General features: G+C 40.7%; 2 protein-coding genes across 9 annotated transcripts; one reads left to right on the top strand and one right to left on the bottom strand.

Moving 5' to 3' along the window:
* Window positions 1–11,251: 11,251 nt before the first annotated feature.
* Window positions 11,252–28,746, bottom strand: zbtb7c (zinc finger and BTB domain containing 7C). Of its 4 annotated transcripts, none has more exons than XM_026173601.1 (4): window positions 28,615–28,746; window positions 13,516–14,249; window positions 12,759–13,426; window positions 11,252–12,344 (listed from the first exon to the last, which is right to left on the bottom strand). In XM_026173601.1, the coding sequence occupies exons 2-4, from the start codon at window positions 14,227–14,229 to the stop codon at window positions 11,723–11,725; spliced, it is 2,004 nt and encodes a 667-aa protein (XP_026029386.1). In that variant the 5' UTR covers window positions 14,230–14,249; window positions 28,615–28,746; the 3' UTR covers window positions 11,252–11,722. The 4 variants fall into 4 exon arrangements, with proteins under 4 accessions (XP_026029386.1, XP_026029388.1, XP_026029389.1 ...); XM_026173603.1 differs by having other exon boundaries at window positions 13,516–14,246; XM_026173604.1 differs by lacking the exon at window positions 28,615–28,746 and adding an exon at window positions 20,121–21,639 and having other exon boundaries at window positions 13,516–14,246.
* A 49,998-nt stretch (window positions 28,747–78,744) lies between these two features.
* ctif (CBP80/20-dependent translation initiation factor) lies at window positions 78,745–140,699 on the top strand. 5 transcript variants are annotated; one of them, XM_026173597.1, is made up of 14 exons: window positions 78,745–78,966; window positions 93,691–93,920; window positions 95,179–95,250; window positions 96,763–96,885; window positions 98,095–98,168; window positions 99,720–99,824; window positions 99,956–100,034; window positions 118,099–118,175; window positions 122,862–122,942; window positions 126,002–126,575; window positions 128,806–129,105; window positions 131,780–131,932; window positions 137,978–138,031; window positions 140,355–140,699. In XM_026173597.1, exons 2-14 carry the CDS (start codon window positions 93,753–93,755, stop codon window positions 140,574–140,576), a joined length of 2,082 nt encoding a protein of 693 aa, XP_026029382.1. In that variant the 5' UTR covers window positions 78,745–78,966; window positions 93,691–93,752; the 3' UTR covers window positions 140,577–140,699. The 5 variants fall into 5 exon arrangements, with proteins under 5 accessions (XP_026029382.1, XP_026029379.1, XP_026029383.1 ...); XM_026173594.1 differs by having other exon boundaries at window positions 78,746–78,966; window positions 93,691–93,929; XM_026173595.1 differs by lacking the exon at window positions 78,745–78,966 and adding an exon at window positions 79,001–79,147 and having other exon boundaries at window positions 93,691–93,929.
* Window positions 140,700–144,179: the final 3,480 nt, after the last annotated feature.

Raw genomic sequence — 144,179 nt, 5'->3', positions numbered from 1 at the left:
GTGTCTGTCTCCCAAATCCAAACTGGAAGCTGGTTCCATAGAAGAGGGGTCTGAAAGATGAAAGCTCTCCCTCCCATTCTACTTTAAATACTCTTGGAATCACTAATAAGCCCACAGTCTGAGGGCAAAGAGCTCTAATGGAGTGATACTTTACTATTGGGTCATTAAGATATGATTGGGCCTGATTGTTCAAGACCTTGCATGTGAGGAGCAGGATTTAAATTTGATTCTGGATTTAACAGGAAGCCAATGAAGAGAAGCCAGTATATGAGAAATATGCTCACTCTTTCTAGTCTGTGTCAGTACTCTACTGCTACTACGCTAATACAACATTTTGGATCAATTGAAGGCTTTTCAGGGAATTTTAGGACATCCTGATAATAACACATTACAGTAGTCTAGCATAGAAGTAATAAATGCATCAACTACTTTTTCAGCATTAATCTGCAATGTTTCTAATTTTAAAGATATTGTGCAAATGGAAGAATGCAGTCCTTTGTTTAATGTGTGCATTGAAGGGACATATCCTGGTCAAAAATCACTCCAAGATTCCTCACAAAGTTAATGGAGGCCAGGGTACTGCCATCCAGGGTAACCATCTGGCTAAAAACCACATTTCTAAGATTTTTACGGTCGAGTACAATAACCTCAGTTTGATCTAATTTAGAAGCAGAAAATTAGAGGTCATCCAGGTCTTTATGTCTTTAAGAGATTCCTACAGTGCTAATTGGTGTCTTGTATATGGCTTCATGGATAGATAAAGTTGGGTGCCATCTGCATAGCAGTGAAAGTATATGCTATGCCTTCTAATGATACTGCCTAAGGGAAGCATGTATGATGGAAACAGAACTGCTCTTAGCATGAAGTCATTACTAGTTAATGTTGAAGGAATGTTTGGCCCAACAGAGGCCTGACTTTTTGTCAGCCTGGCTACAGTGCTGAAGAGAAACCCAGGGTTATTCTTATTTCCTTCAATCAGTGATGAATACCAAGATTTTCTAGCTTTGCCAGAGGGCTTTTTTAAAAATAGAGCAGCAAACTAACTTTCCTGGCTAAATGATCATCTAAATTAGTGAGATTCCATTTTCTCTCCAGTTTATGAGTTATCTGCTTTAAGGTGCAGGCTTCATAGTTATACCAGGGAGTCAAGTACTTCTGATTTGGAGCAGCATCTAGAGTTGTAGGCACACTTGAAGTAAAACTATTAATAATCAACCTCTATGGGAGTAGCGTTCAGGTAGCTACTCTTTCCATTTTTTGGCATTATCAAAGCACTGAAGAAGATAACAGTGGATGAATTATATCCTTAAACTTAGTTACAGCGCTTTCAGAAAGATATGTGATATGCCGTATGTCAGAACATGATCTTGAATGTGATTAAAGTGATGTATGATTATTATTTTTATTTTTTTTACATTTTGAATCAAGTCAATTGAATCCGGCTTTCAAATGAATAAAAACTGTCTAGGTGTTCACGAGTTTTACCAAAGCTCAACTTGTTCTTTTCATTTTAACTGACATTTATTTTGGACGGGAGGATTCTTCGACATGTCTTAACATGTAATGATGTCCAACCACAGCCGATACATTGCCGTCAGAACTAAAAAGAAATACAAACTTAAATGCGCAAGTTGCCTATGACAGCAGCTACACTAGGTCTTTGGTTGATTAACATGCTGAAGTGGGAGATTGCTGCCCTCGCCCTCCAGCAATTAGTATAACTCAGGGGTGTTTAAACTAACATAATTATTATGCTGTAAACAGGTTTCTGTCAGGCAGAGTAAATCAATTTGTTGATCAATTATTAATTCATGTACCGTAATTGTCGGGCTATAAGCCACTACTTTTTGCACAAGCTTTGAACCCTGCGGCTTTTAGTCAGGTGCGGCTTTTCTATGGATTGTCCATGATTTTTGTGATATCGTAAGACGATTTGTTTTGTTTGTTCCGCTGTTGTACGGCACTACGTTGCCTGGCAGAAGGGCATGTGATCAGACACACAGTATTGGGGTTCAAGAGTGGTATGTTGGTCACATGTCCATCCGCCAGGCAACGTAGTGCCGTACGAAGTAGCACGAAAAACAAACTTCAAAGTAGCGCTACGCGTTCAGCAGGAGGCATGGATGACGAGCGGTGATAAACTTGCGAAAAGCAAGTTATGCTCAACACCACCAGTGGATTCTGACAGCGTGGAAAAGTGTGAAAACATCCATGATCACCAACGGATTTCGAAGGACTGGACTGCTGCATGATGGAGAGGAGGACACCGCCACGGCCCTTCTGAGGGTGTTCGACTCTGACACTGACAACGAGGATTTCTCTGGTTTTGAAAGTGACAACGAAGGAGAGAAGCGGAGAGTGGATGACGAAGCCATCCTGAGCCTGTTCGTATCCAATGCTGGAGAAGAGGACTTTGGTGGTTTTAGTGCGCAGGAAGAAGAGAAAGATGGTGGTGAATGACTGACTTTTCTTCTTGTTAAAGCTGTGTCACTGCACCTGAGCCTAAAAGGTAGTCCGAATCTATTTTTCTGGTGTGCTGTAGGTTATTGTTATGTACTACATTTGTTACTCGTTTACACAGTGCATGTTTCGTACTTGTAATTACCGGTACTTGTACATATACCTAAAAAGTTATGCAAATATGTACCCATAACTTGTTTTTCAAAATAATTAATAAAAGGGGTGTGTCTCCAAACAGCCATCTCTTTCCTGACAATTCCCTTTGTGCATATTCTCTTACATATGATAAGTCAACATTGAAACACCTGCGGCTTTTAGTCAGGTGCGGCTAATGTATGTACAAAACAGGATTTTCCCCTGATTTTAGCTTGTGCGGCTAATATTCAGGTGCGCTTTGTAGTCTGGAAAATACGGTACTAACAGGGACTTGAAAGAAAGAGACATAATGTTTATGACTGGAACTTCCTGGTCCCAACTCTGGACAGTGGCATTTTGTGTGTGTGTGTGTGTGTGTGGTGGTGGGGGGGGGGGGTTAATAAATTTGGCCAGATTTCTAGAAACGACAGCTGCTCCATCCAAAGTGTGATGGATGCAGTTTCTCCCAACAACACCAGCTTTTCCCCAGAAGGTTATCCAATTATCTATAAACCCCACATTGTCTTTTGGACACCACTCAGACAGCCAGCAATTTAAGGAGACGTGCAGCTAAATGCTAATCATGTCACTCCTGGTTCGATTGGGCTGGGACCAGACGACACATTGTCTTGGCAAAGTTGCTCGGGTATGTTGCTGCGTGGGGAAAAAATTATTAGACACATGAACGGTTTGGTAGGGAGTTTCTGATTAGGACTATGCTTCCTCCTCACCATCACCTAGCCATCCTGTTTTCCTGGTGCTCGGGACAATCTTCCAGGGGAGAGCTAACAGGGCTTACGCTACCTTCGGCTGCACTGGTTACAAGGTTGCAAAGCCTGGTTCTTCAGTTCAGTTATCCTGGCCTCCAGAAAGACAAACAGGCTAAATTTATTACAAGTATCATTGTTACTGAAGGCGCCAAGGAGTAACTAAACATCTGACACAATGAGCAGGAAAGTGCAGGAGGGACAGTTGAAGAGGCTATGCTGCTTGCAAATTGGCCAGGCTAGGAGCTAACCTCAGCTAGCGAATCCCTAAACGTGTGCTTTGGATGAAGCACGTAAAGATTACACTATGAAATAAAATGTTATCTTTAAGTTTTAAATTAAATAAGGTATGCAGATAAGCTACACAAAAACAACACTGTGACAGGAACAAGAAGTAATACTCACCGCAAACAGAACCAACACCAAAATGAGAGCACCACCCAAAGGCAGATACAGTTGGTGTGCCTATCAATGCTCAATCTGCTAGATGTGTAAGTAACTCTTTGTCAGCATGTATTGCACATTTTTATCTGCTCTTTTCAGGGTGATCGCTTATAATATTGCAAAAAATTTCGGCCACTACTTACTTTTGTTGTTGTACAACTGTAGCTCATTTGTCACTATCTATGCCTACCATTACATCATTTTTTTAAAGGAAGTGTTTGAATTAGCAACACCCAGGTGTTGCACTCTTCCCTCTAAAGAGCATGACTCATGACTTTTTAACACGCAAACCACTTTAGATTACTAGAATTCAAATACAAGTAAGATTACCCCTGAGAGAGACCTACTTTTGTATGGTATTGAATATCATCGTATAGTCCCAGTATCAAGCATTGCAGAGTCTTTTTTCTAGACTGGCTAAAGCAGTAAAATATCACCCAGTAATTGCTTATCTGAATGCAATCTGGATTAAAGTGGCTCGGATGTTTAATTTACAACCATACTTAAACATCTCATTCACTATCTATTCGAACCCAAAGCCATGTTTGGGCAAAACTCCATTTTATAATGGAAAAACTGGAAAGAAAAGGGAGTGGCTACATGCCTCCAATTAGGCATGTCTGTACTCTTCTGTTGATCAAGAACTGGGACAAGGAAGGTTTTACTATCAAACAGACAGGTGGAAACCTTTTTAAATTTGAATTGGAACAATAAAGAATGGGACTGGAAGGGTTGGGTGTGAATTATTTAATTTATGATTAAATATGCTTATTACTGGACACATACATTATTTAGAGTTGGGCTAGAAAGAAACTCCAAGTTGCTGCAGATGTAATCACTGCACACTTATGATTGTGTAATATAGTTCAGGAATACTGGACCAGATTAAACTATTTGTGATGTTATAGGGAGTTATATCCCATGAAATCCTGGAATTTGTGGCAGATTTGTCAGAAAGTGCCATGTAAGAAAGTCAGTTAGGTAAAGTGTGTAGTAGGTGTTGTCGCTGTCATTTCAAAGTCTTGGTTTGCCAATAGATCAATAGGTTATAGGCATGACAACAACAGCGTTTCACTTATTCCACATGTTGTTACGATGCAGCCTGATGGATTAAATTAATTTTTCATCTTGCAAACTTCTTAAGAATGAAAAAACAGACAAACAAACACCAGTATAACTCTAACATAAGTATTCACAGCATTTCTTGTGATACTCAAAACTGAGTTCAGGTGAATCTTGTTTACGCTTCCAAATGATGACGGAAGTATGATGCTGTGGGGATGTTTTTTGTCAGCAGGAACTGGGACACTGGGGAGCAAAGATCCATGCAGGAATGCACAGAGACATCTTTGATGGCAATCTGCTCCAGAGTACACTTGACCTCAGGCTGGGGCCAAGGGTCATCTTCCAACAGGACAGCGACCCTAAGCACACAGTCAAAGGAGTGGCTTTGGGACCACTCTGTTAAAGTCCTTGAGTGACCCAGCCAGACCCCAGACTTGTACCCAGTTGAACATTTCTGGAGACATCTGAAAATGGCTGTGCACCGATGCTCCCCAAACCTGATGGAGCTTAAGAGGTTCTACAAAGGTGAATGGGAGAAACTGCCCAAAAATAGGAGTACCAAACTTGTAGCATCATACTCACAAAAATTTTAGGCTGTCAGAGGTGCTTTAAAAAAGAATACTTGGGTGCAATCTTTTTGTTTTTAATAGATGCAAAGAATTATGAGCCAACTTCTTTTTTTTTTTTGTCATTTTGTCATCATCATTGTTATTATGATAAACATTTTGAATACCTTCTGGATGCACAATACATAGCAATAGTTGTCGTTTAAATGAGACATCTCTCATTCTCTGTGGTTATCATGACATCATTTTTTTGAAGGAAGTGTTTGAGGTGTTTTGGCAACACCTAGGACAGAAGCGTGAAAGCAGGTATCACAGTAAGAATACCCTTTATCAACACCTAAACTTTACAAAAACACAAAGCACTCATCCATGAGAACTTTATCGTTCAGACCTTGTGCTCAGCTCAGATAATCCGAAGTTTTAGTGGTACACTCTAATCCTGCGCTCTCTCTCTCTGCTTCCTCTTTTGAGCACCACTTTTTGTTTTTTTGTTGGGGGGGTTTTTGCTATGTTTGCTAAACATAACTTAAAATGCTGCTGCTGTCTAACTTCTCTGTAAGACACTTGCAGAAAGACAAATCCTTGCATCGTTGACATCAACAGGTTTGCAAGCATTTTGCGCAAATGGCAGAGAGCATGGTTAGGAAATATAGGTAAAATATTTGCCAGCATTTTCAGCAAAGGTGCCCATTTTAATCAGTGATGTGTGAAATTACCCAGTAAAAGTTAAACATACATACAACATGTAGAGGAACTCCTATAATGTGTCCAATTTACTGAAACATTGTGAAGGTGAATATCCAGTGTGATGTAGAGGGGCTGCCCTGGGGTCACACTGTTGGATATTACACCATTGATCTAGATATGGTCATTATAGTCATTATAGTCAATGATTTTAGATGACTAGAATTTAAACACAGTTTCTTTTAGAATGATTCTGTGCTGAATTCTATCAGCACCCAGATATTTACAGCATGTAGTCACTTTGGACTGACATGAATGGTAAGCTGCTTTCTGATTACGTCATGCGTATTGTTCCTTGTTCTTGAGAAAAAAAAAGTTATTTTTTCAAGGTTCTTTGTATTGAAGGCGTTTCCTCTTTAGTCTCTCAGAATCCCGCAGAGAACATCAGACTGTGTTACCTTCAACAGCCCCTGTGGCCAACTTGTAGCTGCATTGTCAGACTGCTTCCTCAGAGGATGTTCAATTAGAAATGCTTTGTGTGTTTGCAGGCACACACATACACTGTACACGCAGACGCAGCAGGAGTCACTGTGCGTACTACTGCAGGCCTCCGAGGATTATTAAGTTAATAACCAAGCAAAGAGAGGGTGAGGAACCCAGGAAGTCACACCACAGCAGGGCTCACAAAGTCACGCACACACTTCAATAAAGCCACGTTTTACATTGTGACTTACATTTTTTAACCACATTGTTTCAGATCACTAGACAGTATTATAAGCACCAGTGTGATTTTTACAACATCTGTTTGATTAAAAAGGTGTTTTTTTTTTATCTATTCACACAGAATAAGATCTTGCTGCAAAGACATATCCATAAAAAGCCCATCTTGTTCTGATCAACATTTGTATACACTCAAAAACCCAAATATTAGTCACATGGCAGCAACTCAGTGCCTTTAAGCATGTGGACATACTCAAGATAACCTGCTGAAATCGAAAGTGAGCGTCAGAATGGAGGAGAAAGGTGATTTGAAGTGACTTTAAATGTGTCATGGTTGTCGGTGCCAGACTGGCTGGTCTGAGTATTTCAGAAACGACTCATCTCTGAGTTTTTCCCACATAACCGTCTCTTTGCAGAGAATGGTCCAGAAAAAAAATACAAAAATATCCAGCGAGCACCAATTCAGGTCAGAGGAATATGGTCAGACTGCTTCGAGTTTATAGGAAGGCGACAGTAAATCAAATAAGCTCTTGTTGCAATCAAATTGTGCAGATGAGCACAAAGTGTACAAAGTGTGGAACGTTAAAGCAGCAGAAGACCACACCAGGCGCCTCTCCTGCCAGCTGAGAGAACGATAGTGGGCTAAAGTTCACACGAGCTCTCCAAAATTGAACAACAGAAGAGTGGAAAAATATTGCACTTATTTATTATCAAAGAATTTCATGTTTACACATCCAGAAGACACGAAGCCACAGTTGCATTCATTTGGGGTTATATTTCTGATAAACTGATTGAAAGCAAGGATCACATTCACCTTCATTCTCATGTTTCCTGTGTTTTAGTTTCCACCAAATCCTCAGGGAAATTTATGTCCAAGTGCTGCACTCTGTGTTCACCAGTTAGTCGCTAACATTGTCGTCCTTCTTGGTGCTCAGCAGGTGATTCACAGTAGAAATGATGAGAAATAACAGTCGCGTAATTGCCTATAAATAATGCCACATGAGTCTGTCTTTATTCATATCTGACCCATTGTTTACCTTAAATATGGGTCTGAATGTGTTTTCTGGAGTGGCTCTTCATTTCTTTAAAAAGCAGCTGGGGCTGTTTAATGAATGGAGTCAGGTTTCTTTTTGCCTCATTTTATTGTAAAGTTGTATTTATGGACAGATGGATGTTGTGAGCCGTGGGAATCCAAACGCAAGTGTTTGTCTTTTTTTCTCTCTCTTTGTTTATTGAAAGGTTTATAATATCTCTATGCATGTTTAAGGACTGAGAATCTGACTAAACAAGGCCATATAGTATAAAGGCCATGGCAACACATTCAATCAGCACCCTCATTTATCTTTAAAGCGACCTTTCATTTTAACTGGAAATGCCTTAACCTTTGTCGTATTTCCTGGAATAGCCTTCAGCCTCTTCAGGTGGACAGGTCATCGCAGCAGTGAATAGTCATTTACAAAAAAATATACATCAGAAAAAGCTGGCACCATAGAGAGTCTTTGCTCCGTATAAAAGGATGTGGTTTATGTTGTTGAGGCGTGACTCATTTCAAGCATATTTTTGCCAAGATATATTTTACTAAAAGTAAAATAAAAAGAAGAAGAAGGAAGCAAAGAATACCGCTATTTCTGCAAAATTGGTTGATTCAATCACAAAGCTGGTTTTGTTGTATTTTTTCTTACCCCTGAAATAACCTTCAGGCCAACTGTGAGACTTCAACTTAAACCTTTAGCGCCCTCTGGAGGTATTAAGCTGTATCTAGATTTAAAGGCACGCATCAGGCAGCCAATGAGATTTAATTTCCTTAATGAGCCTGTACATGGGTAGAAGTTATTTAAAGCAGCGGAAATGAGACAAGATCGGTAGTTTTGATATCTTACTTAAACATCAGTCTTATTAAATATTACACAGGTTGTATTTTAAAAAGGAAACACTTTTGGATATTCTCTTGATACACATCCCCTTACAGTACCTTCAACCCTCCACTAGAGGTCAGAGCAAAAATATAGAACGATGGAGGGCGGCATGGTGAAGGGAATTTGTACTTGGAAGTCATGAAGAGGCTTTTTGTGAGCTGAGTGTTCTCTTTTTTTATCTTCTTTTATCTTGTGAAAAGTGACAGTACTTTCTCTGTGTTACTCATACATTTAGAGATAAATACTAAAACGACACCTCTGGGAAGGCTTAGACCATAAGGCCAACACAATGAGTTATTACTTAATGCCAAACGCGTCATTAAACTTTAATAAATCAATAATGGATCCTTTTATCTCTTTACAGCCGAGGGATGTATGGGTTTGCTCAAAATGTCATTCATGAGTGAGCTGCACTGTGATTTTGGTGATCTGTTATCAGCGGGTACATTTGCTCACATATTCTAATATGCTGACTTTATCTGGGGTTTTTCTCTGAAAGATTAAAGTTCAGATGAACATATCTAACTGTTAATCTGGTACAGAGGGAGCAGGACGTAGGCCTCTGAGTTTTTGTGTCAGGGGTTAATTAGTGATGTCTCATCCCAGTAACACGTTGAACAAATCCATCAATCACTTCTCAAGCAACACTTTTATAACCTCACTCTGTGCAGTTCACTATTCATCCTGCTACGTTCTCTTTGTGTCTCGATTTCAGTCTCATTAATGACAAATACGTGTTTTATATATACTACTATAGGACTCATATGCTTGACCTCTGCAGGGATATGAACCCGGCATCACAGTAATGCTGCCTACCCATAAAAGCTCCAGCTGAGGAGCTCTGTGGTGTTGTTTGTGTGGGTGTGAATAATAAACAGTGTAGTGGCAGTGGAGATTATAAAGAGCAGATAGCAGATAACAAAGCCTACACTTGATTTACTGGATAAAACTAATTTCGCTCGCCTTTTTTATGCTAATAAAGACATTTAAATTATTGTGTAACTTCTTGGCCACAAGCAGCTTCTATGGCTGTCGTGCCTCCTGAAAATGATGCATAAATAGCACGATTAAAAATTTTGGGCAGGGAGCTTGTAAGCATCCCACCACCACCAACACATTCTTAAGTAGCTAAATGTTAGGGTAATTAAATTGCTTGATATAAAAGTGATGAATGAATGCCTAAATAACTGTGCGACATGAGGGAACTTCTCTGGGTTTAGAGTCTGTGGAGACCTGAACGAGGCCTTCTATAATTACGTTTTATGATCATTTGATGGTAAAGTTATTTATTCATCCATAATTGTGCGGACACACGTTGACACGTGATCCCGTGTTGTCTCAACTATAATCTCTGCCTGCCTTTTCTAAATCTTGTGTTATTCTAGCACTTATGCCAAATACACACCTAATCACTAACTTTTGCTTGATGTAAGCCTAAACCCAAACCCTATGCTAATCTTAACTTTAAGCAACAATTTAGCATGTGACCGAGCTTTCCAGAAACCTTTGCCTGGATCTGGAGAAATAAAATAAAAAATAGGAGTACAAACACATTTGACATAATAAAGACAAGAGCAAAGTTGGGTTGTTTTTTAGTTTTTTTTGCATTTAGTGTCTTTATAAAACAGATTTGCAAAATATAGCCAAGGCTCATTCATTTAAATACGCCATAAATAGCAAGAAAATACTTTCCCATTTCAATTCAAATATTTTTTTGTTACTTCTTTATACACGAATCAGAGCTGAACATTAGACGGAAAAAAAATTATTGATTTCTTGCAGCAGAAACCCCCCAAAACAAACCAAAAAAACCCAAAACCCCCCCAAAAAACAAAACACAAGCATACCGTGTAGCTAGAGCGGCAATCGATTAGTCAGAAATATACATCCTCTGAAGACACGTGGTCATAAACATTAAAACAAAATCTTATTCAAGTCTGAAATATCAAAGCACACATCTTTGGATGGATTTCTCATAGTCTTTTAAGAGCTTTTCTTTTCTTTTTCTTTATTTATTTACTCCTTTATTTTTACAACATCAGCAACAGAACTGTAATTAACACCAGCATGGCCAAAAAGTTTGGATCCATATGTACAATAGTGCAGACAAAAGAGCTTAAATGTGAATAAAGGCAGTGGAGGGATCGTAATGCATCATCGTGTCTCCTAATTAAGTTTTCAAGTGGTCTCCCTTTATTTTTAGAAAACTATAAGATGACAACTAAAGCATCCTAGCACCATAGATGCTTTTATTTGGAGAGCGCTGCCCTTTTTCAACACATAAACCCAACGACTTAAAATAAAAACGTGAAATTGTCTCAGTGAAGGGTTATTTATTGATTTATTAAGCTATATTTCAATTTTCTTTTATGTTAATTAAATCTACTTAATGCCATTTTTGACAATAAATTCCCCCTTTTTATACATTTGCGATCACGTGTTTACATTCTGCATTTTAAAGAAACAAATTTTTCAGTTTCAGAGGAATCTTATCAGAATTTAAAAAATTTTTTTACAGCGTTTTGAATAAATAATGCAAAAAATATACATGTACGAAAACGGCATCCCTCATAAACAGACTGTTTTGCTTCTTTTGAAGGAATATGTAAACATTCACGGGGATGAAGAAATAGACCTTTTTGTCGCCGTCGGCCACGACATCGTGCTGCAGGTACTCACGGGTGCTGCTAATCACATTCATTTAGAAGAGAACCTTCATTAATGTGAATAGTAAGACCTGTGTTGACCTACTGTTTCGTGCAGATGTGACAGAAGTCTGCTTTTTGATTGAATATCTGTTTGCCGTATCAGCAGGCTTCAAGCTATTCATTGACACGTCACTCTCTCTTGCTGTCTCTCTCTCTCTGTGTAAAAGGTGCTTTAGCTTTCTGGAGCAGATGAGATGCAGAGATTAAAGACATTTTCTTTGTCTTTTTTTTTCATTTTGTCTTCTGCAGACCAGTGTTCATTTGGCCGGCTCAGGGATGGGTGGAGCCCGCTCCAGCCTCATGGCCCAGGGGTTAGAGGTCGCAGCATAATATGGAGATTGGGTAAGCACTTCTTCTCCAGCTAGAGCAAAAGCAAACACTCCCCTCTGCCTCCCAGCTCCTGGCTTCTCCTCCTCCGAGATGTGCTTCCCTTCTGCCCGCAGCTCCTCCCTACTCTCCCTGCCGGCAGCGTCCGCGCTCTTAAACCCCTGACCTCTGTTCCCGAGGCCCAGCAGCTCCCCAAGTGCGTGACTCTTGACCCCCTGGTATGCGGGGCTCAACCTGCTCTCCTCGAACCGGTTGGTCGCAGCAGTAGGGGGACACAGGAAGTTGCCGGGGGGCGCTGAACGCCAAGCAGCTGGCTTCCGTCCCCGCCGGGGGCGTGAGATTCGGCAGCTCTGCCGCTTGATGTGTCGATGCAGGTGGTCAGACCGCGTGAAACTTTTGTAGCAGTGTTCGCACTGATACGGACGGACGCCCGTGTGGATGCGCAGGTGATTTTTCAGGTCGTAGTTGTGGACAAACTTGGAGTTGCAGTGAAGGCAGATGTAGGGGCGTTCACCTGTGTGCTTCCGCATGTGGATCTTCAACTTGTCTTGTCTGAGAAAAGAAGAAAACCGCACACTTTCACAAAATGAGAGTAACACATAAATCCTACACCATTGCCCTTTCAGTCATCGAGTTTTACAAGTGACTGATTTACAAAAAAAAAAGCCAACACAGATGATTTCCTTTTAGTGTCAACATTAAAGTTCTGCTCTAAAAATAAAAGTGGAAACTATGCCAAAGTGGGAGGATGTAGGTAAGTGAGATACCACTAATGCAAAAGCAGAGGGGGCTTTCCACTTTACCGTCTTTGATATTCAGATGAGGTGAAAACAGATTAACCTCAGTGAAAAGAGCATGGGGTACTTTTCCGTTAACCCTGCAGTTTACACTCTTTGTATGCTAGATGAAGATGTCAAGATAATGCAAATTGTTAATGTGCAGCAGTTGGGTTTGCTTTCCACATACCTGGTGAATCGTACTTCACAGATTGTGCACATGTATGGTTTCTCCCCTGTGTGTGTCCTCATGTGCCGTGGCAGTTTCCCAGCTCCTTGAATGACCTTGTTGCAGATGGGACATTGCTGTGACGCTTTGGGCTTCATCTTCCTCTCCTCCTCCAGCTGCCAGGGGGGAAACAGCGCACCCAGGTGGGATGCGGAGCTCAGAAAACTCAGGTACGACCGAAAGTCTGCCTCATCCTTAATGGGACCCAGCGGATGACTCTCCGCTGGCACTGACCCTGCGTTCATAGTGCCGTCCAGGTTCGAGCTGACAAACTCCTTCAGCAGTTCGCCTTGGAGCATACTGGGAGGGACTTCATCTTTCATCTCCTCCTTTATGATCTCTCTTTTTACGGCCAGATCAAGGGGTCTGGAGGCTTCGAGTGGTGTGGAGGCAGGGAAGCTGTGGGGGAGCCTGGTTTGTGGTGAAGCCCCCATGTGAGGGTGGTGGGCTGGCTCCAGGAGCTGCTGAGGGAAAGCTGGGAACTCAGCGGCCCACATCGGGGGGTAGAATCCTGGGAGGAGAGGAGAAAAGTTGGACCTCCTGTCCAGTGCTGGCATGCGAGGGTAGAGCCCTTCCTGCAGGAGAGACTCGATGGAGAAATCTTTCAGAGCTCGAGTCTCAATGCTCTCCTGAAACACAAGTTTTAGATACATTAGTTTTAGAGCTTAAATAAGATAAGATTATCAACAAAAACAAGATGATATCCCCTGAATTTCACCTGCTTTCTCATGGTTTCTGGAGACTGCGACTGGGGCGTCTCCCTGTGCAGCCCGAACTGCTGGTGGTACTTAGAGGTGCTCGGAGGTGGCGAATCCTCCATCCCCGGGGGCGTCCGCTCCCCCCTGCTCGTGGAAGACTGGAGCGACCTCTCGCTGATATTGTCCTCTTCTTCCTCGTGCTCATCCTTTCTCGACCCCGCGTCCTCCTCTTCGTCCTCCTCTTCCTCTTCCTCCTCTTCTTCTTCCTCCTCTTCATCTTCCTCCCCTTCCACCTCTCTCCCACCCCCACCGCCACCCCCTCCGCCACCGCTGTCCATGATCTCCAGGCAAACGTTAATGATGCAGGGTATCTCCAGCATCTGAGCTGCATTCAGGATCTCTTTGACGTTTGACGCCGTCACAGTCAGCGTGGACGTGTAGGCGAACTCCAGGATGGCTGTGAGCGACTCTGGAGCCACAAAGTCAATTTCATACACAGCCGCGGCGTGATTGGGATCTCCGCCATCAGTAGTGGCCACTGTGAAGAGCTTCTTGAAGTACTGACTGCAGGCGGCCAGGACGGAGCGGTGGGTGCGGTACTCCTGGTCTTGGACGATGAGGATGACATCGCAGAGCAGCCCGTCGCGACGCTGCTCGTTGAGGCTGCAGAGGACGTCGCTGCTGTGATTTGGGAAGGGGATTCCGATCAGATCCTCCTCTCTGTGGTGGACCATCTTCTCTCTCTTTATCTCTGCTGGTTGTAGAGACAAAAAGCGGTACAAGTGAAACATCTGGTGGCAACTGAAAAAAGATACAAATTCTGAATCGTCACCGAAATTAATTCTCTTATTCTCGACCTGAAACTTTGCTTTTTACTTAAGCGGGGTTACATTTTGACAAGGTTCCCATCATTTATTCTGCGTCTTTATTATTTGTTAATATTTGTTGAATAATGTTTTAGGGAAAAAAAATTGAATCTAATGCACTATTTTTTTTTAATCCCAAAGGTAAGCTACTTTTATTTTCTAATTTAAAAAATAAATACCAGTGAATGGTTTTGATTTTTAATGCAGAAAAAAGTATAAATGCATAATTTAACAACATCAAAAAAGGTATTGAAAAGTATTTTTAAATACTGTTCATTTTTACACTTCAGATTTACTGTGTGTAATAAATGTCTTTGCAAATACTTTGATATACTCATCACAAAAGCTCCTTTGACGCTTTTCTCACAACTGACGTTATAAGAAATCTGAAAATACTTTCAATATTATTACATGTTGTTCAAGAGCCCTTTGGTTTTTTTAATATGGGGGGGATCTTTCAGGAAAAAGCCCACATGCTGACTTGAAAACAGTACACACAAGTGTGAAATATTATGCTGATCGCTTTAAACAGGTCCTGTTTAATTTCCTGTTGGCATTTGATGACTGGTCACATGTACTTTCACTTTGACTTGAAAGCGGTGAATAATAGTTCTTTAAAATCCACAGAGCTGGCTTCTTGCTTCCTGGCCGTGCAAAGAGCCTGCCCTGTAAACTTGACTTGACTCATCCACGTGGATGGTGCAGGATTTAATGAAGGCATGTTAAAGAAAACAACAAAGCGGGGTTCTGAAACGCCGACGCAGAGAGTGCAGCGGTAACGACGGGTGCTGCTGCTGTCACCGGTGACAAGCGGCGTCCATTCATGGGGTGAAGGCTTTCAAAAAAAGCTTTCATATGCGAATAAGGGGAGTCTCTCCGCCGAGGCCGATAGTGTTAACACAATGAGTGACAGTCTAACTTTATTAAAATATACTGTAGGCATGCTTGTTTGCGTGCCATCTGTGCAGCAAAAGCAACAAGTGGTAAATACAGCATGTCTCATTTCGAGCAAACATCACGTTGGGTAATATTTATTCTTGAATGTGTTATCATCATTTCTTGTTGCAAGTGTGTGAGTTAGGGAAGCCCATCATTTTAATAAGTCCTAAAGCGGTTCTTGATTTTTTTTTCTTTCTTACTTCTTACTTTTCAATTCGAAACTGGGTGGTGTGATAAAAAAGTGTGTGAGAGACGTTCTGTGATAGCGCTTATAACGTCCATCCCTCTTGTCTGCGTCTATCAGATATGAAAAAGAGGCAAGCCGATACGTTCATCGGAACAATACTGTGTGTGTGTGTGTGTGTGTGTGTGTGTGTGTGTGTGTGTGTGTGTGTGTGTGTGTGTGTGTGTGTGTGTGTGTGTGTGAGAGAGAGAGACTGGGATGTGGTGAGAAGTGGAGAAAACGACAAAAGAGGTCAGATTGTACTCTAGATACTGTATCCTGTCAAAATGCTTACTTGCAGTCTATCCTCACTCATTTCACTTATAACGCGGTGCCTGAAAAGCCTGATATATAGCACGTTATTGTCTAAACGCACAGATGAATCTCTTCTCGGTCTGCTCTCTTTCTTCACATTTTCCACTCCACAGCTGCCTGAGCTCCCACCTGTTGATTCACTGTACTGTTGTTTACAGTTCTAGTGATCAAACCTCCGCTGGCAGGGTGCTCATTCATTCACATCTATGAATAGAGCTCAAACTTAGCCATCCGCACTTGGTGGTCACTGGAGGCATGTGTAGATAAATACTTTGAAGCAGCCCCACACACCACAGCTGCATTGTTGACTGAACCGAAATGGGCCAGCTCTGAAGCCACACACACACACATACAGACCCAAGTGTCTCACTTTCTTGAGCTTCCTGCAGTGAATCACGCCAGAAGTAAAAAAAAAAAAAAAATGGAAAAACAAGGAGAAAAAAAAACTATTTCAGAAAAAATCCCCAAGTTCACCTGCAGGTGTACAATTCAGGTACCTTACCAATCTTACATGTAGTTTATTCTTGTCGATCTTGTTGCTAGGGAACTGTTGCCATGTTCGTGCCATTGATACAGTGTGGACATAATTAAAATGTCTATAGAGGAGGTGGCAGTGTAGGATATATGTCCGCAGGCACGCACGCCGGCCTCGATGCGACAGTGAAAGTTACAGTGAGCTGGGGGGGCAGAGCTGTTTGATTGGCGATTTGCAAAATGGAAATGATGATGAGGATGTATGCAGCTCACACCACAACTTTACACTTTTACAAGGAATAGAAGTTTTTTTTTTTATTGTATTCCCACGCCATGTGCACAACCTCCCTAAAAGTAATAACCTGGCCTGGGCAAAAAGGTGAGAGAATCTCCAGCAGGGAGAGATCAGATGGCCCTAAAAGTTCCCTAACAGGTTGCACAAACACCAGCGGAGGGGCCCCTCCCTGCGACAGCCTGCCAAGGCAAACAATAGTGCAGAGCTTGGAACAACACTGAGTGGATAAGAGCAGGAGAAAACGACTGGGAGGGCCTGGCGAACTCACTGTCTCGCATTCGTTTTTTTTTTTTTCTCCTTTTCTTTTTTTGCTCTCGACCCATCCCACCCACTCCTGGAACTATGGGACACGTGCTGCTGTTGCTGTTTGTTCACCCACTGAACCGACGAGTGCCACTCCCCTCCCCGTTCCCACTGTTTGCCTGCCACTAGCTAGCACTAGCTCTTAGCGGCCGGCCCCTAATTACAATGTGGAGAGGATCTAAGGAGGATGTGCCACATAGACAGGGAGGGGAGGAGGGCACCGCTTTCCCACCACAAGGTCCTGGAGCGACATTTCATCAGCCAAACAAGTCTTAGCCCTTTAGACGCACACGCAACACCCCACCCACCCATCAAGGGGAGCGAGGGCGGCGACGCCTTGAGAAAGGGCACAAAGTGACTCGCCTTCTGTCCCCTTTTCAAACCAACTTCAAGTTATTAGCAATAAAGCTCAACTCGGTAAGTAGTCGTCAGGTTTAACAACCTGCCATAATGAGATGGCTGGATTTTTTTAGTGAATTAAAAAACAAAAAACAAACAAATTTTGTTTTTGATTAAAACTTTTAGCACCTGTCACAATTGCATCACCGCTTTAAAGGAAGAAGTTCCAAGTGTGGGGAAAAAAAAGTTCACACGAGTTTACTAAACTCATTTACTAAACTGACCTCTAATAAAGGCTTTTCCGTCTCCCTCTCTTTCTGCCTTCCTGTACTGGCCAGCATCTCCTCTCATGCCTCACTTAGTCACCAACACTTTCAACTCAGCACTCCCGCCCCAAATTATGTGTCACCTCCATCCAGTGTCGTCTTTCTCCCGAGAACTTCATCTGCTCTCCGGGCACTGACCACCAGCGCCACCTCCTCCTAATGATTCTCCTCTTCTTCCTCTTCCTCCTCACCACCTCCTCCTTCTCTTCCTCCACCTCGCTCTGTCCGTGTTGCAGCTGTATCATCATTATGCCTAGAGTAGAGTGGCTAACTTGTCCCCAAACCTGACTGCTCAGGCCACAAATCACCAGCTAATGTCCATCTCAAGCCTTGTGACGGGCAGACGCTCATTTGGCCTGTGCGCTCCAACACCCAGTGCCTAGTTTATTCCTGTCAGGCCCGTTCATCCACCTGACCCCCATGCTAAATCACCAGCCGCCAGAGTTTACCCCTGTCACCGACTGCCCATAGCAAACACCTGCGAAACAACTGTCACAGGTGGACAATTGCACAGCCAATAATTTACAGTATTGACAGCCAAAATTCACCCCCCTTATTAAGGGAAGACATTCATTTGACCTGCTGTGTAAACTAGTCCATTATCGCCAGTGAAACAGCAGTGCACCTCGAGGAGACACTTCCATGGTTAGTGTTAGTTTTGAGCCTCTAGGCCGCATGAAGGGGGGGAGATTTTTATATTTTATCTTAATTGCTGTCAATTAGAGAAGGTGAGGAAGGAGGACACAATGCCAGTTAAACTTCATGACTGGGGCTTTATTTTCTCTTTGCAGTAATGGTGAAATGTCAGGGTCAAAATCCGAGTATTTAAACAGAAACCGCTGCTTATTTGGAACAGTCAGCGCTTTAGGAATTAGTGTGTGTGTTTTAACAAAAGCACAGAGGGGTTTTTTTTAAGTATTGTTAGCATTTAGGTTAAAAAAAAACCCAACTAAACAAATAAACTTTTGAAGCTGTGCACTTCAAAGTAACTTCAAACTACAGATTCACAGTCAAATGCATAAAGTGCCATTAAATACAATGTTATACTGCATTGCTCACTTAATTAATTCAGAAAGTCTGCAGTTATTTGTACCTTTGGCTAGCGCTCAGCCTTGACTGATTAAAAATGAATGATTCATTTAAAGTTAACACTGGACCTGATCCAAGGTCAGTTCAAATCGCACGGCTCCTTAAAGCGCCTCTTTGCGCTAAATGTCATCTCTCGAGCCTTTCAGGGGGGCCCACAGTTACCCGCCTCCGTCTCAGTCACCCCAAAAGTTTACTTTATTGCCAATAAAACAAGAAAGATTTTCAATCACACATATTCAGCTTGAAATAATGGACAGTTTCTAAATCTCATCTGATACTTTCTTCAGTTTGGCCTGAGGAAAGACCCCCAAAAATGAGCAGAGGAAGTTAAAACCCAAACCACAAGTAAGGATGGTACAGTATAAAATGATCATTACAGCATTTTTTTTTTAAAAAGTTGTTTCAGTTTTCCAGTTTGCAGTTATTCACATTTATTTGTATTTTTAAAAGTCAGGCTTTTTAAACTTTACACTTAAACAGGATAATATTGAGTGTCTTTACTAAGCTACACACTGGCAGGTAAAGCTTAAAAACTGATTGGATTAATTGAGATATGATTAATAAATCATTAAGCAGACTTTTAACATAGTGTGTAACTGCATGTAGTTTACCACCAGCACGTCAGCATTACAGCACAGCCTTGTTTTGCATCTCTGTATGCCGCTGAATAATGCTTTCTAAAATGTGCTGGTTGTAGGCAACTGTATTTACATTTTGTTCTGTTCAGTTGGCTCCAACAAAGAATTTGATGTAGAATAAAAAAAGAAGACCAGAAACTTTAAAAACAGCGGCGAGTAAACAGTTACAAGAGCACTACGGGTCACTGCTTTTTGTAACTTTATGAGCTAAGAGGTCTTATAAGCTGACTTGCTGTAAACAATCATTTACAGCTCAGCCTCAAATCCATAACATGTTTTTTTTTGTCTATTTTGTCTGTGCTCTAAAACATGCCCCCTCCCTGCTTTTTAAAAAAATTACCTGAGTATTTGTGGATTTAACGGAGAGTGTCATATAGATACAGAAACTGTAATGTGTAATTACTTTTGGAGACAAAACACGCACTTAAGTCCACCGAAACTACTATGTTTGGCATTTCCAAGATGTGTTGTGATGCTATAAATGTCTGCGCTATTTCCAGCATCTTTACGGCACAGTGTTTACACTGCACAGCCCGAATAATGACACGAGTCGTTAAGTGGTTTTATTGACCTGTTTGCACCTTTTCGGGCCTTTATGGTCTAAAGCGCTCATTTGAAGTGATGCACACAACCCAAAAGTGCAAGCTGATTCACACGGGCGCACACACACACACACACATCCTCTGTAATACTCAGAAATGATTACACACACACACCCATGTGGATGTTCCACAAGTCTGACATCCAAATAAATTTGCACATGTCTTGATACGTTCCCCCAGCATTCCACAGATTTCAGCAGGCATCACCTACCGTACCTTCTCTTTCTCAATTCCTCTCACGTGTCTTTGTATTTCCAGACTACTAAGAAGCTCCGCTGCTCCTCACTTGACCTCTCAGCATAGCTCTCTTTAATTGAAACACAGCTGCCTCGCTCTTTGCCCGTCTGTCAGTCAGTCCATTCACAAGCTCCTCACACTAGATTCAGATACCCATTCACAAAAAAAAAAAAAAACACCCCAGGAAGGAAAAATATCCAATGAAGGGAAGCAAAGCAGCGCAGCAGAGGAGAGCAGAGAGCGATTCTTGGGTTTGTCTGTGTAGCCGAGTGGCTGGTGTGGAGTTTAGAGTCAGGCAGGCTCACTGTTGTGTGTGGCTCATGTAGGACGAGCGAGAGAGTGAGAGGAAGAAGGGAGGGAGGGCAGCAGCTCTGCGCTGTGGAGATGTCGCACCACTAGTTTTTATAGCAGGGTGGGTAGCTGGAAGATAATAATACCCCATCCTCCTCCACAACACAAGTTTAAGCGCAGTGTGTAATAAGCCCATGGCGCAGACACCCTCTGATTTAGGTCAGACAAAATGAATTTTTAGTTGTGTTAGAGTGGATTTTGGTAGAAAGGGACCGGGGCAAAAGAAACCCGAAGGGGTTGTTTGGGGAGACTGAGGGAGGGTAAAAATGGAAAGGAGAAAGAGAGGGAGCGAGAGACAGAGAGAAAAGTTGGGAAAGCGTTTTGTGCACCTCTGTTGGTGAGTCTCAGACTGAGATGAGGAGAAGCAGAAATGCAAGTGGAACTTAAATCAGGTTAGTTTTATTCCCACACCTGCTCTTTTCTATTCTATTAAAAATGAAACTTGAAATAAATCTAAAGCTATTTCCACAGGAAGCCACACACTGACCCCACCTTAGAGAAATACTGATAGCAAGAACTGACTAGTTTCTGGAAAAAGAACCTAATAAATCAACCTATTTTGACCTGAGAGACTTCTGCATAACCCCGTTAAACTAGCTGATTCAGTCAGTGGCGTTAATTTGAAAGGCTGTATTATTTAAAAGCTGTCTGTATCTGAGACAGAATTAGACCACAAACGCGACAAAAGAGAAAAAATACCACAAGCGTCTGTTTACAGACCTTTTATTTTCTCTCTCTCTCTCTTTCTCGCTTTGTCGAACCGTTGTTTCAACTAAGTTTCAGAAACCCGGCCGTGAAGAGCAGACGGCCAACGTTAGAGTCCTGTTTTGAGTCAGAAAGCGCCGAGGCAGGGTAACAGTTGGCGAGCACCACCACGTCAGTCTGTGGAGAGGAGGAGGAAGTTCATGCAGAAAAAGGTGTAGAAATAAGCCATTCTGTAAAGGCTCGAGCACAGAGGAGGAAACTCGGTTCGGCAGAAGTTTTGAGGAGATGTTAAACTTCAAGACGAGATTGCCTGTTAAGCTCCTTTCTGTGTTGAGTCAGATGTTTGTGATGGCAAGACGGAGGGAAAGAAAAAGGGAGAACAAGTGTTTCCTTTGCCTTTGCTTTCACACACGCGCACACAAGCCAAATGTTATGACAAAGCACATTCACAGTGTCGAAAAAGCCATTGGGTTTTCCTGTGTGACATCATTAAACCACACCCTTTGTCATACTTCACTGTTTTTATTCGTATAAGTTTTACCGCCTAAGCAATATGAGAGAGAGCGGCAGTCTTGCTGTTTAAAGGCAGCAAGCGAGATCCGAGCAGATGTTCGTCCACGATGGTAGAGCATGCAGCGAGCCATTGTTTTCCTGGTGGCTGCTGGACCTTCAAATCTACTAAAATATTTCTGACCGACCGTATATCATAACCGACAATCAGACAGTGAAAGGAGTCAAATTGTGTTGAGTTAACCTCCACAAACAAGTACACATCAGAGCGTACATCAGACTATGCTATGCCCACTTCCACTTGGGGAAAAAATGGACCAAAGCAAACCGCAGCCCATGCCCACGGTGGTTTACACTGTTTTGTACAGGGTGAGAGCCCAGGCCAGTTCGCATTGGCATCTAGTATATATAAACAGGGTAAGCCACTAACTGCTAGCAGCCCAGCCAGACGGCCAGAAAAACAGCGTTTGTCTTCCTAAAAAGTTCGACTATCTGTTCTAAACACGCCTGCTGCCGTCACAGCAGCGCTCTGTAAGTGGTACCTGTGCGTATTGCTTTGTTCTAAACTCGGAAGAAAAAAAAGCACAAAAAAAGAAGTGCAGGCTTTTGAACTGCAGATTGAAAACAGTCATCTCGTGGCGCTGACATGCAATTTGTTAAACACAGATTTGCCATGCAGCTCTGTGTTTGGTGACAAAACTTCACAAACGTCTATGGCAAATTAATACGCAGCTTAATTTAAAGGCCTTTAAAACTGCTCGTACAATCTCAGCTCTGCCTTTCTTTCTTTTCAGGACAACCTGAACATGTTATATGACTTAAATCAGAAAATCTGGTGAGAAATGTGCATTAAGGCCAAAAAAAGTGCATCTTCATCCCATATGCAGCGACGAGTTTAATTGGCTTAATCACAAAATAACATAAGCTATTTTTAACTGCTGTGCAAATAACAATCAAACGTTTTTTCTGTGTCTCTCAGTCTTTTGTGTTTCTCTAAGCTAACAACTCATTCCTCCTCCCCTTTCTCCAGGAAAAAGCGGTGGATCTTGCCGCCTGCTCTGTGCGCGCTCACAGTCATGAGGGCTGAGTAAGAGTCATCTGTTTTGTCTGTCCGTCTCTCTGACTGGTGTGTCAGTGTACCTGTTTACTGCCACCTGCTGCTCCCAGCAAGATACACATACAAGGGCACCAGATTGGCACTTTGGATGGGGGATGGGGTGTGAAGCATCATTACATAAAGTTGATATCATGAAAACTTTGGTGCTATACTCAGCTTGGCCTTCTGTGCAGACCATAAACACGGCAGTCCGATTCTTAATACTAAAATTGGCTCTTTTTGGCACGTCTGAGAAGATCTCATCAGCATCTCAGATGGTCTCGTAGCAGCACAGCAGCCACGTATCACAGAGTGAATTTTTACATGTGCCACTGGTATGAAATAGTGTGATCCTAGACTGCTGCTTTTTAGTTCGCCTTGTTTGGCAAACAGGGCCCTGCCTCCGCCACCTAGCGTTTAGGTAGACGCTTCTCAAACTAGCTGCAAAGAGGTATTACAAGGATGCCTGGAGAGTTGAGGCTGTCTTATGGACGCACTTTGGTTCTGAATATCTGCTGGAATCACTTTTTCTTAAGTGTTCCCAAAAGACATTCATATTGTTTCATCAAGTTGCGAATATGCCAAACTGACTAAAGTAGCTGCATAAATATAGATTTCACCTCCACAAAAGTGACCGACCACTTTCTGATGGGATAAATGTGAACTCTGACCTGAAAGGGGGTCTGTAAAGCAGTTCTGGATTCTGACTTTTCAAGAAGTACTTATAACTGCTAAGAATCAGTGTTAAAATGCAGCAGTATACACATAGCCCACGAGCGTGCTAAAACAGTTCAGGGACAAGCTCAGCTGACCTTCCCAGGATTAATAAAAACTGTAGAGGCAGACAAACACGACCGGCCAAACTCATACTTTGACTCTGAAGCCAGGTGTGGCCTGGTGTGGGAGAGAAGCAGGAAAGGGAGGCATTCACTACCCCCACTCCTCTTCCATCCAGAGATAGGGCATCGCAGCAGCCTCCCAGGTCTAACATCCCTTGCCTCAAGTGCCAAGGACAGCCAGGCACTTGGAGATGCAATGTTGATTAAACACAAAGGGAGGGTTGAATGTGTTCAAACCCACTGCAAGCTCTGCCTCGCTCACTCGCAGACAAACATTCACAGAGATACACACCCATCTGTCATTGCACTGAGGTCATTAGAACTCACCTTGGAGCATGCCATTTGGGTGAGTGAGACGAGGGCGTTTCCTGTCTGCTGACCTGTCTGTTTTGGGCTTTAACTTTCTCCCATTGGGCCTTCTTTTCAAACAGCCTAATAAATATGGGAAGCTTTGCCAGAAGGGAGGTAAAGAACTGCAAGTACTCAGTGAAAGTCTCACACAGTTGGCTGCACTCCTTTGTATGAATCCACTGAGTGTTTTCTTAAAGGTAAATTTGATCATTCGTCATGTTTGAGGCCGCTTTTTTGAGAAGAATGTATTCAAGGCGTAATAATCCCAACAAAATGTACAAAGAGTCATGGCCCCGCTAGCGCAATTTGACTTCAGAATGGGTTTTGTTGTGTTTGCTGGATTGGTTTGGTGTCTGTATTTTTGTGTGAGCGTTGTGTACGTGCGTGTTTCGCGAGGGTCGTCAGGTGAATGAAGACAACTCCTTACGGTGATAACGAGAAGGAGGCCAGCCTTGGTGGGACAGCCTCTGTCTGCCCTCAGGTATTGTGTGTATGCTGTACGCATGTTTGTGTGTGTGTGTGCGAGTGTGAGAGAGAGAGCATGTGTACGTGTGTGTGTCAGCAAGAGAGCCCTCGGGCACTCTGGCACCTCCTAATTAAAACCAGTCAGGCTGCAGGGCAGGGGAGACAGATGCCTGTCATGGAACACACACACATGCACACACACACATGCACGAGGTGGCGGACCGCTGTGAACCGCATGCACACTGGCAAAATACACAAGCTCGATGCGCAGGTCAGCTATTTTTGGAGGCGAACCCAATTTCATCCCACCCACTCAGGTATCACAGCAGGTAACTAATCTGTGACAAAACACAAGCAGAACTTATAAAATGATCCACACACGGAAAGCAAATATTCTGAGATAAAGAACGTTGAAATCTGCATGGACGGGGTTAAAATTAATTTGACTAATCCGGTTAGAAAACAAAAGACAGTGAGCGATGTCTCATTAGAGTTATTTCGACCTGAAACCTGCGTGTTTGTGTGTTTGGCAGCTTAAACTCAAACGCTCTCTCTTACGAAGTTGTGAACCACAGTGGCCTCTAGACTGACACATCTCTGTTTCTCCCAAGCACAGAGTGAGGCATAATTGTTCTGTGTGTGTGTGTGTTACCTGCGAACTCTGTCACATTTTATCTCCCAGTGAAGCACCTCGAGCTGCAGGCGACTACATATAGTACTTAGCAGGCTAACTGCTGTTTGTCTGGGGTAGGTGGGTGGATCAAGGCATGTTGCTCTCCTTTCTCTCCCAGTGATTAGATAGCATAAGCAGGCCAGCTAGCCTAACCCACACACTCATGTCTCTAAAACTGCCATCCAGCCCTGCTTTCTCTCTCACTGCCTCTCACACACAGGTGGGTGGACCCACTTATTCAACCCAGATCTTTCTTTTAGACATTATGAAATCACGCTCTCTTTTTTCCTTCTCCTCCCTTTCTTCTTTTCTTCATCTAACTCCCTGATGCTGAATGACACGCGGCTCTATGCTCTATATGTTTCCCCGCACTGTACGTGCGGCTGTTCTTCGTTTTCTAATTTACCAGCCAGTCATTTTACCCGATTGCCAAACTGCCGAGAGCCAATGCCTTTCTTTGTGCTTGTCGCCAGGTTAAAGCTAGGTGGGTTGCTAGTGGTTACAGGGGCCCTATTTTGTATTATCTAGGTAACATTCAGGAAACACCCACAAATTGTATGTGAAATGCTTCACTGCGCAACCACATTACAAATTGCGGCTGCCACTGACATTTCAGATGTTGAAATGTATGACAAAAATATTTCTCTGATGACTATGACCCTGCTAAGGAATGCATAAAAAAACCACTACAAGACACTCTGTGATTTAGTAAATACAAAGCAACTGTTGCATTATTAATAGAAGTTCATAACATGAAACAAGTTTCTGTGTGATCGAGTTTGTTTTTGCAGTTTTGCGAGACCTTTCAGATAAAGCACAGACACACACAGCTCAAAAGTAAAGCGATATATTTATGTAAAGCAGTAATAACTTAAAGGAACCCAAATGCCTTGATTATGTTGTTTTTGAAGAGTTTAGTGTCAGGGTAGGTGGTGAGCAGGAAGTGTGAGGCAAGAGGTGTTCCCAGGAAGTCAAAGTGTGCGAGTATAATCGGTCGGTTTATTATTTTTAAGAAAAATACTGGATGTGGAGATGAAAAGGAGGAGCACTGTAAACGGAAAGATGGGATATAGCTTGAAAAGCAGAGGGTGTGATCGAGCCGACCCCTGGGAGAGAAAGGGCCCACCTCCCTCCCCCCGGCTGCTTCTGTCGTTGGAGCCAGGCGCTGTGTTTCGTGAGGAACGCAAAAGTACACAAATCCCACAGAAGGAGCTTTTTTGGCAGGGCTTGGGCCTCCCACCCACGGCAGCCTCTTCAAGCCTCCTCCCATCCTCTATTCATCTGTGAGGGGCGGCTTACTCACCCAGCCCAACTCTACACACACACACACACACACACACACAGAGAAAAACACACACACACAACAAAACCTGGACCTCGATCCTACGGAGGAGGGCGGACACGCACGCGTGCACACAAAAATGGCTCCTCTGCCATTGTAGACATGCAAACACACGCAGCACATTAACCTGAACACAAGTTTTTGCGGGTATGCGTCTAACAGATCAGGTTTTTTTGGAGGGCGTTTTTTTGTCCTCTCTGCTTTCTGAGCAGTTTTCTTAAAGAAAAAGAATCAGATTCAGGACAGCTGCCGTGATGACATCTGTGTCACAGAAGGTTAGCATCAGATTGTGTATCCCTGTGTGGATGCTGTTACATGGGCATGCCCACATGCTGTCAGGTGGGAAGAAGGCGTGCGGACTCATTCACCGTCAGTCTCACAATGAACACATTGCATAATTCTTCAGATGTGAAGCCGCGTCTTCATTCATTTTGACAAATTGATTCAGGGCTGTTAAAATCTCTTAGTCAAGCACTTTTTGTGCCCTTACACGCCGGCTCGCTAAGCTAACCGGCTTGTCGTGATCTGCACGGCATACTGTAGGTGAGATTATACAAACACCGGCTGAAATCTGTCCCGGGTAATGTTTGTTAAACACAGCCGACGTAAGCGAGGCCCTGCAACAAAAGACAAGCGAGGATCAGGTTCAAATCACTAATCCTAGAGAGAGAAAGAAGCAGACGTGGAGCTGTAGTCAGACGAGAATAGGTGTGGTAGCGTCTACTTGATTTTATCCCCATCTAACCTCACAGCAACAGGAAAGAAAGCTCTGTAAGGTTGTTTTTTTTTTTTTAAATTAACAATGATGGCTGATAAGCTTTCAAGCTGATATCTTCTGTACATGCTGCTTTATTGTATTTGAAGTTTTGTTTTGCTCACATTCCCTTTATCATCTCGCACCGCATTTTGAGGAAGCGGCTCATTTTCTAATTTTCCATTCATTTTCATACGATCCATCTAGTTCTCTGATAAACGGAAACACACTGCGTATCTAAATTGAGAACCTGGTGATAATAATGTGGTTCGTGAGCTGTGAAGCTGCTTTAGACCACAGCTGCCTGTTTTTAGGTCGGTACTGGAAACTGAGATCCTTTGTCATAACCTGTTGATTAAAACCACCGCTCGTTTGTACAGTATTTGAAGCATATAGTGCATAATTGCAAGGTTTTTTTCAAATCAGCCGAAGGTTTTGCATTCGCCACTTCAGTTAGGACCATGCCAGCCTTACTAACACGGAAAGCAGGACAGTTGACATCTCGCACAATGATTCAGTCGTGTCGTCTCAAGAATACTTCAGTACCTTGTTACAGTATCGCGTATAACTGCCCTGTAATGATACTCTTGAAGTTATTCGTGGCATTTGATGAGGAGTCACAGGAAGAGTGAAAGAAATGTGAATGTCACACCTCTGCCCCCACATCTGTTGCACAGAAGCTAAGATCGCTCTAAAACGCGAGCGGTGATTAAACGGACTCCTGCCGGACAGATGTTAACCCATGTGTCCGATCGTCTTGTTATTACTTCGTCAGTTAGAGGCATTGTATGATCAGGCTGTGCTCGGGCCGATCGTACAGTCGCAGATGCGAGATTAAAGTCACGTGCAATCAATCTTCGTGTAGTTCTACAAGCTGCTACTACAACAAAAACAAGTAACAGTAAAAAAAAAAAAAATGATATCAGTCTTTCAATCTGTTCCAGCTCTGTCATGCTTTCACTTGCTTCCTCCCTTGGTGTGCGGTTGCTGTTTGAAAGGGGGAGTCTTTTCACTCACTGTGTGCACATCTGTTGCGAGATATGCACAGAGAAAAGTTTCTGCATAGCTGAGCAGTCTATTTTTTTTACATTTTTTTAAACATATATATTCCATCGTGAAAAGTTTGAAACATGGAGCAATTTGCAATTTTAAATGGGTCGCACAGAAGAGCCCGATTCTGCAAAAGGTCAGCCATCCGTTAGTTTGATTCTGGTGCGCAGGAGGTAGCCGGCAGCTTGTGTATGCTTTGAACTTTTTTGTTTTGTTTTTTTTGTCAGAACAGAGAGAAAATGTGAACCTCACTTTACGACTTTTTCGATGATGACAAATGATAGCGTGACAGAGAAAAGAGCAGAAAAGTGAACAGAGACAGCGAGATGTTACTGACCTTTTAAGAAGAGAAGTTTTGATTTCAGTTCCTCTCTCACTCCCTGTCAGGAAACACAGCACTGTCTCAGCACTGGCAGACTTGTGAAAGTGAGAGCAGGCACGAAACACACTCAAATTTGCTCTGAAGGTGTGTCCGTGATTTGGGGGAGTGAAAAGGTACCGCTCCACGAAGCGGTTATCTAAGAAACACAACAACAAAAAAAAAAAAACTGCTACACCCACCAGCCTCAGCCAACACCCCTCCCTCCGTCTAAACCAAAACTATTTGGCAATGTTCCCTACAAGTCCACCTGTGCTTAGGGGAGGGGAGTGACACACACTCTAACACTAAAACAAGCCAAGCCTAAAAACCTGCTTGCACGTTTGACTGGGGTGGTATGATTACAGCTGAGAAATGACAGAGCTTAGCTGTGGTGCTGACTAGAGCTGAGAGAGTGCTCTTGGGCCTGACCAGTGCCTGAAGGTCTCGAGCCCGAGACGACGCTGGACGAGAGCTCCAAACCAGGAGCATGGGTTAGAAAATCCGAGCAGTGAGGCAGGAACTGGGAATAAAATAGTCACAGTAAGGCTGATCTGCAGGGTGAAGGGAAAAAAGTGGGTGGGCCTTTACCTGTGCCAACCAGGAGCTCCAGGGGTTCATATCAGGTGTCGAACAAAAGACGTATCAGGGGGAGAAATGAAAGGAGTTTGAGAAAGGTACGGGTGGTAAAGAGTCGCTGACAGCGTCTGAATGTACTTGGGCGTGTGCTCCACTGTAACAGCTCGTACCTGGCAAGATGTTGGAACCATTGTGTTGCTCTGAAGCCCGTAATGCAGCATAATGGCAATATAATAAGAGGGTGTAATCGGTGATGTAAATGTTGCTGGGCGATAGAGGGGCAAAAGGCTCTGTGTCTGTCAAACAAGCCCCAGAGAAAAGCTGCTGTTTGCCTTTTCGCTTTAACACGTGGAAATGCCACACTTGTGAAAAGCAACCACATCACTTGATTAAAGTGTCAATGATTCATATTTTTATACCGTAGTAAGGCATCAAATGACAAAGTGAAAACAGCGCGGAAATGTGAAAGGATTTCATCATTCTTACAGCGTGAGATAGAAAAAGGTTGTTCAGCCAAACCTGCAGCTCCTGCCTGCTTTATGGAGCCCTGTAGTGCGTTTAATCACGTTTAGCTACATTACTGTTTTGGATCACTCTATAGCATTGACTGCCAGTCAGACATACCTGGGACTAGCTGTTGAACACTGTGGGGAATTTAGTTGCTAATGTGCCAGGTGCTTCCCTGAGTGACTGGTACAGACTAAAAGAAAAAAAAAACATCATAAAAGATGAGAATATTGCCTTGTAACATCAGAATGAGCAAATATTTGCTAACACGTTTCCTAAAGAAACCCCATAAAGACAACCTTTGACATCTAACTCCAACGGCCTTCTAAGGGGGGAGAGTGTGAAACGTGGTGATCTGTCAGTGATATGTTCACAGCTTGCTAGTGTTGTGGCAAAAACAATGATCTCAGTATCAATACATCTTCTGTGAGCCCTTAAAATACACAGTATGCAAGGAAGGAAAGTGGTAAAGGGTAGGTGGTCAGTCCATCATATTTGCTAGACTCCATATTAAAGATGGACACTAACTCTGGGTGTGCAGATTCTTTATGCTCACCATTGTCTTCTTTTATTAGATTTTTTTTTATTTTTTGCTTTGTTTTTAGGAAGGGCTCTCCATATTTGGATGAGAAGGTGGTGCTGCAATAGACCGAACAGATGCTTTAGAGACAGCCGGTAGCCACTTGCCACTTAAAGTAGCTGCATTATCCAAAATTCATGAGATCAATTCTTAATTTAATATAAATGCATGAGTTATCAGAAAACACCACCTCCTGTGAGGTGTCACAAAAGGTGAAAGCAGCTAAACATGTTTATTACAGCTGGGAAGTTGCGCATTTTAAATTGGGGGACTGTCGGAACGGGCTCACTTTGGAGTCAGCCCCAAGTGGCCATTCAAGGAAGTGCAGTTTTCAGCTCTTCTGTGTTTGCTTCATTTTGTTTAAGCCCAGAGGAGAAGCTGCGTGGGCTGCTCTTACCTATTTAGCTCTGTCTTGAATAAATCTGTAGCAGGATTTGTTTTACAGTAACGTACTATTTTATAATTAATCAGTGTGCAAACAAACAAACTGACAGGCAATTAAAACCGAAGATTCCCAGGCTAGGTTAGGGTTTGAACCAGTGACAATTAGACATAAGAACATACCAACGTGATAGCTCTGGCATCCTCTGGTTATTGTCTTTTGCAGGTTCTTGGTACACACCCAACATGTGTTTGATTATTTTATGTCCTGTCCCTTGCAGTGTGCTTTGGAACAAGGATTCCAGTATTTGCTTTCTCTTTTTTTATTTGGCATAGAGACATCGTACAATAGGACAGAAAAGCAGGTGTAACACAAATAACACTGAGCTGATCTGTCTGTGCAGCGTTTTCTGTTTTTCTTTTTTCTTTTTTTGGCACTGTTGTTGTTGATAAAACCTAAAAAGCCTGTGAGGAAATAATCATTCTTCAAAAGGCTATACTGAAATTTCAAACCCTATACACAAAAGCAAAAATAAAACTCTCCAGTATCAATTCGTGAAAAGTACAGGTATACTCCGTATTTCAGATGTGGCGTAATTGCAATGCAAATTCAGCGGCGAGAGATAATTAGTGCTGAAATTGTCTGCAGTGGTGCAAACAAAACTGACACATTTACACGAGTTAAAAAAAACTAAAAACATTTGAGCTTGAGCAAAAAAAAAATCTTGCTTTTCTCCAAACTGTCTCAGAGACAGAACAAAACTAGAAGGAGATGACAGAAAGTTGGAGTTACTGTGTGTGTGTGTGTGTGTGTGCGTTCTGAGATCACCCGCGAGATGTTGAGTTAAACAGAAACACACAGATCGTGATACCTAGCAACAGCTGTCGTCTGAACACGTGGGACATGGTAGGAAAGGTTTAGATTTTTTAATAAACTTCAATTATTAAATCAAAATAATACAAATTTGGGGTTAATGGGCCTATTTTGCCGTATTACCTCTACCATCACCAGACCTGCCTAAAAGTGTACCATGGTCCACTTTTGCCACCAGATCTGCCTCAATTCTTTGTGCTACTTATTCAGCAAAGTGCTGGAAACATTCAGAGATTTTGCAGATATTGCAGCATATAGCATCACACAGTTGCTGCAGATTTGCTAGCTGCATGTCCATAATGTAAACGTCCCGTTCCACCACATCCCAAAGGTGCTCTGTTGGATTGAGATCTGGTGACTGTGGAGTCCATTGGTGTACAGTGAACTGCCATGTTCAACAAACCAGTTTGAGCTGATCTGAGCTTTTTGGCATGGTGTGTTATCCTGCTGTGAGCAGCCCTCAGAAGATGGGTACACTGTGGTCGTAGAGGGATGGACATGGCCATCAACAGGTAGGCTATGGTATTTACACGATGCTTAATCAGTACTAAGGTGCTAAAAGTGTGCTAAAAAGTATCCCCCACCATTATACCTCCACCAGTGGCCTGAACCATTGATATAAGGCAGCATGGATCCATGCTTTCATGTTTCTTAGTGCCTGATTTTGACCATACAATTCAAATGTTGCAACAGAAATCAGGACTCATTAAACCAGTCAGCATTTTTCCAACCTTCTAATGTCCAGTTTTGGTGAGCCAGTGCGAATTTTAGCCTCCAGGGTCTTCTGCTGCTGCCCATCTGCTTCAAGATTCAATATATGATGCATTCAGAGATGCTCTTCTGCATGACTTGGTTGTAACAAGTTGTTATTATTGCCTTCCAGCTGGAAGCAGCATGTCCATTGTCCTCTAACCTCAACAAGGCACATGAGGAGTTTACATGGGTTGCTGTCAGCATTGAGGTGGTCCATATGACAGCTGATACTTTAAAATCAGGTGTAAAGGCACATAACCACTCTAAAGTCCTTAGAGGTGTATGTAGAAGATTTTGCTACGTTTGCACAGTGCCATGCTAGCTGTTCGCAAACTTTCTTATCTTTTTATCCCCATGTTAAGCGCATAGATATTAAGGCTGATATCAGTGAACACGTTTCATTCCAGAAAAGTTGAACTATTAAGATTTTGAGTCATTTTTTTTTTTCTGTAAATGACAGCTGTACGGTTTCAAAATGATTTGTTCAGTACACTGTTATCTCGTACTGTTAAATGCTATGATTGATGCACATAAATATAGCCGGCATTATTTAGCTATGAAAGTTCTATAAAGGCCCTCACACACACACACACACACACACACACACACACACACACACACACACACACACACACAAATACATTCAAAGAAACAAACAAACAAACAAAAATTCTCAACTTTTTTCATAGCCACTTAAAACAAACATGATGGTTGGTTCACATTCATTAGCATAAATCCGTTGGCAAGGTTTACCACCCTGTTAATTACCGGGGTTTCTGAGAAACTTAAGCAGGACGAGACACATCAAGGGCAGTGCAGCCGAGCAAAAGAGGAGTTCTGAGAATTTTGATTCCTCGCCAGATAAAAAGTGAATAATCTTGTGCAAATGTTATTTTTGGGGGGTTTTTTTTCTCTTTTTTTGTATAAACAAGTCTCCTCTACAGCATGCATAAATATCACCTCCAACACTGATTAAAATCAGGATTTTTAATTATGTCTCTGCATGCGTCTGCTACCTGCTGTTTTCACGTGCGAGAAGCCGGGGTCCAGGGTACAAAACTTCCCCCTTTGAATACGACAAAGAGAAAAAGGCGTTCGGTACACAGAACATCAACTCGAAGTTACACCCACATGCTGCTGTTGCTTTCATCCTGCCACCTGTGGAGTGGGTGTCACCATCTTATCCACCAAATCTGTCACATAGACCTTTTTCTGCTTACAGGCCATCTTTTGGGTGATGAAATCTGTTTCATGAATAGCATTTGTGTGCGTATGTGTGTGTGTATTGTGAGGGTTTTAAAGTATAAGAGCAGTAAATTCAGTTATGTGGACAATCACCAGAGATGGTTAGGTGGAGTGCTCTGTTAGAGATCCATAGAGGAAATGATATATGCAATGTAATGTATGTATTGCTTAGAAGTAAAATATACTATGATGCTCACAATTTCGCAGTTTTTTCTGGATAATTCATCAGCAATATGCGGAGATCACTCAGAAGCCAAACCAGTCATTATGGATACAGTGAAAACACTGAGAAATGAGTTATTTTATAAATAATTAAGTTAAATTACAATTAAAGATCATAATATATACAACCCATGACCAACAAAAATTTGAAAGGTTTCCTTAGTATACATATTCTGTCTGTTGTTCTCTGATCTGCCAAATATTTAGCCTCCCTTTTTTCCTCCTGTAAAAAGTGAACTTGGTCCATCAAGCTAACAATGGGTTAGAGGTGTGTAGGTGTGTGTGGGAGGCGTCGGCTTGCAGCAACATCAACATTTTTGTCAGGTCTGTTTGCTTCCAAAGGTTCAAACATATATGACCCGATGCCTGAGGTACAAACATCAACCACTTCTTTGTCCTCCTCCACTTTTCTGCATGAGCGAGGGGGTGGGGTGAAAAAAAAACACCAAAAAAAGTCATGTTAAGTCCCTCTTCATGTTACAACTTGGCAATGTTTTCAAAGCAGAAACTTCATGAGATGTGTCAGTAAAGACACTAGACTTAGGAAGCCATTGCCAGCTGCATGTTAAACGTGTTCTCATCCCACACAGAGTCTTTGGCGAGTTAACGCATTGGCTACGACAATACTTGACATCTTTAATGTTATAGCTTTCAGATTGGACGCCGAGAGGCAACAATCTTCTTTTTTAAGACTGAAGAAAATGGACATTTGAAGGTTGGATGGACGGACAGATGGGGAATGTGAAGCTTGTTGTTTGTTGTTGATTTTCTTTTTGCTTCACCATGATGATTCTGTTCATAACGTTTATGGTCAGAATATTTAGGTGCAGACTTTCTGCTTTGTTGACCTCAGTACCAGCGCTAAGCTTTTAGCAGATGATGTGATTCTTCTGAGCTCATCGTGTGGCACCCTCCATCTCACTCTGGGGCAGTTTGCAAGCGACTTTGATTAGTTCCTCTAAGTCTAAGGCCCATTATGGGTAGAGAAGGAGTTCCTGCCTTGTGTGTGGAAGTCTAAGTATCTCTGGGTCTTCATGAGTTCATGAGTGAAAGGATAGTGGATCTACGTTCCCTCCCTCACCTGTTGTCATAAACTCTTGGTAGTGACCAGACAAAAAGGACCACCAATACAAGCAGCGGGTCTGAGTTTCCTCTAAAGGGTGTCTGGGATGTCACTTAGAGCTAGGATGAGAAACATTCCAGCGAGACTTAAAGCAAAGATGCTACTCCTCCACATGTAAAGCAGCCAGGCGAGGCGGTTTGGCCATATGACCAAGATGCCTCCTGGAGATCTTCTAGGTGAAACATTTCAGGCATGTCTTCCTGGGAGGAGACATGTAGGAAACCCACCCAGCAGAAGAGCTAGAGGACCTACCTGAGGTGATGGAGGTCTGGACATCTGTGTTTAGACTGGCATCCCAGCAACCCCAACCCAAAAAAGCATCAGAAATTGGATGGAGAGACGGATGGTCATGTTTTGAGAAATGGCTTGCATATAAATATACTCTTTCACAACATTACCAGTTGTCACAGAAACACGATGCACACCCAGTGCATTTACATGTGATGTCCTTTGGGTCCTTTATAAGAGAGAACTGTTTCACTGTGAAAAATGAAGTAAAAGTGGTCTTTTTTTTTTTTTTAGAGGAAAACACAACCTTTTATGTACATGTAAGTTTAATAAATCCAGAGCAAATATTTCCCCAGTACATCTCTAATCACCAGACATGTTGAGGTTTATCGGTGCTGATTGAAAGACAAATTTTTACTCTCAGAAATTCTCTCAAATTATGTCAGCTGAGTCAGCATCATTGGGTATGAAGCTTTCAAATGAAAACGTGTGGGGGTGATTTTGTAGACCTCTGTAATCTGCTACTTAATTCTGCTTAAGGCAAGAGGCTTGAGGGTACTAACAGAACACAACCGAATCTCTGCTGAGTTGCAGTTGTGTTGCATTGTGGGTAATGTGCTCACTGGGTTCTGACGAGGAAGAAGAACGCGTGAATAAAAAAATGTCTCTTGTTCCGTTGCATTGATTTTCTCCCTCTTGAAATTGTCCATTGTGGCGCTGACATGTTTTGTCAGTATCAGTAAATGTATCTTTTAAGGCTCTGATAAAAACAAGGTAGCTTTTATTGCTCACTGTGTGCTGTCCCTGAAATGACAACAGACTGCATTCAAGACTAATCCGTCTGGATCTCTTTTACACGCTGAAGATAAAAGAAGAGTGTCTGAACATCTTTTCTGGTGTGATATTTGTATGTAGTGTTAAACCAGTGTAAACAGATGGCTTCCTGCTGTATGTCAGCTCAGTGTCAGGGCGGTGCTCCAATGTACTGACCAGCATTCAGAACTTCGGGCTTGCAAGTCTGATCTGAGCTATTTTAACTTGAGCTGCTAATGCTGTTTGAAAGCAACACCCCGACAGAGGCAAAAGTTTTAAAAACAAGGCAAAAGAAGTTTTTGCCTCTTAAATTTATTACTGTAGCAGCAGAGTTACGAGGAGTGTTGTTGATGTTAAATTAGAGAATCAGGGTGGCTCTAGGAACAGCCCGTACACATTGTTATTTATAAAATAAATACATGTAACTGGACTCCTGTGAGAAATACGGCCCTACTCACTGTTAAGCACCTATAGAATAGGACCAGCATGACTAAATTGTAACTACATGAAGCATAACCAATCAAAGGACTTTGACTGGAGACTCTCATGTTTGTCATTTGATATTTATCTCAATTTGTAATCATTGTTGCATGGTAAATTGTGGTCTTTTTGATTACTTGCGTCAGCTGTCATGGTTGGCAGCCCCAGTAACCATGCTTAGCCAATCAAATATCCATTTTTGGTATGAGTGTGTCTGCTCATTGTAGACACACAATAAGCAGACACACCCAAAGGTGTGAGTGTTCGTGACAAAGTGGGATAAGGCAAAACTTGGTTCAGGGGCTAAGACTAGTCATCATTCAAAACAAGACACCCTCATGTGGAAGTTGCATTATAACCCCCATAAAACCAGTCTGACGTGCCTAACTAAAGCAGAAATGGGGAGGGAGCCAAAATTACTTGCAGAAAGAGGTGAGGAAAGAAGAAGGGAAAGGCGAGGATGGGAGAGAGGTGGTTTGAGAATTAAGGGCTTAACTGTGTCAACTGTCTTAACAGAGATTGCAGCAGATCCATTTACTCTGACATGTGCAACAATGCAGGCCATTTTTACAGATTCTTCATCTTATTTCTTTTTTTGGGAGGAAAAGATAAAAACAAGTATGAATGAAAACTGCATTAGTATGTTGCATGCAAGCTGTGTTTTCTATGTCAGTATTGGGTATTTTCACTCACACACTTCAAGTCTTTCAATCCGTGTTATCATTACACCAACCGTGCTTGGATTTTGTAGCAATCTGGAGTTTGATTTGCTAACCTGCACGCCCCATGGTTTCGGTGAGAAGTCACAGCAGCTGTCATTTCCTTCTTCTCTGCTCTCCTGAGAGTTTTCTTGCATGGTATTGTGCGCACATAGCTGTCTGCCATTTTGGGCGTGATGCAAAAAATAAAGCTTTTACTTTAAAGTCAAACACTGTCTGTTTCTGATTTATGTCATATTTTTATAGGTTCTCTACTGCTCAGAGAGCAAATGCAAACAAATTGGTGTGTTCTGTACAAACAAGAGGCTGTGGAGGGTTTTTCAACCAGTAAGTTAGGTAAATGCAATAACTATACAGTAAATAAGGTAATGCAGCAATCTTCAGGAAAATGTGTATCTGTATAATTATATTCTTCTAATTTTTGCAGACAGTAAGGAAGACTAAGAGCCAGGGGCACCTCCAGACAGTTTTGGGAGCCACTAAAAATACTGGGGTGGCGCACCGAAAACAGAATTTCCAGTTTTATTATGTTGTTGTCAAATATAGGTTAAGCTCCTGTTATCAGAGTAGATATCACTGAAAATGGGTGCATATGAAAACAAAATTAGAAATGAGTCTAAATTTTGATCAGATAGTGATGCCAAATAAAACCTTCAGTATCAGAAAATTATTTGCAGTTCATCCTGAATGGCAGCTAAATGTCTTTACCAAATTTTGTATCAAAAATAATAGCTGTTGCGATCTATCGTGTACCAAAGTGGTAGGCTACAACATGGACAAAAGTACATAACAACTTACACCTACATGGAAACGTTGAAACCCATACTATGAAGCTCTTGGTGCACAGATTGTGTGCTGATGTTAATGCCAGAGAACATTTGAAACTCTGCAGTTAATGAGTCAGCGCATCGTTATCGACTTTAACGACTTTAATGTACCTCAGCCCAACTTGACGTGGTTTAGCAGAGTTGCTGTGGCTCCTAAAAACTTCCACTTTCCAGTAATACCACTTATAGCTGATCTGAATTCAAACATTAAGAGTTGTGGCCCAGTACCTTTGGCCTTATACTGCATTTGAAGTTTCCCATGTTTTTTCTTTCGTTGTCAACTTTATCAAATTTTGCCACATTACCCAAAATACCTTCAACATAATGCAATCTGCCACAGTCTAAGAAATACTTGGTAAATGGTGTGTTTTTTCCGCCTGTCAAAATTCTTAAACTTGTGACATACTTCAAAAAGCGTCTCCTTAGTTTAAAGCTTCAAGGAAGCAAAAGAACAACAAAAGAAGAAGAAGGAAAAAAACAGGAGACCAGCTCATGTGAACCAGTCTTGCCACTTCAGGGGTGTAACACTGGTGTACGCTTCAGTGAGAACTGTCGGCACTGCCCATCTCTCAACCCCCTCCACCCGTCTTTCACCAGATCCATTTCTACCTCTCCCTCTTTCTCTCTCTTCTCTTTCTCCCCATCCCTCCCCGTCTCCCAACGAGCCCCACCACAAAACCCCACCCACAGCCTGGGATGACATGGAGAGAATATGATCTAACCACACACTCAGAGATATTAGCTCAGCGGCCACCCCCACCCCTTACACGCACATGCACACGCAAACATCAACTCTTCCATTCCCCTCTGTCATGCCCATGCCCACCCCCACACACCCTCCACACCCGCAGTGTTCCCTTCCCTCACTCCTCCCCCCCAAATCTCCTCCTCATCCTCCACTCCCTACAACATAGCTGCCAGGCCGTAATGTTTTTCTTAGCCTCTCCTACACAGTGTTCACACAGATTCCCTCTCCCTCTACATACAGCAACATCCCACACACCCTGGGCCCAGCTGACCCACTGAGAGAGGAGGTGGGAGAGCTTTGGTTGGGCAGTAACGCCATCACAGAGGGACACGCAGTGTGACTGTTTCACTAAAAAGACGACAGCAGGAAATGTGAACGTGATTCCTCTATCTGCTGCTTTGCTTTCGGTGAATTGAAAAAAGAAAAAAAAAACTTGAGAAAGTATCTTTTCCAGGTTTCGATCCTTCAGCTAGCCCACATTTTTGCTCTCTTTGTTGCGTGCTGATGTTTGCAGCAGCCTTGTCGAGGCCATGATCATGTGGGGTTGACAGGATGTGGTGCAGGATCCACTCCTCTCCACAGAGACAGAGAGAGACACAGCTTTAAAGGTTACAGTGGCTGTTATCAGCGGGCCGATACCTGCGATCAGTCTGCTGTGGTTTTCTCAGCATGGCCCTTGAACAGAAACAGCATCCATCTGTGGATCTCAGCAGATTCACTCCCCTGGTGTAGATGTGACAACAACTACTGAGAGTGAGACTAAGGGAAAGTCGATCTGCTCTCTTTCCATTGTCCCATACAAAATATTTGAGTTAGCAGTTACGCAAAAACAAAGAAAAAACACTGAGCCTGTCCCACATACATAATCACCCTAAATACAAGTTATGCTAACTCGCAGTTTGCTGCATGCTCAGCAACTAACAGACAGACACAGTTAACAACTAGCTGGTGAATATTTGGAGTATTAAGCACCGAAGAGCCATTCGGGAGTTAATGGAAACAAAAACAGAGCTTAAAGACATCGTTGGGCTAACTTGAGAAGAAATATTTATAAAAGTAAAAAACAAACACAAAAAAAAATTTAAAAAAATTTAATTAAAAAAAAATCAGCTATTAGGCCTCTGATTTAAGAGAAACAGTCAAATAAGCCTGTTAAGATTGTGGTAACATTTTGCTGGTGTAGTGCTATACTAACCCTGTTTCAGTTTTGATGCTTCTGTTAGTTCTTGTACTGAGGAGATGCAAGTAGTTCAAAATCAGACAAGGCAAGTTGTGCACTGATTGGTAATGATGATTGAATCATTTGACTGCGATTCTTATGCTCGCTGCTGGACTTTACAGTTACATTTTCAATCCTGACGACACATCTAACTCATGGATGGTGGGTTTAATATGCACAAACTCTAGACAACAGCACAATACTGGCAGCCATAATGCCTGATAATTGCTGGTGTTAGCCAGTGTAGCTAATATTTTCATTACCATTGGTATTTTGTTAGTGGTCCAGGGGCATGTCCAATAGGAGGGCATGGGGTGGCACTGGCCTTAAACATCACTGGCCCTCTCTGGAGCTCCAGAGGAGCCTCCCACGAATGCCACTGGGAGGCATTCGTGGGAGGGTTAGGGTTAGGGTTCCCAGATTAATATCAATAACATCTGTGTAATAAAAACACAACCTTTGACCTATCGACTGTTCTCATCTATTGCTGCAACTGAGTCAGTGCTCAGGTGTCACTATTGATCTTACACTACCCAGCACCATATACTTGAATACTGAAGTACAGGTTTGATGCACTTGTTCTTTAGTTAAGTATATCTTTGCTATGCTACTTTCTGTTTCAGGTCCATGCCGTTTATTTTAAAGCTTTAGTTACTTATTGCACATTAATTGTATTATTATAGGTCGAGCTAATCAGCAACATATAAGTACTGAAAATCTTTACTTTATGCACTTGAAATATAGTTTGATTGTAAAACCTTTGCACTGTGAAGCTAGTTATGTAGGATTATTAATCTTTCTGTGAAAGTACATTTGACTTAACAAACAGTTATCACATAAAAATATTAAGTTTAAACTCTTAATAAATTTGCAATAGGACACCAAACTGAACATGAACCTCATAACTGTGCCCAGTGTTTGACTTTATTTCTGATTACATATTTTCCCAGCAGTTCAGCTACATAGCCAGGATATCAAACATTGGAAAATATACATCAGTACATGCTTATCTTATTGACCATTATGACTATTATTAAAACGGACCAAAGTATAAAGTGGAAGAACGCATTTTGATAGCTTGTTTATCACAATAGTTTTATTCAGTCTTAAGCTAAAGTCTAAGAAAATACCATATTAAGCTTATAATAGCAGTCTTGGCATTCAAAAAGTCATGAGTGTGGCTAAAAATACAAGCAAAAATGTATTTTGTACTGACTGAAAAAAGACATAGGAGAACTAGATGAAAATTATTTTCTTTATCATCTGTCTTTTTTTTTTCAAACAGTGAAATATGGTATAGTGTCCCAGTTGAATAATGTACAAAAAATGTAAGACATGCATTGATGAAGAATCACATTCATATTTTTAATTTTACACTTTTATACATCTTACAATTTTTTGCATGCATTTTGGACATTTTCTCATAGGAAAAATGCATCAATGTTTGTCTGTGATATAACTGACCACTTACCAGTTTTTACTTTGTGTGACTGTGATTTTAAAAAAATAGATACCAAGATCATGATAGCAAAGCGAACAATAAATGAAGAAGCAATTCATGCCTTCAATTTCGATTTAGCACAACAAGATTGGAATTCGGTGTATGAAGAGTCAGATGTGGACAAGGCTTATGATAATTTCCTAGATATTTTTACTATGTGGTACAATAAACATTGTCCTGTAAACGAACACATGACAAAGAAAAAAAAGATAAAAAGTCCTTGGCTCACAAAAGGAATTATTAATGCTTGCAAAAAGATAAACAATCTGTATAAACAGTTCATCAAAGTAAAAACAAAAGAAGTGGAACAAAGATATAAAGCATATAGAAATAAATTGACTGATATTATAAGAACGAGCAAACAACTTTATTATAGAAGAAGATTATATGAAAATAAAAACAATATAAAAGGAACTTGGGATGTGTTAAACAACTTAATTAAACAAGGATCTTCTGGAACATCATATCCTGAATATTTTACTGATGCAAATGGTGAAAATCACAACATGAGTAATATTGTCGATGGGTTCAATAAATTCTTCATAAATGTTGGCCCTGAACTAGCAGCGGACATCCCGTGTCATAAAAATGAAAATATCAGTAATATAAAATCAAATCCCTTTTCACTGTTTCTCTCAGCTACAAATGAGCAAGAAGTAATAAATATCACATTAAAATGTAAAAGTAAGTCTTCAATGGATTATCATGACATAATATGTCTGTAGTTAAACAGGTTATTCTGAATATTGCTAGTCCCTTAACATATATCTGTAATTTATCATTTCAGTCCGGTTGTTTTCCAAAAAAAATGAAAATTGCGAAAGTAATACCACTATATAAAAGTAATGACAAACACAGTTTTACCAATTATAGGCCTATTTCTCTACTGCCTCAATTCTCAAAAATTCTAGAAAAACTTTTTAATTCAAGATTAGAAAAATTCCTTGAAAAACATCAAATAATAAATGTTGGTCAGTATGGTTTCAGAACGCAAAGAACCACTTCAATGGCGATAATTGAGGCAGTAGAAGAAATTACTGATACACTGGATAAAAATAAATATGCAGTTGGTATTTTTGTTGACCTCAAAAAGGCCTTCGACACAATCAATCACTCAATATTATTGGATAAATTGGAAAGATATGGTATTCGAGGGAAAGCTGGTAACTGGTTAAAAAGTTACCTAACGGGTCGGGAACAATATGTTAGCATAGGGCATTACCATTCAGAGAAACTTGGTATTACATGTGGTGTTCCCCAAGGGTCAGTGTTGGGACCAAAACTTTTCAATGTATACATAAATGATATTTTTTTGATGTTTCTCAAGTACTTAAACTCATACTGTTCGCAGATGACACCAACATATTTTTCAGTAGCGATGATTATACTGATCTTGTAATGACCGTAAACAGGGAGCTAAAATGAATAAAAAAATGGATGGATATAAATAAATTATCATTAAATATAAATAAAACTAAAGCAATGTTTTTCGGTAATTTAAAATATAATATAGAATTACCAATTATCATTGAAGGTGTACCAATTGATAATGTGAGTGAAAACAAATTTTTGGGAGTCGTAATTGATAATAAAATTTCATGGAAACCCCACGTCAGACACATAAAAACCAAAATTTCCAGAAGCCTCGCAGTTTTGAACAAAGTGAAACAATTCCTTGATAAAGATGCACTTCGTACTCTGTACTGTACCCTGGTTCTTCCATGTCTTACATATTGTGTGGAAGTGTGGGGAAACACATATAAAAATACAACTAATCCATTAGTCACAGTACAGAAACGAGCACTGCGTATTATTCACAAGGCTGGTTATCTAGATCATACTCACAAATTCTTTCTTCAGGCAAAGTTACTTAAATTCCAGGATCTGGTTAATTACAATACATCCATAATTTTGTATAAAGCTTTTACTAAACTTTTACCGGCAAATTTACAAACTAGATTTGAAATTCGAGAAAAGGTTTATAATGTGAGAGGCTTTGGAGAATTCAAATTACCCAGAACTCGAACAACCCGTAAAGGTTTTTGTGTGTCTGTATGTGGTGTGAAAATCTGGAACAGTCTGAGTTTACAATTGAAACAATGCAAAAATATTCATAGATTTAAATTCCTCTACAAACAGTTGGTCTGGTCACAGTATACTCAATGATGCTTTTAGTGTGCTCTGTAATGTCTGTCCTCTTACCATTGCTGGTATGGATTCCCAAAAAAAAAAAAAAAAAAGTGTGCGTATGTATGTACATATATGTACATGTGTGTGTAGATATATATGTATGTATATGTATGTGTGTCTGTTACTTGTAGTTATTACTGCCTGTTACCTGTGGTAATGCAATTTATAATTTATATATTCTGTATTCAGTTATGAAGGCTCTAATTGTTGCTTGCGAGCTGCCGTTTAGATGCTTGTATCTGCCCGGGGCTGTTGATGGGTCTGTATGCAATGATGGGCGTAGCTGCGGGAAGTTTGTTTTTTTTTGTTGATGAGTGAGTATAGGGGTGGGATTTAATACGTTTTCTTCGACCCACTCCTTTTTCAGGCAATTTTTGTTTTTTGTTTTGTGCATTTTATGTTCAATATAGGTATTTGTTGTGCCTGAAAATGAACAAATAAATGAAATGAATGAATGAAATGAATGTTAAAGTATAATGGAATTAAATTACATTTTACAATATTTTCATATTATGTAGCATACAGTGCTGGTTCACAGGAGGTCAGATTCCAACTCATAGCAGTCCAATTAACCCCCAACTACAGCCAAGAGTGCTTGTATTAAAATGGTTTTATTTATACAAAAAAAAAAATATGTGAATATTGCTCTCCAAACAAAAGTGCATGGTGTTGACCTCAGATCCACAGAGCAGCCAATTTGAGCAGATGATTTTATCAACTCAGATTAAATATTTTACAAAGTATGAGCACACCAAATGTTGTCTCCTGACTTTAGAATTTAGTGAATTTCAGAAAAAAACACTATGTTTATATTTTATGGATTAGTTCAGTTTGCTTTGGACATTTTCTGTGTTTATGATTCTTGGTTATAATCACATATTCTTAAGGTAAAATATGCACGAATGTACGTATTATGGGGCAACCTCAGGTCACAGAGGAAAGAAGTAAAGAAAGAAAAAAAACAAAGGCAGAGTGAAAGAAGGATACATGATTGCTTGTTTTCTGCTTTCCAGATTGAGCCAGTCACATGTGGGACAAAATAAAAGCATATTCAGTGAACGATAATAATCCCCCTGGTCTATCAATATCCACATAGTCATTATACCTAGCAGAGAGGAGAGGGTGCTGGTCAGTGGAGGATTGTGGGTTTTGCAGTTCGGAACAGCTAAAATAGCTACGCCGCTGGTTGGGCATGTGACTACAGGGTCCGGCAAAACTTGAGAGTGTCCTGGCAGAGTTGACGAAACCACACGCTGACACAAATGACTGGCCTTTCATGCCTTTCATCTCAATACGGAATCAGAGGCTCTTGTCAGAAACAAGCATGCAGTTATAGGCCACAAAAGCACAAGTTACGGGTGTCAAGCCGCGCTAGTGAGAGGGGAAAAACACACAGTGCTGAAAGGACAGGAAATGTTTTATTTAAACATCTTCATGGTCATTTAATTGAGGAAGACACTGAACTTCTATTGGGTAGGAATGCTCTATTTGGATGCTATTAGATGTTCTGGGACATCTGGGGCAAAATGTAGATGAGGGGACTGATGCACCGCTCGTGTCAAGCAAAAATATTTAAGCACAAAAATAGCTATCTTAACTGCCATACACATAGAAGTATCCATAAATATAATACTTATAGTTATCATAGTTAACTAATCATGCAAGGCCCTGTTAAAACTATAACAATGGAGCTTGTTTTATAAGCTTACGATGTCAAATATAAAGGTTACTAATACCTGTGGTTCTAAAACAACAAACAAACAAAAACAGATGACCTCAGTTAAACCTCACTTGGAATTATAAGTTACAGTCATACCTGTATCTGTGTATGAGCATGTGATTTTGTATGCGCGTGCTGCCTTGCGCTGGAGCCCCCTCATTGGGCGGCAACAGGGCTGAGGTAACATCACACGTTTTCTTTTTTTTCTTCCTTTCTTTTCTCTTTTTTTTTGATAATATATATAGCTGGAAATAAAAAGCTCTCATAACTACTGTGGTTTTAAGTGTTGCCAGGTCAACCTACCCACTCTACACTCAACAGCACTGGGATGGGATGGGTTGAGCAGGGGAAGAGGTAAGAGAGGAGAAGTGGGAATAATCGAAAGAATTTGGGGAGCGAAAGAGTGAGGACAGGCGCATGGTTTCGTGGTAGGGTGGGGGTACGACGAGGAAGGAAGGGGTTGAGCGGAAGAGGAAGGAATGAGGTGAGGGGTGGGGAGAAATGAAAAGCAAAAGCCAAGCTGACAAAAGAGTAGAGCTAAAGAGGAGACAGTCGAAGCATTGAGGACATCACGATGATGAAGGGGGAACAGAGGATGATGAAGGCTAAGGTGAGCTGGGTGACGATCGGTGTTTTGGCTCCTTTTGCTCTTTAACCCCAGCACTCCACCCTGCGCTGCAACCATCAGACCCTCTATCCTCTTATTCTACATGAGAGATAAAGTGTGTGTCTGTGTGCAATCGTTCATGCGTATCACTGTGCGTGTGTCTGTGTGTGTTTGCGCTGGCCTGGCCTGCCAGCTGCCAGTGTGTAGCACTCAATCCAGCAAAGGCGAAGCCTAATTACAGACGCACGGCTACAGATTTAGCCGGCATGCTAACCATAACGGAGGAGGCAGCAGGGAGGGGATCACTTGGAAAAGTCACGGCTGGACGGGAGCTTCACAAGAGCGGACCACAGGGACAAGGGAGGGGGGGTACTCTATTTCAGGATCTGGTGCTCTCATTATTTATCATAGCAGAAGTCTCGGCAAGAAGAGGCAACCTACAATTGACTACACGCATGGGAACAAATTGGCACAAACCGAGCGACACCCCAAGCCCCCACCCCGCCCCATATCCCTCCCACCCAGATCATTTATGCTTCCATCTACAAGCTGCGTCCAAACCGTCCTGCACACAGTTGCATTTCCCTCATTCATATGCACCAATATTGCCTCAACTGTTGCTATAACCAACTTGTCTCCAACAATGTAACATCCAGTGTGAGTGGGGTGGCACTGAAAGCACACGACTCATTACAGGGACAGATTCCTCTCGTGTCTGGCATATGCTAAACGACATAGAAAGTTTTCCAGGTTGTCAAGCTGAAACTCTGCATGCTGGTGTGTATGCATGTGCAAGCCAGTATGTATGTACGTGAATGACTGTGTGTGCGCAATGTGTGTGTGTGTGACGGACAGTTTGTGAGACCAGGGAAGGTTGGCAGTTAAACTCTGAGCTCACCCACGACTCTACCACTTCCACCCACAGTGTCCTCTATACAGCTGCTCTCACTGAGCCAAACTCACACTTCATCCTCATCCCTCTCTCTTTTTCTCTCTGTGCTTCTATCGCTTTCTAGCTCCCTCCCTCATCCATCATCCATCCATCCATCCACCCATCCATCCAGCTCTTCCTTTTAATGCCTAATCTTCCCTCCCTCCAACATCCTTTCTCTGCACTTGTTACCCTCTACCCACCTCTTTCAGCGTGTTCATTTTTATGCAATCTCTTCACACTGTTAAGTTTTTTGCTTACTATTTTAAACTTTTGGACCTTGACACAGCCTACAGATCCCATATAAGGTCTCGGCATCAGAAAAATGAGTTCACATGTGGACGGAGCTCCATTTGACGGTCTTCTTGGGCCTCCTTAAAGATGCCAGCCTTTACTGACATGAGCTGAAGGTTGAGAAGGGTCACGAAACACAGCTGAGTATAGTAAAGGTTTGGCAGTGTATAGAAAGAGGTGACTATACATCCAGAAATGTAAGGTTGCAATTACATTCTCAAACTATTTGCATGTTACAGTACGTTGAGATAGAATTATCAAAATTCATATTTAGCATCCTATTTTTTGCGCTCATATAATTACTGTATAAATAATCTATCAGCCATTAGTACAAAAAGATGACTCACTGATGAAAAGTCATCCACAAGAACAGAGGAGTTGACTCACGCAACAACAGCACATACTCAAAACCAAGTCGGTGTCTGTGCTCTGTTTATCAAGGATTGGTTGTCATGCTCAGTCTTTCATTGACAAAAAACCAAAAAAACGCTCTTACAGTCACATTTTTCGGAGACTCTCCATACTCACTCTGCTGACAAACCTTCAGCACTTCCCGTCAGCTTCATAATAAATGTCCGTGATGTAGCGGCTGTCCTCCTGAAGCTGCCAAACAGAATTGACAAAATTGGCTCTTTTTTGGATATGGCAAGAACAATTGCGCTGCTAGAGGTGGATGCCAATTTTGTTGTGTGCCCTTAAAGCAATTTTCATCATCTAAAAATAGGCTTCATTCCCCTTAAAACTGCACACACGCACACAAAAATAATAATTCGAACACATAGAGGCAGAATTTCAGGTTTGCATGAGTCAAATGAAACATTTTGCCCAATTTAAAAAGGTGCTTATGGGTTCAATATCAATATCTAATGCAATGTTTGGTGCAATTTGAAACCTTGTTGCGTACACCTTTAAACAACAGTTCAGTCACCCCTAGGCAAATTAGCTTCTGCTGATATTTGCAGAGAAGAGAGGAAAACACAATAAAAAAATAAAATGGATTTGAAAAAAGAAAATTAGTCTTTGTTCAAATGTTAATGAACTGTCACATTTTGTTTCATAAACACATAAAACGGTACTACTTTTTCTGAACTTTATCACCTGTATCTACTTTTTAAGGATTGTTGAACTGGCTTACCCACTGAGTCTTACAACCCTGTGATTAGCTGCCACATGCATCGCGCCACTAAGCAACAAACTGAACACCTGATGATCTAAAAATGAACTTAACCCTACAAAGCAGGGAATAACAGTAAAAAGACATCAAAACACTTTGAGCATACAGTTTCCATTGTCTAAAGCGTTTAAGGGGACCTGCAGAAATCAAGCAAAGATCAGACAAGAAAACTTTCAGATTGAAGCTTGTGCCTGCTAGACAGAAAGGCAACCCCCCTCCCAACCACCACCACCTCCTCCTCTGCGCAGAATCAGCGGGATGGTTCAGCCACCGCAGGGTGGTGGTGCACATTTCCACTGTGCAGCCCTGATGCACAAACAGGGTCTGCACAGAAGAGTAATACCTGCTAAGTCAGCACAAAAGTCATACCGCAAAAGGCTAAAGTGCACCTCTGGAAAGAGAAAGGACATGTATGGTTAGATCTTAGACATTGTGTGTATGCAAAAAGTCCTAAAAGTACATCTGAAAAGAGGGAATCACAAATGAATAAAAAATTAATATGGGATTGTTGCAAATGGTGATATCTGGAAGGAAAGCAGATTATTAATTACTGGTAAACGGTAAACAGAAGAAAGGTATCCGGTTATATATCTGCTTCTTTGCGACTGTGGATGATGGTTCTCTGGCTTTTTAACAGTACACATAATGGTAGTGAGCAATCATTCATTTGATTAATTCTACAAGTGCCCCTCCTGACATTTGAAAATGTCTGTTGTGGAAAAAAAAATAGGTCTGCGCATATATTTAAGTGACACACTTTTAAGTCACACACCACAGTTCTTATAGTAAATGACTTGAGTTGCAAGTGGTGCTATGCAAAATACAAGGTGGGCAAAACTGTGCCCACAAGCAAACACATAACCAGAAAAGCTGACAAACATAAAAACACAGAAATGTGTTTTTCGCACACACAAACACAGACGGATAGATAGATAGATAGATAGATAGATAGATAGATAGATAGATAGATAGATAGATAGATAGATAGATAGATAGATAGATACATATATACATACATACATACATACATAGGTCTTAACCCCAAAACTCACCTTAAAAAGCACCGCCTACCATTTTGAGCTTTGCCATGTCAGCAGTGTGGTATGGGAAATGAGGAGTGGGTGGGTGGGTGACCTGACGACCTATCAACAACTCGCTCAGGGCCCACCACACACCATCAGCATCTCCCTGCACTCAGCTCCAGCTCAATCGATCGCCCTCATTTTTGTATGTGCAGAAGGAAAAGCAACTGTTTTACAGTTGTGTTGCAAGACGTCTGTGAACTGGGGGAGGTGGAAAGGAAACTGCATCGCAGATGGTTGTTGTGTTTCTTGAACACTCAGTTTATTCACCTTCTGGGCTTGTTATCAGTCTTACGTGGTAGTTTTAGGAAGGACATGACATGAGCTTATGGCTGGTTAGAGTTAATAGATTTAACCTTATGTCTAACATGATTGACAGGGTTTTAAAACCACCTTTTTGCATTTGAATTGTGTTTTGTTTTGTATCCACTGGGCTTCAGATGTGATTTCACTTTGAACATGCACTTCACATGTGTGTGTTTGTCTTGCCAGCATGCATGCTAAGAGTATCTCTTAGCTTCATCCACGGCTCCGCATCAGAGCAAACAAGTAGCCTTTGTGAGATTGGACATCTTCACACAAACACTAAGTTGTGCACACTGAACATACATCAGCTATTGTCATCTTTACATTTAGCTCAATGTGTGTAGAGGAAATATAGTATAGTAAGTACAGCTTGTGCTTAACTGTAAGACTGCAACTATTTATCAAGGTTATGAAACCCTCGAAGAGACGTAGCCAGAGGAGAATCTATCTCTCTTTCTTTCACTGTTCAAGGTCAAAATGAACTTTTTTTTCCTTTTTTTTTTTTGCGGTGGACAATGTAAAAGAACCTAGGCAGGTCATAAGTCCATTTTAGGGCTCGAACAGGCATGCAATTGAAATCAATCAAAGTAGCCATCTGAGATTCCTGAAGATATCAGCCGGTGATCACAGACGTCATGCCCTGACAGTCAGGTAGCTTGGCAGTTCGACAGATGATGCTGGTATTTCACTCTTGCTAATCACACATGTCACACTCAGCAGGGCGGTTCAGTGTTTACAGAGATGATCTGTCAACCAGCGCACTGGAGTTTAGTCTCTTCGAGCCTTTTCTTTGACTGTAACAAGAGCAGAAAAGCATGGTAAGAAAAAAAAGAATAAGGTTCCCATAAGCTTAAATTATGTACAGTATATTGCGCTGTTATGCCGAGTTTGACCAGTGAATAGGTAGGGCTGAGCAGATTTCTCAGTGTTGCGTGATAATGGAGCCAGATGTGGTTGGGTGCTTGGTCTTAACAAGATTCTTGGTGAGATTGAGCAGATGTGTTTCACCATCCTTAAAACTTAAGCTCGAAATAAACAAGCCTAACATTATCCCATTTACTTCCAAATAAAATTAAAATGATAAAAGACTACATCCTCGGAGCGAGCACAGGACCACTGCCTTGGCCCACCCAAATGCTATTAATTACACCTGTGTTTACTCAGCAGTGACATGATATTCTGTTGGGGAACCTTAGTTCCTGGCAGTCATGTGGATGTTACTTTTTGTACCACCCACCTAAACATAAACCAAGCACCGCCTCAGTGGCGACGGTAATCCCCGATGGCAGCAGCCTTCCCCAGCAGAATAATACCCCCTTACACACTACAAAAACTGCTCAGGAACAGCTCAGGGAACACAATAAAGAGCCTAAGGCACTGATTATTCCTCTATGTTTTTCCCCCCTTCCACACTGTCCATCTTATTTTGGGAACATGACATGATGAATATCACAGCAGTGCATATATCGTATAAGTGTTTCCTGGATTCTCTGAACGTTTTAGTGATATTATCTACCACAGATGATGAAATCTGCATACTCTCTGCTTTAAAAACAAAAAAAAAATCGTATTTGCCCCACAGTCCTTCTTAGAGTAGGGTGTCACCTTAATAGTTAGTTAAAAATTAAAGAATTAGCCTTTAAGGGACGCTCCTGTTATACCCGATCATATTAGCAGTAAGCCTAATTAGTTGTAATGCTTTCCACCAATTGCATTTTTAAAAAAGAAATTATTATTTTTATTATTTTGGCCTTATACAAGTTTTTCCTTCTTTATAAAAATGGCATATTCTTGCATTCAGATTTAAATTAGGTTTTACAACACATCCAAGCCTTTATGAAACTGGGTTTGTTCTTGTGAAGTACTCCTACACATTTACTCAATGGGGCACTAAAATAAAGAAAAATGGTCTCCTTCTTATGTATTTGAGATAAACACACACTGAACAAGATCGTGAGAGCTACGCTTGGTAGAAGAAGTGTCAAAGTAAAATCAATACTTCCCCCCCACAGTAACTGAGGTCAGGGCTGGCTTGTATCAGGTATGAAAATCTTGAAAAACAACGTGAAAAGCGAGGTTCGTCTTTTTTTCATGACTGTGGCTTCGGACAATTCAGATAATGTTGTTATCTCAGCAAGGCAAACGGTGCTTGTGCACATTTAAGGGGACGAATGCGTGTGAAGTGTTCATTGGTTTTTTTTGGTTTTTTTTGATTTTTTTGATTTTCAGTGCTGAATCTGCAAGACAAAAGGAAGGGAGTATCACTTTTTTTTTAGAGTGAACAAAAACCGTTTCTTTCAGAATTATTATTACAAATGTTATTGCTATATAAAAAGCATGAAAATGTTTAAGTAAAATGATTTATTCTTGGTTTAGTAACGGTTTTTAAAACCACGCGAATAACTTTAACCGCGTTAGATCGGTGAAAATGACTGCACCCGAAAAAATGAGTAGTAGAGAGATATACTGGTTGAATCACGACGTGAGAAAAGCACTCGATCTTTTTATGTGTGTGCGTGTATGAGAAAGTGAAGAAAGCAGAGAACAGGAAGAGGCTGAGGACAAAGGAAGGAAGGAAGGGGCATCATGGGAAAGGGCTGTGGCTGCTGCGTGCAGCTGACTGCTGTACTTTGTCTTGGAGAGTCATGCCAGGGTTAAAAAACGAGCTGGTGATGAGATAATAAGTGATTGGGAAAGTTGAGACTGGGATGCATGACTGCGCCATGTTAAAGACTTTGTCATATATCTACCAGATCAACCAAAGCAGCTGTCTTTTCTCTTGCTACCTATGAATTTTGGTGACACGTTATCATATAAACCACTGAACTGGATTACAAGCAGAGGAAGCCTGAAGAAAGTAGGCTTTCACAATTGATAAGTTACATAAACCACACGATACTTCAGCAGTGCAGTTATGTGCAAGATTCACTTTTATTTACTTTATGCAAACATTTGGATTTTTAAATTACTTTATAGTTCAGGCCATTACATTTAAACCATAGTATCAGTTATTGCACAGTTTATTTAGTGTTTTGGAGAGAAAAAAATCGCAATGATGTGTGTCTATCAAATATGATACATTAGGTTGTAGGGGTTAATCCTGGGGATAAAATTAAGAAAACTGTTACCATATAATAATAATAAACATTATTATTATAGTCTTTATAAATGCAATCCGTTTAATATAATATGTTTTTATATGTTCTCAATTAAAATGTATTTTTTTAATAATAATATAATAAAATGATAAGCCAACCTTTTTGAAATAAATTTTGCAGATGATATTCTGACAGTTTTATGTATATAATAGTTACTGTGTGGTTAATTGGCAACTCTAAAATGCCCGTAGGTGTAAATGGTTGTCGGCCGAGTCCCTGCTTGGCAATCTATCCCGGGTGTACCCCACGTTTTGCTCGTTTTCAGCAGGGAGCAGCACCTCTAAATGATAAAGGGGGAGTGATTTTATTAACCGTTAAATCACTGAAATAAACAACATTCATTGGTCATTGTTGTTACTAGTCTATTATTTATAGCTGCAGTATACATAACATACATGCAGGTACCTTGTGTTCTCATATCCTTGTCTTCCTCTTCTTATATCTTCACAGCCAGTACATGCCATAAGTGAAAGGGAGCTGCCTATAAGTGACCTTGAAATCAAACAACCTGTAAAGACTATGAGCATGTTGTAATGTAAATACACTTAATTCAAGCGGTTTAAAAAGTTGGCTGTGCAGTTTTGTCCATACGTTTCACTGTAACACACATTTCCTCTTTGCCTGCTGTGACCATTGGTGCTGTATTGTGTGGCGCCAACAAGCACTAATCAGCTTACCTCCTTGGGCATCAGTCTCTGGCCGACGGCACAAAAGGCCACGCTGGGACCACCAAAATCCTTCCTTGGGACTTTCACTACCTTATTAAATATCACAAACACACTCACACGCGTACACACATAAACACACACACAAACATCCTGCTATACCCACACACTCACATTTTGGGATTGCATCAATTGGATCTAAACTCTGGATTTGGGTCATTTTGGTAAGTGAATCCCATTTGTCCTCAGCTCACAAAAAAACACTCATAATAGAGAAAAGGCAATACAAGATCTTCAGATGACTCCAAAGGTTATGAGTGAATGACTTACTAAAAGTCACCTTTTCCCCTCTGCACAGGTGGAAGTGCAAGCATGCACATTGGTTTGCCAGTTTTAGAACGTGAAGGAAATTGTCTGATGCACGAGAGACCTCCTTACCTCTTTACCAGACTCGCAGAGTCGTCAGTTTGGGTAATGAAACCACAACATGTTTCACTGCCTCTCCTAAACTTTAAAAGTCTAACTGTAAATGTGACAAGATCATTGCACAAACGATAAAGTTAAATGGGCGTATACAAACACAAGCTCTGCTAGTTATGGAGTGATTTATCCTGCATAAAATGCCAAAGCATTCATCAGAAAGTAACCGCTGCAGGTTTTTCTTTGTCTATTTTTTTAAATAAAAAACCAAGATAGTGCTTCTTCCTCTTCCACGAAGATCAGTCTAATAATCTGATTTTTTTTGCAGTGTGTGGCATTTTTCTACATGAATGGAAAGGGCCCAAGTTTTCTGGGTCAGGCCTATGAGTAGACCATATCAGACCATTATGAAATGGGCCTTTAGACTTTGCGTCTGAGTCACAAACTGATGGCAAAGATGCATATGCAAATGATGACCCCTTTAGATTAGAAAATCTCTACTGTGCATTGTGTCTGTGAAGATATGTGCATTTCCCTTATTGTTTGATCCTTTAGTGGGGTAGTAGTTTTTCAGGTAAACTGAAATTAAATATCAAAGGTATCCAAATGTGAGAGTTTCTTTCTTCCTTTCATCAGTTCCATGATGTGCAGACTTACAGCATTCAATTACTTAAAATCACATTACACTATAAATACAAAAATACTATAAATACGCATACTAGAATAATATAGCGTACGAATAATAACATGAATTAAAAGAATTTCTAAAAGTATAAATAATTGTGAAATTAGAGTAAAATTAATAAAAAAATGACTGCACCTTATTTACCTTAAACCAGCTTCTAACCTTGACTGTTAACATCTGTAATTAATTTGATTTGTGTTTGATTTGTTTGATGCTCTTTATACCATCACTGTGCATAATGCATTTTTATATCATTAATGTTGATTTAACCAGAAAGTGAAACTCATTAACCTAGCATGTTTTTTCAATGGGCTGTCTGATCATATTTTAATTTAGGCAGATAAAATACAACTTTAAAAACACAGGGGATTTTATAGTAATCTACCATTCTTTGTTAACACTTACTGACCTTCTGATTAGTTAATGACCTGCTCTACCTCCTGCGCTAAAGCAACCCCATAGCGATCATTAGTTTACTGCAATAACTATTCAGTATTCAAACCTATATTGAATTAATGAGTTAGTGAACTTTTAGCTCTATTCCAGTGATTTGGTCAAATTTGTCAGGCACAGAGCAACAAAATAAACACATAAAAAAGCTGCTGTGTTCTGGAGTAGTGGACAACATCATGGAGAATCCCCAGCAACAGCTTATTGCCGCAGTTTATGTACACTGCACATCTACGGTAATCTCTTGAATCATATTTGACATTGCAAAGCTTGGCTGGCTACAGGGAGGCAATTAGCTCAAACCTGCACTGTTCACCTAATAGTTGGGTCAGATCGAGGTTGGATCGCGTTCTCGGAACAAATGAACCGCTCTGGAGTTAATCTGGAACCTTTTGTTCTGCACCTGGGTGCGATTACCATGCTAACATCTGAAGAAACCAACTGCGCCAAAGGGGGAAATGAACGAGAGTTTGATTTAAATAAAATAAACAGCACAGGTGTGAAAACAATCTCAATCTAGCTGCCAGTACCTAAGCGATAACAGGGACATTCAGACAGTGCAGAAGTTGTATCCACACATGTCCAGAAAACAGTTTTATGGAAAACGATGCAGTCACTATTCCTGCTGTTTACAAGGATTCTTATTTAACCATAACTTGGAGATATTGATTAAGATGGTCTCACATGTCTGATGACATTTCACTGGTTGCCATGGTGCACATGAAGCTACAGTGTGATCAGTGTTATTGCCATGGTGACAGCATTTCCCCTTTGTGTCCTGCAGGATCAGACTACATTGTAGGCTGCTGATAAGTGTGTGTGAGTGTGAGAGTCTTCCTGCAGGTGCAGTGCACATGCAGCAGCACACAATTTATCCAGTTTCGCTTTACTGTTTCCATGTTCTCATCCCTCTACCCTGCAGTTCAGCCCTCCCCTTCCAAAGTCTTTCCTGTCCGCCTGAGAAGCAGAGACATGCCCTGGTAGCGCTGACCTCACCCACAGACCCCAAGGAGTTGCTGTCCATTACTGTTTCACAGTCAAGCCAGTTATCCCTGCATGCACTAAAATAGCACTGGCTATTTGCCTTCACATCCACTCCCTATTAGTAGTCACATTAGCTCCCACCACTGTCATTATTTTATAAGAGGGCTGGGTGTAGAGTGCCGTGCAAAAGGTAAAAAACCAAACAGGAAGATAAAGGTTTGATGGCGCTGATATTTTTTTGCAGGTTATGACTCTGATTTTTTTCTTTATTTGATATTAAACTAACCTTTGAAAACCACTGGATTATATTTATGTAAGTGAAACCATGTGAGAAGCCTCTGGGAGTCACAGCCCAAACACAGCTAGCTTTTTTTTCCTGAGTGGATGTTACATTTAATAATCTTCTTTTACTTTTAATCTGAAATGGAAGCAGCAGCTGTCAGATAAATGGAACAAGTAAAATGTAACATAAAGTAGCAAAGATGAAAATAAATGCACGGACTGAAGAAGTAGCTAGAATGAGTAATGAAACGTTTCTCCGACTCAAAATACTCGGTTGCTGAGGAACAGAATCAACTTTTTGGTATTTCCTTGCCTGGACTATTGCGCACACGTAAAGTCATAAACCCTCAGCATTGTACCTAAGTACAAGTGTTTGAATAAGAATAACTAGTTACTTTTAACCTTCTGTGAAATTTTTCAAGTCAATAATTGTGAACAAATGACACAGTTGAACAAGGTCACCTCTCAGTTCGACTGAATGCATTTTGACATAAGTGGTGGAGAGGAGGATGACATGAAGTGACATCGAGGAAAAGAACTCTACAGGATTTGTCAGGCCCTTACTAAACAAGGTGAAAACTGTAATTGGAAATGTGCTTTAAATGTTTATGTAGTATTAGACTCTTTGACATCTGTAGACATGTGGGGCTAAATGTGTGTATTTAGCATTTAATAAAGTGACAATTCTGCAAAGAAATGAGTCTCACAAGGAGGAGGAGCAGCCAGAGTTTTATTACTAAATCCCCTTGAAGGATTTAGGAGAGCACAAGTATAGGTTAACTCACAGATTCACAAAAACAATCACTCAGAGCCTTCCAATTTAAAAATGTAATAAAATAAATAAGTAAATATTTCACATTAATTAACCTACTTCAGTAAAAAGACAAGTGTCACTTATATTCATTATTATTCATAAATCATTTAAACAGGTTGCTTAAACAGGTCATTTAAACAATGAACTTTTTCTTAAGAGTGTACAAAAACACATAAATTCTATATGTTCAGTAATGAAGAAACACATGTACGATTGTATAGTATAGGAAAATGTAGGTTCTTATTTTTTGGAGGGTTTTCCATTTTTGTGCAGCAAAGTGTAGATCGGTATGAGCAAGAGGTACAGCCTGTTTTTGTATAAACATGAAGATTTTCCTCTTAAATTTTCTTGACTGATATATATGAGTCTTATAAGTGAGACTAGATGGCGACTGTCTCGTAAACCCGGTCACTAAAATGTGTTCCCTGACCATTTGACGAGAGGTAGCAGAAGATTGCTTTATGTTGCTACAGGAAATTGGTCAAAGACAGGTACACAGCACTAGTAGATCGCCAAAGTCACTTGTAGTTTGTATTTGCCGATTTGCCTGCAAATGCTTGCCAACTTAGCTTGCTAAGCAGTGAAACTGTAAAGCGTTTGACACAAAATGGAAACAGAGACAATTTGGCTTTACAGTAAAAGCTGCACATTTTGAAACATGTCGGTTTCAGCGGTAAGGCACAATTTTCACTTAGAAGGTAAATGTCCTGCATTTCAGCTTTGCATCTTACTAACCACTTAGTGATTAGTTAGCCTGAGTTTAAAGACAAACTTCAGGCGACTGCAGCAACCTGCTGGCAACCAAGAGGTTTTTGATCCAGCTCACCCCTTTGTGACAGATTTCGCCCAGCAACAACCAGCAACTATTTGCCAACTGTTTGAAGAATACGCATGGACACTGTCAGGGCTAAAGACTCATGTTGATTCTTTACTTGCACAAGTGCAGAGTTATGTACCTCAGTCCAAAATAATACTAGGAGGTCTAATTGCTTGCGTTGCTTATTGAAGAGAAGGTGACTGGAGTCTGTGCGTTTAAAGTAGTAAAGGATCTTAAAAATACTGGCATACAGATATGCTAATAAAGATCCTAGTTTAGTTCATTTGCAATTAGAATTCAAATGAAACCAGCGAGAAAGGTTAGAGGGAAGTGAGACAGGCTGCAATACATAGCATACACGTACACATTTTTCTAAGTAGGTGAAAGACAAAAGGATTGAGCACCAGTGGCTCAGTTTTTAACAGTGTACTGTATTTTAAGTTAATGTAGTGGAGTCAAAAGTTCATATTAAAATGTACTAGAGTGGAGTACCTTTAAATTGTTGCTAAAAGTACAGCAGCTGCTGTAAGTAGACATAACGTGGTTACTGTCACGGTCAAAAAAGAATTGGTTGATGGAAGAGAACAATAGCTTTGGTTCAACTTGTTTTAATGCCGCGAGAATGAAGTTCAGCTTTAGGATAATAACCCACACACATTCACAAGATGTCTTACTAAATGTGGCATCAAATTTTCAGTGCCATGTACACGGAAAGAGCAGATAAAAAATCAACAGTTTATTTTAAGAGCAAACAAAGAAAGAGCCTAGCAGCGAGAAAGGACAGGGAGATCAAACAACACAAAGGAGAAAACACCACCTACAGCAACTTCACAAGTGATTGTATTAAACTCTCCTTTCATACCTTTTCGACATGTTTAAAAGATCATGTCAGGTTAGCAACAGATGTGTCCCATTCTGTTCTCATCATAACAGACTGAGTCTGATTGATTTATTTTTTAACATAATCTGTTTGTAATAATCTCTGTTGCCACGACTTTTTTCTTCATTATCTTTTAACTTTACTTTTCTTGCTTTGAGCTGTTGTAACAAGTAAATTTCCCCAGCGTGGGATCAATAAAGTCTTATCTCATCTTATCTTAACATAATTTTTGCTACAGCTATGCCAGGCTTTGGATGGCACTTTTGAAACTCACTGATACCCACTTTGCAGTAACTCACTGATAACTGCGTCAACACGCTGACTGTCTTACTCATGGCAGAAACGTGGCAAACACCTACTGAGACATATATAATGATTTGATACTGAACCATTAGAAGCTGAGTGGGCCTAATGACAAATGCAGGAGGGAAATTTTGCTGCAGTTGGTGGGCCTTCTACATCATTCATTGTGAGCCCCGCTCCTCAAACTCTACTAAAATCAATTGAACCAAAACTGTTTATGCATTCACTCCTTATACTCAGTGGCACATTACGTTCTGCAATGCAAATAAGGGTGCTGGTAATGAAGCTTATACAGTGTGAAAAGGCCAATTATTCTAGTATGTGGTGGCTGGGACAAGAGTGTGCTTAGGCTCCCTCCAGGCTAAAGACAGAACCTAGTAAACACCTCATCACCTGATGAGACACACACACACACACACACACATATATATATAGTGCAGAAGAGCCTCATGACTATTGTGAAACGTGCAAAGACACCCTGCAATAAAAGGCGCACATAAACGAGTGCAGGGGGATGCATTAAAAAGCATATGTAGATGATTGCATGTAAACATAAACAGAAAACTACATCCAAGAGGTATAAGAAGGTGCACATGCATCAGATCAGCATCGAAACACTGTATACAGAAAATAATAATAAGTATCTGCATATTTGCAAGCGCAACCTTGCCAGTGGATGAGATGGGAGGAGAGGACAGGGAGTGGAAAAACGCGAGGTGAAGATCACGGCTTTGTGGTTTTTTTTAATAATTATTATTTCAAGCATTTGCTGCTCACTTGTTGTTTGTTTCATGCATATGCTTACAAAATGTGTGTTTGTGTTTGTGTGTGTGTGTAGCGTAAGAACAACATAGAACTGAGAAAAGTGAAGCATGGCGGAAATAAGAGCAAATCGAGGAGACGGGGAAAAGGGGGCAGACGGCAGAGGAGAAAACAGGAGAGGCGTGCAGCAGGAGGCCACTTGTGTCACCAGTTGCAGAGGGTCATGGAGGGGGAGGTGAAAATTAAAACACGCAGGCGGCGTCTTGCACCTCAGCCCATGCCCTCGTTGGTGTCAGTGGCCTGTAGATGAATGTGTGTGTGTGCAGGATGGGTTCTTGGGGTGGGGGTGGGGGAATGGGTTAATGGGTGAGGGATATCTCAGAGGTGCAGAAATGCGCAGGTGAGTCACAGGTGTAGCCGCACGCTGCATATTTCAAGAGTCTCATCACAGTGCAGTAGGGGCACCTGAGCGTGGGGCGCGCCATGTGCCTCCCTGCTCGTCAGACAAATTATTCTGATGTCTCATTGTGTAGAGCAGGGAGTGTGGATTAGAAGAGGCGAGACCTGTTAGTTGGGTTGACAGAAAAGTGTGCGAAGTAAAGTAGTTAGTCATACTCGGAATGGTTTCGGAGAAGAAGCCGCATTTACCTGTTAATGTGCCAGTGCTGTGTTCTTAAAGCGGGGATGGGAGACGTGTTTGGAGTTCAAATGACCTATAATATTCTATAGGATGTACATAATAGTAAATGGTGAACGGGTGTGTTACTAGATGGATTTGTATAAGCAAGATTGTCACTGTGCTGGTATAGTTTCTATTTTAGGTACATAAGTTCACAGCCAGTGTAGGTACACAGTACATGGTTGGTGTAGTCATGAAGGTAAATAATGTTAGTGCGTAATGCTCTATATTTTCTCACCCTCAGTGGTTGCCAACTTGAGTAAGTAGCCAGCCAGTTAGCGAAAAGTTTTCAGCCCACAGGTGGAGGCTATTCCCTCAGCAGTGATGGCAATGTCAGTGCTATTTAGCTAGCTAACAGGTACACATTTATGCTTTCACGCACGGGGTCTTTAATTTAAAAAAGTAATATACTACATATTACTGGTTACTTTTCTTAAAAGTAATGTAGTACATTACTTAATTACTTGCTGGGTTAAGTTACATTACTTTCTTGTTACTCTATAAAATGACCTGGAACAACTGTCTTATAATTCGTAATAACTAGTTAGCAATACAAACCATCCATCCATTCGCTTATCCTTTTCAGGGTTGCGGGGGAGCCTATCCCAACTATCTTAGGGCAAGAGGCAGGGTACACCCTGGACAGGTCACCAGTCTGTCGCAGGGCTAACACATAGACAAAGACAACCATTTGCACTCACATTTGTTCCCACATTCACACCTATGGGCAATTTAGAGTTTCCAATTAACCTGTCCCCCCTACCTGCATGTCTTTGGACTTTGGGAGGAAGCCGGAGGACCTGGGGAGAACCCACACAAACACGGGGAGAACATGCAAACTCCACACAGAAAGACTGTGCCACCGCGCAGCCCAGCAATACAAACCTTAGGCTATAATCCCAAACACCAACATAAGTCCCTATTTTGACGAGGACACATACATTTTTATATATGACCCGCTCATCACAGCTTTTGTTACCTGAAGAAGTTTGGACTCTGGCTGCTATGATGAGGTCGGCATTCACTTAGCTTTAAAATCACAATGAGATTTTAGCTAGCTTGGTGTTAGCATCCTGTCTATACCGATGCTTTGCAAAGAGTGAAAGTTGTGTCAGCAGTACAATCCAGTTGTTGCTGTCCTGGACATTTGCATTTCACCATCACGTTTGTCCTGCACACAGACTGAAATCAGCTGATTGCAGCGCAGTTGCACAAAAACAAAAAAGCACGTCTCTGTTTGATATTTTTCAGCGTGCAGACAACTGAAGAGGTTTTGTGACGCAAGTGACGACATAATTGTAATTTAAATGTAATTACATAATTTAGTATAATACGTTACTTTATCGCGTTAATGAAAAATGGTTGTGGGGAAAGTTTTAGGAGTTTATTGGTACAAACTTTGTTTTTCTTCCTTTTTTTCACAGAAAGAAAGATCTTTATCATTATTGGTATTGTCATTTCCAAAAAGTGCGAAACTTGCTGTGTTTGATTTAGGACGCTAACACTAACCTATCAAAATTCCCACAATAGACAAGAAAGCACATGTGTATAATCTTCAAACGGAAGTATGCAAATTCAGACACAGCACTTCCCTGCACCAGATTAGCTACCCACACGCTTTTTGACTCTCACTGGGTTGTGGTGGTGATTTAAATTTTACGTAGCATGTGGATTGTGTTTGTAGCACAGGTCTAGCGCTGCTGGAGTGTACCGGATTGCCTAGCATTCTCCACCACATTTTTTCTCCATGAAAGGAAATAATTTCTTTTTCTTTTGGCCTGTCAAAATGAAATTCACTGCTGAGTCAGAATAACACGCAAGAAAATGGTCCACCTTAAGTGAGTAGTAGTGATTTTTTTTTTGTCAATAATTAACTAGAAAAAGAAAAGGCAGCAAAAAAAAAAAAAAGAAATAAAAAAAACTTTATGTATTTGTTTGGGGTTTTTGTCGGGGGATGTGGTTAACACAATAAAAGTTCATTTAAGCTAATATGTTATATACAGTTATTTATGGCTTTGACATCTGGTTAATAATTTAGATTTTACTGAAGCTGGTGAGAAAACCAAATAACTTCATGATCTATTAATGAAGCCAGTGTAAATTTTTATCATGCACTTAGTTAATGGAATTACCTCTTGAGTACCTCTAAATCTTGAGTAATAAAAGACAGTGTATTCAGTGCATTAGCTGGGCTAGTGATTGAGATATTTTTGGTCACCTTACCTGTTTTGTTATTAACACTCATACACGATTGTTACACAGCCATTACCCCGGTACTCTTAATATGCAAAACCGACTTGATTGGGTTATGGTACAAAAACAACAGGTTTATGAAAATGCAGGGTCTTTGTTGTTGTTGCAACAATAATAAACATGCAGCTGAGGTTATGGGAGAGTCATGGGTAAAAGACATGTTGATTACAGGGTTAAAATGGAAAACAAACAGCTGTCTGCATGTTCGCTGTTTTTGAGCCACTTACCTAACTCAGTCTTCGGTGGCTGTGTGACCTCGTGTCAATATTTGCACAATGAAAGTTAACTATAATAAAATACTTTATAGTTTCAAAAATAAAAATAATAAGGTATTACTGACCAGTATGATCATGATCACAATGATTTTAGTTAATGATTGTTCTGTTTTAAGAATTGTTTAGTTGTGCCATAGAATATCTTCATTTTCTACCTAAGACATCAGCAGGGTAAAAAGCTTAAAATGCTAAACATAGCATTTTAAGTTCTTGTTGCAGACAAATCTCAGTACAGCATAAAAATGAAACTTATTTTTGGCGGGTTACAATCTTCCCTTTTAGTGGCTTACATATTTTTGATCATGCATATTTTGTATGATAGTTAGGTATATCCTGTATTTTTGTATATGATGCACAAAAAAATTGCAATGCTGAAATCTGTATACCTGGAATAAGTATAAACACCATAATGGACAAAATGAGAAAATATAAATGAGTGATTTTCAAGTAAAAAGTTAAACTCTGAAAGGTTTTATGCTCAAAAAAGCAAGAAAGTAAAACTGTGAAATTCACTTCCACATATAAGAACAATAGAAACCGATTTCTGCCTTCAGTTATGTAAATAATGCAAGAAACTAAAAACATTATGTTATGAAATTATTACTGAGGAACTTCCTCCCTGTCTCTCTGACTGCGCGCCTGTTTTTTTTTTTTTTCTTTGTGTATCTGTTTCATTCACATCCTATTGCTGACCTATGTGACTCAGCATGGGTTTTTGTGGTCGTATAATCGGGATGCCCTAGCACATAAACCATAATCATCTTCCTTTCCATTTCTCAACATTAAAGGCTGCTCGTTTTTTTCTACCATGTAATAATAGGGAGCCTTCAATTCATGCCTTACAACGGCTTGTAACTTTGTACAAATCACATGCCCATCAGAAAGCTGGCGCTTCCCCGCTGGTGTTTATTTCCCTCGGTTCCTCAAAAAAATAAAAACGCTTAAACAAATTCTAAAAGATTTTTACCAATTGTTTTTTTTCAAAGTCAGTGATGTAAAATAGGCTTAAAAATCAGGTGAAACTGAAACTGCATTAACCTTGAGAACAGCATGAAAGAGAGAAACAAAGACTGTCAAGGTCAGCGTTACAGACAGGGGGGGTGACAGGAGACGAATCTCTGAGAAACTCTCCAAATAAAGCATTGAAATGGGAGGAGGGAGTAATCTCTCTGCCTCACCAGGCACTACACACACACACAGAAATACACACGCATGCACACAGACGCGTTTCCATGCAAACAACTTGGCCATGCCGGGCGGTTAGGTGGGAGGATGTAAGGGAGAGGGCTACACCCTTATGCGAAGCTTTGTTGTGTGACACATAGACAGCCCACCCTAGCATTCCCACCCCTATATTTGGCCTTGAATACAATTGCAGGTTTGAGAGTGACAAATCGGATTGGGTCAGGCAGACTCAGCTGAGGAAAAGGACGAAATTACATGAGTAGAAGGGGAAACCACTATAGCGGAGTGGTTGTTTTGCCATAGCATTAAAGAAACAAAAGGCACTATTAGTTCAATTTCAGTTTTAAGAAATTCAGATTTCATTAAAAGAATTTAAGAAATAGGGATTTGACTCTTGCTCATTGTGTGGATAGTTTTCATAAGGTGTAAAGAGGAGAGAGTTTTTCTGTCTTTATTGATCTATAGATTGGCTGTTTTTCCTGACCAGTCCACACACTGCATGCCAGGAACCACATTGCTCATCTGCAGAAAAGGGCAAAGTGTAAACATAAATAACAAGTATTAAAATAAAAGTTTCAGTTTTAACAGCTGTGGGCTTATGGTTGACTTTTCACACAATTTGTCTGAATCATCCCGAGTGCAATTTTCCTCATGCAGCAGTCGTGCAGGTGCTGTTTTTAAAAATGTATTTAATTTGATTTTTGATGCGTACCTTTGACTGTCTGGTTATGCAACCCACCCCCAGTATCACCTTCAAAATTTTTCCAAATTTCACAACTCTGTTTCTGCCTAAGATTCAAATTATTAGAACCTTTTTCTTTTTCCCATCTTTGCTTCAATCGTTAATAATTTCTCTGATCCTACCTCATTTTTGTCAAGCAAAAATATGAAACTAAACTTCATGTTCTTGTGTGTGCATAAATAGCATCTTCCCGTTTATTCTAATCAGGGCTGCAAAGGAGGCTGAGGTATATGTGAGTATTAAATACTTAAATTAAACACCAGTAATTGAGGTAGCACGTGAGTTTAAAATAAAATAACTAAAATAACACAAGAGTCGAACATACTTTTGCCATGTACTCAAAAGATAGCAATAATCCTGTTAAAGGGAGTTTTTCCTTCCCACAGTCACCAAGTGCAAGGGTTGCATTTATTGTAAGGTCTTTACCTTACAGTATCAAGTGACTTGAGGCAACTGCTGGTGTGATTTGGTGCTATATAAATAAAAATGAATTGATGGAAATGATAAAACACAAACGTAGACCTGAAGAAAATAAAAACCAGCCCTACAAGCTGAAAAGATCCATCAGTGTAACAGCCATGTTAGTCTTATCCATGTGCATATGTACTGTACAGTATGTGTGTGCTTGTGCTATGTGACTGTGTTTGTAATTATGAGTGTGAGTGTGTGTGTGTCTGTGTGTGTGTTGGTGTAATTACACAGTAGTGGACTGGTGGTGGGACAGTAAATCAACTGTAGAATGAGTTGGATTGGTCCGCTCTGCCGGCAGCACTCCTCACCCTAACCGGTCATCAGGGAGGGATACACTCTTAGAATAAATACTGTGTGCCTACAGAATGTGTGTGTGTGTGTGTGTGTGTGTGTGTGTGTGTGTGTGTGTGTGTGTGTGTGTGTGTGTGTGTGTGTGTGTGTGTGTGTGTGTGTGTGTGTGCAAGCGTGGATGTCTATATCCATCTGTGCACACAGCACATTTTCTGCTTGTTCCTGTCCACATGTGTGCACATGTTTGCTAGGGATGAAACTGTGTGCACGATGCAGTGCAGAGCATGGGCGTGTCTGTGTACGAGTGTAAATGCACGCGCACAATTTTTTGGTGGTGTGTCAGCAGAGTTCCTCACCCAAACAGTTCATGAAAAAAGAGGGACTCTTGACTGCTGCCTTTTCACCACAGCAGCCACTCGGCCAGCAGCCACACAGTTAGCTGCTATTAAAAACATTCCCCACAAACCCAGAGTGAAAGAAATATTTCAGTGCGTCACTCACAATCTAAAAACATTTCTCAAATTTTATTAGATGATCCTGCCAAAGGAAGTGGTATTAGTAATGGTGGACTTAGGGTTTTTTAGTGCGTGTGTTTGTGTGTGTGTGTGTGTGTGTGTGTGTGTGTGTGTGTGTGTGTGTGTGTGTGTGTGTGTGTGTGTTGTGTGTGTGTGTGTGTTGTGTGTGTGTGTGTGTAATCTTTAAGTTGGCCAGTTTTAGCTTTCTTTGCCCGGGTTCTGAGATGAACAACGTTTAGGTTTAAAGCAGCAACAATACAACGCACTACTGTTGTGAAAACTCCCTATTCATTTTTTGTAATTAAGTAAAAGTTCTTTGAAAGTATCATCAGAAACATGACCTGGAGCTAAAGGTAACAGAAATATTAGACGTCCAGGGAACGAGAAATTAAAAAAAAAATCTATTAGAAATTATCACCAGTATTTAGTTTGCCAAAACAAACTTCTGGATATATATATATGAAAGGTAAAGGGTAAAGAAAAGTAAAGAAAAGAGAACATGGAAGATACAATATGATTACAGATGGCTTTGGATCAAAGACTTCTGACAGTGTTGTGTAGAGGGGGGAACCATTAGATGATGCAATATTAACTCATTAAGATAACATGTAATGCACTTTATCACCTTTTTCAACTACAATTATGTCCACAAAGTTAAACTTTGTCAATATCTGTTTTATCCAGTAAGATATAGCTATCTCATATTGTTTTGCTGCAAAATGAAATTATCAAGTATATCAACACTGTCATTAAAACCTGCCACAAACTTTGCCAAGAGACAGAGTCAGTCTGCTCTCAGTCTGCAATTGATTGGAGTCAAGTTGGCAATTGCATGCAACCTGTTTCTGATAATACAGCAATTAAGTGTAATGAAGGGTCAAAAATCACAAATATGGTGCTGTCTACATCGCCAGAAATATACATTTAACAGAAATTTACATTTACCTATTACATTCCTGTTTTATAGGATATAACCAAAATACAACCAGCTCAAGTTGTGCACATTAACAGTTCAGAAAGGTAGCAACATATTGGTAATCTGTCTGAATTTGTAAATTAGCAGTCCAAAAGTTGCACAAAGTCACTGAGAGCAATTCCAGACAGGCCAAGTCAGACAATAGCTGTTGGTTGAAAGGCTGCTTCCTATCAGGCAACCTTGCAGCCCTCTAGTATTTTCTGATTGATTTAATAAAACATCGATATTTGGTTACACCGTGCAAAATATCACAATACTTTGGTGTATTGTTTTTTCCCGCCACTCCCAGTGTTTTGGCTGAATCTGGATTCCACAAAACACATTTTTTTGCGGGATGGTCGAGTGATTGAGCCACACCAAACAGTTTTCTTATGAACTCTGTCACTCTGGGGAAAACAGTGCTTGGTGACTGAAATCTTTGCAACTGTTTACATTGAATGAACTTGTGATCTTGTTGCTTTTGAAATGATTACTTTGTGGTCTGAGACCACTCACAGTCAGTTGCTATCTTCAAAGCAACTTTGGCTCTTCAACACAGTGATAAAATGGCAAAAAATACAAACAAACAAAACCAAAACCATAATCAGTGAACTTTTGGTTTGCAATAGAAAATTGTCAAGTTAGCGATTACATGCAATCTGTTTGTGATGATACAGTGATTAACTGTGACGAATCAGCAAAAATCATAAATTTCTTGCCATCTGTTGCAAATCTGCTGCTGTCTACGTACATGGAAATTCACACAAAGCAAAACTTGCATTCAGAGTCCAGCCGGAACCTCAGAGATTTGAAACAAATTCAGAAATTCCCCCACAAATAATAACGTAGTCATTCCACTGCAAAATGGCATAGGCATTTAGCCAGAACATAACCAGTTTGCTACCAGTTGAATCAATTTTCCTACTGTAGAGAGACACGTCTCAGACAAGTTGAGCTTTCAGACAATCAGCATTTATAAATTAGATGGAAATTTACAAACCTTTAAAAACCCGTCTGAGAATGACTGCAGTCAATCTGAGTTGGACTGCAATTGTTTGGAGACAGGTTTCTTTTCCCCAGGTGACCTGTGCATTCACCTTCCAGCTGAAAGTGGTCGCCGAGATGTTGAGAGTGTTGCACCCTCAACCTCTGGGTAGCCACAACTATTTGCAGTTCATGCAATCACTGGGCAATGACTTGGCAACCACAGATTTTTCCCAGGTGCAAGGAGGTTGTTGTCCTATTTTTACTCTTGTGTGAACGAGGCATCAAATATATTTTAAATGCTCCATACAGTGAAAAGTCAATGTGGCCTCATTTAAACATGATGACTGAGTTTCTTTATCTATGTGTGCATTCGTGATGATGTTAAAACTGCCAATTCTGCCAGCACACAGAACGTGACTGACTAAAAAACTCAGAAATCTGAGATGCAGGCACGTTCCAACATGAGTCACAACCACACACACACAAACACAGACTGTCCAGATTATTGGAACTAGTGATTATTGGCAATAAACACCAATCAGCTTGCTTGCACGGTATGTCGGTGTATATGTAGATTTTCCTTTACGAAGCATGAATGTGAAACTTGGACACAGCATGCCATTTGTTCATGATGAAAAAAAAAAAACCCACACACCATTCTTCCTTCACATATGACCCATTAAGCACCATCCTTTGAAGCATGAGGGTGGTTTACTGAAGATATTTCTACACACAACAAACGTTAGTAGTTCTGATCATATCACATCTTTAGCCATTGCTACAGTGCAAAGCCCCTAACCTCTCCCCACCATGAAGACCACAGGCCAACCACACGTAAAAATACAAATACACATATACACACACGTACAAAGAGACACCCATACTCTACGTTCTGCCTCTCTAGGCCAGTCATCCGCAAAATATGGCTTCGGTTCCAAAACTGGCTCACAGACCATCTCAGTCAGGCTGCTATACAACTTACTATTCCACTTATGTGTGCTGACTAACCTTTGCTATCCAGAACTCTACATCACTGTGCGGATTCTGAGTGACGGATAAACGTCTGTCCTCTTTTCTGCATATTTCAACATCAGCGATGATGTTCAAAGTGTGGCATCATCGCTGATGTTGAAATATGCAGAAAATATATATACTAACATACATTAATATTCATAGCTTCTGCAATATTTAACTTGTGTTATTAATACAGCCCTAAAACTGTGACTAAATCTCAACCATGTTTTACAGATGGCTGCAAACACTCTCTGTTGTACCTCTCTCCTGACCTTTATCGTACACATTGATGATCATTTGAGCCAAAATTTTCAAATTTGGATTCATCATAAGACCTGTTGCCACTGGTTTTCTGTGCAGCTCTTCTGTACTTTGGCATACCTCGGCCTTTTCTTACTGCTTTCCTTCCTTAAGAATGGCTTCTTGACAGCCACTCTTCGACAGACCATCTCTGATGATGCTTTAGTGAACTAATGAACCTGCTGATGGATGTCTCAGGTGCTGTGTCAGGTCTTTGCTAGATTTTTTTCTTATTGCCTAATTAATTCTAATTCTAATTAATTCTAATTTGATTCTCCACATTTCCAGTTTCCTCATTTTTTTTAAAAAGCACACTGCACACCATGCAGTCAAATTGGAACATCTAATTATACAGTTTAACACTGGTTCTTTGCTAAGTTGAGAGTTAATGTATAGATGGTCAAAGAAGAACTGGCAGATCTTCAGAAAACCTGAAGAACTACTTAAAAATATTACAAGAACGTGAGAAAATGAGGGGTAGCTCGAAACTTTTGCACATTACTATTTACAACTAAAAGGTTGTGTGTCTTTATTAACCAATCTTGCATATGCTGGTTCTCAGATTATGCTGTTCAAAGGGATTTTATTGCTAGCTGAAACAAAACACTAATCAGTGCACACACTGTAAAGAAAAGAAAATCCCTCAGTGTTAAACTCCTTGACTCAAATCTGAATTTAATTGCCTTTTAAAGACACACGTAGGCTTGTATGTGTTGCACTGACGCAGGTAAGGTTTCAAAAATAACTCTCACTTTGGTAACTAATGGCATGCAAACGAATGCCATAGCAACTCTATGATTTAACAGCTCACCTGGCTGAGTTCAACCCGCAAGTGAACCATCTGATGGAAGTGCTTGATCTATAACTTTTATTTCTCTTGTAAATAGAAAATATTCAGCCCACTTCAAGTGTCAAGTGCTATAAAACGCTTCGTTTCTGCCCATATAAAGCGAGTGTCAGAACAAATAAAACACAGGTACTGTGAAAGCATAATGTCATGTTTAAGGCAGCGACTGAGTGGGAATCACAGGATCCAACAGCTTTAAAGATGCAAAATTATTGAACAAACACTGATATTTCAATGCTTATATTTTAGTACTGGAATTAAATTTCCTGTCATTCGCTTTGTCTGTTATTTGTTACGGTAATTATTATAACAGTAATGTTGTCTGTACACTCTGGTGAATGGAGTATTAATCAGTATGCATTATGTATTATCTATATTTTATATAGTACTTGTGATCATACACACACACACACAGGAAAGTGAGGAGTTTTAATTAAAAAAAAAAAAAGTCCAGAGGAGCCAGCAGTCTCTAAGCCTTGTGTGGGATGTAGTTTGGCCGGGCATGAACGCAGTATAACCAGACACCCTCCTTTTATTTTCCCCCCTTCCAGACAAGACACACACAAACACACACACACACACACACACAGATGTTGTGCTTCATAATTTTAACACCCCTCTCTGACCTGAAGGCATCTCTTGTTAGCACTGTGTGTACTGTACAGTTCAGACAAGGTCAGTAAGTGGGCTGAGGTTTCTTTTTTAACACCCCTAGTTGGAGTCCTCCTGCTCAACACACACACACAAGAGGAAAAAGAGTGAATGTCAAACAATGTAGCTACATCATGCAGAGAAATATGCATGGGAAAGTAAGTTACTGTAAAGCTGCTGTTATAAAAGCTACTTTTTTATCAAAATCAGGAGACAGCGTAGCAGACCTCGCTCATATCTGCAAACAAGGGGGGAAGAGAGAGGGTGAGAGAGTCTCAACATTGGCAAAAAGCTCATCCTGATGAGTTTCTACATTTTGGGAAATCTCAAGGTTGAGATTAGGCCAAATCATTAAATACGTCTTGGTCTCAGGAAGTTGTCATGTGCACATTTAAACCGGAGTATTTCAATACTTGGCTGTAATTGCAATTCGTCGCCTTTTTTTCTCTTTTTTTAAAACTTTCATTTTGTCTTCAAATGGATTCAATTACCCCAGCACTTACTCATGTCCAGACAGTGTAATGCCGCTACATAAACCATAAATGACAGAGACCAGAATAGAATAAAGTGACCGTGCATTGACACGAGGGGAGATGGTATAATGAAAAATCCCCCGAAAAGTGACGCAAATGAAGAGAAACGCAGGAAACATGTCATCGGGATCTGTCACGAATGCTCAGCTTAAAAGTTGGATTTAATAGTTTTAAACAAACCCATTACTGTGCCTGGTAGTGTCTGGGTTTTTTTTAAGTGGGTACATGAGAATAGGTCTGGGATGTTTTTATGGCTGGAAGTGCTGATATTTTTCCTCTTGAAAGCTAGCACGGAGCAATTATGCTATTCCCCCCTCGCCTCAAGACCGTGTTTTTCTTATTACTTTGATGTTTGCACCTTACAGATTGAGCAACTTTGCACATGTATCGGCATTTATCTGCTCCTCTGAGACTACACAACAACCTTGAGTAAAGAGGATACCGCCCCACCCCACACACACATACATACACACACATACACACACACACACACAGAACAAACAAACTATTTTTGAAGGTCAAAAGTATGTTTCTTCCTCCCTGCCATCTCCTTAACACCCCCATCTAAACTCCTATTCCTCCCCCCCTCTATCCATACCTGTCACTCTCCCTCCAACCCCTGCTGCTTGTTGCATCTCTCACCTCCCCTGTTCCCCTCTCCTCCCCATTTTCTCTGCCTGGCTCTTCCACTTTCTCCTTCCACCTGCTACCCTATCCACCCCATCTCCTTCTCTGCATGCCTGTCCCCTACCTATTGCTGTCCCCGCGGCTCCCTCCGTTCCCCTCCCTCTCCGTCCTTCTCTGCTTTCTGACACTCTATGTGTCGTTGATGAACTTCCTTCTGTGTTCCATCTGCCCCTTTCCCACCTCTCCCACTCCCTTCCAGCAGACCCACCTACTCAACGGGTGCTCACCATACATGCGGGCGTGTACACACACACACATGCACGGCCCAGAGCTGTCAACGTGCTCCTCGGACACTCCGAGTTGTACTGCAGATTAACAGCAGGGGGAGTGCCAGGCTTCAGAGGACAGAATAGAGGGGAGAAGAGAGAGCAGAGCTGCCCCCTCTGCTGCTACACCTGCGGGAGGCATGATGAAGGGATGATATACAGACCACATGCACAGAGTTGTTCATTTGCAGCTTGAATAATCTCTGTTTATAGCTGATAACATTTTTTTTATTAAAAGCTGTTTTGATTGTTGTTTATGTAAAATGCCAAAAAAAGAATTCAGTGGTTTTCACCTTGTACTGTAACTAGTAGAAAACAGTGTATTTTGTATGATGCCATGGATTCTTCGGCTCCAGAATGAATTGCATTGTCAAGAAAATAACCAGCAGATAATTAAATCTTCTTCTTCTTTCAGTTGCTGCCTTTAGAGGTCGCCACAGTGGATCCAGATAAATAAAATCAACAATTGCTGATTGCAACTCAGTATTTATGAATTTGGTCTATTGGTGATTAGATCTCTAAAATAAGTATATAGTGAGGTATCAAACTCCTTCTAACCATATTTTTTTTAAAGTGCTTTGGAAAAAAATTGAAATTATGTTTATATTATTTTGCCACATAGTTGAGTACATGCCTGCCTGACACAATCTGTGTGTGTGTGTGTGTGTGTATCAAAAATACCACAGGATTGTTTATTGCAGGAATCATTTGAGATTTCATTAATATATTCCATCATTTACTTTCCGCCTCCATGTAGGTTACAGTAAATCTGTGACTTACTGCACATTTTAATAGCACTGCTCACACCACGGTCCTATGATCTGTCTGCTGCCCCCACCTGCTGGTTATAACGCTATCGTGTTTTTGTTACTCAACAAATTGAACCCCAGCCAATCGTGTGTGTGTGTGTGTGTGTGTGTGTGTGTGTGTGTGTGTGTGTGTGTGTGTGTGTGTGTGTGTGTGTGTGTGTGTGTTTTATTTGTCCGAGTATTCATGTGATTTTGTGTTTGCGTGCCCGCGTGTGTGTGTTTTACACAAAGAGATGTTCAGTCACTTCCACCCACTCTCTCCATCTAGTTCACAGTGATCTTTCTCCCACACCTATCTCCTGCAGCCATTCAACCCAACAATAACAGAGCAGAGCTGCAGAAGACCACTGCATCAGGGCCGCTGGCCTGATGAACCTCACAGACTGACAGGCACAAATAATCAGCTGCCCTTTAAAGAAAAAAAAAACATATATACAGTACTAACAGTTTCCTGGCTGGTGTTGTTTATATCACACCGTTGCTCTCAGAAGCCGCAGGAGGGGAGCGTCTGTGACCTTAAGAGATGTGGGGCCTGTACTGTCTAATTCCATGTTTATGGTTTTGCCTTTTATAACACACACAGACGGAGCTGCCCAGGCCACAAGCACACGGAAATATCATCATGCGCCCTCTCTGCTGCTAATTGGTGCCTTGCTACCATCCCTCTGGGGAGGATTCAGCTTTGTGCTGGGCGACCTGAGGAGCAGCTCCAGCTGCAGATTTTGCTTCTCATTCTCCCACTTAGCTAAATGTTCTGCACGACTATCAAACCCACTTCAAAATACATCTTACGAGAAACGTTTATCACAGTAAAAAGATTTAAAAGATAAACCCAAAATATACCTCCATGGCTGGAACGTAACAAAGCAAATAATTAATTCATGTTCATTCACAGCTACTGATTAATTTAAACCCTTCCAATCTGCTATTTTCAGTGTTAAAGTGATGCAGACAAACTGATACGTGATCATTTTATTATTTTTAATTTAATCTAAATAATTAAATGCATATGCTTTTGTGCATTGCCATATGTTAACAGGATTTGAAATTTTTTATTCTGCACTTTGTAGCATTGCTAGGACTCACTCCACTAGTATGTAATTATACAGTGTTTGAACTGATCTGTACTCACACGCTGTTAGTGCGGCCTAAAAATAAATATAACATTACACGTGTTCAAAAATACATACAAATGATTTATCTCTTCTCTCTGTGTTCAATAAAAACAATGTTTGACTTTTTGTTCGTATTGACTTCACTGACTGACTTTCTTTTTCGAACAATTAAATTATATACCAATTTGACACTATGGTTTCCTTGGCAACAGTGCAAATTACTTTGACCAGCATTAAAAAAAAAAGCCTCAACAAAAGCCTTAAATCAAATGTTCAGTATATTCATTGATTTAACACAGACGCGGGGCTGAATTAGGTTAGATGCATAATAGAAAAAGTTTTCTCACATTCTCAGTTAGCAGACTACAGATTTCATGATGCCACTTCAAAGGTTTTGCTTTATTTTTTTCCTGAAGCACACATCTCAACGAGAAAGCTCCGGGTTTTAGCACACGTGAGAAGAAACCAGACAAAATGGTACATGTGCACGAGAGAAGCCTGCTCAACGGCATGGGTGGGAATGGAAGCCTGAATTGGCTGGAGTGCTGTGGCTGATGCTGAGAGGACAACAAAGTAATTATGGGACAGTTAAGGATATGCATAGCACTGAGAGAGTGAGTGAGAAGAAACCAGAGACTAAGAAAAGGAAGTAGCAGAAGAAGAAAGGGTCAGGAGGGGTGTAATGACCTGCTGCAATCTCCATCACGCCAATTAATTAGCCTCTGACTAGCAGCCATCTGGAACAGAGAGGGCACTTTTTCACTCGGCTGTCTGTCTACCTATCCACGCTCAGATTCATACATCCTCATTTTAACACTTTATCTATTTTTGTATTGCTTATTCTTCCATCTGTCTGTTTCCCGTATGTCTAACTATATGCAGATCTAACTGACAGTCAGACTGTTTTGGCTCTCTCCTCCAACTGTGTACCATATTGACTAAAGACCCTGATGAATCCCAGTTGTACGGGTACATATTCATAAAATGTACACATCTAACGTCACACTCAAACACACACAAAACCCTGACAAAGGAGTAGCCGACTGCTCCAGCTGCACTTTCTTCTTTTTCCACAAGGGGTCATGATTACACTAAAAAGACTCTTTCCAGTGTTTTTAGCCCTTCTCTGCAGTCATTTGTGTCTGTGTGCAGGTGCAACCAGACTGTGGGATTCTTTTGTATTTGGATGGTTTTTGCCTGGTGGTACAACAAAAGCAGATTCACATAAGATAATCAATTATGATTCCACATTCAAGCTGCATTCACACCTAAGATCCCCATAAATCAATGCTGATTGCTCAACCAATAGCAACAAGCATTCCACTGTGAAAGAGGAGCAAACATTTAGAAAGAGATGAGTAGTTCACTTTTGTTCACACACGTTTTACATCTGAGACTGGAATTTTGAAAAGGTTATGAGCACTGCAACAACAAATACAAGTAGCACAACAAACCCCCAAAAAGCTAAATAAAGACAACTTTTCAGACAATAAATAAAAGAATGTTGGTTTCTGTGACAGTCTCTCTGCGTGTCTGTTATTAAATGTGTAAGCTAGAGAGAAGACATTCAAAACAGCTTTAGTTTTTGGGATACACCTTTCAGTGATAGAAGAAAGTACAGCAGTCATTTAAATTCTCTAAAGCCTCCCTTAAGTGAAACGGATCCTTGTATAAAAATACTTCTTTATTGAGTAAAATAAATAAAAAGGTGTCAGACACCCTGAAATTGGTACAGAATCTTTAACAGGTAAAGTCACTATATTGGCTATAAGAGATATTCAATAGTAGGGTATTGTGATTAACCTCACGCCATTAAAACACATGAAGTTCTAATTTGATCCATTTCTATGAGCCACAATCAACACAACTTCATGAAACGGCCAAAATTATCTTTTGAATATTTTTATAGGATTTGAAAAACTGATAGTTAAGAGCCTGATCAGCTGCTAGCTGCAGTTCTTCTGTTCTGTTTTGGACTAAGCAGCTGATTTATTGACAACCAGAATAACTGCAGTGTTACACTATAATACTTTGCACTGACAATAACTCTCAGGACTATCATACGACTCCTGTTCAGGTAATGAACAAATGGTGCCACTCTCTTTTGTGACACCATAATAAAAAATTTCACCAGCTTTTAAAATCACTAATACTAATGCACTAGTTTGTTAAACTGTAATAGAAATGTATCTGCACTGAGTTTATTCAGTTTGTGGTTACATTAAACGTGTATTCTGATCTCATTTAATTTATTTATGCGCTTCTAACAAGTTGAGAAACAAAAGGGGATTCTTTAGAGTATTATAATGCTTATTTACTCTTCCTTTGTTGCTTTGGTGTCTTATGTAACTGTTTTTGTTGGAGGGCTGCAAAGTTTCAAAGTCCACTTCAAATTGAGTAATTCTCTCTGGCCGAAAACCGTGCCGCTCGATAGCCTGAAACACCTTTTTCTGCAGGGCTAGACTTTCTTCAGTGCTTATCTTCCTCACCGTGTGATACATTTGCATGATGCTTACCTAACAACCAAAAAGGAGAAAGCAGCAGCCTAACGGTCCCTTCTCTAACTAAAAGCTGTTCTGTTGCTCGCTGCAAGAGCAAATACAAGAGTCTTCACCCACTTCCTGCAACTGCAGAGCTAAAGTCCCTGTTTATTATATTCATTTAATGGCACCGTCCCCAAAGCAAAAGGAAAACCCTTAGTGAAGACACTATGACGAGCGAATGAGCCTAATGTCACCTTTAGCTTTGATCATTTGCCCCTGGGGCCATTTGGAACTTGTAAGGCTAAAAATCATAGTCTGTGTTGGTTAAAATCACCCGGCCTTTTTTTAACATTCCCAGAAAATGCATGTTAACAAAAGAGAACATATTTTGCCAAATTTCTCAGTTTGGATCTTGACTCAAGTATAACAGAATCCTTCTTTCGTCTTGTTTCATTTCCAGCTCTCTGAAAGTTTAACCAAAAATTCATCAGGGTGGCTTTTTGGGTATGCTGTTGATAGACGAACAAACAACTCTGAGGAACAAAAGTTCAGCATGCAAGTACTTACAGAAATGGTTAAGCCATTATCTGAAAGCATTGTGCACTGTGTAACAAAACAGCTTTTACAGGAGTCTCTTCTGTCCCCAATCCAATTCTGGTTGAGCATGTAGGGTTGAACTTAGAACTATATAAACTGTGCGATTATCAGTTTGGGTTTTTTTTGGAGGGCAGTAATTTTAGGTGTCCGCACTGGGCCACCCGAACTAATTACAGAACAGAATTTCTTTTGGAACAGGCAAGTATTGGATTCACAAAGCAAAACAACCCACCACAGAAGAATTCAGCATGCCCAGAACTATCCCTTGCTCTTTGATTGAATCCAGCACACAACTATAAAGTACAATAGGTGACCAGTGACTTATTTTTGTGTGGGTAACTGACCACTGAGAGCGGGGGGGGGGGGGGGGGGGGGGGGGGGTAGCCTAGAGGAGAGTGAAATTTAGTGTTATGTAAAAAAGTAACTGGAATTTATTTTGAACAGTGTAGCATGTAAACCTTTTTTAGTGGACCGTGCTAAATAAATAATGATGTGCATAATATGGCCAATTTAAAAGATTTGTTTGTATTATTAACTAAAAAACACATCTGAAAAAAACCCAGAATGCTATTTGTATTTTTATTAACAGAATTAGGTAGTAGCAGTGACTTACCCCTGTTAGATGTGTGTATATTTTTGGATAATCAATTACCCTGGTTAAAATAATTCTGTAAAAGTAATTATATAATAATTAAAACATTTATAGGACATTTATAGGAGGTTAATGCCACTGGGTGGAAATGAATAAATGAATAAATAAAAATTAAAAATTATAAAAATTTGGTCTATTGAAAGTTCATGTTAGTTGTAAATAATTATCTGAAAATTCTGACTTAATAACTCAAAGGATTCGAGATGTTATTTCCAGATTTAACATAAGATAACATGACATAACAATTTGAAACTTTGACGTAATAACCCACAATCTTAACTTACTTGATCTTTAACTTACTTTTTTGCAGTGTTGGAACCTAGCTTCAATTGTTATATCTAAGGGCTGTAATAATTTAAGGTTTATATGTTTTCGGTAAGTAGCACAGAGATTCACTGGGTATGGAAATTGTGGATAACGATTAATGCGCTAGTAATAAACCCGTAACAATCTGTTACTTAACTACACTCTATTTCCCACAGTGCTCCGCTCTTGAGTGCACGTGTCAATGATGCCAGCAGACCGGACTGAACGTCACATTCCTGCATTCCCTTTTTCCTCAGTGTGGGACGTCGGAGTTGCCACTGGATAGCTAACCCTCTTTCCCCCTCGCTTTCTTTTAGAGAAACACACCCATGACACGGCGGATTTAATCTCTGGAGGCGATCCAAGGTTCGCCAGGAGTTCGCATTTCACTTCGGGTGAGGATTTACTTCGTTTTAAGACAACAGAAGGTGTTTTTCGGTTGGAGCGTTTCAACCGTTGTAACGAGATAACAGTTTTAAGAGATGCGCTGGATTTGCTGCGAGTTGTCTCAGTGAGTGACCTGGTTATGCTGGGATTGGTTAAGCCTCCACCAGCAGACCTGTTGATACGACAGAGGTGACGGAGACTTGTTTGAATTTGTAATTTATAGCCTTTCGGTTACTGCTCCTAAGGGCTAACGCTAGCCGGCTGGTTAGCCGCAAAGCTTGCGTCACCATTGTTACCGGCGATACGCGGGCACACGCAGACACACAGACACACACAACAGGGCGTGGAAGTGCCCCCAGATGTGGCTTTGTTACCTTAACAGGAACAATGCTGTGCAGCTGTTTTCAAAACCTCTGACATAAACGAACCGTCATGTATCGCTTCACTGACCCCGGTACACACGGTACTAGCATCACAGACAGCATGGGCGTGGTTCTAAGTGCTAAATTTAAAAAAAGAAAGCTTAAGCTATAGTGGCACAGGTTGTTAGTCTTTCTTCGGTTTCTGTAACGTTGCGTCATACTTGCTTGACAGGAATCATGGGAACAGTCGCTTAAAGCGTTAAAGTCAATCAGCTGTGCTGAGCTAGCTGCAGAGCAGCACACTGTCTCAGCTGTTGGCCCTCACAACAAAGAGTGGATCATCACAGCTGCGACTGTGGCAGGACAGAGGCAGATCAACATTTCTGTCAGATTTGGAACGTCTGTCTAAATATATTTTAACATAAACTTTAGCTCATACTCCAATGATGAATGTGTTACATGTTATTCATTAATCATGCAGTCCTTAATGAGAAAACTTGGCAGGCTTAATATTTTGATCACTAGCCGACCTGACTGTTGCTCTTTAGCTCATACTTCGGTGAAGTTTGCGCATGGCATTCCTGGGATTCCAGCTGTTTAGGGACTGATTGGATCAGAGTGACTTTACTGATTTAAGGAATGTTTGCATGCTGCTACAAGTCAAAAAGCAGAGACCAAGGTAACCTTTTTTAATGCAGACTTAGAAGCTAGACCTATTTTGCATGATTGCATTATACAGGTGGTATTATTAATAGAGAATTTAAAAAAAGATTGTCTGCAGTGATGAAAGCATGTCTCTGCAGTGTATTTACCTTGTCACATTACTGTGATCACTCAGGAGACATATGCTATTTCATTAGAATGCCAAGTGGTCAGTCATGCTCAGCCACTTTCTCATTCTGTACATGTACATGTAAAGTCCACCCATTTGGTAACATTTAGCTGTTGTGAAGATAGTTCAGTCAATTATGATTTGGCCATGATCTGATAGTACATGAGCAAAGACATACTTGGTTGAGATTTGCCTACAGTTGCAGGGAATTCAAGGATATGTATGAAATTGAACTTTGATAATATGCCTATATTACTATCATCAAATAGCTGATCAAGAAAAAGAAAGATCTGATACACTATGTGCCCCACATATGCTCAATAAAGGATACTGTGGATTCTTAATACACATTGCTACAGTTAGGAAATATTAGAAATATCCATCCATTTGCTTTTTCACTTTGTGATATGTTGTGTAGTTAGATTGCTCTCACATTAATATAAAACTGAGTTTTGCTGATGTGTAAATGTGGCCTGAAAAAAAGTTTCATTCATACTAATCTAAGCGTCAGTGCATCATCATCACCCCTGTGATCTGCCATCATGGCGCATGTGAATCCTGCATTGACGTGATGAACGATCGTTATTGTGAACTCTGTCCTGGGAGACCATACAGGGACAAAAAAAGAGAAAAGACAATAATGAAAGTCTGATCTCACCAGTGATGCCAGGGTTAATTTCCATAGCAGCAGGTAACTCTTACCTCTGTGTTGTATGTCAACGTAAGCATTAGAAAAGAGCTGGTGTTTAGGTCATGATGTAGACCCGGTTCCCTGTATGTGCGTGTAGCGCTTTGAAGAATGTGGAGGAGGCACAAATATAGCAGCAATCTTACGGAGAGAGTGGGAGCTGCCTGCACAAAACTGGATCATCCTGAGTCAGGCTGTAAAGCAGAAATCTAGCCTTGTTTCAGTGGGGGCTGCTCCTCATTACATTGCTTCTCTGGAACGGATGAGTGAGTGGGAAATGAGAAAGTGAGGATAGAGTGATTACACGGTTGATGAATCAGAGAAACATACAGCAGTTCTGTGAGAGATGACGGAGCTCCAACATGTTATATACTATGGTTTTTGCAGTAAGCCATTGTGTTGCTACTAGTTGTGTTGTTTGTGTGGTTGATCTCTTTGTCATCATCTCAGCCCTGACCAATAATAGCCACAGCTCTGTTGAACACTCACCTTTGTGCCTGTCTTTTGACTTTTGGTTCCTGTTCACCTTTAAGGTCTCAGGACTGTTATCTACCCTCCATACATGTTAGGAAGCCTGTGAGCAGGTCAGCATGCCCTCATTTGTTTGTCACACCTCCACGCTCGTGTGTCCGGACAGAAGAGCATAGCAATGTGGAGCTTCAATCCCAGCAGTTCTGCAGTACTGCACATGCCCAGTCCATTCCCATTTGGTCAGTACAGGGACAAAGAGGGACAAAAGAGGACAATGAGGCTATTGTTTTAAGTATACACACACACCATTGTACCTCCCCTCTCGTGTGACATGTGCACACACTGTTAGTCTCTTCCACTGGATTCAGGTCGTTCTAATCACACACTTATGTGTACAAGTGTACACATAAGAGGGAAAAAATGGAATATTTTTATATTTTGTTTTATGTAACTTGTATTGCAGTGTGAAAGAACAGGTAGTATTTTATGACTTGAATAGCTCTGCTAGGAGAGTTGATCTTTGTAGAATGACTGTGTGATTTTGCAGTGGAGCGCATCTTTGTAGAAAAAAAATCTATATTTATAAAGTGCCAAAAAAGAATGACCTCTTAAGCTGATTTACATCAGTTGTTCTTTAGAGAACTTTCATGCAGTCGTTTTCAACACAACAATTCGTGGAGGAGAAACTCTTCCAGCGCTAGGGAGATGAATGAGGGCAGGATGTCAGACAAATGAACGGCATTGAGCATCCAGTTAATTTTCAGAGTTAACTGTGGGGATTAATTGCTATCAGTGTGCTCTGAAGCCATCAGCAAAGATCATCATCATCAAGTATAACTGAAGCTGAATGTCTAACCTTGAGGCTCCCTATCGCACATAAATTTATGTTTTTATATTGTTATGACTGTAACTTTTAGCTATGTAAAGGGACCCATATGGAAAAGATATATATAAATCTTATAAAGTTTGTATCTGTCTTGTGTGAAACTTGTATGAAAAGCATATAAGTGTGAAAACAGATATAAGATCCCTTGAAAAATTATATAATGAAACTTGTATGTTTTGGATACTTACTAAAACAATGTATGAAAGTAGAGCTGGGCGATAGAACGATAACGATATGTATCGCGATATAACTTTTACTCGATAGAGAAATTAAACTATCGCGATAGACTTCGCCGCTCTTGTCCTCTTAAAAAAAACAACAAAAAAAACAGGTCAGCCAATCCAAATTAAGTAGCGCAGAGCCGAACCAATCACAGCCGCAGCGTCACGTCGCGTGACTTGTTACGTACAGCACAAGTGCCAAGCCGCACGTGTGTTTGTTTGGGAAGCAGCCAGCGTGTAATGGAGGAAATGAGTGTGCCGACTAGAAAAATCAACCGAGCGTGACCGAAGAGAAAACAGATGATGGTTCCAATGCCGGAGAGATTGTCGAACGGAAGAGCCATAGAAGTTCCGTAGTGTGAAGGTATTTCGGCTATTTCAAGTCTGACAAAAAACAGAGTAGCGTGCACTGTAAATTGTGCCGAAAGCAAGTCTGGAAATACAATAAACTGGTGCATGCGTCACACTGTGCGCCACGTTATTGTTTCGGTGAAATGAATTTCTACAATACTGTTACTGTTAATTCTACTCTCTGCAGTGTTTAAATGCTTACATATACACACAGTTACTGTCCGTCCACACATACGACTCGGTTCTGCTTCTATGCCCCAGCTTTGTTTACTTTTTCCCACCGAGGCTTCTAGACTTCTGATTGGCCAACATTTCTGCACGGTTAGGAATCTAGCGCCACCTGCTGCTTTGGCATGTTCATAGCAGCGTTTTCCTTCATTTCTGCCTTTATGTGTGGACGGGATTATTTTTTTAAACGAAAACGGAAAATCTCCGTTTTCAAAAATATCCGTGTACGTGTGGACGTAGCCTCAGTCTCTGACTGGAAGCGCTAATTCGTCATTCGGCTTTTGTCAGACTAAAGTAACTGTTAAAACTGTTTGAAAAGCTCAGCTATACAACAAGGAGAGATTGAGAATTTCCTTTTAGTTCTCAGTTTATTTGATATTGACAAAAGTTAGTCAGTTTTGTCTGTTCTTCTGTAAAACAAACTAAGATTTATTTTTAGAATTAATATTTTGTTTTTAAGTGGAATTGACAATTTAGTCTGTTTCGTTTGTTCTATTTTGAAACTTAAACGCTTTAGCGGCTGCCTTTTGTGTAGTTTGCAATATTTGCCTTTATTTATCTGAAAAAGTCTCATGTTCCTTAAGTACATCTACCCTGTTGAACTTATTATGGGAAATAAATATTTAAATAAAAACAAGCTGCTGATTATTTCACATTTGTTACACCCCGGCCTAGGCAACCGGAGTGCAACACGAAAAAAAGTAAAAATAAAGAAAAAAAAACACACAAAAAAAAAACCCACTAAGGCTCTCCACCAAAGACGTCAAACTATTTACAACGGGGGGAAGATCGCGACCATGACATACAGAAACACAGGGCTTAAATACATAGAAGGAGCAATTAGGGAATGGACCACAGGAGGGAAACACAGCTGGGGCAAATTAGACCTGACGAGACAAGGAAACGTAAACTGAACACACTAAGATAACAACAGACCTTCAAAGTAAAACAGGAAACACATGACAGTCACGCAAAAACAAAACACTGACAACACCGAAACGTAACACATTTTACTTGTGAGCAACGGCACATTTAAATCTTACAAATATAGTTATTTGGCTTATATCGTGATAGATATCGTTATCGCCTGAAATGAAAAAAACATATCGTGATATGAAAAAATCTCATATCGCCCAGCTCTATATGAAAGTAATGCGAAAGTGGCCACTTTCATGAGTAAATCATGTAAGCCTTATATGATTTACTCATGAAAGTGGCCACTTTCATGAGTAATCACATATAAGTTTTTACTATTTCTTTTCCGTATGGGGATATTCCCCTTGTTTAGCCCTGACAATTCCCTTGTATCCATGTCATCTTTAGTAGTAACAATAATAGATCTACAAAGGCAGTTTTCTCGATTGTTGCCACCTGTTGCTCTGGTAACAGGATTTCTGCTTCTGTTTTGGTGCTGTACTTCCCGATGCCTGTCAGGGGTATCCTGAGGTTGACTACTTACCTACGTTGCAAACTTGACCAACAAGCCACCCCTCTCAGGCTTACGGAGGTTTGAGAATGCCCTTTTTTTTTGCCTTTGTATGAAAACCATAAGATGGACAAATATAGGGGATGCACTCTCTAAAGTGTGACGAATGTCTGAAAAGAAAATGAAATAGAATTTCCAGTTTCACTACCGAGACGCATTATGCAGAAAAAGTGTCGCGGGAGAAATTGTGATTGATTGGTGCCAGCCACATAATGCTTATTATTATCCCTCGGCTTTGTCAGAGAGTGGCACGCAATGTGAACAGTGACACTTTTTCAACTGCATTTTGTAGGCGATATATTTAAAGTGTTCATGTTTGCTAGGTAAGAAGACGCGCTCATCCTGGTACTACCGGTTCCAGTGAATGCAAAATAAGATGCAGTATTAAAAGGATTTATTTGTCATTTACTTATAAAATAAATGAAGCACGTTGTGGAGTCCTGTATTATGATAGAAAATTGTCCATTTGTCATTACATACTGGCAGAGGTGTAAAAAATCTTTGAATCTCTGTGTCTTCAGTGACTGTTAATGTTTCATATGCACACAGGTGTTATTAGTACCCTTTGCTGACTGTAAAGCCCTTGATCCTAAGCAAAGTATGTGGTTGCTCCATTTAACCTATTTGCATACATCTATTACAGCAAGTATGTCTGCTGAATGATTAGAGTCAAAGAAGGCACGCAGCTCTTCTGCTCTCAAGAATAGACTACTCCAAATTATATTTAAGCTCAAGTGTGAGTTTCTTAAGCTGCCAGTCAGTAGTAGACCAGATTAGACGTATTACCAGCTCTCACTGCATGGGGTGAGAACATTGACTTGGATTCCCACTGGGTAGACGGGGTCTCATGTTCTGCTCTGTTTGGCTTGTGAGGATTATGGTTCTTACTGATTGGTTGTTGTGTAACCATATCAAAGGTTGCAAATCACCGAATGGTTTAGGCTTGTTTTTCTGTATTCACACAGTAGAAGCTGTGTTCTTTCCATTACAGCTGATTTCTTTTTAGTGAGTAAAATCCACGAAGAGAGTGACGCACATCACGTGAAAGAGTCCAAAAAGTCTGTTCCGCACTCTGACGCTTAAATTGAGTTTGTGCTTATGTGTTAAATTTTCATTGTAGGTACACTGAAACCAAAACCCCCCCTCCCCCAGCCACAAAAACCTACACCGAAACCTGGTGTGGTCCTCGACAGAAATGGAAGACTGGTTGGCCCGTTCAGTACCATTATTTCTTCCTTTTTGTGGATTTTCCATCTTCTTTTTCTGCTGCCAGTTTTAGAATTGACTGGAACAACTCGAAGATAAAAGCTCCATCATGGTGGTAAAGCATGGTACAGGTACAGCATGCACAGGTATAAATGCTGGGAAAGGCATCAGCCACTAGGCTATGTCATAGGCTCAACATAGATCCAGGGCACAAGTCATATTTAAGCTTTAGGAACAATAATTCAGTTTGTTCAATATCTCATTCAGTAGGCCTGGCAGTGTGTTAATTCAGCACATCAACAGGCTAACTTGTGCAGTGCATTCTCCAGAAGTTTAAGATAGTTACTAATTATATGTATGGTTTTCCAGAAAAGTTCCACTTTCCCTACAATTTAAAAAAAAATACGAGCCTGTGCATATGTTTTCATTTCATAAAATTACATTTTTGGATATGCCCATGCTTCAATGTTCCTTTTGGACCACAATTAACTTCTAAACTAGTTGTGACAGTACTCTTTCATTATTCAGACATTAATTAGACACATTGATTAGAATGTCTACAGCAAAATTGATTTTTTGTGTGTGTTTATACACCACTCCTGTTGTAAGTTTGCATATATTTGTCCATTAATTGACAAATATATGCACTCTGATTTTGGAGATACATCCAATCACGGACATGCATAGTGATGAAAGTATATCTATCGGTCCTGAAACAAAGACACAGTGTGCAGTCCAGTGCCACGCTGTGTCTGTCTGGCCAGTTTAGTATCAACATGAACACTGCTTCACTTTGGGCATCGATGCAGCTGACCTCATAGTCTGCTTTGCATTTTATAGGGTTAATGTTTCTCTGCTTGCCTGGAGGGTCACTGCCTGAGGTAACCAAGCTTCTCACCACACATTGTTACTAGGGCTGCCACAAACGATTATTTTGATAGTCGACTAGTCACCGATTATTTTTGCGATTAGTCGACTAATCAGATCATCATCCATTGGACGTAAAGCGTACAGCTTATTGCACCAGCAGCATCTGCTCTTATATAACTATCATTAGCTTACAGCTTTAAGTGTTTCAGGTCTGTGGTAACTAAAAATAAAGACAAGATGATAGTTTATTAAATTTTAATGAAATCTGCAGATTGTTTTGGTGAAGTTTAATAAACTCCTTGCTATCTAAAATATAACAGGACACCGGAGTAAATTCTCGAGCATCTCACACTTCTGATGATCAGCTGTCTGCTTGATGTTTATTCAGCTGTGTGATAACTATAACTTTAATCTCAGCCAAACCGATTTACTCAGGAACAAATAAAATACTGAAAAAAGCCAAACAATAACATTTTTAAGTTATCTAAGTGACTTATATATGTTTAACCTGAGTAGCGAAAGACGGCGGTGGGTTTGAAAACGATTTGCCGGGAGTCCGGTGTTCTCACGGCGCTAGTGAGCCTAGCCCCCGGCTAGCTATCGAGCTAGTGGGTAACAGACGTCTCCGAAATCGTCTGAGCGCTTTTGAAAATATGTGGTGTCTTGATAAACTGAGCAGATATTTGAGGTTTACACAGCTACATTCTCGCCTGAAAATATGTTAAACATTTATTTTGTGACCCAGAAAGAATAATAAGAGTAATATTAAAACTAACCAGCTGCCGCCATTGTTGGAAACTGAGCAGGGCTGCGCTATGAATTCTGGGACACAGCTTCTTCTTCGTCGGAGTTTAACGGCAGCTGGCATCCTTGTACATGCAGTGCTGCCATCTTCTGTTTCAGTCCGTTATTACACTCTTAAATCCTACTACTTATTCCTGCGTCTTTTGGGATCTTACAAAGCTTCAAACGACGCGTCGACTATTAAATCAGTCGTCGACGATTTTGATAGTCGACGTAATCGTGACTAGTCGACTAATCGTGGCAGCCCTAATTGTTACTCCACTATTCATGCTGGAAAGGCTTTGTAATAAGTAATAATGTGTGTATTTTTTGGCTGATAACAAGCTGTGAGACTCTAAAACATAGAGCGGCTCAGGTAAATTGTCCCTAACCCTAACCGGAACCTGCCAGAACCACTCGGCTAATGACAATGGATAGTAATAAATTACGTGGCTTGTCTAGATTCAACTGAAAGGTTAGGAGGAGACTTTGATGTCTGCAATTGTTGTGTACTGATATGCAATTTCTTAAGCGGCTTAAGTTTAGCAGTGAAGTTTGAGGGGAAGCTGGACAGGATGGCAGGCAGTTCTTTGTTGTAACAGCTGTTAGGATTGGGGCAAAAGAGCGAAAAGATGGAGACAGGAAAGAGCAGAGGAGTTAGAGCATTGTGGGTCAGGGGACTGAAAAATGTAGTTTGAGAAGACAGAAAAGGAGAATAGAGAAAAGAGGAGAGAGTGTGTTATACTGTGATGATTCTACAAGCAAATTAATACTACATAAACAGGTAGTATAAAAAAACTCCACAGTGCAACAACCACTGCAAAAATTGCTTGAAATCTGGAGACATGGGTCAGGATATTTTATACTTTCTTACATGGTGCACACAGCTGGAATAAGTGGATTCACATGTGTTTGCACTACTGGAGATACGCTCTGTGGTGCCGGTGAGGGAGTTTGCAGGAAGCAGGACACATGAAGCCTGCTCGCTAGAGGTGAGTGTGCTGGACCGTTAACTGGACTGTTTGCACACTGGCGCAATCCAACATTACACAAACTTGTAGTAAAAAGCTGGAAAGTTTTAGACCGGCTAATGCTAAGCTTCATTGTGTTGAACACTTATCTGCTTATATGCACCTCGAATGCTTATGCACGTTTGTCTGCAAACCATTTTATACTACTTATCTTGGTCCAGGTCATATGACCCTGCTGGTCGATCCACATGCTTTTTTTGGAATGCAGTCTAAAATTTTCGCCACCCTGTAGTTCTTATCTATTTTAGAATAGCTATAGTAAGTAATTTAAACAAATAGTTGACAGTACCTGGGGTTGATGACAACTGGTGTGTTGAGTTTTTATCTAACCAAATTCCCTGCGCCAGGAGGGGAAGACATTGTTGCAAATCAGTGACTGTTTCTGTCTTGCTCGATACTTTTCTCTTCCCATCATTCTTTTACAGGTCAACCTTGGTTTCATCTATACAAAGAATTTCTTTTATCAGAAAGATCATAGCTCTTTTAGATGTTTTCTGGCACCAGTGGTTTGCACCTTGTTGCAAATCCTCTGTTTTTACGTTTTTGCATCTCTGACAGTGATACATCTATCTATTTTAGAGCATTCATGACTTGGCAAGAAGCTGAGAAGTTGTTTTTCTTAGGCAAGGAAAGAATCCTTCAATCATCTGCTGTAATTACCTTCTGTAGCCTTTCAGGCTTATTGGTTTTGCTAAGCTGGCCTGTGTCTTCCCTTTCTCAGGCAATTTACCACATTGTTGATTTGGCTACGTTTTTGCAATCTCTCTGATGGGTTTAGTTTGCTTTTTTTTCACTCGCTTCAACATTTTTTTTAGACGTTCATTGGGAGTTCTTGTGAAAAGATATGAAACTACCATGGCCATGAAACTGCTTGTCAGTCAATTGTTCAATGGCTAAACAGTCAACACGCTATTTTTGTAAATCTCCTCGAATTAAAGCTAAAAGTCTGCACTTCAATCACATCTTGATTGTTTGGTCAAAAATCCCCTGTGAAAAAAGTACAAAAATTATGTCATTGTCCAAAAGTTCATACATTAAATATTTCAGACAAACAGGTCAGGATACAAGGATGACGTAAGGAAAAAGTCACATTGGATGTTGTGTTAAAAATAGGCATTAGTGCCCACCCTGTAACTGTATGGATCTTCTCTACTCCCAAGTTGAAGATGTTTGTAAAGTATGCGTGTATCATAGGAGTCAGGTTAGGCGTGGATACAAAATGCAGCTTATTTAAATGTCAGAAATCTTCTCATTTCATGTGAGCGTAGATAGAAAGGCTGGACGATCATTACTAGTAAGTTAAAATGCAAGCAGGACTTCAGAATGATTTCATCATTGTCTGCATCTTTTTGTTATTTGAGAGCTCATATCGCTGATTGATCTTAGCGTGTATGGGGAAGATGAGACCTGTGTTTGGTGAATCTGAGCTGCCTTGCAATGCTATTTGTGTCCCTGACCTTGCAGAGTCAGTTCCTCTGTTTAGTCAAAGCTCTAAGATGGGCTACCAGCCTGCAGAGCATCTTTATTTGTTATTCCTCACATATACACCAAATACAGTAGTATCCTTTTCTTTGTGAAGAGCAGGTCCTTGCTTTAATCTCCTATCCTTTTCCTGCAGCCTATAAGTACAATAATAGTTTGGCTTTTTTTTACTGTTATACGTGATTGTGTTTTATGACTAAACACTTATTTTTCCCTCATGAGAAAAAATTGATTTTTAGTCAATGTAGCCATGAAACAAATCAGAACTGCAGATTTAGAGTGCTGTGTTATATCTCCTGTGATATGCAGAACAAGCTTTATATCCTGAAGTTAATGCCATTGAGATGGACCTGGTGATTTACTCATCCCCTACAGAAAGCACATAAAGGCTGTAATAGCACTGTAGAAATTGTCATAGATAGCAAGGCAAAAAACCCCAGAAGCTATGTGTATTTTGCATCAATCAAAGGGGCAATAATTGCTGGCAGCTGTTTACCCTTAGGCAGTAATCCCACACTACATATCAAGGACAACAGTAGGACAACTGACTGGATTGTAGCCACTATCGATATGCATCTATCAACATACTGTTGCATTCACACTATTATTGATTGCAGCTCTACTTATTCAAACTGTGTTAAAAGTATTATAAGTCAACACTTTTAACTTCAGAGCTCGAGTGAATAAACACAGTGCTGTAAAAAAAAAAAGTTTTGATTTCTTTTGTAATTTTTATGTTTCAGATTATCAAATTTTAATATTAGACAAAGATAAGTGAAAAAAAATACTAAATGCAATTTTCCAATTATGATTTTTTTTAATCAAGAGAGAGAAGATATCCAAATCTTCCTCGCTTTGTGTGTGCCCTAAACCAGCGGTCCCCAACCTTTTTTGCGCCACAGACCGGTTTATGTCAGACAATTTTTTCACGGACCAGACTTTAAGTTGTCGCGAATAAATACAACAAAATAAAACCAGTACCGGTAACAAAAAAGGAAATGCATTCATAACACAGGGGAAAAGACCCAGGGAAAAAAATGACGATGAAAACTGCTAAAATCTCTGAAAACCATAAATTTCACACCCGAGGTTCAACTCTCGCGGCCCGGTACCAAATGACTCACGGACCGGTACCTGTCCGTGGCCAGTGTGTTGGGGGCCGCTGCCCTAAACCTAATAACTAGTTGCACCACCCTTGACAGCAAGAACTGCAATTGAGTATTTGTAATAACTGGCACTGAGTGTTTCACATCCTCGTGGAGGAATTTTGGTCCACTCTTCTTTGCAGAATAGTTTTAATTCGCTCACACTGCTGGGTTTTCAAGCATGAATGGCCTGTTTAAGGCCATGCCATTATCGGATTTAAGCCCAGACTTTGATTAGGCGTCTCTTATATAAGTTTATTATATATAAGTTAATTTACCATTAATTTTTAATGTCTGAAGTGAGTTTGCACTGTCCATGGTTCGTATACAGTGGGTCCATGTAAAATAGTGGTTTACACATTCGATTAACACATGACACATGAAAATTTGCTGGTAGAGCAGTGGGAGACACAAATCCCTTTGGGGTTCCATGAGTAAGGGCGTCTGGCATAAAAATCTGCTAGGTCAGATATGCAGAGATACCTGCTGTGGCAACCAGCAGGGAGTATCCAAAAGTAGCAGGTTGTTACCGGTTTGGCTGAGGACATAGCGAGGGGTACAACTTGGATTGATTGGATTGTCAGATAAATTTGTTGCCTTTTTGGGCTGCATATGAGTATGAAAAGTGTTAGTTTCAGTCTTAAAATACACCAAATACCATGAAGATAACAAATGTCTCTTGAGTCAGCAATGGCAACGAAAAGGGACAGCGCAGGGAAAACTTGTAAACCTCTGTAGAACTTTACTAAAGCCAACAGTGCACCCTTTTATGGTGTGCAAGTTTGCAAACAATCTCATCATAAATGTCACAATATATTTCCAAAGCTGGATTGAACTACTAGAAAAAAAGCCCTCCATTGGTCAAAGCCACAGAATTGTTTGTCCTTCCTTAAAAAGGGGTCTCAAGTCCATGTACCAAGCATGACTGCGATAGCTGTGACCCTACATCCTGTTAGGCAGCTTTCTCAGTGATTATGATTGGCAATAATTGCAGCAAGTGACATAAGATCCAGTATCGCTAAAAATTAATTAAGGAAGAACTATGCTTGATTAAAGCAAACTAATTTTACTCAGACATATGGTTTAAAAGTTAAAGGCACCAAAATGGACCCCCTTTTTAAACCCTTTAGTTGTACTGCACTGCTGGCAAGGCAGACACCATTGTTTAACAGGTTCTTGCTTTCCATATGCCCCAGCTCTCTTCCTACACTCATAAAAAGCATCCTGTCAACTTGTGCATAATCCTGCTAACAAACAAAAAGACAAACCAGAAAGCAGTAGTGAAAACAGAGTTACCTCGGCAGAGGTAACAAGTAGTGAATCACTGCATCTATACGGAGATTGGAGAAAATATGAAAGCATGCAAACATATATGTAGATATATGCATGGGTGTGCCAGGGGATGCTTGTACTTGTACATGTGTGCATGCATTCATAAACTTGCAGGTCCCGTGTTGCTGAGCACACACTTGGTTTGAGTGTGCATATTTCTGTAACCTACTAATTGCAAATCACCAGGCTAATCAAAGCCCTGGCATTAATGTATGGTGGATTATATTATTGACACGTATGGATTACAGTGCTGACTGTGAGTCAGATGTATAACATGTTGACCTGCTAGTGTTTGTGGAGATTCAGGTTACTGTCTCTCAACAACAGTTCAGAACCTGAGGTCTGATCTTCTAGTGGAGGATGTTGATGTTATTTGCTGACTGTTCTAAATTTGTTTAGAGTTGTTGTTGTTATGCTAGCTTAATTTAGAAATGATCCTGCCTTTGTTGTACGTCTGTTTGAAAAACATTGCCCTTCATGCAGTGCAGAAATTAGTAAGATCAAATTTGATCTTGGAAAAAGAGATTGCAGAATATGTTTAGGAAATACCACTCCCCATTACTCTGGCATTAGGCAGCACTGTTGCATCATAGCCAAAACAAAGCCTTTAGACTTTATGTAGCTGACTTGTTGGCTGCAAATGCACAGGACTCCCCAGCGAGTCCCAAGGGCTCAGCAGATACCATTCTGCTTGCTCCAGCCATAAATCCTCTTTGCATGGCTGGTGATCAAGCCGTGATGTAAAGGAGCTTAGTAGCAATAGACAGACAGCCAGGAAGCTGCTTCCCTGTTGGCCGGGGGTCAGGTGATCACACAAAAACACTGACAGGAGACAGAGGGAGAGAGACGGCGAGGTAAAGGTGGGAAAACAAACTGACATTGAGAGGTGTGTGAATGGTGACAGCCAACAGGGTTTGTGGAGCAACTTTTCAAAAGTTGGATTGATAAGCTGAGTGCCTGCCTGGGCCTGCTGTAGCTCCACCTGAACACAAGTTTTCTATCTTGTGTGTTGGACAGTTTGTTGGAAGCAGGCAGTGCATGTATGGGTGTTTGCTGACAGCAGGGAGGCTGTGTACCTTCTTCAAATGTCAGGGAGTTGAGGTGGAAAAGGTAAGAAAAATGTGTTTAGCTGTTCCTGAGCTGCAAGCAGTGATTATTTTAGGTAAATCTCCCAGGGATATATTTGATCAAGTGACTCAACAGTTTGTCTGTATTGGGTCGTTGGACTGATGTCCACGCACCTCTTTGACAGTCAGTGTCTCGATATTGAAACATTTCTTATAATGACTATATAATGACTGTCAAAAAGTTGAGCTTCACTTACTCTTGTACATTTCTTAAACTTCCTTTCCCCACAGGTCACTTTCCTTCCTCCCTCCCTCCCCTTCCTCCCCCTCCACCCATCACTGCACCCGTTGCCATGGAGAGCTCTTCGGTGGCGTCTGCGTCGTCCGAGGCTGGGAGCACACGCTCGCAGGAGATAGAAGAGCTGGAGCGCTTTATCGACAGCTATGTGCTGGAGTATCAAGTGCAAGGGCTTCTGGGAGACAAGGCAGATGGAGACTTGGACTTGGACAGTAGCTGCAAGGTACCCCAGGTCAGAGCTATATCACATCAGCAATACTGTATTTGATTATTCCAGGCCTTGGTGGTGTCTGTGGATTTTTTTTTTTATCTTCCCAAAAAAGACTGGAAGGTTTCTCTCTGTGTCAGCTGCCATTAGTGTTGTAATGAATACTGTGTAAATAGAGAGAAAGTGGAAGGGCATTCGTCAGAGATGTACCACGAAGATAGATTATTGGGTTAGGGTGGTATTTTGAGGTTAATGTCAGAGTGTTCATTGTTATGAAGGTAGCTGTCTTTTTACCTAGTTAGATTACCATGGTAACTAATGCCAAACACATAATATGGCCCGGAGCAGGTTATGTTCTGAGTTTCAGTTCGCAAATGACTGTGTGAGAGCCACATTCTCACAGGCTCTTACATTTTTGGTATGCTCTATGTGCCATATAGATTCTCTGATGAAGATATATGTTTATTCACAGTTTTCTGCAGGATCACTCTCATTTTATTTGTATGAACAGTGATTTGGCATTTAATGATTTAGGTTCTTTATAGATTGGTATCATCTAATACTGTCTCTGATTGGCCGGTTTTGCACTGAAGAAAAGTAAAATAACACATCTAATCTCAGACATTTGAAACAGAAATTTAGAAGTTCAACTTCAAATAGTGACTTGACTGATTCAGGACGGTGATTTAACTACAACATGACATAGAAGCTCAGTAGTCTTGCTCTTATATGCGAACACAACAGAATCTAACCAGTTGGCATCCAGCTGAATAGAGTTCCCCATTGCAAAGAGACACATCTCAGATGATCTCATTGAAAGAGAAAGATCGATTCCAACATGTTGGCAATCCGTCTGCATTTATGAATTAGATATATTCAATTAGTCAATTATTTGCAGGCCTTGCTTTCCACCAGGGTGACCTGTGCATGTGCCATTTGATCAACCAATGTACGGCCAATCACTGGACAACCACAGATTATTGGTTAATTAGTAGCTGTCCCTATTTTTATTGTAGTGTGACAGAACCATAATGCAAAGAAAGCATGGCAGTGTTGAACTTACATTGTAGTTCACCTTTAGCTGCTTCAGCTGCCTTGACCTAGTTTATTGGCTGCTACACAAACTATACACCAGGCTTTAAGATTTGGTCAGAAACATAATTTTGAGTCCGTTTTAAAAGCAGAACTTCAAAGTAAATTTGAATATGCTTTAATAAGACTTTAAATATGCCGTAATTGTTAACCTACCTACTTTGTTTTCTCTCTTCTTCAGTGGACAGATGACTGCAATGATAAGAAAGATGGTTGCTGGACATCATCACAAGGACGAGGCACATCTAAGCCAGTGAGTGTTTGTCTGTTCACAGCTCTATCTTTGCTAAATAGAGGTGGGGATCACCAGATACCCTGTGATATGAAATTATCACAATATATGACTCACAATACAATATTATTGCAATTTTTAACATTTTGCAAGATGCTGACCGTTGCAATAACATATAGTGGGACTTGTCATGTTTTGTCCACCGCAAATGACATTACACTTTGTCAACATCTGTTTTATCCAGTAAGATGAGATAAGTTGCCTCACTTCAATTTTTTTGTTTGCTGGAAAATGAGCATATCGACACTGTCGCTAGCATGTGCTATAACTGTTGCTATAAGATGGAATCAGTTTGCTAACAGTCTGATATGAGTGATTGAATGGGGTCAAGTTGGCAATTACATGCAATCTGTTTCTGATAATATAACAATCAACAGTGATAAATTGTGAAAAATCACATATCTGTTTCTGTTTACCTAGACAGAAATTCACATTTACCTATTACAGTTGTATTCAGCAACCAGCTGGTAACCAGTTGAGTTGAGTATCCTTAAGTTGTGCTCATTGACAATGACTTATTCAGACTGATGGCAACACATCTGTCTGCATTTGAAAAAACCAGATTATTTGCAGACCTTTGACAGTCTCTCTAAGTCTGATTGCTCTCAGTCCAAGTCAGACTGCAACTGCTTGCAGACAGGTAGCCTCCTATCAGTCAATTGCCTTTATGCTTACCATTATGCTGAACATAATGTAATGCTGCTGTTGTGTTAATATAAAGATGTTAAATCACTAACAACCAAAATAATTTGGATGCCTAAAACAATAATACAAAAGCTTTAGTCATTGTAACACATCTCCTAGGCAAGGTCAGATGTATACCGTTGCACATAGTAGTTGCTGATCTGAAAATAGTCCTAATTTTACCCAGTGCACCCTTTCAGTCTGCTCGAGCTGCATATTGACTTACTCTCTGGTCACTGGATCACCACAATGATTAAATCACATGTTTTCCTTCTCTCTGTTCTGTACATGCTCGTCCGTTTTCTGGGCTCTGTCAGCTCTTCAGTGTATGATTGAAAGAGCTCTGTAACACCAACCTTTAGTCATTCATCTACACTTTCTACATTGAACGCATGTTCATAGTGACTGTCATGGGACACTATGACGCTAGAGCCAGTAATTAAAAAAATACTAAGTGAGTTACCAGCTAGTTAGTCTGTTAAATCTGAGTCTGTGTGTGTCGCTCTGGTGCGTTCTCACAATGCAGATTTTGGTGATTTTTTTATTGTTGTATTGTTGCTCTCCAGAGTTGACTTTTTAGCAGCATGGATTAGAATGATCTAACAAAATAAAGCAGGGTAGCTGAGGTCAATCTTTTTCCATTTTCCATGTTCAGCAGGTTTTGACATTGACTATCTAGAGCAATGGTCTAATATATATACACACACAAAGCATGAGCAAAAAGGAGGAAAAATGGAAAACCAAAAACAAAGACCATAATTTCTTTCGTTAACTCTCTCAACTCCACAGGATGAATGGGAACACAGCAGTAATGGCAGCACAGGTTCCAGGCCCAGTTCAGGGTCCAGACCTGGATCTGGCTCACGATCTGGCAGCAGGGGGCACAACAACCAGTACAAAGGTTCTGCCAAGGTACAGAAACACATGGGTTTGTCTGCTTTTGAGTTGGATTAACTTTCTGAAAGTGCCTCACTAACATGACTTTAATCAAGATGAAAGTAAATGGAAAAAAACCCTGATACCATGGTCATTTGTGCGTTCAAGCTGTCAGAACAGATTTAGATGCTTCAATGCTCCAATTTATCCTCTTTAAGGAATTTCTCCTCCTGAGAAGCCAGGTTTGTTCTCATTTGTCAGCTGGTCCAGCAAAATGAAGGCACATTAGTTACATTAGTTACTTACAGAGCAGACACCACCTTCAGTGAGTTGTATGCCTACAAAACATTAGACCAGGAACACGGGGAGCTTTGAACAGAGATCACTGCATTACACAGTACATGATAATGTAATGCCCATGACCATTTGTTTCTCTGCCACAGCAGTTAATTTTTCAGTTCCATCATGGTAAAGACTGAAAAGGTCCTGAGCCAAATTATGAAACCTTGTAGAGAGATAGAGCGTTAAAAAAGCAGGGGCAAAGGAAGAGCCAGTAAAGCTTTGGTTTACCTCAGCAGAGGAAAAGTTTGGAGGCTTCCTCATGTCCTGTTGGTTAATGTTAACATAAAATCCAGATAGGCTTAGTTTGTGCCACAGGACAAAGTCGTTTAATGAAAACACGTTAACATACATGGATTCCTTTCTTTTCTTTTCTTTTTTTTACTGATTTCAAATCATTCACTCATTCAAATCACTGATTTCATGTTTCCACAGTTTCTGATTAAAACTTCCACATAGTTCTGGCATATTGATATACAGTCACAGCTGTTGGTCATGTTAGCCACATTAGCTGCTCAAAATCCTGAGAGAAACAATTTCCCTTTTGTTAGGGATATAACAGTAGTCAACTGGGTCTCGGTTTCAACAGCAGAATGCTTCAGAATTTTAGGCTCTAAACACTGCTAACAATGAGGGAATGTAAAGCAGGAAGCTGCTCATTCTCTACACAAGCTCTTGCTTGTTGAGGATTTTGCTTCTGGTTATGGTTGGTTATGGAGTTAAGTCACAGAAACGTCTAGGCTACAAATGAAGTCTTTCTAGAATACCTTTGGAGGAACAAATGATTTGGAGGATGCTTGTGAAAGGTTACATACAAGTTGAGTAATGTGGACATGGGATTGGTGAGAAGTATTTTGTAGTCATGCTGAAAATATTTTTTCTTCTTTTTCCTTGTGTGTTATCTAGAATGGCAACAGAGAGGGATCCTTTGACATCCTGGGGACAGACATATGGGCTGCTAACACAATGGACTCACATGGGTAGGTACCTTTCTGTTTCACACACCTGTCTGCTGGATATAGCTTTTGGATGGTCATGTGACAGACAGTAGACAGCACAGTCTCGTAGCAATTGTTTGTTCCTCTCTTTGGTACATTTTGTAATTTTGTTTGGTTACTCTTTTCACTTCTTTAAGATTTCCTCTCCACTTGTGGTCAGCGGTTGCAGTTTAGCACTTGAGCTCCATTAGTGTCCTGTTTTTAACCTGTTTTATCTTTGTAGTCCAAGACAGTAGTTTCAACATTCAGCTTGACCTTTAGCAAATCTGTTCAGCTGTCGTTCCAAACTAAGTATCTCTTCACTCAACCTTAATCACGAGGGAGAAAAAAAACCACATTTAAACTACATCTGAGCTACCGGAGGCTCGACTGTTTAGCCCCAGTGCTCTAAATCCTGTTACTCTTTATAAATGATGTCTCTGCGTGAATCAGCTTCTGTGTCCAAGAGGTTTTTCAAACAAGAGCTAGACGTGAGACTTAAGAGCAGAGGGGGGAAAGTCAAAACGTTAGAGAAAGGAAATGAGCGAAACATAAATCAGTTAAAAGTGGAGGCAGGACTGGTTGCCATGGTAACATCTGCACAGCAGCGACTTCCGTCCACGCTGGCACAACGGAGCATGCAGTGAGTGATGCAGCCAGCATGGTGGGATGATGTAAGCAGTTTTTTCCTCACGCAGGTGGAGACGTGTTACAGGGTTAAATGTTTTACTAAAACACACTGATTCATTCAAGTATGCATTCCTGATAAAAGCTGTGTGTGTGTGTGTGTGTGTGTGTGTGTGTGTGTGTGTGTGTGTGTGTGTGTGTGTGTGTGTGAGAAATATGGAAACATAGTGTATTATATATTGTATATCAGATGATATAATAAGAAAAACTAAGGGTCTCATTAGCAATGGTACCCTGCAAGTAGATTATAAATTATACAGTATAAAACATGCAGAAATGTGTAAATCATTTTATACACATATAGAGCCAGAGATATAGATGCATAAACAATTCACATATTTATACATCTGCATTCACACCAGGCATTAAAAAATTACATACATTACGGTAATCAATGACAACCTGAAATATTAAGAAAAGCAAGCCATTCATTATATAAAATCTCATGTCCCCCCCCAAGGGAACTGGTTCTTGAACACCAGTTGCTTTCGTAAGTAGAAGCTTGTGAAGTTTTATCTGGATTTAGTGAAAGTATAATTAAAGCCTTTTGAAAAGCCAAAAATAATTTGAAGGATAACTTTAAAGGATGGTGATGTAACAAGAAATCAAGAAATATCACAATGTCTCTCTATATCTTCAAAATAAAAAGGCAGATAAATCATTTCTAAGGGATTTGATTAAAAAGAAAATGTCCCACATCATTTTTAAAATGAGTTTTTGCAACTTTGTAGCAGTTTTCATGCAAGTGATCCAAATAAAGTCCAGATTATCCCACACAAGACCTGCTAAAGATCTGCATTTCCCCTCATATGCACTTATGCAGAGACTCTCCATGACTCTAACTGTTACTTTGTCTCCTCCTTGTAGAGGTGCAGGCTGGGACGTGCAGCCAGAGAAGCTGGATTTTAGCCATTTTCACAGAAAACACTTCAGAGGAACGCCAAAGCATCTGCCACACATTGACAGAGAAGGGTAAACTATACATTTATTTATGTTCAGTTATTTTGTCTCACTGGTGGAACTCAGAACAGTTTTGATTGCTCTATACCACCTTAATTTATAGCATCATACAACCTCCTGATCTCACCCTTTCTCTCTTACAGGATAATCAAAAACAAGTTTGAAGAAGATGATGGTATAGACATGAACGACATAGAAAGGTTCCTACCCCATCTTCGCTCGGTAAGTCTCTGATTTTTTTCTTGTGTGAAACTAAGCCATCCCAGTTTAGTACTGCAGTGAACAGGTGTGAGAAAGCCATTCACAGGTCACAACTTTAAGAAGCTTTAGCAATACTGTGTGATTTGCTGTTAGAGAGTGACCCCTGGTGGTTAGGTGAAGGAATAACGTGCACCAAATGGAGTTCAGAGTCAAGAGTGCTGGAGTCCGGTTTTTGATTAAATTACTATTAAACATAATTACAGGAATGATCTTTCTTGTACTAAAGGAGCAATTTGTATTGTTAATTTCTTTTTTTTTTTAAAGAAAAAAAAGGAACTTAAGGGTGCAAGATGAGTCTGTGTTATATGTATTTTCTGAGACTTGTTGATTGAAAATAAAAACTTTAGTGACATCCGCTGGTCAGATGCAGGAGTGAGCTGTAACTGTGAATAATGATGTTATATGTCCCTCTAGTGGGCAAATGTTTGCATAACATATATGCATAGATGCCCAAATGATTCACACAGAAGAGATGTGGGTTGTTGGTTTCTGAGGCAGTCGCTGTTTTAGTCAGCGTCTGATTATCTCTAACAGACTCGTGCAAAACTTAATGAGTAGGTTCACATTTTCTCCAAGTGTGTCTCAAAACAATACTTGTACCGTGATAGAAGTTATAATACTTTCTCATTTCAGTCCACAAAATACAAAAATGTATGCCTCAGTATTTCTGTGTACGTGCATTCTTTAGTTTAGTTGAAGTCCCCATGCAGTGTTTTCTCGCTTTGTAATAAGACAAAAAGGCAAATGTTGTACAAACTATACTGTCAGGTCAGTGTACAAACAACAACATAAGTTGACCCAGAGTCTTCAAGCAACTTAAAGAAGTCCAGACGCTTTTCTTTCCAAGCTCCTTAGACTACCATGACCTGGATGGCTGAGAACCTTCACAGACATATTGACCCAGAGTGTTTTCCAGATCACCAAGAACCCAATAATTTGAAAAACAAGAATGAAAAGAATGAAAATATAAATAAAATCTATGAGTGTTCAAAAGAGTCAAATAAAAGAGCAATAGAAAACATTTACAGTGAGCTGTAATAAAGCATATAATAGAGCAGAAAAAGAGCGTCCTCTAGAGATTTAAGAAATTGCCAGAACCTCCGTGACACAGAGGAAAAATGCGGAGATAAAAGATTTTTTTAAAAGAACTTCTTCAATATATTACAGATATATTGTGGACTTTAAAAACAAATAGTAAAATTTTAAAATCTATTTGAAATATCACAGATAGTGATGTGCTATTTTCATTGTACTGGTTAAACATTGATCAGCTGCATTTTAAATCATCTGCAACACAGAGAGAGAGAGAGAGACAGAGGTTTGAGGTAAAGTTGCAGCAGTCCAGCTGAAATCCTTTAGCTGCTAAACTGGCTTTAACTTAGTGATTGGTTCTCAGTTGGTAAAAGCTTCGTTTAACAGCATCCTTGATTTGATCGTTAAAACTCAAATAACTCTCCATATAAACACCATGATTTTCAACTGCAGTTTGGAAGATAAGTATCTTATCTTGATGTTTGTGGAGCGTGGGATGCCAAATCAAATAATAAGTAAAGTGAAGTCATTTTGTTGAAGTGTTTGTTTTTTTTGCCTGCATAACAGTGATAGTGAATTTTGTATCTATGAACAATAGAGCAAGAGAGGTAGCGTGTACAATTTAAGTAAAAAAGGACCTAAAACGGATCCTTGAGGGATGCCGCAGTTAATGGAAGTTAGGAATGGCGAGCAGTTTGGACTCTAAAGGTGCCATCAAATAAGGAAATCCAGTTTAAAAATATTTAGTTTAGATCATTGTCTAAATGCAGTAAAGTCCAGAAGAGCCAAAATCAGCAGATAAAAAGATATCATTATAAACTCTTAACAGGGCAAAATCTGCATCTTTCTTAAATTAGACTGAAATCTCTTAAACATATTAAAAGTATTCAAGTATGAAAAACTATGAAAAAACTTGAGAAAGGCAACTTTTTCTAAAATCTTGACAGGGAAAGTAACCTTATATATATTATAGGGTTATTCTGAGTTCCTGAACTATTGAGGAGGTTTAGCATCTTCTCTAAATGGGATCTAAGTGCCTCTTACTTACATTACTTGCAGTCTAAAGGGCAACAGCCATGTTTCTGAACATGACGTGTCTCACATCAACAGAGTAAAAGTCATTTTGCAGCTGGAATGCTTCTCTGTATAAGGTATTGAGCATTGTGTTTTCCAACATGATTTGTGATTCATTGAGGTGACGAGAGTTCACATTAGGTCACTCCTGTCACCTTCCTCTCTTCCTCCCCTGCTTTCTGAGCCAAAATATCCTCCGTCTTTCATGGTGTTTAAGCTACAGTGTCTTCCTCTTTCCTTCCCCTCTTGGCCTTTGAGCTGAGCTGCGCCGCTCACGCAGCTTGGGCTAAGATGGATCTAGGTGAGCGATCGAGATGGCTTCCTCACTGTATCATTTCTGAGCCAAGATTGTCGTTTCCGTTCATTCAGTAAGGGCCAAAAGATAGATGGGGTCATCAGCGTTTCTGTGCTGCGATCGGGATCAGAGACGCAGAGCTGGGAATTGAGTGCCACATTTTCTGTTTTGTTTTCCCTGACATTTCTCAGCTGTTTCTGGCAATTCTCATCTTCTCCCAGTTACTCTTTCACGTTCCGATTGTGTGAATATCGAGCCCTGGCAAGCTGATCGCAAAACCATGCCCTGTGGGGTCATGCAGCTATAAAGCAAGGCCACTGATGCCCAGTTGTTTGTCATACTAACAAGGCCATTCACTGACACTCTCTTTGGTCTTGAATAGCCCTCAAGATAACAGGAAGGGTACTTAAGTCTTCCACAAGAGACCACAGTGTAAAATAAAACAAAATCAATGTAAACCTTGGTTGGAATGATAAGCACAGGGGTTTGTGTTTGAAAGTATGTACATCTTTTTGTGGCTCGTTAGATGACTAGAATTTTTGTAGTTAACTGATAACCAGCATTATTACATTAAATTACAAACTGCATACCCCACTGCGCATGGTTTTGTTACTAATAGAAAGGGAGTCGTGTTTCTTCAGTATTGTCATCGCTTTTATTGTCATGAATCTCTATTAAATAAATATATATTCTCAGCATCCTGGCTCTGTATTTATGTTTGCAGGGATCTCTCTTTTCTGCTGGTAACTTGCTGCACTTAAGCAGTGATCCTTGGTCGTAGACATGGACAGCTGAATATCCCATAGACTAGTAGTTATTCCGGTTGTACAGTACTTTTCCACTGGAAGCCTCCCTGATGAGCACGTGCATGTTGTTGCAGACAAGTCTTCCTGGTCACAATAAACTGGCAGACATGCAGACATCCTCATGGGGTATCTTGTTCACCTTCTGAGGAAAAAAGCATTTAAGCTTATGCCTTGACATGCTCACAAATAATGAAACTCTAAAAAAAACATCTGTATTAGATGCCCATTCTCCTTTACGTAATATTTAGTCATCAGGGGATTTTTATTTATTTCTTTTGTCTTTGAATAGTTTCATTTTGTGCCGTTATATACGTATTTTTTCCAACATAAACATTTTTGCACCCATGGCCTTGCAGCCTGCTGACAAACCAATTTCTGACAATTCAGATTTTCATTCTAAAAACTATAATTGGCAGCATATACATTTAAAAGCTTTTCTTCAATGCAACATTTTATTCTCATAATAAAATCTTTTAAACTTCACACTTCCTGTACACCAATCTTTACCTGATATAAGCTTCTTTTCTACTTCTACTTACTCAGTTTTGCTCGACTTGACTTGGTTTTCCGTTTGGCAGTAGTATGGGCTACCAGGTACTTTTTCAGTACCTACCTGGGTGGGGTTCAAAGCCAGTTGAGTCATGCCAAAAATGTGATGTCAACAGACAGAAGGGCACCGAGTGACATCACTGCATGAGCCATGAGAGCGACTCCTACACTAGAATCAAACCCACCATTTTTCCAACCCTGCCAATTTAGTTTGGCCAATTTTGTGTTTTCCTCAGTAAGAACTCGCTAACAGATCACAACCACACCAATCACAGTGTTGTTGATCACAGTGTTGTGTGTTTGCTAATGTGAAAACTGACTATTTTCCTGTGCTACTATGCGCATGCATGAAAAGAATGGGCTCGTAATCTGACATTGGTGATGCTGCCCAGCCAGTCACCAAGCGAGGATGCTGAAAAGTATCTGATTCCTGTCCCTGGTCGGTTGATCAGTGTGTCTTTATATATAATATCAAATATTGTGATTTGGAAGCGCACTTTTAGAGGGCATCTTCAACCAAATCTCCAAAACAAGAGAAAACTGGACTAGGGTAATGCAATATGGGGTTCTTCCTTTGCCCACACTCTACCAAAGCTGTTCTCACATACAAAAACTGGACAATGTCATGAGAATCAGGTCTAAACATAGTCTGAAGTTGTTTTTTTCTCACATGCAGCACACACAAGGTTCCACCTCCTTTGTGGAAGAAACAATTAAACCACTGATTCATAACTATTTTGGTTTAACGGGCACTTAAGAAAAAGCTGTGAGTAGACATTGCTCCTTATTATTTGTCAGTTGTTGATAGTTGTGCCATAGAAACATCACTCCTCTCAACTTCTTAGATGGTAAAATTAGCCTTGGGGGCCCACTTGGGGCTAAGATATATCAGTTTTAATTAAGAGGCAATAGAATTGCATCAAGATTAAAGGTGAAAATATAAATATGTATCACAACTTTGGTTCCCACATTCCGATCCGATTACTCCTATTATGACTCTATATATTTATCATGTGAACCCTTTGCTGCTAAACTGCCCTATTGTATAATAACTGCCTCCACGGATGGAAGGATAAATAGATAGAAAGAAATCATCAGGTATTTTTCCACTCATAATGTACTGGACTTTTCCAGAGTCATCACTTCCTGCTACTGCACGGCAGGACTACATCATCCAAAGTCCCCGTCTGCAATCCACGCTTCCTTCCAACATTCACTTCCCCTTTTTCCAGGAGCCACAATGCGCTTACAAATAGCCCTCGGACGTGGAAAACCTCTCATTTGTGCGAGGGCGTGTGAGCAACCCAGTGAGAAAGGGCTTCCTCCCTTTGCTTTAAGGTTCTGCTGCACCTCCACTGGCCTCTGTGGAATGTCATCCTGCAGTCACAATGACCTGCCTTCACGTGCAATTTCAGGTTGTAACGACAGAAGCATCCAGGGGTCAGGGAGCAAGTATTTGATTCATGCCACGTATCCAATGGATGCTGGGAAACATGAAAGGCTGTATAAAAAGAATACTTGTAATCGCCCTCACGTACAAATTCCTTCACACAAAAGCAAATAAATAAGACAGAGACAGTTAAAATAAAACAGGTATAGACAAAACATGGATGTGGCCACCGTGTCATGGACTATCATTTAATTGTTTGCCCTAAAGTATACCCTCCTTTTTCATCCTTATTGCTTGTAATGAGTACCATGTTTACCAATTGAAGATGCTCGAAACCAGCAACTGAGACCATAAACTCGTCAACAAAGTGTTTCCTGAGGTCACCGGTCAAGTGATCAGTAGGGTCATTTTCCCATTTAATGCTAACCAATCTGACTTATTCTTGCAACAACATGGCTAGCCCCCCTACTGGCCATTTGAAAGAATGCAAGCCACTTTCACATTCAGTTGACTTTTCGGACCCAGAGCCAAATTCCATACCCTAATATAGAATTTATGCAGTTGTTGTACTGTGTTGTCTTGTGACTTTTATTCTCTGTTGTTCCATATTTAATTGTGTGTAAGAAAGCAAAGTGTAAAAGTATGTGGGTGATTGTGGCTCAAGAGTTGGGAGTTCGCCTTGAAATCGGAAGGTTGCCGGTTTGAGCCCCGGCTAGGACAGTCTCGGTCGTTGTGTCCTTGGGCAAGACACTTCACCCGTTGCCTACTGGTGGTGGTCAGAGGGCCCGGTGGCGCCAGTGTCCGGCAGCCTCGCCAGTGCGCCCCAGGGTGGCTGTGGCTACAATGTAGCTTGCCATCACCAGTGTGTGAATGTGTGGATGACTGGATATGTAAAGTGCTTTGGGGTCCTTAGGGACTAGTAAAGCGCTATATAAATACAGGCCATTTATTCCTTTGGCAAAGTTTAAACATTTTCTCAGGACATGTCTACTTTTGTATGTATAGTTGTTCAACTGTTTGTTAATACAAACATTTAATCAACATGGGAGCAACTCAGTGCATTTAGGCATGTAGACACAATTGAGAGGTCCTGCCGAAGTTTAAACCGAGCCTCAGAACAGGGAAGACAGGTTATTTAAGTAAGTCTGAACATGGTGTGTTAGTTGGTCCCAGAGGGGCTGGTCTGAGTTTTTCAAAACTGCTGATTTGCTGGGATTTTCCCACGCAACCATCTCTAGTGTTTACAGAGAATAGTCTGACAAAGAGAAAATATCCAGTGACCAGCAGTTCTCTAGGCAAAAATGCCTTGTTAATGTCAGAGGTCTGACGAGAATGGCCAGACTTCGTCGGCCTGATAGGAAGGCAACAGTAACTCAAATAAACACTTGTTAAAATCAAGACATGCAGAAGAGCATTGCTGAATGCACAAAATGTCAAACCTTGAAGCAAATGGGCAACAGCAGTAGAAGATCACCCCGCAGGAGACTCTTGTCAGCTAAGAACAGAAACTGAGGCTACAGTTCACACAGGCTCACCAAAATTGGACAATAAATGGATCCATATTCCCTCATATCAACCGTTGAGGCTGGTGGTGGCAGTGTAATTGTTTGGGCAATGCTTTTTTTCTTCTTTTTTCCTTGTAGCACTTGAGCACTGTTTTAATGACACAGACTGGCCGAGTATTATTACTGAACGTGTCCACGTCTTTATGACCACTGTGTGCCCATCTTCTGATGGCCGCTTCCACCAGTTTAATGCATCATGTCACAAAGCTCAGATACTCAAACTGGTTTCTTGACCATGTTGAGGAGTTCACACTACTTAAAAGGCCTCATGTCAATATTTACCAGCATCTCTGAGAAACCTTGTTGAGCCTGTGCCATGAAGAATTAAGTTCTGAAGGCAAAAGCGGTTCAACCTGATACTAGCAAGTAGGGTATCCAATGAGTATATACTGTACTGTATTGTACAGCAGTGGGTTCACATGATAAATATGTGGTGTCATGTTTGAATATTAAGGGTTTTTTTGTGTTTGGTTCAGTAAAAAAGAAAAAAGAAAGTATTTTGCTTCTCAAAGAAAGAAACAATAAAATAAAAATAAAGGGCACCAGATAATGAGGAGAGCACTTGGGTGCAACCCGGGAGAAAAGGAGAGTGCAGCTAGTCACTGAGAAGACATCCGGTCTCTGGTCTGTGAACAAAGCCGTCCAAACGGAGAACAAAGCAGGAATCTGGAGCTGGGATATTACAGACTGGTTGGCCCCTCAGTGTGGAAGTGTACGTGCCGCAGAGCAGGACTCCGGTTATAGAATGACACTGGGGGCGGGGTGGGTTTCTTTGGTGGTCTGTGTGTCAGCTGTCAATTTGTCTGAGACGTGCAGGTCATACGCACTCATTTGCTGTTCTTTCCTGTAGTTTTAACTTAAGCTAACCTTAAACCTGTCTCCTTCATGGCATTTTTACTATCTGTTACCTCTTCTCGCTTTGTTTCCTCCAGTTTGCCTTTTCCTACTTATGACCACTACCCTTATGCTCTGCCTCCACCCTCCTTATGGTGTCCTTCACTCGTCCCCTCCATCCTTCAAATCTTGGTAGGCAGCAGAACAATATCCATAGGGTCATGGTGACCGGCAGCCCCCCTTCACGTGGTTACTTCCTGCTATTGTCTCTGGTCCTACTACCGATTGGCTCCTACACTCTATTAACCGCACACATACTGGATTAATCATCATTGTACTCTGTTCTGCTCTGGGCTCTGGCTTGGGAGAAAGACTGGAGCCATGCTTACACGCATGCATGAAAGCACAATACCATGGGAAATGTATGACCACTCACACAGAGGTATTCAATACGTCACCAGTGACTTGACCTGTTTTATCACATATGAGTGGCAGAAAGAATATGGAGTGGTGTATGCAAAAGCATAAAATATATCGTAGTGGAACGCCAAAAATTAATTGGTTCATTGATTTTAATCCCTTTTAATCAAATTTTATGGTCTTTTTTTAAAGAAACGGTGTAGCACACTCTCCATGAGTTTAGGTTTTTGTCACAGTAATTATTCCTACTCTTCATAGAGACCTTTCTCCGAGAAGTAATTTGACAGGAATTCCCAAAGCTTCACAAGTGTACTTAGTACAGTCTTCACTGAATATGTTTGCTTGTTGAACTTTAGAAGATGCATACTTTCTTGTAGACACTTAGTTAGGCTGATATGTCAGTCAATATTAGCTATTTGCCAATCTATTAGTATAAACATTTATAATTGCTAATAAATAAAACTTTAAAATTTCAAGTTTAGAAGGGGGAAATGCACTTTATCCATGTTTTGAATGTTGAGCTTGCATAGTTTATCCACCAGAGGGCAGTCTGCAAAGTATTTAGGTCATTAACATACCTGCGGACTAGCTGAGCCAATCAGAGTCAGGCAGAGTGTAAATAAATAATCCAGTCCAATAAGGACTCATGTAACAAATGGTAGAGAAATCTGTTTGTGTTTGAAAGAAAAAAATATACAACTTGATGTATCAGATTCTTAATTATTAACTATTGTTATCAGTATGGGCCGTAAAAATTAGTTGGGCTCTAGTATAAAGAGAATTGCCAAAGTTTTAATGATTTGTGTGTGTGTGTGTGTGTGTGTGTGTGTGTGTGTGTGTGTGTGTGTGTGTGTGTGTGTGTCGAAGCAATACTATAATACTTACATTGCCACGCACCTTTAGTTTCTCGTGATTAACGCATTATGTCTTTTTTTGGACGCGCCTACCCCCTCGGCAGCTGCTCACAATAGGCTCTGATGAATCAAGCGTGTCAGTATGTGTAGTAATCTTTGCAATTGAGCTCACAATCATCAGACATGTGGCTCTTTTGACAGCTTGCTGTTTTACGTCAGAATTTTTTGTCCTACTGTGGTCCTCTGAGAAATAGGCTCAGCCAATTAGCGGTAACGTGGCCTTTAAAGGTTTCCTCGGGGTAAGTCTAGGGAGAGCTTTCATCTAATGCTTGTTACTTTCAGATCATCCTGGATAAACGCAGACACCAACCATATTCTTATACACAGCAGAAGTCCACTCATAAAGGCAGTGTTGTTTTAAGACAGACTTAAAAATGCCATACCTGCACTTTAATCATAATAAATTGCATTCCTGTGCGCTTATTCCTAAGGAATGAGGTAATCTTAAGTTTGTGATTACGGATTGTAAAGTTTCACTGTAAGAAGCAGCAAAATGTCTTCATAAAAATGTATATATGCTATTTGCAGGTCTTTATAAATATACTAAAAGAAACATCACACAGACACACACACAGAGTATTGGGATGTAGAGAGAACATATGATTGAAGCCTTTTTTCATTATTCTGAGAGCTGCCAAGAGCACAGCTATATGCACTTAAAACCCGCTGCAGCAGCAGTTAATTTCTATAGGGTACTACAGTTTTTCTCCCTTTTTCAGTCTCCGACACTTTGATCCTGCAGTGTTCTCCATATCCTCCAGTAGCAAGACCCCTGAGTTCTTTGATGTACCTGTCTCAGCATCTGTGGCGCTGGCCTCTGATCACTTATTAAATGAGACATGAATGTCAGGACCTCACATCTTTGCCTCTTATCACAGATCATCCTGTATACACGACCGTGGCAGCTCTAAATCTCCTCTGTCTGTACTGTTAGCATGCATCAGCTACAGACTAAGTTACATGAAAGGCAATGCGTATCATGAAACATGAAGGAAATCCTGTACTAGAGGGGTTTTATAGATTCTGAATACTAGCGTGACAAGATGGTCCGATAAAAAAGATCCAGGATCAGCATGTTACTGCTAATTTATCTCTTCCTGCTACTTAAATCTAACGGTAGAAATGCCATCTTTCATCATATAAAGTTAGTAAGTTAAAGTAATAAGAGTGCTAATAGTTTGCTTTTCGTGAATAATTTATAAAATGAAATCACTTAGTGCTGTAAAAGTCACACTGTGTGTAAAATTTCATATAGTACTGTGCAAAAGTCACCCTATATTTCTTTATACTTACATATGTTTCAGTAAATCCTAATTTTCCTATGAAAGGATACATGGAAATACAGTAAATAGGACAAAACAGTTTGTACAATTTTAGCTAACTTGAAAGTCAAAATTTGGTATGGCCTCCTTTATTCTTCAAAGCTCTTCTTTGGATGTTGGCTGCCTTTTGTTCCTTTTGTCAAGGTGATCCCACACTGCTTAATATTGTTGAGGTCTGGGCTCTGGGGAGGCCAATCCTGGTGTGCTTTTACCAATGTTTGGGATAATTGTCATAATACTTATTGTAATTTTCTTGGTGAACTCCATCTTTTGATGAGATCCCCAACATCACTGCCTGAAACACAACCCCAAGTTGGATACATGACTCCATCAGCATAGCTGCTGATTCTCAGTCCAGTTCTTGTTTCTCTTTCTTAACAATGGCTTCTGGACAGCCACCCTTCCACTGAGACCATTTCTGTTGAGGCTTTGGCAAACAGTAGATGGATGAACTGAAGAGCCAGATGCATCTCTCGGTTCTCCTATTTCTTAAGCATATGACTCAGATAATGTTCATCTGATGTAGTTTTTAAGCCTGCTAGTAACAAAGTTAAACAAAGAAACTGTTTAAAATCTACCCCCCACCCCACCCCACAAAAGACAAAAGACAAAAACTTCCAACTCTAATTTCCTTACAGACACAGAAAGGAGCGTTATTTGTTTGGTTTGGCCTGTGAATGAAACGTTGAGGAACGTTTTTGTATTTTCATTTTACGTGCCTGCTGTCTTGTATTGACAGCGGCTTTTGCTCTCAACAACCTGTCCTGTAATGCCACCCTTGGGTCAGCTTTAAATTTATTGCTTTTGGCTGAAAGCCCTTGCAACATAAATAAACTAAGAGAAACAATGGAGCGACTCAATAAGCATCATACCAGAATTGTTACAAAGCAGAAGGGAAAGGAAGACATGCATTTCATTTTCTATGCTATAGCAGACAAAGTTCTATAATCTTTATTCTCCATTTCCATTCTCCACATTTCCACCCTGTTAACATTTCTCATTTCCTTACTTTCCTTCCTTGCAACTTATACTCCTTCCATACTCATAATTGTTATGAATGGATCAACAATGGCATTTGACCTGGTACGTGACTGTTTAGGCAACTCTTTAGAAAAACTGAATCCTCTCAAATGCTACTAAGTATTAGTGGGGCCAGACCAGTGAAACTGCATGATAAATGTGTGAAATTGGAGAAACTGACATTTTTATATAGCAGACAGTTTAAAAACAGACACTTTTCTGTCATTTAATTATTTATCTGTTACTTAATTACTTTTGTGTAGTATAAGGAGAGTCTTTATCAATAGGAAAAGATGTAAAACGCATGAAAATATTGTTCAAAGTTCAAAATTTATAGTCACATTTTACAGTCACGTTTTTGGAATTTTCAGTTCAATTCAATTCAGTTTTATCCATACAGCACCAAAACACAACAACAATTGCCTCAAGGCGTTTTATTTTGTAAGGTAGCCCCTAAACTCGTTTTTTTTTAACATATTAATTGACTTTGCACTTTATTTCAGCTACATGAAATGCTAGTAGTTGTTTAGCGTGTTATTAAGCACTAATTATCTGGACATCTGCGAGCTTTGACTTTAAACTTTGCTAGCTTGCTACCATTAGCTAATAACTAGCTAATAGCTAATAACACTCCACACTTTCATCCAAATATGGCAGCTTCTGGCTCCAAAATGACAAAATAATATGGTGGCAGCTAAAATGCTAACATCAAAACTCCAGTATGTGTAGTTCAATTTTAGATAGGTTGATCTTTTTTTCTTTTTTTTTACCTCTATTACTAACATTGACAGGAATGTCGACAGGAAAGTATTAGCAAGGGGGAATGATGCAGGACATGAGAGCTATAATAGCATCCCATGTTTCACTGGTACCTAAACAAAATAGGTTTCTAAACAGGTTTTCCTTTTTTTTTTCAATTTATAATTGAGCTGGATGGAAAAAAAAACAAGCACTATCCACTAACTATAATTAATGACTACTGTGTGCCAAAGTCAGAACAAATGCGTGGCAGAGGTGCTGCTCATGTTTCAGACTGCTCCTGGTGCAGATGAACACCTGAAGGTAACAGTCTGAAGGAATCTGCGTGGTTGTTTTAGGCAGTCCTGTAACCATGTCAGCCTGTGTCTAAAGAAAATTCCAAGATGCTAATGATGACAAAGAGTTCACAACCCAACTCCAGAGTGAATTATTTACTGTGATTTATGTGCTAACCTGTGAATGTCCTTGGCATGCTACAGGACCAGACTTCCCCTGAAGGCGGACGCGCAACACCCAACCGCAAAACACAATACACGCATAAAAGAGACACCACAGTCAGGCCTGTAAAATTCAAGCTGATTTATATTTCAGCTGTTGGCACGCTGTTTGACATCTGAGACTCGATGTTGTTTTAAACTTGGAAAAACTTGAGTTTGATGGTTTACATCACCATGCTGTTTACTTTTCTACAAAATAAGGCTGCGTACTACACATGCATATCCACAACTGAAGTCTAAAACTGAAGACTGCAGGAACGATCATTGTTAGCTATTAAAATGCGTGTGTTGTGCCAGCTCTGGCTTGTTAAGGCTTCGGTTAAAACAAGTGATGAATGTTTTAAAAGGAAGCTCTGCCTTCACATTAGCAGGACTCGAGCCCTCATCACTGCCAGCCCCTTTATTGCCGACTACTTCAAGCATATAAAATCCAAATTAAAAATATTCCTCAAATTTAGCTGTCATGAGTCTGAATCCTCATTATTAGCCCTAATTGTTCAATGGACGATAAAATTAAGAGTCTGAATAAAAGACTATTGACAGTGGTGATGAAAGGGGTTAATCCTTCTTTCGTCATTTTTTGTAGCACAGCTCGTCATTCATCTCCACCAGTGTATCGTAATCTTTGAAGAGCTACATTTGTTTTAAAAAACATACAGATGTGATCAGATCCACAGATAAAAATCAGTCTCATTTTCTATCAGCTCTTGCGCAGGCAGTCCCTCCCCTCCATCCTTGTCACGTCCACAGGGCTAGCACGGCCTGCCTCGAGGTGAGAGGTCTTCTGGCTGGGGACCAGGACAGTATGGGTCCTCACTTTGATCTGCCTTAAACTGGCTGCTACCTGCAGATAGCATATTCACACATGCAGCTGCTTGAGAGGCCATTCTACATTTCTCGTTTCCTGTCTCTCGATCACGCCTCTCTTATCTGATAGAAACTACTCACATTTTTTTCTATTTTTCTATTAATAGCGCTTTCTAATGAGATCTAACTAGCAATAGGAAATGCAGCAAGTAGAGAGTTTAAGAAATATGTGGTGGTGGTGGGGTGTGTGTGTGTGCGCGCGTGCACTCACTGTCATCTGGTTACCATTTGAGGGCAGAATTATAGCTAATGATATCCTAGAGGAGAACTACAGTAGCTAAACATGCAACAGTTTCTCCGTTTTCCTCCCTCTCAGATCATTCCAGTGGTAAGAAGAGTTAAATTATGAGGGAACAAAGGCAGAGTCTATAATATGGGTTAGTTTGTTAGAGGCTAAAAGCATGTGTTTATTTACATTTCCAGACTCTTTGCATCTCAGATTTCCATCAGAATTCAACTATAATAATTTTGGGCTCTTCAGTTTTTCTTTTGAGTGTTTTTAGATGATGTCTGAGTTTGCAGTGCGATGCTGTACAGGTATGTTCTGTACTCTGTGTGTACTCACAGTCCTTGGAGGAAGTTTATGAAAGGCTGGCATAAGTCATTACAGGACTAAAGAACCGCTGACAAACATTTTTTGTAACACAGTTTTCTTTTCACTTTATCTCACTCTTCTGTAATATATGGAAACCAAAGCTTGGAGCTCTAAAAAGTTCTCTCTCGTGTTACTTCTAAACCAGAGTGGTCATACATATACCAACCAGAATTGGCTTGCCAGGGTATCCAGTCTAGTGCACTGACTGGATCACTTCGCAGTGTGCCAAAAAAAAACTACAGGGGAGGATGTTTTTTTTTGTTTTGTGCACTAGAACGTATTGTGTTAGAAGTTGTTAAGAATGCATCATGTCACACGTGGTTGTCTGAACATTTAAATTCATCCAAACCGCAGGTATGAGTCATTATCAGTTTTACGGCAGTCTTACCAAAGCAAGCCAAGGAGCCATGCTGGTGCATGTCATTATAATGACAGCAGACTGAATTAAAAAAAAAAAAAAAAACAACAACAACAATTGAGACCAATTCTTAAATTGATCTAACTTCTCGACGTCTCAGGCTGTTTATGATCTATTGTGTAAATGGATGATTCGTTAAATGTATTCCTAACATTAAAATAACGGCAGAAATGTACTGATATTTTAGTTATTTTGCATTGAATTAAAAAGTCTAAGAGTCCTGTTTCATGTCAAGGTAAACTAAAAAAAATGGGAACAAAATATTAAAAATGCTCATGTGATCATTATCAAAAGGCATTATTGTCATTATACGGTCGATATTATCAAGTCATGAGACAAAAAAATCTTTGAGATTTAATATCGACCGTATTTTTTGTCATTCTTTTATGTAGAAGAAGAAAATGATGATACAGTATTATACAGCATCGACCAAAGACTGCACAGCACTCTGCCTCATGCACCTTTTTTTAAAATCCTGTCCTGTCTGGTAGCTTTTGCAATCAGAATTATGATCTGAATGCACTGTTGTGCCAAACGAGCCAGGTTCAGCTCTATAAATTCTGATTAGGCTCCTCTTGTTCAGGGTTTATCTGACTATTTCTTCATTTCTGGTCATTGTATTTAAAGTTATTATATTATATGTGGTATACATTATGTCAATGTCTAAGGCAGGACAGGATAGAGTACAAATAGAAATACACAACGTGTCGCCAACTGCTGCACCTGTAAGGAAAAAAAACATACAACACCTGGGACACAGAAATTCGAAAGTGTGTGTGTGTGTGTGTGTGTGTGTGTGTGTGTGTGTGTGTGTGTGTGTGTGTGTGTGTCACACAATGTACTTGAAAATGAGGGTGGGAGACCTGAAACCAGGAGTACCAAGCCTCCTGCACTCACTCTTATTGCACACTGCATGTGCTAGTCCTGCCTGTAACCATGGTAACAGCGCATAATGATGATGTTTGACTGACAGGGCTGATGTTTAATGGATGGCAGACAGTCTTATGTCCTTTTCACAAGAAGTGAACTGTGTAAGTAAGACATCCAACACAGTGTGCATTGGAAATATCCATGTTAGAACTAACTGTAAAAACATACTCATGTTTCTTATTTGTTTGATTATACTTTGTCGCTTCCAATGCAGGGCACCTTGTGCTATTTATTAAAACCCTGGGAAGTGTTAAGTCTTGATTTAAACTAAAGAACATTAATAACTGTTCCTCGTCCCTCAATGAATTATTGTTTGTTTTCATATCTCTGCTGTTTTCACCTGCACAAAAGTGAGGATATCCTGCTTTCCTCTTTCCTATCACATTTTAAACAGAACATATTTGAGTTCAGTTATTGGTACAATAAAAAAAGAGGCTTATAATAGCTTTTGTCTCTCTCTTATCCATTTTTATGCAGTTTTAGACACTTGGCTTCTTTTTAATACATTTGTATGATGATTGCTGGTGCTCAACTTCTAATGATTCCAGAGTGCATAAACACACACACACACACACACACACACACACACACACACACACACACACACACACACACACACACACACACACACACACACACACACACACACACACACACACACAATGTACTGGTCATTATTGAGTAAATTACTGAGTGTGTCTGTTTGCAGTGAATGACATGAGGCAGTGGATTTTCGCCATAGCCATCCTATTACTGTACAGTTTGTCAAAGTCATGCCTGCGAAAAACTAATCGCAATCAATAACTCTCACTCAGCTATTACTGTGGTAATAGTTCAGTCATCCTTTGGAAATGAAAAGGATGTTTGAAATCCTTGTTTGAAGCAGCCGATCAAAGAGATCTTCAAGGACAATTCTACATACTATAGGTGGATCAAACAGTTCCAGGAACTCCCTGAGGATCACTGCCCAGCAGGGAGCTCCGAAGAGAGATGGCTTATGCCTTAAAGGGATTTTTTTTTTTCTGTTTTTATTTGCATGGCCAATGAGAACTCTACAGTGATGCAACAGCTATTCAGTTCAGTTTTAGGTTACTCATATAGCACCAAATTATAACAACGGTCTCATCAGGACTCTTTGCATTATAAGGTAAAGACCATACAGCACTAGAGAGAAAACCTCAACAATCAGACCTCCTCTAATGAGCAAGCACCAGTGGCGACAGTGGGAAGGAAAAAACCCATTTTAACAGGAAGAAATCGTCAACAGAACCAGGCTCGGGGAAGGGCAGTAATACACCACAGCCGGTTGGGGCGAGCTGGTGGTTGGCAAAGGAACAACAGCAGCAATGACAGGATAGAAGATATCGCCAATAGAGTGTGTATGTTATATACTCTTAATGTCCAACAGGATATTAGGATATTTTTTCTTTTTATTCTTCTTCTTGGGGCAGCACAGTTGTACAGTGATAAGCATTGTGGCCTCACAGTAAGTGGGTTTGAATCAAATGGTGGACTGGTGCCTTTCTGAGTGCAGTTTGCATGTTCTCCCTGTGCCTGTGTGGGTTCTCTCAGCGTATTTCAGCTTCCTCCCACAGTCCAAAAACATGCAAACAAGGTTAACTGGTGATTGGCTGTAGGTGTAAATGTGAGCGTGAATGGTTGTCTGTGTTAGCCATCTGTGACAAGATCGATGGATGTTCTCCTATTTGTAACACCTAAATAGAAAAGCTTTTAACAGAAAAATATTTATGCCAAAATGTGACACTTCATTTGAAATGTAGCATATTCTAGTTTCTAAAATAGTCCCTATTTAGCATGTGGCTAAAACAAAACCCAACCCTAAATTTAGATTGGTTGCTGATGAACCAACAGATGCTAAGAGGCCTTTAAGTCCCATGGCTATGGCCCTTCCAAGGGTAAGAGAGCTGCCATTTTACAGTGCGGAGCTGCCTACCTGAAATGCTTTTTGTGGCACAGACTCACAGCCTAGCTTTTCACACACAGCATGAGTGTGGTCTTTTTCTTTCTTCTAATCCTGTTTCTTTATTTTCTTCCTACATCACCATCTCTGTGAATACTTCAAGTATCAGGCTGAGAGAAAATTGCGAGCTTCATTTCATGAATGAAATTTTCAGTGTATTTCCTCCAGCACATATAGGCTCCACTCCCGGTCCATTTTCCCCCAATTTTGTTCAATTTTAAAACCAGAAGTTGTTTGCACAGCTGATGCGGTACTGAGATTTTTAAAAATGGGCGCTGGTCTTGTGAAAAAAATATGCTTGTGTCTTATCATGTGCTAGTGAGTATGTACCTTGAAGGACAGTTTGAAAAAGATCCTGAAAACAGGTTTCTATGAACTTCGATACTTCCTCATTTCAGAAGTATCACAAGCACAAACGTGGGGGGGGGACTTCCTCCATGACTTACAAGTACTGTGGAAAAAGTTCCAGCAGTCACACAAGCCTGAATAAAAATTGTTGGTCAACTATTACTGTGAGAATTCTTGTAGCAGTACTTTAGTCATCCTGTGGAAAGGAACAAGATGTTCAACACTCTTCACTCTCTTAAAATCAAAATCATCATCAAGGACAGTTCTAACTGTAGCTGTAGACATTTGTGCACATACTAGCAACTCAAGTGTGTTTTAATGGATTATTGTTGAAGTCATGTGTATATTCTTTATGCTAGTTTTGAAAGCAGCGATGCTTACTCTTACTCTTTGATTTGTCTTGTTACAGGTCTTCCCACCCCTTCCTAACGAGGCTGAGATTGCACACACCAAAAAGCTCTTCCGACGCAGGAGGAACGACCGACGGTAAGCCTACACACACACACACACCTACCTCAGTAAGAGGAAACATTTTTCTGTGTTGGTGTCAGTGCAGTCAGGCCCATAGCCCTGACATCTCTCCCCATCCAAAGAAAAGTTGAGACAGTAATGCAGGTTCCACACTCCACTGCAGATGGGGAATAAAGAAAATGCACGGAGGAGACAAGTTTCTCCTCCATTTTCAAGTTGATTAGGTCTCTATAATAAAAAAGTGCCAGCTTTTTAGTCACTCGTTTTTGTGCCTACAATGTTCAAGTAATCTCAAGTCCAAACTAGGTTTCACACTGGCACATCTACTTTAATTGTATACAATGAAATCCAATTTCACCCAAGTCTGACTTCATTGAAACCAGGTCCTTAAAAGAAGAAAAGAAAAAAAAAAATCGCTCTCTCTCTCACTCTCTGCCCTGATGTCACTGGAAAACTGTTCTTCAGTTGCTAAGCGACCAGCGAAGAGAAAATATTGTGATTGTATTTGTGGTTTAAAAAGAGGAAATTGTCTCTAATTCAAATGGAAAAAAAGCACTTTTATCCTTGTTTTTAAGCTCAGAGGATAATTACTTTTGTCCAGAGCTTTTGTATTTATGTTTGATGGCCGCAGCAGCGAAGGCTTGGCAGAAAGAAAAGAACAAAAATATGGACCAACATCAGTTTGCTTGGGTTTTGGTCTATTTGTTTTTAAATGGGAAATATTAACACAAGACCATCCTGTTTTCTCGTGCACTCTGCTCCCAGGCAGTCTTACAGCTTACATGTTAGGGGAAGTTTTACATAGAGAAACTGCTGGCCTGTGTCTGGTTTATGCACAATTGTCAGGAATTTACACAACTCTCGTCTCATAAATTTGAATCTGCCGCCAACATTTGCATTCAGCCATCTGCGCCTGAATCCAACTGAAAAGGAATAACATTAAACGCGAAGAGGGATCTTGACAAGAAAACCTTGTCACAACCTTCTGTTAAATTTACATTCATTTACATTTAACCACAATGAATTACTTGGCAAACAGGTTTCTGCTGAATGACTTGTTGATGGTGGACTCTGGAAGTGTATTCACATTTTCAAACCATAAATTTCTTTCAGTGATGAGTGCATGCTGTCAAAGGTGCCACCAGGCTACCACTAGTGCTGTGCAATCAAATTTTGGTATTGATCCAATACCATTATCAATACATGGCCAGTATTACCAATACTGATATTTTTAACCTGCAAAGGCAGCTTGTGTAAGGGAGACCAGGGTATCATACTGTATGAGATGAATTACCTTCAATTCTGAACACATTTTTGTGACCACTAAACCACTGTGATTTTCACTTTCCATACAAAGTATCGATCCTATCATGCTACTATGGGTCTGATGCCAGTGATGCTAGCTACCACCCTAAGGCATCACAGTCACACAGGCCTAGAGGCAGCCCTCTGGAAACATCTAGTTGATAGGGAAAGAAGTACACTCCCCTTTTCACAGTTTCCCTACCACTAGCTGAGTAAGTGGGGGGCGTTTGCAGACAAGTCAACATCTTCCATGCAGATTACAGGTGATTACGGGAATCTGCTAATAACCAAAGCAATCACAAAGAGCTTTTGAGGGCAGCACTTATGCCTCTTTGCTATCAATTTTACCTAGTGACAGCTGGCAACCTCTGCATACTACTCACCAACCAGACACATTTTTCCCTAACGACCTATCGTTGTCAGGGGTCTTTCCCCTAGTGACCGAGGGTTGCTGACCCGGTTGTGTTACTGGGAACTAAACTGTCTGTAAATCTTTTTTGGCCTGACCTACTTCGGAAGTTGATTAAAAATGAATGATAAACTATGGTTTCTTTCGCCCCTCATAAATCATCTTAATTCACTGTAGTTTAACTCCATATTTTCCCCCTGGTCCTCAGTAAACAACTGCTTTACACTAAAAAGAAGCATCACACAGAAAGCAAAATGAAGCTAAGGATGAAACATGTCAAATGAGGGATGAGGCAGAGGATAAAAAGCTGGGCGGACATGAAATGGGGATCAGTAGAGCTGGAAAAGCAGGGAGCAAAAAGGAAAAAGCCATGATTGTTCTCACAAGCCAAACATGAAAGCAAATTATTATTTTTTTTAAACAATACAATTATTAATGAAAAAGAAAAGCTGGGAGTTGAGAGAAGAAGAGTGTGGAGTAGAGTTAAAGTGGAATGGCTAAAAGTAGGTGCAGATTTTATATGTAGAGGGTCAGGAGAATGAAAAAAAAAGTGATATGATTGGGTCATGCCAACAGAGCTACCTATTACAAAGCTAAAAGCCTTTCTACCGACATGTGGTTAGTAAGCAAAGCCAGTTAACAAAGTGAAAGGTCTTTATAAAGCTTAACATGTCTGCTCATCAAATGCATTTACCACATTTGTTTCTTTGTAAAACATGCTAATCTTTTCCTGTAATTGTGCAACTAAACACCAGCAGTCACTGTAAATGCAAACGTTGTATTTAGTGATTTATTTTGTCTAATGTCTCAACACAGCTGAGGTAGGAGAAGGAGAAAAAAAACATGAGCAAACGTGCTAAAAGCAGAAGATGTTGAAATATGGAAATAACTATTGATCATTTGACTATTTGTCCGAGGCATGCAGGCTGCGCTGAACAAAGCTCAAGAAAGAGAAACAGAGTGGGACTGAGAGATTGAGTAAAGGAAAAGTGTAGGCTGGCTGTGGCAGGAAGGAAAAGAAAGGGGAGGTAGTGCATGTGTTTCTACTTTAGTAGGCACGTCAAGCAGGGCTGAAATTAGTTGTGATTTACTGGAATGTGCTGCTTACCGCTTTCTGCTTCAAAACAGAAAAAGGGGGCAAAGAAAGAGCATAGCAGATCCTTTCTTCATCATACCTTAAAGTCTTTCTTTAAAAAAAAACCCCATTCTATTAATTAACAAGAAGCTTTTTACACATATTGACTTAATTTTGTCTTTGTTGGAAGAAGTGCACTTTCTCCACAGCATCACTTTAACTGTACTCATGACTAAACAAACAACAAACACTAATCGAGGATGATAAACATCCCATTTACAACACATCATAGCTGAAACCTGTTAAGTGTCATTGGAGCTGTTGAACTGAGAGTTGAAACGATTTAAAAACAGTTTGTGTGGGACTAAATGTCACCGCAATGACTAACAGTTCCGCTATCTTTATGATTTTTATGCTCTCAAATATGAGTAAACATCTGGGGCCAGAGGCATGAAATTGTGCACCAACAAAAAAATACAAAAAGAGAAAACCAGAAATGCACACTTTCTGTTAGATTTATGAAGATGAAAGTAGGCCTGGTTCCGTTTTTATACATCTCAGTTCTAGTACGAGCCTTATGTGCCCTGCTGAACTCACGATTTCATATCAGGGCTTATCCCCGCTCAGTGACTCATTAAGCCTGTGAAGTAAATGCATTGTGTGGCACTTGGCGATGTCTTTGAAGAGCTGTCATTACAAAACGACTGCGATTATTTATAGCACCTGTTTTATCGCGTGTATGCACACACTCATCGGCCACACGCTCGACGCAAATATCTAATCAGCCAATCACATGAAATCATCTCAAACTGGTTTCCTGAAAATGACAATGAGTTCACTGCACTCAGATGGCATGCACAGACTCCAGCAACTGTGTGATGCCGTCATGCCAATATGAGCCAAAGTCTCTGAGGAATGTTTCCAGCAACTTATTGAATCTGTGTCATAAAGAATTAAGGGAAAATGCAAAAGGGGTTACACCCAATACTAGCAAGTTTTAAATAATAAAGTGACCTGTGAGTGTATATGACATGTCATTTTAAGCCAACATCAGGTAAATGAGCCATACTGAATAATTGATAACCCTCCTATTAACCATAGCCAATATTTTGAGGGTTTTCCTTTTGTTTTGTTAACTAAATAGTCAAAATTATTTAATGTGAGTGATTCTCAAATTTAGAGTGATGGAAACTGCAAAATTATTTTTAAAAAAAATCATCAACATAGAATGCATTATACAGAAAATGATGTGTGACAGACATCTGAAAGAGGTCTGCTGCTTCTTCTGCACCCACCATGAAACGCCTGCTTTACTGACTGTAATCAATAAAAGCTCTGCATGCATGTATGCACACACGCTCAATATGCTTTGGACTTTTAAATCTCAAGACTTAGCAATGCAAATATTCAGTCAAGCAGTCGAAACCCATCTCCCCACAGTCCATTAGGCCAGCGTGTTGTGTTCTTTATGAAGCTTTGGCCCCGTTATTGACTCGTCTGGCCTCCGGGCGTCTTTCCCCTGGGCCGATCAATTGTCCAGTCTGGGTCAGCCGGTGGTTCCATGAATTCTCCATCCACATAACCGTGCACGGCAACAGTCGTGATTGATCATCAGCATCCTGCCTCCTCCAATGATCATGTCTGGCCATTAATTTCACCTTTTTAGTTACCTTAGCATTCTTTCTGTAGTTTTGTGCCTGTTGATTTTATGACCATTATCAACCTGTAGTTTTTGTTTGTTTCCCTCTTTGCCGCTTTGCTTTTCCTTCTCTTAAAACCTTCCGTTTCCTCCTTTTACGCTCTCAATTAAATCCCCCCTGCTGTTTTCTACAAACTGCTGCCACTGTACTCAACTCTTCATCCATCCTTCCAATCACCTGCACTGTGGCATCCCCATCTCTCTTGTCTGTAGAGCATTTGATCAGTTCACCCGAGACCAGTTAACCGTACTTCTGCCTACTGGCCCAGGGGGAAAGCGTCAAGTCTGCGCCAGGTTAGTGACAACATAAGAAAGATGCTCAGAACAAGACCTGAGTACAAAACGGTGGAAAGTGCATTTGATTGATTCTACTCAAGACACCCAGAGGTCAGATAATGGTGTGGTACTCACCCCCCCCCCCCCCTTCAATCAAACACACAAATGGCTCCATATAATGAGGAGGTGGAGCCCGCCAGGCAACATCAAACACTAATTTAAACCGGTTAATACCTTCATATTACCAAACTCATCATCCTCAGACAAAAAAAAGAAGTAATTTCTCATTTCATTAGAAGCTCGGTCACGCCAGAGTCAGGTCTGTTTCCAAGTAACAAGACAGTGCGAGATGAAATTTCATCAGTGGCCCCATCCCTAATGCAAACATCTCTTTGGCATTAATATGACTGATGGGCGGTCAATCTGAGCAACGCTCTCTCTACCGCAGAGCTCACAGTCATTAAATATGATTTACATTTTATTTCATTCTCACTTTCACCCCTCATCACCAACACCAGTAGATCAGAATGGATTAGTGTTGAGCCTGAACTAACAGCTACTGTAAATATCTAATGAATCAAATCAGAGTATATATGTGTGTGTGTGTGTGTGTGTGTGTGTGTGTGTGTGTGTGTGTGTGTGTGTGTGTGTGTGTGTGTGTGTGTGTGTGTGTGTGTGTGTGTGTGTGTGTCAAAGACAGACGTGTCATATTCCTCAGCTCTCTTGTCTTGCAGTGAGCAGCTTAGCAAATTAAACATCATCATTAGCACTGAAGTCCTAATCCGTAAGGCATCTGATTCTTTAGTCTTAAACCTACAGTAAATACCCCTCAGGTGTAAACTCTCTCAAAAATAGAACTGCAGGACCATCTGTTTACAGCTCAGCCTAATCAAAAATGTAAAAAATAACTTGGACACCAAAGCGGGGACTGTTAAATTGGTCGCTCACAATGACCATAAGCCAGATAATTTAGTGATTAAAATAAAGCACTGGTTAAAAAAATAAATATATTTTTTTTAAATACAGGAAAAGTTACAGGGTAATTTTTTGATGCAAAAGAAAATCATTCCTGTGAAAGAGGCGCTGTCGTTCTTTACAGAGGGAACCGCTTCAATTAGCAGTGCGATTACAAACACGTCAGGCCAACGCAGATCAGGCTGAGACGGAATATTTATGAAGTGATGAAGGTAGGCTCTTTGGCAGAGGAGACTCACAAGATGAACTGTCTTCCAACCTCCCAGAGAGTGGAGGAGGGAGGCCGGGCGAGACATAAACCACATGAACACACGCACAAAAACAATAAATACGTTCACACAAACACTCCTTTACCGAGAGAGCTACCAGACAGGAAAAAAAGCTAATTGTTTTTTTTATTACTGATGGAATCAATTATTTGTAGAAAAAAATTCCTTAAATATCATGCGCAAAACTCTCTCCCCAAACCATGAATATTTCAGTTTACATTGCTTTAAAACAGAGAAAGCCGATCCTCACAGGACAACCTTGATCCAGCAAATGTTGGACAACTAAGCCTTAAATCCAACATAAAGTCTGTTGTACTTTGTAATTTATTTAGTAACTTAACAGGCTATGCCTATCAGCGTGCCACTACCAGTTAATTGAACCATTTAAGTCAGGGGTGTCAAACACGGCCCGGGGGCCAGAATTGGCCCAACAGAGACTCCAATCTGGCCCACTGGATGGTTCTGAAAAATTAGAAGGACGGTGTCAATTTTAGACATTTAACTTCGTAGGTTTTACAGAGTTTGCTGCTGACAGACCTCCTCCACAGCCATTTATACGACTTAAGTATTTAAGTAATAGATTAAAAAAAATTCAGTGAGAGAAATATTTCTGGGGTTTATTGCTTTTTTTTAAAAAAAACAATGGTTTCAAAGTTAAAAAAGGACATTTTCTGTGAATTAACAAAAACTTTCTGTTCTGTAACTTTGCACATTTATTAACTACATTTTAAGCCCAAAGAGTCACGCTGATAGATTTCTTTCAACTACAGAAGTGTAGAAAAACTAAATATAAATAAATAATATCATGAAATATCTGAGCGATTCAATGTGTAGTTAATCGTCTATACATGGACAGACAGGTGAGTGGTGTGACCCACCATGTACGCAAAATGAGTTTGACGTTCCAGATTTAAGCTATTATTTAAATTGTCCTTATGCAGCACTTATACTGTAACTGAACACTCTTAGTGCTTTATACAACTTGCCTCATTCACACGAGCATCATTTTTATCCTTTTTTTGTTTTGTTTTTTTAAACGCTAGTGCTTTCTATCTAACATTCATACTCCAAAGGATACATCTGAGTGCAGCTTGGTTTTAGTCTGTTGCCAAAGGATATTTGACGTGCAGACGGGAGCAGCCAGGGATCAAACCACCGACTTTCTGATTAGTAGATGACCCGCTGTACCTCCTGAGCTACAGCCGCCCCACCCCTCCACCATGACGTTTCATTGTATACGTTTTACTGGGTTCATGTACAATAGTTAAACAACCGTATAGATGCTAATTTATAATATTTGGCAACTAGCTACTGTTCATTTGCAAGTAAAGTTTGTAACCACCTACACCAATATGCTAAACATACTGATTTCATTTCCTTCATTTACAGATCACATCAGTCAAAAATTAACATTAAATTGCCTACATGGATACAGTTAGGTATATCTAAACAAATGCTTGCTAGCTGCTGCTACCCTTTGAGCTAGTTCACTGGCTGAGGCAAATAATAGGTTGCCTTCTCAGTGCCAGGGTGACTAATCCCTTGGACCATATGTCAGCGGCTTGTCAAGCCCAGAGCCAGTGCAGCAAAAGGACACAGCAATGCAGGACAGGAAAACACAGACACACTGTGCGTCCACATGTAAGCAGGCACTGGGCTTTTGATTTTCTAGATGTAGTTCAGTAGTGGTGGGTTAGTGCTTTTGTGTAGAGGTTCTCACAAGAATAATGTTTGATCTTTGTGAGAAGGTGCGTCACAGTGTCACAGAGCCGTTTAAGATATAAGGCGGCTGCCATTTCATTACACTGCACCTAAAACTTGCCCTCATTTCAGGAAACAGCAGCGGCCTCACGGCGGCGGAGGTGGCGGAGGAGGGAAGAACCAGCCTCAGTCACCGCAGCAGCAGAGGGATCAAAACCAGCAGCAGTCCCCAAACCAGCAACAGCAGAGTTCAGCAGAACAGGGAGATAACAGAAACACTTGTGCCGGTCGACCCCCACGCCAATATCAAGGAGGACATGGGCAGCGCCAAGGAGGGCCCTTACATCACGGATACAGCCAGAACCGGCGTTGGCACAACAATCAGAAAGGTCAGGGGCATGGACAGACAAACACTACCGGTGATAAAGGAGTACCCCCAAGAACAACCAAAGACAAAGAGACTGAGAATGTAAAACTGGGTGACGAGCACATGAGACCTCTTCTAGACTGCAGCAGCAAGAGTCTCAGTGAGTCACCCAAATCTGACTCGACGGCAAACACGACCGCTTTCGCCGATCTGACGGCTTACAAGGAATTTCCCAACACACCGCAAAGTGGAAAGGCAAGCGAGGGCCAGTCGGAGCAGCCCAAAATCTGCCTTCTGCAGTCGTCAAAGGAGAGGCTGAGGAGGAGACTAAAGGACAAGGTACTGAAAAGCTGCTTAGTGACTGTCAGTCAGTATTAAAACAACAAGAACCGATGTGTATATACACACACAAACACAGTCACACGACACCATTTGCTCTCATGATTACCTTAATTAAGTTCAAAAACATGGGTGCACTGTCATTATGTACACACATGGAGAAACACTTTCCTCCCTGCCTTGCTTGTCTGTTCATTTTTACAGCATTCAGGTTGAAACACACACCCAGACTGGCAGGGAGGGGAGCACATGTTCTCACTAAGGAGGTGAAGGAACTAAACCAGCATTAGCTTAACAGTTTTTGATGTTTTCCACTGTGCCCCAAACTGATGAGTTGGCCAACTGTAGCTGCCCCCCTCCCCCCCCCCCCCCCCTTTTTTTTCTCCTTACAGCTAATTCATTACCACCAGGAGACCATTGATTTGACAACACGGGACTTCCCAAGATGCAGCAAGGCAGGAATTAGTAAATATACCCTCTGTGATGCCAGTGAATCAGTGAAACCAGTCTAGAAGGGAACTTTTGGTTGATGGGATGCACCGAGAAATACATCTAATGTTTGCATCATTGTTGTTTGCAATAACGTTTTTTCCTAACTGGTGACAAAACCTGGTGTATTCGCAACATTTTGCAAAACCTTGACTGGGTTACAAGTCACGCGCTTTCAGCAGGGCTACACAATCTGTTGCTTGGCAGTAGTCTGATTGCAGACGATTTTAAATCACATATATTTTGCTACAACTCTGCGTGCACACGGCGAGATGAGCAGGGAACAGGTGGAAGGTGAATTTATTCATCTAATACGAGCAGCAGCAGGGCCTCCCGCTAGATCAGACTCAATTTTTTACTTTTTTTTTTTCCCCAATACTCGAGCCACCTGAAATCGAGTGAAATGAAACGGCCACCTTGCTGCTCATGCTGGCCTCCTCGCATCAGTTTCTGCCAGGATTCCTCTGTGGCGAGAGGGATGGGGCAGGTGGGCCCGTCCTATTTCTGGTCACCAGTTTAGGAGGTGCATCTCTGCAACCCTTTCCCTGCTTTGTTAGAATGGTAGCTGAGCAAGGGAAACACATTATAATTGTGCCATGAGTCACCACCTTTTAAATGATAACGAACCCACTGCCTGCTTTGTTCTTTTCCCTCCTTTCACTCATACTCCTACACTTTTTTTCCCAGTGGCATTGACAGTTAACAATGGAAAACAATGTGTAACAATACAGTTAATAATACAGTTAATAGGTACAAAGGCTCAATGTAAGAAAAATGGATATACCTGTGATTTATCTCTCTTTTTCTAATCAGCTTAATTATAAACATAGTTATAAACTTGCCTTTGAACCAGAACGTTATTGGAAAAGGATATAGGAAAACTGGAAATACAGTATCAGTCATACCTGCCTTGGCTCACTCTATGTCTACTGAGCCAACATAGCAATAATCGGAGCCAGGGTGGCTATCCACTTAAAATGACACCCCAGATAGTGCTCTATGTGAAAAATCTTGAGTGGTTATGAATGTAAATTAGAGTTTCTGTGACAATTTCTGTGGGAGTGTCAAGGACATTGCATGATAGAAGAGGAATGTTTCAGCAAAAAAAAAAAAAAAAATCATCATATGACAGCTTATAAAGAAGAAAATGTTGAAAGCTGTGGCCCGTGTACGTCACTGAACTTAACTGCTGACCCTTTTTCCACTGACCAAGTCAGTCAACCCAGTACAAGAAGTGTCTGTACCCAAACATGGAACTGTCAGAGGTTATTGGGATGTGTTTCAACAAGAAATGTAACAATGACTGGCACTGAAGCCAGGACTTTTTCTCCGCTGTGAGAGAACTTAGTAAAACAGAAAAAACCCAAAACAGAAAAGTTCAATGGTGTTTAATTTCACATGAGAGATCATTACTAGTCAGAGTAATGCATCACTGTGAAACTGTACCATTTTTGAAGCATTTGCTATTTAAGCTACAAATGAGCTTTAATATGTCTGTCCACATATTCAGGACTTTAACTAGAGCAACTGTTCCCTAAGGAAAGAAACATGACGTATAAACTTCCTAAACATTCTCATTAACTCAACTTGCTTTGTCATTCATCGCAACTCATGTGTCAGATTAGCTGACATTTATTTCTCTGTAGGAACATCTGATTTGTGTTGAAATCTACTGTGCTCTGAATCTAATATCATTATCCTCACCAACCACTTACATGCATTATCCCGTCTTTCCCCTCAGGAGGAAGCATGCGTGCAGCAGTCGGGCCCCGGATCACGGAATATGGACCGACTAGTGGCGCTTCTCAACAGCATGAGGAGCAACAGCAGTGGAGTAGAGCAACAGCTGGCGTCCTTCATGGAGGAGGCGCAGTCCTCAGCCCGTTCGGAGGAAACCCTCGCTCAGGTGGTCGGCGCGATCTACTCCAAGGCCGTGTCGGACAGGAGCTTCGCGGCAACAGCTGCGAGGCTCTGCGACAAGATGGCGCTGTTCATGGTGGAGGGGACCAAGTTTAGATCGCTGCTGCTCAACATGCTGCAGGTGAGATGACAACAACGGCGTCCAAAGCTTATCCTGGCTCCTTAATGTTTTCTCTAAATACTGAAGCAGGTGTAATTTATTTATTTATTTATTTATTTATTTTTGGGGGGGGGATTTTTTTAAATAGTAACTTTTACTGAAAAAACGTTGTGTGCTAAACTGTTCTTAAAAAAACAACAGTGTTTGCAGCCATGTGCAATGAACTTGAGAGCCTGTTGCCTTTTGAAATAGCTGCTTTGAAGATGGGGATGAGGTCTGTGACCACTTGCAGTTAGTTAGTGTTTTTAAAACAACGTTGTTGCATCAAAAAAGGCAGATGGAGTCAGTCAGTAAGTCTGCAAGTGAATGGGGTGGCATTGGCAATTGTATCCAATCTGTTTGTGAGAACATGAGTAACTATGATAAACTGGTCAAAATGATAAATCTGGTAAATCTGAATTTAGATATTTTAAATCCATGTCACACTGTTGAGCTTCCAGCTAAACCATTTTTGCAGTTAATCATTAAAAATTAAGCAGAAAACAGTTTCATATTTAATTGTTTGTAGAGCAACAAAACCTCTAGTCTGAATCATTTTTTATATATTTTGGGAATAGACTAAACACTTTTAATTGATTAACCAAAACAGCATTTTCAGATGAAGCAATAATGACCCAGAAAATCTTTTGTCCAGTCTATTGCTTTAATGTTTGAATCCCCCTGACTGTACCTGCCATTTTATGCCTTGAAATGCATGAGTTATTGTAAACAAGAAGTTTAAATGAGCATTAAACATCATATTTTATACTCTATGTTTTAACACAGAGGTAGGCAACTCCAGGCCTCGAGTGTCGGTGTCCTGCAGGTTTTAGATCGCACCCTGGGTTAACACACCTGAATCAAATGATTAGTTCATTACCAGGTCTCTGGAGAACTTCAAGAAATGCTGAGGAGTCGTTTAGCCCTTTAAATCAGCTGTGATGGATCATGGACACATCTAAAACCTCCAGGACACCAGCACTCGAGGCCTGGAGTTGCCTACCCCTGTTTTAACATAATAATCTGTCATTTCAGCAGCTACTTTCAAGCTTTGCTTTTTTGAGAACGTTCAGGTGGAAGCCCACTGTGTGTGTTTGTGTGTGAGACGCCGTAAATGTCAGTGGGCACAGCAGCTAATCTAAACACCCAGGGGGGAAGAAAGAAACCCGTTCCCCCTTTTTCCTCTCCGTGTCTTCACTTAACTGCACCGTTCCAGTCTCGCACCCTCCGTGAAAACATCCCCTTCGCCGTTGCATACTTCACTCCCCCTTCCTCCTCATCCCTCATGAGCTCTGTATTCCAGAGCTGCCCCATCTTATCACCCTCCCCTCACCTAGAATGACACAGGCCACTGCCTCACTACTTCATCCTGCATAGTTCCCAAGTGCATCTCTCACCCGCCAAACTTTTCCTTTCGCCCTTCGCAAACTCCTGAGAGCAGCAGACAAACTAGAAGTAGACATACAACACATCCTTGATGCCGGCAAGGACTAAATGTTAACCCATCCGCTTCTATGCCCCCCCCCCGTACTCCTACGCTCTTCTTTTTCCTCCTCCCTTGAGCTTTAGTGTTTTTCCACCTCTTCCTTTAGATGCTAAACTTGTTTTTATCCCAAATCCAGCAGCAGTGAATCTTGCCTTGATCCTTTTACACCCCCCCCCCTTTTTTTTTTTATTCACCCCCTCTTCATCTCAGCTGTCAGGTCCCTTCTTTTCTTTTATTCCTCACTTTAAAATCCACTTCCTAGCTAGCCAGCCAGCATGCCCCCCCCCCCCCCTTGTCTTTGACATTTTGACTTTTTTTTTTTTTTGCTTTAAAACATTTTAAATGTCATAAGTGGGCTCATGAAAGCTTTAATTAATGATGCTGCTTTCAGGCCCCTGGATCTCAGTATGGGGTGGAATTACTGTGCGTCTGCTGTGGCTTTGCTTGAACATAGTCAGACTTTCTCATAATGAAATATTTAACACAGCTCAGAAGTCCCAGGGGCCCCTTTTTGTCTATTACTGTTGACACCTTTTGATATTATAATATGATATGATAATTTGCTGAATCATTTTAGTTTAATTTTGAGCGCGTGTTGCGCTTGTTTTTAAATGGGCGGAGCTTCCTGCCAAACCTCTTTACGTCTCCGTTGTTTGTGCACAGGCAGACTTTTAGTGTAGCCGTTCAGCAGCCCAACAGGCAGCAGAGCGAGCGGCTCTGATTGTTGATAAAGTTTCACTTTAATCTGCTGAATAACATCTTTACAAGTGCACATTAAGCATTAACACATATTAACCCCGGCACTTTAACAGCACCACACAGTTCACCACACTTCACTTTCAAACTAAATTAACACACTCGCATCCACTTCTGGCAGTTAAAAGAAATTTGGGGAATTTTTTAATGCATTTTCAAGCTGCTTTTTGGCTTCAAGTACGTTGAGGAACAAGGTTAATATATGTGCCACCTACCAAAAAATCCCATTAGAGAGATGGAAAAGTTGTTAATAATGATTAATGGTTCTGCCAGGAAGATGGTTAACCATCTTCACTTATGAATTTAACACCTACCTACCCACTGCCTACTTGTACTACACAGCTACTGAAGCTGGATAACCGGGAATGTTTCAGTGTGTTTTCTAAACTAACCAAGCATCCTTTTTCCACTCAGAGGGATTTTTCCTGTCGCGAGGAGCTCCAGCAGTCAGATGTGGAGCGGTGGTTGGGTTTCATCACCTTCTTGTGCGAAGTGTTTGGTACCATGAGGAGCTCCGGCGAGCCGTTCAGGGTGCTGGTGTGTCCCATCTACACTTGTCTACGAGAGGTTTGTATCTGTTTTCTTTTAGGTCACTAGCCAAAATTATCAACCCCTTTCACGCTTTTCGAATAAAAGAAAGTGCCCGGCTGCGTCTCTGTATCGTGCTTGCTCAGTTCAATACATGCACTGAATCAGAGTTTCCTGTTTTTGGCCAGACTCAGTCTAGACTCTTGAAACCACAGCTCTGTTTGGTTAGTGGTGCAAAAACAGCCAGGACACCATCAGTTCCAGTAAAATTTTGTGACCCCAGGTTCACTTCTCATCAGCTGGTCTTGCTCACTTAGACACGGTCTCTCGGTCTCCATGGAAACCATTAAGGGAAGCCGCAGCAGACGCACGGCGATACAGAAGTGGTTAATGACAAATGAAATACTGAAAGGGGAAGCAAGCGAGGTGAGGGAGGTGAGGGGAAGTGGGGGAGACTGTGGCTCAGGTTGACTGTCAACTCATGGCACAACAGGTAAAAAAGAAACCAGCAGAGAGGAAGCTTGGTTTTAATACAGGGTCTGAACGAGAGAGGAAAAACAAGGTCAGGTGTAGGAACTAGTCTGAACACTGTCCAAAAATACACATCCACAAAATAGCATCACTGCTTGGTTAGGTACACCTGTTCAACTGCTCCTTAACGCAAGTATTTAAATCAACGAATCACATGGCAACACTAAGTCAAATAACTGAATAAGGCTGTGAGGGTTAGTGTGTATTCCCTTCAATGATCGCAGTAGGCATTAACTCACAGAGGCAGACTCCACTTCTTTTGCTAGCGGCAATTTTTCTAATTCTTCATCCCACATTTAGCGGTGAGTTGAACAAACGTCCACCGCAGACACGCATTTCGGACCACATAGAATAACATGGCATTCACAGAGGGATGATGAACATGAGAATCAAAACAATTGGGATTTATAAGAAATCCATTTTAAAAAGACGGAGAATTAAAAATTGCTGTATGTGTGACAAAGTTTCATTCAGATAGGCCCACCCAATAAGGAGGAGATGGGGCAAAGACAGTCATACGTACACTACAGTCGTTATAGTAAGATTCTTTATGATATTTCCTTTGTTGTTTGTATCTTCTTAATGTGATTTTACATTAACAAATTCTATCATCTGCTGCACCACATGCAGCTGTGAGATGAAGTTCTATTTGTTGTCGGATCAGCAGAAGGAGAGTGAGGTTTGGTTGCATGAGTGAGAGGAGATAGAAGTGAACTCTATACGGAACAAAAGGATTCGTGTAATGACACTTCAAACCTCCCCGCATCTGATTTGAAAACATATCGTCCAGCCCTCAGGGAGACAAGTAATTTTTTGGCATCACTGGAGAACATTTCCTCATATTGAAATTCAAGTGGGGTAATTGGAGACCTCTGCACCCCCTTTTTTTGTTCTGTTTTTCCAGGCATTAGAAAATCTAGCCAGTGAGATCTTAGCCAAGCCCCAGATCAAGTGATGTAGTACAAAAGGAGCAACAGCCCAACAGTCGGAGCTGGTTAAACAGAGGACCTCCTCGCAGGCAAAGAGGCGTCAGCCTCCCAGCATCTATGCTGGATATTTGGTGACATTATTTTTAACTCCTACACAGTGCGTGCATTTTTCTGGTGAGGGTGGAGGGCTGGATTCTGAAATTCAGCTTTTGTTTCACTTCCATATTTCTAGTGTAGTTTGAACACACCTGGCGTCTCATTAACAAACAAAACAATCGCAAACAGTTTAAGCCATCCACACCCTGTCTGAGGGTATGCCCAGGGCTTTATCTCAGGCTTGTTAAAAGGCTCAACAGCATGACCAAGGGTGTGGACTAACCAGTCAGCAATACACACAAACACGCCTCTATAATCTACATCAGCAGTATGAAGGGAGCCCCGAGAAGACTAGAGGTCAGAAGGCGCCTGTGAACAACTTAAACACTAATAATGAGGATATATGGTGTGTGTGTGTGTGTGTGTGTGTGTGTGTGTGTGTGTGTGTGTGTGTGTGTGTGTGTGTGTGTGTGTGTGTGTGTTTTTTCAAGCCCACATAAACGGTCTAATAATCAGTTTCCTAGAGACAGTCTTCGTGACTTTGATCTGGCCGCTGTTTTGATTGTCCTGTTGTAACATGCGATTGTCAGATTCTTGCTACAAGCTATGTGCAATAGGTGTTTGCATATGCACACGCACACCCGCCTTATACATGCGGTCTGAGTGTTTGCATATGCATACATATGTCCCTGCAGAGGAGACACTTCTCCAGTAAACGTAGCCTGCACAACAGGATCAGGTAACAGCAAAGGTGTGTTAGTGTTTGGGCTTAAATGCCAGCTCCTATAGCCAGAGCAAATTAATGAGTGCTGATCCCATCCATTAATAACTGACAGGCTGCTATAGCTCCAATCAAATGGAAGATTTGCCCCACACAGAACAAACTAAAAGACATAATCCTCAAGTAAAATTAAATTTAAAGCACACCTTAAAACGAATGACTTTTTTCCAATTGACACATCCTGCCATTACAGAGCAATATTTGCATTTGTTTGAGTCCTACTTTTGACTGAAGCTCCAGGACCTGCTGTCCTGTTTTAGCTCAGTTGATCTGTGACTGCTCACCAACTAGCTGCTTTTTTTGCTAGATTAAGTGACCCGTTCTACAGCTGTGCATGCGTTGTAGCACAATTAAAATGACACGTTCATCTATCTTTTTGTCTCTTGGGCTTACTTCTTTTTTAATATGTTGCCATGGTAACAAAGGTTGGCAAAAACCCTTCAGGTCAGAACTTAATAAAAATCATATAAAAGATTTTTGACTTGGACCTTTAGCCTTGAGTTAAAGCAACATTCTTTGTGTACCAGTAATCATACACACTACCAATTATTGAATCACTTGAGTTCAACTCTGTTATTTTCAAATGAAGGGGAAAAACTGTGATGCAGTGTGGCTCATGATTCTACCCCAAAAGATCATCATGTCATCATGTGACCCATAGAAGTTGCCATCAGGATATTGGTTTGCAGTCACTCCTGGTAGACAGCATGTACATACCCTCCGGTGGTGACATCAGGACCTATTTATATGGTATCTTGGCTTCCCTCTTAGAAAGCTACCAGTAGCTGTTTACTAACTTGTTCAGTGGATTTTAACTTTTTCCCCCATTAAGATTTGACAACCTCTGTATTCTTAATGACAAGTTGACACGTCAGTATGTATTAATAAAGACGTGGTTAGACGATCATTAGAATAGTTTCCGCTCACTTCTGATGCACACTCAGTCATTTTGTTCTATGACAGAAACCACTCAGTTCAGAAGACAGCTTTCAGGGTTTTCAAGGGGGGGAAAGTTTAACAGTCTTACATTGTTAAACTCTGTATTATTGTAGGTGTTTACCTTACAGTATAAAGTGCCTTGAGGCAACTGTTGTTGGGATTTGGTGCTACATAAATAAAACTGAATTAAATTAAATTATAACAGATACCAGACAAATATGGGGCTGGTCCTGAAGCGTGAATTCCAGTTTTGTCTACTACGTCAGAATCCTTCGAGTTTGTGTGTTTTTAATAAAGCATGTTTCGCTCTGCTTCATCCCGTGCTGCAGTTATTGAAGATACAACCTTGAAGATACACTAATGCAGCGGCCCCCAACCCCCGGGCCTCGGACCGGTACCGGTCCGTGAGTCGTTTGGTACCGGGCCGCGAGAGTTGAGGCTCAGGTGTGAAATGTATGGTTTTCAGGGTTTTTATCGGTTTTCAGTGTTATTTTGTTATCGTTTTTATCGTTAACTCGGTTTTCCTGGGTCTTTTCACGTGTGTTATGAATAAATCTTCTTTTTTTCGGTACCGGTACTAGTTTTATTTTGTTGTATTTATCCGCGACACCTTAAAGGCCGGTCCGTGAAAATATTGTCGGGCATGAACCGGTCCGTGGCGCAAAAAAGGTTGGGGACCGCTGCACTAATGCACATGTGAAGTCCAAACTCATTTAAGTCACTCACAGAGCCGTGTTTGGATTTATTTCTTCTCTTCAGTGCTGTGAAACAATCAAAGGGAAAAAAAATAAGACGGCTGTATTTTCTAATCCTGATGTCTTTTAAATAAAAATACTGTAAATGGAAGTCGCACAGAATCCCGGGTTTTCCCATGGCAGTAAGATTAGTTTCTTGATGATATAACCAACCAGACATCCGAGTGTTTTCAGCTTCAGCCGGAGAGACTGAGTGTTAAGCTGTCTCTCAAAAACTTTTTTTTTTTTTAAATGCTGATTTTTCAGCTGGAACACACCATGTGTTACGGTGCAGCAGTGACAGGAGAGAGAAGAGAGGAAAAGCTTATTGCAACGGATAGGAAAGCCGATGATAGATGAGTATAGATTAGATCGTTATAAGTGTATTGAACAAAACTTCCTCCCTCGGTTCCCCGGGGAACTCATTATGAGCTAATCCCGCTTGTCACATAGTTCTCCTGCTCTGGAAAAGGACGGGACTTGAGTTTCCACATCAAACAGCCACACTGTCACCACACCCATCTGAGCATACTGAGGAGCTGACGTCTGAGCAACTGTTGGACCTAAATGATAGGTGGAATACCATTAAGCTTACAGTGTGGAAATAAGAGGCCTGCTCACAGTGAATGTGGAGCATAGCATCAAATGGTGGAGGATTACTTTTTTTTTTTTAAATGTTTTTACCTCTGAGGAGTCAGACATTTGAATGACTGGTTTTGATCACAGCGTCTTTCCTAAAGCATGCATTTAAACAGGGTTTGGTTTGTCTGCTCAGTTTTAAAATGAAAACACAGTGATCGTGTTATTTAGCTCTGAAATACTGAAGTTGGGTTACTTGAGTGGGTTGGAGTCTCTATGATGCATTCTATCTAGTACTCACATATTATATCATTGCCGTTTTTATAGTGAACTTATTCATACAAAATTGTTTGTTTTAATCATTGAATAGCTTCAGAGCAACATGAGCCTTTATGGAGAGTCAGTCTGCCATTTTTTTTAAACTTCCAGTTTTAAGATGCACCAATTCCTGTGTGAAATATCGGGATTTGGCAACTTCATGCTGCTCTCTGCCCATCAGCTGGTTGCTAATTCTGTCTGTCTGCAGTCTGGTAGCATGCAGTGGGTTTAAAAAGCTTTTCTTTTCTGTTTTTTTTTAAGAGTGAGCCAACACTGCTAAGCTGTGGGACAGTATGTTAGGTAATACAGATTCAGGTGATAAACCATATAAGAGATTGAACATTTTTATATACAGTTGGCATTGAAAAACAAATTGGATTTATGGGTCGTTCTCCTGAACAAGGTGATGTCCTGTTTATTCCCTCCGTGATCTCACTTATTTTTTCCTTTACTCTGTCGCTGGACGGCGCATTGATACGTGACAGTATTTTCCTCATTTTCAAAACACGCTCCCCCCTTCCTCCATGGTACTTCCTTCCCTCCATCAGTTTAATCAAAGCAGAGCTTTGTAAACAGTGTTATGAAGACTAAGGCAGCATTAGAGTTGAGCATTTAGCCAAAGTCGCTTCTGCTGTAAACTGAACCTAGAAGCTCGTATTCTGGCATAATGTTATTCTACCTCTCTCTGCCTGCATTGTTTCAGGGGAGTATTTGTATGCCCATCTGTGCATGCGGGCCGGCATTGGTGTGTGTGTGTGTGTGTGTGTGTGTGGTAGTGGGTGGGAGGGGGCTAGCATGTTTACCCAATCCACTGTTTGTTTTTGGCCACGCTGTGTGTTTACGTGTGTGTGCTACTGCGTGTGTATGTACATTGTGCGTAAAGGAAGGCATGATGTGTGATGTTTGCTGGCAGCCTGGAAGCTCAGTGTGTTGTCTTCCAGGATTTAAAATGTTAATGTCAAAAATATTTACAATCAGGATTAGGTCCCTCCCCGTTTCTTTGTGAACTCATGAACACATTTTTCTGTTCTCTTCATCAAGTGGTTTAAATCAGTTTTTGTATGTATACAGTGCATCTTCCATCATTTCTACTGTGCTACTTCTGGAGTTGTGTTGTGCTAGTTTGCGCAGCCCTTTGCTTTGTAAGTCTTACAGTGTCTGTTCTTGTCCTTTGCAGCTGCTAGAGTCGACGGATGTTAAGGAAGACGCAGTCCTCTGCTGCTCCATGGAGGTATCAATGCATAATTACTTAAAGTCAAGTCTTCATACTCAAAAGTCAAACTGGCCCCTACAAACACAAGTGCTCGCCTATACAGACACCACAGACTGTATAGAGATTGACAGACCACGTGACTTTCGCGCATTGCATTGTAGGTACGACTGGCAGCAAAATCAAAACACTGCATCAAGCGTTAGCATTTCCAGCACCGGTAATCATTAATTCTGCGGTTTTAATCCCTACTTGCATTTTATTTGCCCCTAAAACAGTTATGTACAAAACGACGGAGAACACGGCAGGTCCGTACAAAGACAGACTTGACGAAAAGGCAAACCAAGAAAAAAAAAAAGTACAAGGAAAAAAATCAAAGGAGTGAAAGGGTTAGACCCATACGAGCATACAGAGTGGAGTAAGGACGTTAGCGTGCTGCCCAACTTTTTATCACGCACATATTTATTATTATATGGTCCTAAGTGTGGGTGCATACACTCACAAAATGTTTGGTAACTTCAGATCCCTGCAACAAGCCCAGGTCCAGTTTACTTTGGTGATTTGGACTATTCCATTTCACAGCTGTTGTTAATTTTTTTTTTCTCTTTATCTCCTGTACAGGCAAACACAATCTATTTGTCTTTTCAGGTTGTAGTATTACACTACATTTTCAGATCCAGTAGAAATAAAATAAGTGTTTCGTAATTCATTCAATTTATTGTCTTTATTTATAACTGGCATTATTGTTTCATTCTATTATAGGATCTTACAAGAAACAGGCAAAATTGTAAAAATCCACTATGCTTTATTAGCTGCTTCGGTGAAAAACAAATCAACAATGCAAAAAATAATAATAATAATAATAACCATTGCAAAACAACTTACTTGAAAACAGTTATTCATCACTTGATTGCTTCAATACAACACTTTGGGCACATATATGCGGGACTTTTCGCGGCTGTTTTTATATCGCTCTCTCACTTAACCGATCAAATCTCGCTGTGGTAGCAGCTTTAAACTCGGTATGACCCAGGTTGATAGAGGGGGCCCAGTCTGGATCGCCACAGTGAACAAAGCAGCATAGTGCAACGAATTCAATTCAAATCAATATAAGACTTATTTGTAACCCTCATCAACAATTATGTTATGATAAATTACGTAATAACTACAACAGAAGCCATCAGTCGGCTCTTTGTTACTTCGGAAACATGGCTTGAACAATTTCTCTTCCACGACAGAATCCGATAAAAAACGATCTCCTTACCCGTCGGCTTCCCATGGCTGTCATGTGACCGGCTATTGCAGTTAATAATGCCATTCTTTGTTTCTTTTTATCGTTGTGTGACTGTTTTCTTATGAAAGCCTGCGTGCCCTAGTACCGCTTGCCACTCGTACCTACAATCCTTTGCGGTTTTACCCCGGAAATTACATCACATTTTCGATCTCTATACAAAAGATGGATATAGTCAGTCATTGGTTTCTGGATTTGCATATTGAAGCCTTAATTTGAGCATTTTTGCTGCGTAGTGTTTCTAAAACTGGGAAGCAAAACTATATGCTTATCAGTAGCATTATCAGTCGAAGCATAACTAAATTGTACTCTGCAGATGGATTTAACATCACGAAAGACTTGAAAGTAGCGACCACAATCATAAATTTATTAGGAAAGAATTTACTCAGGTCATAAATGTGGTATGCAGATGGCCCGTTTTCCCATAGACTTCTATACATTTGAACTTCTTGTTGCAACAAGACTAGTCGCCCCCTGCTGGCCATAAAAGAACACAGTTAAAGTACCTAATTGGCTTTGCAGTGGGTTTTTTAGACCAGAGGCTGTGTGTTTTTTAAAAGAAGCTAGCAGGATGTAAACGTAAAAACACAGAAATTTAGCCCCCTGGAACAACTATCTTGCAAACTATATCAGGGGTCTTGTTATCAGGGGTGGGTGGGGTGGGGGCGAGTACAGTCTGCATCACCCATAGAGCCACAGCCTCCACATTTAATGGGAAATCTGCCAGGCAGCAATAAATCCTTTAAACGGCAGAAAGTAATACCTAGAACTAAAAGGACAGAAAGGGCTAAGGCAGGTGAGCTCTGATTGGAAAAGAGTTCCCAGATGCTCGCAAACACAATGTTTGCAGTCTTGATTACATACTGGCAGCCTCGGCATGCACACATCTCCATGGCCAGAGGGTGTGTGAACCTCTGCTTGTCTGACTGTATCCACAATAACAAGGTGCCAGACATTGTGTCTTGTTCTCAGTTAAGGACGCACACACGCACTCTTTTCTCTGACCTCCTACCTCTTTACTCCCCCACCCTCCCTTCCTTGTCTCTCCACCAGCTGCAGAGCACAGGCCGACTGCTGGAAGAGCAGCTCCCCGAGATGATGACAGAGCTCTTAGCAGCTGTCAGAGACAAGATGCTTTGTCCCGCCGAATCTCCGCTGACTCGCTCTCTGCTCATGGAGGTCATCGAACTGCATGCGCACCGTTGGAGCCCCCTGGAGGCTCTCACTACCCAGTACTACAACCGTACCATCCAAAAGCTCACCACCACTGCCTAGGTGCCAGCTCCCACAGGAGAAGAGGAGATGTGTCCTCCTCACCCCAACACAACAGATGTTTTCTGGTTATGCATTGTAATAATCTCTGTTGCCTAAAGAAGTAAATGTCGCTATTGAGCTTAACTGTAAATTCCATTATTAAAAAACAAAACGGATAAGAAAAGGTGACCACTACCACAGACAAATCATGTAAGAGCCTCCTAACAGGTAACCCAAAAAGCCAACACTACATGTGCCACATTTGGCACACATTTGAGAAGATGGTAACTGATAGGTAGTCAGTGTGGGTGTGTTCGGCCACATGGAGCCTGAGAGCTTGGCTGGCTGCTGGATAAAGGAGGGAAGAGACAAGAGAGGGGTCACGTAGCAGAGAGGAGGAGAGGGCAGCGGTCTGTCCGTGGGGAATAGAGAGATCTGTGCCCAGAGATGAATAGAGGACGGAGAGCGAAGGGGCGGGTGGGGGCCGGGGTGGTCTGTGTCAGTCTCTTCATTGTGTTCGTTTGCCACACCTCCCCTCCTCCCCTTCCCTCTTCTGTCTCTCCGTTAGCCCCCAGGGTCTGTGTGGCTGATAAAAGAGAGGAGGAGGCAGGGAGCAGACACAGTGCTGTCTGTCTGGGCTGTCTGCCCTGCCAGGCCAGGGACCAGGTCAAAGGGCCTCGCTGTGGAGCCCCCCCACAGCTCCTCCCTGCCTTTGTCTCCCCGACACCCCCCACCCAGCAGGAAGCCCTTTTGAGGAGATGAGACAGCGGGCCTGCTGGGCCAGGCTGGGTTGGGGATAAAGATCAGGCTGGCTAGAGTAGGGTGACAGATGGCTGCTTGAGCCCCTGTGAGACGACACACTCCGAGCACACCCCACTGGCACCCCAACTCCCTGTTCCCCAAGCTCAGGCCCACACAGCCAATAGAAGCAGTAGAAATATTGCAGAGGGTGGGGTGAGGGGGGAGCAGCATTAGGAAATTAAATCAGACACTGCTGTCTGATAATTCCTTTGTTTTTGTCTTGCTACGGAATGTCTCTTCTGCTGTTAAGCCGTGCACGTCTATGCTTTGTTAACCACATCATCATCATCATTATATTTTTTTTTATCATTTATTGTTTTTGGTTATCAATGTTTCATTTTGAAGTCCTGTTTCAATGGTAATATGTATGAGATATTATAGTCATAGGCCTTATTGCACAGGATCGATTTGTTTTGCACCGTTTTGAGGCGATTTGCTTTGAAAACTCAGAAAAAACAGAAGTAGGAAGTTTGAATTGGAATCAGCGTTGCAGAGTAACGGCGAATTCAAGTAGAGAGAGATCTGAGTTGAGCATAGTGAGGGATTGGAGGATGTTTTAATGGACTAGTGGCCTTGTCAATTGCCCTTTTTTTCTCTCCGTTGTTTAGGGCACAGCAGCGAGCGTGCTGAGGACTTTATCGCATCGTTGTGTTGTTGAAGGAAATATATATAAATATAAAACAACTGAAAAAGTGATGTGACAACTAAAAGAAAAAAATAAGCATGGCACACAATGAAGCAGAAGTACAATGCTTCTTTACAATTTCCTCCTACGCAAGCCATTCTTTGCAGTGGATGTTTTTGCAAGTGTTTAATATCGACTGTAGTTTGGTCTTGATTTTTTTTTCCTTTTGGAGAGAAATGACAACTATTAACCTGTGTATTTGAAGATGACAATGACGACAAGAAAAATCTTAACTGTTTGACCTCATATTAGCTAGTCATGTGTGACCCTTATTCCAGCTAACGTGTGTACTGCAATAGTCATACCAAGCCAATCACGTTTATTTGGGGGTTTTTTGTTTTTGTTTTTTTAAATGGGCTCTCTATATATAATCTGCATACGATATAATTACAAGTATTACAAAAAAACCTCTTAAATTTGGGGAATAATGCAGCAGTGATGTTACACATAGGAATACCGTGGTTGTGTGGCTACAAGTTAGCTCATCCTTTTTCATCAGGAAGTAGCTGTTTGGGAGTAATCACACACACACACATATATATGCTTAGTTCCCACTGATTCTCTGTGGGCTGTTTTTATATTATTATTATTTTCTGTGTCTTGCATCAAGAATTAAGATCCTGTGTGGTAGAAACACACCCCAGAAGATTAGTTAGATGAGATGGGTGACAATTTTTTTTTCTTTTTTAAGCTCAGATGTTTTTTGAAGACGCATCCCAATCATCTGTACGTGTGTGTGTCTGCTTAAGAAGTGATCTGTTTTATTGTTTTGTCTTTTGTTGTTGTCTTATTTTGTTTTTAGGTTTGTATTTAAATTATATTTAGCTCATTTATATATATATATATATATTAAAAATAAACTTTTTTTTCTTCTGGTGGGTTTTTAACACATCTGAAGCAGTGATACCTAGCTTGCTGGCAAGTGTGTAAGTTTGGAATTTCTGGAGTTTCCTTTGTGAAAAAAGAAAAGGCCATCAGTCAGTATCCATTATGCAAAGAGCGGTTCCCTCTCTCAGCAGATTGGGGCAGGTGGGGATTGCCCCCATCATCTGTGGCACCCCCTCCCTCCACCTCCAACCCCTTGTGCCCTTAGACCCCTGCGCTCGGGTCACGTGACTCACTCGACGACTGAATGAGATGCACCCTCATTTGGATTTTCTCGTGAATCTTGACAAAACGAGCGGCCCGGCCGACGCGCGGACGAGCTTTTGGGATTGACGACGGTGGGTCATCTGTGATGAGCTTTTGTTTTTGTTTTTCTAAGCAGCTGAAAAAATAAACTAATAGGAAAGAAAAGATGTGCTGGAACAAACTCTGGTGTGTGTTGGGGGTTTTTTTTCCTTCTTTTCTGTCTCGTCAATTTCTCAGTGCAGTCACATGGAAGCTGGCGTGGTATCACTAGACAAAAAAAAAAGAAAAGTCATTCAGACACGACAAAAGAAACAATGGCACACACGTGGTTGGCTCCGTCGTCAGCAGACAGACTGCGTAACTAATCGTGGCGCCGCAGTGGGTCATTTTACTAACAATTCATACGTGTGCACGCTGCAGCTCATTTACATCGTCACACATTAAGCCGAACACACTTTAGAAATTAACAGCGCCGTCTGTGTTGGTGTGCACGACTGCCACGCAGCGACCTTCATCAGTGACTCGCCTTTGCTGAGCCCCCCAACATATGCCTGGGGGCTCCACGACTTTGGCGTCCCGATGGGCGCTCTTAATGCAGGGGTTACCTCCCTGCTGAGGGCCCCGTCCCTCAAACCTATTGGATGTCCTCCAGCCCTTATCCACAGCGATCAACATAATCTCACGTGATTATTCTGAACACGTAAACACATGTGAAAGGCTGAAACGTTAGATTTCTTTGTTTTATTTCACGCAGAATCACAACACAAACAGGGCCAGTAAGGATGTTATAGATGTTCTAATCTGGCAAACAGGGAAGTGAAAACACACCAACAGCAGATGCAAGAGGGGATAGAAATGAAATACTAAAATGAGTGAATGCTCATATCATACAGGGGATGATTAATGAATAACTGACACTGATGGCCGGCACCGGTCACACTTAATTCAGCTTGGTACAGTAAGAACAGGCAGAAACACTGTAACTTTAAAGAATGAAGATTGTGTCT

Source organism: Astatotilapia calliptera, chromosome 7 (assembly GCF_900246225.1).
Source record: "Astatotilapia calliptera chromosome 7, fAstCal1.2, whole genome shotgun sequence".
Classification (NCBI taxonomy): domain Eukaryota; kingdom Metazoa; phylum Chordata; class Actinopteri; order Cichliformes; family Cichlidae; genus Astatotilapia; species Astatotilapia calliptera.
Note: the sequence above shows the minus strand (reverse complement) of the source record. Positions and strands in the feature narration are given on the sequence as shown.

Excerpts from the sequence above, each read along its gene's own strand:
- ctif (XM_026173594.1), top strand. The coding sequence starts at position 93,753 with ATGGAGAGCTCTTCGGTGGCGTCTGCGTCGTCCGAGGCTGGGAGCACA. Across the intron at positions 93,930-95,178 it reads GTAGCTGCAAGGTACCCCAG|TGGACAGATGACTGCAATGA; the intron begins GTCAGAGCTATA and ends TCTCTTCTTCAG. Across the intron at positions 99,825-99,955 it reads CCACACATTGACAGAGAAGG|GATAATCAAAAACAAGTTTG; the intron begins GTAAACTATACA and ends TCTCTCTTACAG.
- zbtb7c (XM_026173601.1), bottom strand. The coding sequence starts at position 14,229 with ATGGTCCACCACAGAGAGGAGGATCTGATCGGAATCCCCTTCCCAAAT. Across the intron at positions 13,427-13,515 it reads CAGAAACCATGAGAAAGCAG|GAGAGCATTGAGACTCGAGC; the intron begins GTGAAATTCAGG and ends CTTGTGTTTCAG. Across the intron at positions 12,345-12,758 it reads TGTGAAGTACGATTCACCAG|ACAAGACAAGTTGAAGATCC; the intron begins GTATGTGGAAAG and ends TTCTTTTCTCAG.